This window comes from Thermobia domestica, chromosome 16, assembly GCF_964235325.1.
Source record: "Thermobia domestica chromosome 16, izTheDome1.hap1.1, whole genome shotgun sequence".
NCBI classification, from domain to species: Eukaryota; Metazoa; Arthropoda; class Insecta; order Zygentoma; family Lepismatidae; genus Thermobia; species Thermobia domestica.
In genome coordinates, this window is record NC_137469.1 from 85,608,344 (window position 1) to 85,752,522 (window position 144,179).

Here is a 144,179-nt window from a genome sequence, read left to right on the forward strand (position 1 = left end):
CAAATGCTCAAGAAGCTGACATAGTGAGAACGAAAGTCCCTAGACGAACAACTTGGTCGAGAAGACTGCGAACAGTTGGGGTTTCAGCACTAATAGTTTTTAATATTCTGATGGTCGTCTCGTCAGCGACTCAGTCATCAACAAAGTAATGAAGCAGCCTGAGCTGTGCTCATAATCTATCCAGGTTAAAATCCGACGAGGCCCACCAACACATAAAGCTCCTTCAGAAAGTATCTTCTAGAGTTCTATGAGTTGTTTAAAGCCTGGCTGATTGAAACGACGCTGTACTTCATTCAACAAATAGTCAATGATTTCGAAGTACATTTTTGGAAGATCTGATACAGGTTCTAGGGTTGCTGCTATAGGAGGGTTATCAGTCTCCTCCAACCTAATTGGTGTTCTCTTTGATCTTGATGAAGTGGGCAATTTTAAGTGTAGTATGTCTGCATTTTTCTTTGCTTCCTTACAGATGTTTTCAAATGCACTCTCCGTTCGTAGGTTTTTCAGAGTATCCTCTAGATATAATCGCTGCTGCTCTTTTAGCTCCAGAAGCAGAAGAATCAGAATTTTGAAGCACTTTCGCCAGTTGTCCACAAGATACAAAAGCACGTATACTGACTATCAGAAAAAAATATTCCGAATTTGTTCATTCTTTTCAAATGCTCTTTTAGAATTATTTTTTGAGCATCATTTGGACCACTTGTATTACTGATGATTCTTTTCCAACGTGATTTGAATTCGTTTGTAGTAGATTGAAATCTGATTAGAGATTTTCGCCTAACACACCAGCGAGTAGGACAAACAAGCAGCAAATGTTTAGGATTACTTTCGTTGATAGTTTTACAGGGTTCAAGAACAATGTCGGCGTGCGTATGTTGTCTATCGTTTTGCAGAATCCAGGTTGATGTTTCAAACGTCTTTCACTATGGCCCGCACGTCACACAAAGATTCGCATTTTCGTGCTACTTCCTGCAATGGAAGATCTAATGCATGATTATTGCAATGAATGTATACAGCTTTCGGATGTTGAGTCGAAGTTATCTTCTGCACACCATTTACTCGTCCTGATATGATAGCTGCACCATCATGACACTGTTCGCGTATATTTTCTGCATTCAGGCTAGGTTTCGTTAGAATATCTTTGATCGTGAATTCTGTTTCCGATTTTGTGCCATGTGGGGTGATCATTTCCACAAATATTTTGTTGGATTTGATGAATCAGAGTCAATACAGCGCACACACGAGACAACTGTTCTTTCTTTGAAATATCAGTCGTGGAGTCGGCTATGATTGCACAAAATGGAGACTATAACTTCTGCTACCAAGTCTCTCTGTATTGCATGTCCCATAATCTTTAAAATTTCATTCTTTCAATCAGCACTAAGCCAGTTATCCTGTCGATTAATCCATTGGTTGAGAACAGGCACATCCATTTTTCTTTCATCCAGAGTGACATCAAATTGCCCGTACTATGCAAATGCTCACTGATTGCTTGCCCACTGGGAGCTAAATATCTAACACGACTAGTTATTATAAGCAGTGACTGTCTTTCTTATTCTTGTTTACAAACTTGGTCTGAAAGGAGAGCTGAAATAGATGTTCTGTTTCTGCACTCATATCTTAGCCCTTTCACTACCACTGGGATATATGTGTCCCACGATACATTCTCAGAGGACCCCTGGTAATTTACCACATTTTATTGCTATGAATCGATGTTCCACTGGTAAAGAGAAGCCCGCTAATGGTTCACAGAATTCTTATTAACATTATCAAATAGACAGTAGTGAAAGTGAACGTGAACAATGAAAGTGATAATGGAACAGATGAAAGTGAGGAACAATATGCTAGTGATAAAGCAGTGGTTGCATGAACTGTAATGTAAAATATTTGTAATCATAAATACGACCCAATTGTTTTTCTGACAATATACGTTTCATAGTTGAAAATACAAGATGATCATTCATGTCAATACCACTGGGACATATAGGTCCTACGTAAAAATATCAGAGGGATACATAATGTCCCACCCTTCCCACGTCGAAAAACGAAACGGTGGAAAACGTTTTTTTATATATATTTATACGTTTGAAAACAACTTAAAATAGCCGTATATTAATGTTTCTCACTCCGAAAAAAATGGTAGTGAAAGGATTAAACGAACAAAATGACAATAGAGTTCGCATTTTTCATATGCTCTGAATTATTAATCCTACCTTATACATTTTTCCTCCTCACTATAAAACTTACTGCACTCTGCACATTGTTTGTAAGAACATTAATTTAACTTTATGGAAAATGTATTTAGTCCCTAAATGTCCTGTTACTCATTTATATTGTGTTACTCATTTATCAAACTTTAAAATCTCGCTCGACGACTCGTTTCATATTGCAGACTTACGATTACTTAAACAACAATTTTAAAAGAATTTACAGTGTTTTGAGAATGTATACCAATGGAAATAAAGAGAATTTTCAATTCTTTTTCCTAACTCTTTCTGTCTAACATGGGGGCAGAACAAGCGTCCGGTCCCTTGTTTCAAAGAGAAAGATGAATCTGGAATAGAGATTGTTTTTCACATTACTATAAAAAGCAAAATTTAGTTAATATAATCAGCGTTGCGTGATGTTTCTACAGTCTGAAAGTGAGGGGGCAAAAAGGGTATCTTGCCCCCCTTGGAAATTTCAGGAGGGGCAACTGCCCCCCCCCGGTTCCGGCGCCCCTGTCTTCCTATCATATCCCTAAGGCGGGAAATTTTTAGGGATATCTGGATTTTTTCTGATTTTTTTCAAACTTTGATCCCCTCTGGACCCCCTTTGTTAACGCACAGATCTCAAAATCAACTGAAAACTACGAAGGAGTGTACTAAATGTGTATAAAAAATTTCAAGCTTTTATTTTGAAAACGTGCGGGAAGTGCGTGCGTGCGGGAAAATGTTTACCAATGAGCTAAGAACATTCCCACAATGCCCCAGATGACCCGGATGTAATATAAAATTTTCCTGAGACATCACTATTTATCCTATGATCATTGTTCATACCTCATTCCCTTCAGAATAGAACATACTTTCAAACGGTACCACTCACATGTCTCCAACATGTACCTGAGGTGGGAAAAATCATGAAAAAATGGATTATTTGTTTTAAAAATATTCCTTCTTTGTACGTTTCTGCTCCTCTGTACCCCCCTGTTTTAACGTTGAGATCTGAAACAAATCTAAAAAATACTAAGGCGTGTACTAAATGTGTGTGCAAAATTTCAATCTTCTAGGAGCAAAAATAAGCTTTGCAAAAAGTAATGAAAAGGTAATAACAAAAAATATTTTTTTAAAATTATGACGTCATCACACTACGTCTCGACGCAAAAAGACATGAAAACATATGTAACGTGTTCTATAGTGCCTCCAGTCTTGAGAAAAAAACAAGTAAAAAGCTTTTTAGTACTTTTTTAAATCGAATAATGAAGATTCTAGCCTATCACCGAAAAATATATTATATAATTTAAAAGAGTTAAGTGGTTACTTCAAAAAAGTGGGGGGCAACTGCCCCCTCTTGCCTTCCCTAATCGCCGCCCATGGTGGAGATAATTTAAAATCCCTGACTCTGTACAGAATTCTTGTATGAGTTTGCAACATTGCTGTGGATGGACAACTATCATATCACGTGAGTCGTTTTAAGTAAACGCAGCCGGTTTTCCTCCTGCTTTTTTCAGGTCTTCTGTTCTGTTACATTACATTCCATTCGTTTCAACGCATGTTGGTAGAGAGTACGTAAGCGTATAGTTAATTTTGTCGTTCCTGAGCTTCGCTTTGTTGTTGCTGTCATCCCGTTGCCATGGAGCAAAGTAAGGTATGTACAGTATATGTAAATGAATTCAACATTAGATCAAATTAGAACAAACTGCACAGTACATAAATGAAGTGGTACAAATACTATTTTACACTTGCTCTTCAATAAGCACGAATACCAATTGTCATCTCATCGTACTTACAATATATAACAGTATACAGATAATAACAGTGTTCATAAACTTCACATTGAGATGTGTCAGATGCAGCCGTACAGTCATTGCCGCTCCAAAGGATGACGTAGGGCAGTGGCGCCGCCAGGCGTTTGGAGCGGGCTTAAATTCCAGCAGATCAGTGGCGGAGATGAAGGGGCTAGCCCATCTACTCGAAAACTTGGTCCCCTGCTCAGTGGAGGCCATGTTCTAACTAAAATATAGTAAATTATAGTGCTGGTCGATAATTACTTCGTGCTTTGAGATATTCAGAACTATTTTTTTAATGCACACGCAACTAACACGTGTAAGACTATTCCAGAAGTAGGCCTACTAATCTTTGAGATGAGCATTAGAAAAAAAAAAGTTATCATCATGAGTCTGGAATATAATATTTTCTATAAAACTATATTGTGATTGTGATTCTTTTATACCGTTATAGCTATATAACGTGTAAACTCCAACAGCCATTCAGAATTTTAGTGGCGCCTTGAATTTCCTCACTAAAAATAATCCTACCTATGCTACTGCTTGCTGCAGATAGTAATGATTTCAGATTTACTTCAAAGGCAGTGGTGTATACAAGGAAAGTTTGGGTGTTTAAACTCCATTTGACCAAGACATTATGGTGAAAGGATATTGAGTGATTGACCTTTTTTTTTTTTTTTTTTTTTAACGAAATTTGTATACATCACTGCTCAAGGAAGACACTTGAATAAACTGGGGGTGGAAGTAATACTGAGAAACTACTGGTAACTCACAGTACGAAATCTTGGGGAATTGAGGAGAAATCCTCCCACTTAATGTTTTTAAAAGAAAATTCCCCTACTAACTTTGGGGGTGAATGGAGTGAGGCAATTCTCAGAAGTTTGTAAATTAATTACAGTAATCCATATATAATTAGGATGTATTTGATATGAATAGATGAACTAGTGTTCAGCAGTATTCCTAATCTTATCTCGTTTAATAATTATGAGTGATCAAAATTTGTAAACTCTCTCCGCCTTATGCAGAGTCGTTACGACGTATGATTAGCGTCATACTAAACCACTGACTACTGCAGGAGACTTATGTTAGTCGAACTCTTTAGTATGGCACTAATCGCGCTTCAAAACGACTCTGCATAAGGCCCTCTGGGTTTTATGCAGAGTCGTTCTGACGCGTGATTAGTGCCATATTAAAGAGTTCTACTAACATACGTTTCCTGCAGTAGTTAGGCCTTTAGTATAACGCTAATCATACGTTAAAACGACTCTGCATAAGGCCTCTATGTCTAAACATTCCAGTGCGTATATATATATAGTGGTCGAAGTGAGATGGTATGCCATAGCGCTTCTGGTTTTTTAGTGATCAAGACATACCGTCACGAAAGAGTAGATGCTAAATACCTTTAATAAATCTATTTTTATACAGAATAATTGACGAATAGTTTTGCACGTAAAAAGATTTTATTTCTTATAGCTATAGAAATAATTTCTAAGTTGACAACACCGACATTTTTCAGGACCGTCATTTTAGACTTCGCTTGAGGGGAAAAAGAGGACTACCTACATAAGACTTTCACGTTTTGTACTAGTATATTAGCAGACAATCGATTAAAGTATTCTATATGTATTCCTCAAACTCTCCGGGAGGGAGCAGGGAAATTGCGCCCGACTTTCCCCCTTAATGACGCCCCTGACATTTCTTTTTTTTTTTTTCCTGCCTTTTGTTTTTAAAATGTGGTGTCTTCAAAGAAGTTCATCTAGTTTATATTTTGATGTGCCTTTCGTAAGTATGTATGTGTGTGTCTTCTTGTCTTAATTCATATAAGTGTCGTGTTTTGAGCATGAGCGGTTGTCTGCTGTGGGGGCGATCCTTCCAGGGGTTTGGGGATCCGGGAGCTTTCCCGCAGGAAATTGTTAATATAAAAACTCGGTTATTGGGCATTTTCGTGTATAATTCTCTATAATACAACATAAAGGGATATTTTTTCAAATTATTTTTAAGAAAGTTGGTGAGAAACCATAACCCCCGTAACTACACAGAAGCTCTTCAGTGGTTTTCAGTCATTATGTAAATAGAAATGCAATCTTTTAGGCAACATACCCTCACTGTATTTCAACATTTAGATGACCAGTATGTCGAGTCAAAATTGTAATAAAATTGAGGCCCCCGGTTTTTTTTTTCACTTCGAACAGTGCATATATATATATATATATATATATATACATATATATATATATATATATATATATATATATATATATATATATATATATATATATATATATATATATATATATATATATATATATATATATATATATATATATACAAATGCTTCCTTTTGGAATTATAGGCTGTCGAAAACATGAAAAAATGAACTTGAAAGATCCATAGCTTCAAAACGATGCGACCTACCGCAGTCAGGTCAAAACTTGACTTGGGAACTAATATGTGTGCTGTCCGAAAATACATGTTTCAGAATCCTAAGATACTCACGCAACAATTTTTATACAGGGAATTTTGCTACGGATTTGTAATTTGAAGTACTCACCAACTAACTCTATAAAAAAAATGTTGCGAAAGTACAGCAGGATTCTGAAACATGTATTTTTAGATAGCGCACACATTAGTTCCTAGGTGAAGTCTTGACTCGACTACGGTGGGTTCAATAGTTTTGGAGCTATGAACCTTTATAGTTCATTTTTTCGTGTTTTCGGCAGCCTATAACTCCGAAAGAAAGCATTTGTGCACTCAAGTTGGTCTATACTTTTTATATTATCTTGATGTCAGGAATCACCTCCTAAACGTTGTCGGTGTTGATTTGGAACACCGTATACATATTATACAGTGCTGTCCCCCCCTTTTTTTTCTCCACTTCGACTGTTATGACAAATCGACATGTAAAAAGGTTTTCATAGAAGCAAAAATTTTAACACTCCCCAGCTTATACATCTATAAATCTATTCTTTTTACTATGAAAAACAAGCATCTTTTTATCTTTAACAAAAATGTTCATAGCCATAATACAAGACAAGGTAGTGACATATTTGTGATGCATCAAAAATATGCTAATATGCATCAAAAATATGCTAATACAGCGGAAAACATTAATAATCTGAAATCTAAAATTCAACAAAAACATCCTAACCAGTGATAGAGCATTCATCTCGGGCCATGAGCGACCGAAGATGGGGGCAGGGCCCCACCCTGTCCCCCTAGATCACGAAAATGTATATGTAATATAGCAAACCACCTATATTAAATCCAGACATAATATAGCAACCATGAAGAAAAAAAAAAGCCTAGAAAATTTTCTTCGGACGCCACTACTTTTGGCGCATTGGGTCCCTAGATCGTTCGCAGCGCTCGCCAAGTGGGTTTTGTGGTAGACAAATGCTGTGTGCGTGGGTTTGTTCGGGTCTCTCCCGTTTCTTCCGATATTCGCAATTATCATTCATCTCATCATCACCATCTCCCGTAGCTTTGGTACATAATAATGGAATGTTAAACTAAAAGAAAAAATCGCTGCTAATGTTTCTTCATTGTTTCACATTTTGTGCATTACCATTATTATTATTATTACTAATAATAATGTATTGTTAAGATCAGTTGTAGCCCAAACCGTCAAACCAGCATATGTCGCAGGAAAAAAAAAAAAGAACAATGTAAAAGCATGAAATGCAGAAGCCAAAAGAAGAAAGTGTACATCTAACGTATATAAAGTGATAAGAAAACAAACTCAGGGGGACACATTTATCTAGTCTGAGTAAATAAAATATTTAAGTATACTATGCGGTGAATCAGTCAAGGTGAAATAGCGGTCGGATAATGCGGTTCAATGAACAGATCAAACGTTTTGCTTCTCTCAACCTTGATCATTGAACTTGTTTACATGACAATTGAACTAATACACAATTATGTTCCAAAATCAACAGATGCGTCCAGAACAGGTGAAATGAGGGCTTGAGAAAGCTAGTTTTCGCTTATATGGTTATGGTTTATTATACGCTGCCTTCCCAATGATTGTAAATAACTACACAGAATGTTGAACAGTGTAGGCAAAAAAAAAAAAAATTTTTTTAATACAGATTCGAAAAGTCAGTTCTTGGTTATGGTTTCCAATGGCTATTTGGAAACTAGTGTACGAGCTAGAACTACTTGACGTTACCGTAATGATGCCCATAGGCGAGCTGTGGGCGGAGGTTGCGGCCATGAGAATATTTGAGAGGACATAATTTTTAATTGAAAATAGTACAAACTGGAGAATGGGAAATTTGCGGACAAAATAGTAAATTTAGGAGGGAGAAGCATGATAAATTTTGGGAGAAATGATAACTTAGTGTTACTCTGCGTCCAAACCCTTGGCGAGGATGGGCGCCCTTGAATGAGACTAGTGTAAAACATATTTTTCAAACAGGATTATTGTAAAAACCTGCTGTAATTTTTGATTTTGTTAATAAGCTTTTCAAAATATGTAACAAATTTTAAATTTAAACAATTAAAGAATAAATAAAATTTCCACTCCGTAGCTCCAATTAATAGCCGTTATTGCTTTTTCTTCCTTTTTCTTTTTCTTTACACTAGTATTCTATCTACAATAATTCTGTAACATATTTGTAGACTAAATATACCGTAGTCGTTGTTCATCCGGGTTATCTGGGCTTTGGATGAGAATATTGGGTCGATGCCAGGAGTAAAAGTGAATCTGAAGATATGGGGGAACGGTAGGTAGCGTTTATTTTTTCGAAGTGGGGGTACGGCGTCCCCCGCGTTCCCTCTCAGTTTTACCCATAGTCGAAGCTCATACCTCAATGTAAAAGGTGTATCAAAAGTTCAGAATCATAGACTGAGTTTGTTATGGGAAAGATGCGATAAAATTGAAAGAAAATATACTTGTTGAAAATTAGCGGTTTTCAATCTATAATAGTGATTTTTTTTTTTTTTTAAATCTAACCAGCCGTTTGAGAGCCACACTGGTAAGATGCCCTATGTTAAAATGAAAAAAAAAAAAAAAAAAAAGCTATGTTGTCAGGTTAGAAGGATGTTCCCGCTGGGCCTTACCGTACTAACATTACAGTTTTCTTGAAAGTTGGATTCAACGTGTTCTAGATTCCTTCACATAATAATATTCACGTTTTCCGTGTTTGTTTTGCGTGCCCCTACGTTCCCCTGCAATGGCGGACCTAGAAGATAAAAACTAGGGGAGGGGGGAAGCAGCCAGAACTGAGACTAGAGAGATATCATGAGTTTACTATAAACGTACAAAAATAAATAAATAAATAAATATTTTTGTCACTCAAAAAACTGGGACTAGACCCCTAGCCCCAGGCTAGATCCTCCACTGATAGTCTGCTGAACAGCATTTCTTTCAGAAAAATGTTCCGGGGGGCACGCTTACTATTCCAGGGGGCACTGCTGATAATATTCTATTTATTATGATATTATAGACGTATTATTTTGGTCTCTTCCGGGGTGGCACTGCCTACCCCCCAAATCATGTCTACAAGAAACACTGCTGCTGAACAGAAAACATTATTTCTTCTTTTAAATTTAACATAAGGCACGTTACCAGTGTGAAGCCCAGACGGTTGGTGCGATTGGGAAAATTACACTATTTTAGGTTGAAAACCATATATTTACAACATACATATTTCCTCTTTTTCCATTTTGTTTCGCATCTTTATTCATAATGGAGTTGGGTTATGGCTTTGAACTTCTGATACACCCGTTACAATATGTTGAAATGTGAAGTAATGAGTAAAATGTGAAATCGTTTAAAGTGACACTATAGGTCCTTCTGTCGAAGTTTTTTCTTTCTTACAAAAAAAAAAAAAAAAAAAAAAACGTACTAGTACAACTCTGCAAACACTAAATCAAGACATTTAAAAAGACAGTAAAAAGATCACGCTTTAGAAGTTTGAATTTCGTCCGGTAGATGTCAACCACTGGAGGATGTTTGCTGCCATCTAACGGCGAGATGTGTAATTTTTACTCACTTTGTTTCAATAGTAGAAACTGGGATATGGATAGCTAGCGTTAGTCACCATTACCACGTGAAGATGTTAACGGATTGACTTCATTAACGAACTCTGTAGTGATAATCGCTCTAGCTACCTTTTGAAAAAAAAAAAAAAGTGGACGGACGGATGGACGTAAGTCGCCGTTACCCTGTAAGATGTTAATAGATTGACTTCAATAACGAATTCAGCCAAGATAATCGTTGTAGCTGTTGCTATTTTCGCTGCAACTATTACGAAAATAGAATTGGAGAATTCGCTTCCGTTCAAAAGTGATCGTGTGGAGTAACGGACGCTCATACTAACATTAAAATATTATAAGTTTCACTTACGTGATTCTAATGAAGTTTAAGAGTTAATGATAATTTTAAGTTATTATGTGTAGGGTAAACCGAGGTATTCGCGAACACTGGCGTAATGCCGAACATCTAAGTTTACGCCCAAGGAAGCTTCTTAGAAAGCAGACGATTTTGCTGCACGCTAGCGGATAGACCTGGAAAAGTGTAGCATAAATTTGGTGACAGTCAGTTGTATGAATGCCAGGAAGAAGACGTTTCGTTGTTTTTATCGATTCACTTATAACGTTGATTCAACAATGTGGGCAAGGTATGTTGGCTCTTATCTCATCAATATTGTTACAGATAAGGCTATATATTCACCTATATTTCAGCATTAGTTCTTTGTAATCTTATTAGCCTGTATGCAGTCAACAAATAGTTTCAACTATAACAGTAAAATGGCGTCTCATGGGGAAATGCTAGACAGAATGTTTGCCATTAATCTGGAGGTTCGGGATTGCCCCATAGTGTGAAATAAATTATCGAAAATTTTAAATAGTTTTTTTTTTTTAAATTGAAAAGTAAGAAATAAATTAATGAAATTGATTTGGGAAATTGATCATGTCTTGATAATAAGAGTCATTAGCTTTATTAATTAGAATAGTTTGCTATATTTATTATTTGCTATATTTATTAGTTATGTCTGAAATTATAATTCTTATTAAAGGTTTAAATATTAAATTATGGTATATTTCAATGTATTTTAATGCATTTCCCTTGTTTCGTAAGGAAAAGTTTAAAGTAAAAAGTATGTGCGGGATTACCCCGACCACTGAGGCAATCTCGAACATAGGCATATTTTTAAAACATCTCACTAGTTTGTTGAAAAATGTTACTTTTGACTTTCCTCTGCACTTTAGTAAACAGGAAAAACTTCAAGCTTTCTGTACACAAGAAATTTTGATTTTTATCTCCAAAAACGAAATAGTTATTTATAATCAAAGCGTAAGTGTTCGTGAATACCCCGGTCTCCCCTATCTCATTAACTATATTCTATATGTCATCTTGGTAATGCCATAATGAAAGGCTTAAGAGCCTACTTTACTGAAAATAATACAAAATTTACTTTTTTTTTTTTTTTTTTTTTGCTTGTTTATTCATAAGTGAAAGGAAATAATGAAATTCAACTTACCACAATCGTAGATAATGTTATTCTACAACAGAAAATATTAACTTGAAGAATGTTCAGTGTTGCTATCCATAGAAATTACAGTGTTGCCAGAATCGCAATGCCCCTAAAATCTAAGTTAAGGCAGCGACTAGAGGAACGATCTCAACTGCATTTGGTAGGGATGCGCACGAGTCGAGACCAGGGTTGAAAAAAAAAACAAACAAAAAGAACGTTTTTTATGTTTAAAACATGTTTTTTGTTTAAAACGTTTTAAACGTTTAAAACAAAGTACTTTGTTTTAAACAAAAAAAACACGTTTAAAATGTTTATTTTGTTTAAAACAATAATCTAAATACGCATATTAGGTATTGCTTGCCATCTATATTCAACCGCTAGATCAAATTTCGGGAACTTCCCTAATCTCGATCCGCCCAAATGTTCAATTCCGGAGAAAGAAATCGGGATTTTCCCGATCTCCGTTCACGGATTATGTAGTTTCGGTCGTCTGCATTCTTAATCTTTAAACGCCCATTGACGCAACTGCTGTGTCAGGGCTTTAAACCTCAAAGGCTCAGTCTTAAACCTCAAATTAAGGCTCGAAGATGGTTTTGGTACCAATTTATTCCTGAAAGATGCAGCTTTGCTGGTTTGCATTTTATGTATATGGGAGGAGGGTAAATATCATGTTTTTTTCAACAGTATTTTGGGGGCCATTCCCCATCTTGGGGGATAGATTCATAAAAATTGTTACGTGAAGCAATGAAGTAGGCCACTACATGGTAATATCGTGTATTTGTACTTCTTGCTTATATGGGGGAGAAGGGAGGGGGCAAAGTTAGCCATTTTTTGAAGTTTAAGTTTTTTGATGTAAATTACATTTATTTTTACAACAAACATCAATAGCTCAACCTCTAATTAAGCTAGAAATATGATTTGGTACCAAAGTATTTTTGAGAGATGAAACTTTCCGTCAGTTGCATTTTATGTATATAGGGGGTACGTATGTACGGCCGAGAAAGGGAGGATGAAGTTCGTTTTTTAATTTTTCATCAATTTTTTTTCATCAGTTTTAACGGGTATTCCTCCCCCCTTTGTGGTACATCCATAAAAATTGGTATGTGAAGCAATGAGGTAGTCCCCTACATGATAGTAACATGTATGTGTATTTGTTGTTTATAGAGGAAAAGGGGGTCAAATTTGGTTAATTTACATTTATTTTCGGGACGGTCCCATATAACACAAGATACGTATATTTCACTGAAGTGGTCTAGAAGCATAATTCTTGTTCGTATACATGATGTGTGCAGCAAAAATGATTTGCATATGGACGTAGTACTAGTGGGGGAGGGCAGAGAATGTCTAATTCAATGAATGTTTTCTGCACTTTTTTTTTTTTTGAAAATATTTCCTACATAAAACGAATTTATTACGCAATGGCAGCAATGGCTACCATTTCTTATATTATTGTCACAAGAATGTGGTCTACACATTCATCATTTTGTCAGCGTAGGGTGGCTGCAAGGGTTGCCAGGGCCCCGCAAAGTCAATATTTTTATATTTTTAATGATTTTTTATGATTTTTTTATGTCTGTTCTTTTTCTACGAATACGGCGGGAATTTCACGAATGTTACCTCATTGGAATTTGTGGTCTATAAGCTTTCCAATGGTGTATAACTTATGACTCTGTGATAATTAGGGAGGTCACCAGAGCCCCGAACGTGAGAGTCTGATATTTTGTTAAAATCCCTGGCGGGCGTCTAGAGTTAATTGTGTTGTTATGCCTTAGACATTAATCATTATTAGCTACCCATGTTGCAGATAGAGATGTATCTTGAAAACTGTTCAGTTAAAATGTCATTTGCTCCTTGTAGGCTAGTCACTGCTCTTTTCTATGAGTTGTATTGTATTTGTCAGAGCATTTCTTCTAGCTTATGATGTGAGAACTCTTCATTATTATGGAAATGATAGTGATCAAAAAATACCCAAGTTTTGAATTTGGATCTTAGAATATTGATTGATTGATTTTGAGTTTTACGTCCCGTTCAGCAGCGAGGCTATATGAGATGTGGACCTACTGATTAACGTGGAATCCGAGCCACATGAGCTCCCGCCGGGAATCGAACCCAGGTCTCCCGCGCCAAAGGCGCGTACGCTAACCGCTTAGCCACGGAGGAGCTCAAAGGATCTTAGAATAGTGTATAGTTTGTTTAACCTCTGTTATTCTTGGAAATTAAGAAATGCTGAAATGCTTCATTTGAATTTCTGTTGGTTTAGTTATACGCACATTGATGTGCAGAATTTCGTTCAGTAATTGCTGTTATAATAAGAATATAACTCTGCTTGTAATTTACTCCATGCACAAATCCTGCGGAGAATGGGTTGTTTGTTAAATTAACTTACTCAATCTGATATTTTAGTTGTTTTAAACATGTTCAACCACCATCGAAAAAAAACCGTTTAAAACATTTTGTTTAAAACGTTTAAAACAAACTGTATAAAACAACAGCCTTCGTTTTAAACATGTTTTAAACACTTGTTTTAAACATTTTGTTTTAAACATATCAACCCTGGTCGAGACACACTTTGTAAAATTCGAGACGAGTCGAGACAAACGTATTTCTTGACTCGAATTTTCGAGTCGAGACAGTGCGTAAAAATCTCGACTCTACTCGAATGTCTCGAAAATCTTTCTATAATTTTTAATATTATTTTGAAGAAAGTACTCATTCAGAAACACTCGGCACGAGAATTTCGGAAACTGCAGGACTTATCAGGTGTTCGAGGAGTGCTGTGGTGAGTGTCTTCAACAAGTGGCGAAACCAAGGGGAAACGACGTCCAAACGTCGAGGTGTTGGGCGCTCCCCACCTTATTACATATGTCGGACGTTGTAGGCTGAGCAGACTGGTAAAACAGGACAGGCAGCAAACTGCGTCGGAACTAACATGAGAGTTTAATGCAGGCCAAGTACAAGTGTGTCTGAACTAGTGGTGTAAAATTTCCGTAAATTTTGAACCTGTTGGTAAAAAACAATTTTTTTTTCGATTTCTTTCCGGAAAAATTGGAAACATTGAAAAAATATAAAAAAAGTTTGTATTAGGTTAATTTTACTTGTAATTATACCCTTTTTTTCAAACGCGTGAAAAATATAAGTTCAAAAATTTCAATATTGCGAATATTAAAATATAGCACTTGAAAATAAAACTATTCCAATTATTATCTGTATTAAAATACTAGATTTACGCGTATATGTTTGTCCCCACAGAAAAGTTTATATGTTTGTCTCCAGTGCTTTTGACAATGAGATATTGAACCCACAAGTGCTAGAAACGTGCCGTTTTCATTGGTCGATTCCAAATTTTGTGTAAATTGTCCAGTTCTAATGAATATTAAAAAAAAAAAACATGGCCATTAGTTCTTTATTAAATTTTTAGGAGTACTCTGGAAGTACTGAATTTTTGTAAAAGTAAAGCTTCATACCCTACGAGTTATATATTCCAACATCACATAGTTGTATATAGGGGTTGTATATCTCTCAGGTGTTTGTTTCATGGCCCAATGATAAGAAACGAAGGATAACCATTTCTCTAGTCTAAGATGAATCTTCATTGTTTGGAGTTTTTTTTTTTAATTGAACTCCCTATATAGCTGACATAATTAATTGTGTGTAATTTTTTACTTATTACATAATGCATGCAAAAAGAACAAAAATACTGGTCATATATGAATTAGAAATTCCAACCACAAGTTGGCTCAAATCTTACAAACGGTGCGAGATATTGAAAAAAAAAATAGTTGAAAAAATTTTCTCTTTATGATACCCCTTGCCGATTTTCATGAAGGCGTTCTTCACTTGCATCTGTAAAGGGACATGTACAGATATGAGAAATGACAAGGAGATTCATGCTCATACGTGAATGATGCGCTGTGTAGAGATCACAGGTTCAGCTAGTTGAAAATTAATAGTCAGCACTCATTTCTGTTATGTCCTTTATTCGTGGATGTGCATTAATTACAGAAGATACAGTTACATGCATTAATTACAGTTACGTATAAGCCTACCAACATGAGGTGTTCTGTTGCAACAAATAGGTCTCTTGAATAAAACTGAGTTCTCAATATGCTCTTTGGTCTGGTGAAGTTTTGTTAATTTTAACCAAATTACTTATTAAGAGAAAGAGCAGTAGCCAAATTTCACAAATACTAATGCACTAAAACATATAATTACTATTATTTAATATTTTAATATAGACACTTATATAAACTTTATGTACAAAATCCTGTATGTAAACAAACACATGTTTTCTAGTGCGAAGATTATCTATTACAATCAAAATGAAAGTGACTATGTTTCTAACTTAATAACTCTTGAATCATCAGACCGACCTCGATAAAATTTTCGACATAGATGAGGTTCGGAATTGTTTTTATCATTTCACTTTGAAGGTGCAACTTGAGGGAAGGGGAGAGGGGAAAATTACATAGTGTCGAATCCACAATTTTCGGGGTCGTTGAAATGAACAATGACACTTCCGATGCCGTTTAAATCAAAATTCAGCCCCACAACTTGGAGGAGGGAGGAGATATATAAAAAAAATATTGAAAATGACCGATATTAAAGTCTGTTCCAGGCAACCTGATAGGAAACTCCCCTACCTCCCACCACTTGCCACTGCAAAAAGGGGAAAGCTAGTCAATGACCTTCACAGGGAGGGAAACTTTTCTAATAAACAGAATCGTGTAAACTCTAAATTCGTATCTCAATTCGCTCGTACCTAACGTTGAGACTGCTGTTCCTTTTAGCTATCAAACCCGAGTAACAAACAATTACTGTGTTTAATTTTTGTCTTGTAGAAAAGTATTACATATTGTTTATATACTAAAGTTTACTCCACTGTAAAACATTTTATTGTCTTAACAAATATCGAAAACATTAAAATCAGTAAGAACTCAATCTGCCCAATTTTGTATGAATGTGAAAGTTGATCCCTAACTCGAATACGAGAGTGGAACTGCGAGGCTTCAAGAATAAAATTTCGATAAAAATATTTGGAGCAAAAGAGGCATACATTCAGGTGAATTAAAACGCTATACAAGCTTTTATTTCACATAACCACAGGTCACCGAGTATTATAGAAATAGCACAGTTAATACATACCGTATAAGATAAGCATGACATGTTGCTTGTATGGAAAATACGCAACAAGTCATCAAGTTCTATTCAAAAAGCCTAGGAGGAGACTATTAGCTGGGCGAAAGAGGAGCTTTCCGGACAATGTAAAGCAGGATCTTTGAAGGATGGATGATAACAAACACGGTACATTGACTTTTCGCAGGTTAAAATCTAATGGAAATGTTTGTTTCTGCTACGATGACCTTTTGAGCTCTTTAAGCCAAAGCGTTCGTTATTTTTGTGTAATTGAACGAACTCGTATTTATCGTTACTCTTTCTTTCTTATACAATAATCAACTCTTGTTACAACATTAGATTATCCTGCACGCCTGGGGCCGCGGTGGCTCAGTGGTAGAGTTTTTACCTGTGGTGCCTGGGGTCCCTGGGTCGTTCCCATCTCGCATCAAGTGAACTTTGTGGTGGACAAACACCGCGTGCGCGGGTTTCCTCGGGGATCTCCTGTTTATTACTGCTTTCTTCATTCCACCATTTCATTCATTCTCATCACCGTCTCCTTTAGCCTAGCCGGCATAACCGTGGGACGTAAAACTCAAAGATTTCATTTCATTTTATATTCTGCACACCATAACAGTCTCTCTCTTGCAAGTTAATTACTGCAACTGATTATTCCTATTAATGGAGACCGATAATATGTCTAAGACAATAAAAAGTCATTTTCCCCTCTTCTGCAAGAGGGGCTCAGCAAACAAAATTATTGGAACACTATTATCAGTGTGTATATATTGATGGTTCTCTTTCCTCTTGTTCTTTTTAATGTATGAACATCTATTAATAAGAGATGAAATAAGAAGTTTTTTTATTTAATTTTAGCATTTCGAGTTCTATTCTTATCATCTTAACGCTCTGATAATTTACCCATACATATTGTACTTGGTTTTCGATTTTACACTGTGTGCGTGGGTTTTCTCGGGGTTCTTCCATTTCCTCCCACTTTTTTCATTCCACCATTTCATTAATTTCTCATCACCACCATCTCCTTTAGCCTAGTCGGCATAATCGTTGGACGTAAAACTTAGATTTCATTTTCGGTTTTCGATTTTATATTATGAAATTATTGTATCAATAAATAAATACCCATTCAATTACCAACCCAGCCATTCCTTGCCATTCAACATTATGTCACAAGCCCGGCTGATAAAAAGAATGAAAATAAACAATACAACTGCTCAATAAAATTTAGCCATTATAATAACACGTGTTACTTGCGTGAGCGTGGTGGGAAAAAAACTTCTTCTTTTTCCTATCAGGTTGCGTGAAACAGATTATACTGTCGAATCGATAGTTTTCGGGGTCGCTAAGATGAACAGTAACACTTCCGGCCGTTTAAATCCAAATTCAGATCCGCAACTTGGCGGAAGATAGAATATATATATATATATATATATATATATATATATATATATATATATATATATATATATATATATATGTGTGTGTGTGTGTGTGTGTGTGTGTCGATTTTTCTATCGGTACGCAACGGTACGGCATACTGGCACCTTTTAATGGTAGCTAAATATTTCATTTTCTGTCTTAAAAATGGGTTGACAAGAAACTTTAAAAAATACCAAATAGTAAATGTATAGGTTTATTGAAAATCAGAGGTTTTTTGTTTGTTTTCGTTTTCCTTTTTTGTTTCAGGAGAAGGAGCTGCGAATCTTTGTTCCTTCTTGAAGCCAGTTAATAATATTCAGGGATCTTTCCCTCGCTGGTATGTCTTCGGGCTTCCGTTTGTTCATTCCTTTGTCGCACAGTAATATAAACCATAAAGGCTCTGGACCGACCAGATTTTTCTCTGAAAAGACTGATGTATCCCAACAAATTAGTTTGTAGCTAATTCAAAGGTCATTAGAGATGGAAACTTGAGGGTTGAATTCCTGAGACAAATAAAGCAATAAGGCAAAACTGGACGGTGAGCAAAAGTCAGACCCTCTCTCTCTTTCACAAATGGATGGAAATGTGCATTCAAGACGAGTCTTTTGTTTTGGCTACGGGTGCAATCCAAACTACCCTTTCCTCCTACCAATTTTACAATTTAGGATTTAGCTTCTTACGGGATATGTAGTCTACCGAAGGACCACAAAGATGTTATCGAAACTATTGTGCTATTGTTTCTTAGTATGCTTTGGCAGAAACTTCTTTGGATATCGAAGCCCGCCACTTTTGTTACTTGCGGACACGTTGAGAAAAGCAATTTAGTAAACCAAGCTTTCTGTCTAAAATCTTAGTTTTTTTCGCTTTGACAAGCAACTTCATCTCGTCGCGCTCTCGAGTTTGTGCTCAATTACAGGTGGAAAAGATTGAAGTTCCTACCACAGCGGCTCAAGAGATCCTGTGAATTTGAACATTTTACAAGCGGCTTCAATTTCGGGGGCACTAAAACGTCATGGGATGCATTTTCAGCAATGAAGTATCTTTCATTTAGTTGGTCGTATGATTTGTTGCGTGGTGTGGCAGACAGAAAGCTGTAAATATTTTCCAATTATGAAAATTTTAATTGAATCTTAAACGTACGTGTGAGTGTGTAGTGTGACATCAAGTAGCTATCTCCAGATGTGACAAAAAATATAGTAGCTTTTTTAAAATTGCCAAGGACCGTGTGAGTACATTTCTTATCCTATGAACCCTGTTTTAAAATATTATGCTATCTTTTCGTAATTTGCAATGCTGTCTGGAATAGGCTATAAAACGTAGATATTTCAACAGAGACGAACGCAGGGTGTGGAATTTGGGGGTCAGGACCCCCCGAAATCCTGATTTTTGTGCAAATTTAGTCTAATTCTAGGGGCAAGTTTACAAATTTTAATATAATTTATCCTCAAATTGAACTTAAACACCCCACCCCAGAATACCTTTGACCCTTCCGAAATAAATAGGGGGCGCGGTGTCTCAGTGGTAGAGTGTTCACCTCCGGTGCTTGGGGTCCCTGGTTCGATCCCAGCTAGCGTCGTGTGGACTTTGTGGTAGACAAAAACCGCACTCGTGGGTTTTCTTGGGATTCTCCCGTTTCCTTCCACTTTCTTCATTACACCATTTCATTCATTTCTCATTACCACCGTTTCCTTTAGCCTAACCAGAATATTCGTGGGACGTAAAACTTAAAGATTTCATTTTATTTTTCTTCCGAAAAAATTTCTGCGTACGTGCTTATATTTCAATTATCTTTTATGAAAAGGCTGTTCCACTCAAAAGTGTAGTGTTTGAAGTCTGAACATTGGGAGCTAATTGTGGTATACAGTGTGCTTATTATTATTATTATTATTATTATTATTATTATTATTACCCTGAACGGTATGCAACCAACTTTCCAACTTTTTAACCATTGTGAACGTGAGGTCCAGCGTAGCGGTACCTTTATTATTAAAAAAACACTAATATATATATATATATATATATATATATATATATATATATATATATAGAGAGAGAGAGAGAGAGAGAGAGAGAGAGAGAGAGACAGAGAAAGGAAGATAGATATAGATATATACATGATCGAAAATGGCGGTCGAATCCGTACTTTTTGGGTCCCTTAGATGAACAGAAGATGCTGTTTAAATCCACAAATTCAGTCCCATTAGTACTCCTAAGAGGAGACGGGAAGAGGTAAAGGTAATTCAAAATTACCGACATTAGTGTCGAATTAATAGTTTTGGGGCTCGATAAGTTCATTGGTGACAGTTTTGGTTGTCGGCTTCGGAGGCCCATTGTTAGGAGTGTTCGGTGCACTGTGTGTTCAGCAGACTAGTGTTGTGAAGGCCTGGGAAAAAACGGACATTTTGGCTAAAAACCCAGTTTTTTACGGTTTTCACAAACTTGAAAAAAAAACGGAAAATTTGGGTAAAATTGAAATTTTCGAATATTTTATATTATGCTTTCAAAATTAAATCTATTTTGTATTTACTAGTTTAGAGATAAGATAATTAAGTACTTATGTTTCTTGTATTAAAATAGGGAAATTTTGTGCACAACTCATCCAAACACTTCAAAGTTAACACCATGATAGAACGGAGTTATGGCTAGAAAAGAAACTAAAATATAATCCTAGTTAGCTTAATTAGTATAGACGCATTAAAATTATCCTGAGCAATCTTATGAAGTTCCCCCCTTGATGGCAGGGAAGTCTTAAAATAACAGGACCAGAATCATTTTAGTTAATATGTTAAATCAAACATGTATTTTATAGAGATGTCTTCCTTGTTCTATGTAAAATTCCTGGAAATTTTGAATCCATTAGAAAAAATCATTTGTCCGGAAATATTGGCAAAAACAGGAAAATATAATTTAAAAACTATTTCTTGGCCTGATGCTAGTCATCTTACTTGCTGCAGCATATACAGTAGGAAGTCGAAAATCCGAACTAATTGGGACCACAGGTAAGTTAGTTCGGATTTTCGAAAATGACCAAGAAAATGCCATTTAGACTTACATATACTGTGCGATATGTTCTTCTATCGATATAGTGGTTATTCAGTACATACAGTAATTACAATACCGTACGAAAGGCTACTTACATTTAATGTTTCTGAAGAACTTGCTCGTACACTAAATTACACTGATCTTGTAAGTCACACTTAAAACTTATACGCATAAGAGAAAATAAAAAAATAAAAATACGTATGAAAAACAATTACGAACTTTTGTAAAAACACTGACTTCACAGAACGTCGACCGACACATTATTGTTTGTTTCTCGCTAGCGTTATATTAAGACAAAATGTAAAAAGCTTCTAGGGACCGCGTTCGGATTATCGACGTCCTACTGTATATACAATGTATTTCGCTAACTGAAAAATGTGATAATTGTCCTATTTCACTTCAATGTGATAATTGCCCTATTTCTGTCCCTCTTCCTGTCGAATTTCCACAAATCATTTCTTAGTAGTACGTTACGTCGCAAATATATGTTCTGTTCAAGTTTCAAGCTTCTAGCTTAAGCGATCTGGCCTGGGCATTGTTGATCAGTCAGTCAGTCACTAACTCAGAACTTTTTTAATATGTAGAGATTTACAAGATAATTTTCTTTGTATTGCAGATAAAGGCCGAAGCTATTCAGAAAGGTTTTGTTGGAAAGAGCACCGCTGGAATCAACGAAGGAAATCCGATAATTCGATATTGCCTTGAACATTCCACGAGGTGAGTAGGTATACGTACCGTAATAGTATTAGAACAACATCAATTCTACTTTACTAATTATAGGTTTTACTCAACACAGTTTAATTTCCAGATTATTGTTACCGAAGCAGCCATTAAACTGGGTGGTTGCAAATTGGACTAATTTCACTCTCATGCCATCAATCTGACATCACGCTCACATCCCTTCGATATCACGCTCACATTAACAATCTGAATCACACTCACTTGAACTCTCACGCAACCTTGTTTCGACATCATGGTCATATCTCTAGTCTGACCCTGCACTCACATCCTTTCGACATTCTTACGTTCATAATATAATTTTTACATCACGTTCACCCGACCTCATACTCAACATCCTTTCGACGTCATGCTCACTCAACCCCACACTCAACATCCTTTCGATACCACACTCCATAAATCTCAATCTCCCAACATCATTTCGATATCACGCTTACTCAACCTTTCACTTACATCATCATTCCAATCTCACGCTCACAACATTCTATCGACCTCTCGTTTACATAATTTCGACAGCACTCTCAGTCGAATTCACACTTACATCATTTCATCCTCATGCCTTTCATCCTTTTGACATCACACTCATTCAACTCCACTTACATTATTTTGGTATCACGCTCACTCGATCTCATGTTCACACACCAGTCGGACCTCATGCTTACTCCACCTCATGTTCACATTACCAATCTTACCTCATGCTTACTCGACTTCAAGTTCACAATATCTTTTCAACATTACGCTTACTTTATGAGATTGAGGTCGAGTAAGGGTAAGTTCGAACTCGTCACGTCTGACTTCGTAAGTTCGGTCACCTTTGTTGCTGGTAGTGTTGTAAAATAAAACTTTTTTTCTGTGAAGTTTTTTTTTTCAATAAAAAACATCGTTCTTTTTCATGTTTTTTTTTTTAAATTTCTGTTTTTTTCTGGCAACTATTATTTATTGATTTACGTTGCAGATTATTGAAATAATCAACAGAACTTGAGTCGAAGCCCTCGTAACTTACAAATCTTTTGTTTCTTTGTACCTATATAGTAGCAAAATTGTGTGATTATTCCTTTCGGCCCCAGGTCATTTTTGGCGTTTTCCTACATTTCCAGTTAGTGACTTATTGATCAAAAACCATTCATTCGATTGATATGGTTAAGGCCTTGTTTTTTAGAAAATAGATGTGGCTATTTTTTGGTGTAAGTTGCATTGCAGTGTTGCCAACGGGTGGGAAATGTAGGGGTGAAAATTTACAAAAAATTCCCTAACCAAATTTCAATTTTCTTTTTGTATCTAGTACCACTGCTGCTATATGGGTTCAAGTCACCTAAAAGAATCTTTCGTATGTTGACAAAGTACAGTGAAATCCTGAAGTCGCTTGCATCCATCCAAAGAGGGAAAGAAAAACTTCTGTCATACACATGAAATTTTGACATTTTTTATGCCTCACAAGCAAAAATCAAATATGCCGGGGCTGCAGCTTCTCTAATTATCCTATTGAAACTTTTTATGGTGCGTTCTGTAGGCCAAAGACGAAGCTTTTAGGTAGTGGTACGTTTGTTTCAATGTAGCCAATAAGAGGGTAATAATAGAGGGGAAAAGGGAAATTTTCCGAATTTTTCACCTAAAAGCGGGAATTAATTGTTTTGGCTGGAAACACTGCCATCAGACAGACGAAAACTATCTGAAAATAAACCTTAGTACTCCAAGAATATATCCTACAAGTATCATGGCAATATATAACAAAGTAAGCATGAAATTAAAAAAAAAAACTCATTCTACCTCAGAAATTCACAATTTTCTTACCATTTACAGAACATGGTTAATTATAAACCTCAACTGTACTTTCCCTAATTATTCTAGTGAAACTTTTTATGGTGCGGTGTGTAGGCTAAGGATGAGGCTGTTAGACACTGGTACGTTTGTTCGAATGTAGCCAACAAGAAGGAAATAATAGAAATAAAAAAGGGAAATTTTTCCAAAATTTGCCCCTAAAATCTGGAATTAAAATTTTCTGTAGCTGGCAACACTACTATCAGACAGAGCTCCCTCATGGCTAAGCGGTTAGCGTACGCGCCTTTGGCGTGGAAGACCCGGGTTCGATTCCCGGCGGGAGCTCATGTGGTTCGGATTCCACGTTAATCAGTAGGTCCACGTCTCATATAGCCTCGCTGCTGAACGGGACGCTAAACTAAAATCAACTCAACTACTATCAGACACACACAAACTATCTTAAAATAAGCTTTGGTATCCCTCTAATATATCCTATGAGTATTGTGACGATATCTAATAAAGTAAGTATGTCAATAAAAAATATCTCATTCTACCTTTTAAAAAATCACAGTTATCTTTCCAATTAGAGAACAAGGTCTACTGTAAACCTCAACTGTAGTTCCCCTAATTATCCTATTGAAACTTTCTATAGTGCGTTGTGTAGAGCAAAGACGAGACTTCCATATACTGGTACGTTTGGTCCGATATAGCCAACAAGAGGGAAATAAGAGACAAAACAGATAATTTTTCCAAAATTTCCCCCTAAAATCTGGAATTAAAATTTTCTGTAGCTGGTAACACTGCTACCAGACAGACGCAAACTATCTTAAATTAAACATTGGTACACCACTAATATATCCTACAACTATTATGACGATATTTAAGGAACAAAACTTCTAATTACTAAAAATATATTACGGTAAACAGAAAAGTAAAAAAAAAAAAAAAAAAAAAAAAAACTAGAAAAATCAAGGATCAGAACCTAAATACGAATTTTTCGTGCGTTCCCTAATGACCCCATTGTAACGATCTGTACTTGCGTTTGTTAAGTAAGGACAAATGTTCGATTGGCGTAAGTTCACTTGCACTCGGACGTATAGGTACGGATTTATAAACAAAAATTTCTAATTTTTTGCCCAAATTTAGGAAAATTTTAATTTCCCTAATTGGCAACACTGCGCGCAGGCCCGTCCAATTGATGTCAACAATTAGGTATCCATCCGAGATATCTACCTGGCAAGTCTTAAGGTTCCTGTGAACTCCCCCTTGTCCGAGCACTTCGCCTTTTCGCCACCAGATGCTCACTTTTTCATTTAGCAATCACTGCTGGTACCTCTACTGGGAAGAACTGAAAGATCGTACCGCTCAGTTTGAATGTGTCCAGGATATCCACACTTGAAGTGGGCGGGGAGAGGAATCCAACAGTTTTTTTTTTTTTTTTTTTTTCGTGCACCTGCAGTCAGTCAGAGTCTATTTATACAAGCCGTGTTGTTCAGCCGCAGGGCAAAACCTCAACCATTGATGAGTAACATAAATCTTTTCTTTTTGCAGGTAGGAATAGAGTTTTGTACGAAAAACGGGAATTAGGTTGCAGAGAACGTCATTCACATCGCGTTGACAAATTATCTTTCGTACGTTTATCACATGAAACTCTTTTCTTTTTTTGATTATTACCAGAATATGAGATAAAAAGAACCTAAATGGTTCTTTGTATAAAGAAAACAGACAAACAATACTAATATTTTCTTACATATCAGTATTATATATTTTTTTTTCTGAAGTGTATGATGCATGAAAAATGGACAAAATGGATTTTGACTTTTCTATTTGTCCCTATCCTTCTGAGTAGAGAGAATGATGTGGCGCAACTAAAGGGCCTGCAGGGCCCGCAACATTGAGAGGCCCAGAACAGAAAGAGGCCCATTTCAGTTTCGAAGTTAAACTTTATAATGTTAAGATGTTAAAAATTATGTGATGTTCCAACTATATCTCATTTTTACCTATGAAGACGGTAACACCTGAGCGATTATTTAGTAAATTAAATGCCAACAAAACTTTTACTGACCAGCGAAAACATTATGACCACTCGCTACTTTTTGAACGAAATCATCGGACTGAGATAAGAGCTACAAGGCATAACACAACCGCGCGCCAAACACGACAAGAATCTCACTCGATTAGTCAGTGTGATGCTTGTGCCTTGAATGGGGAAGGACGACGATATATCAGGGTGACTAAGTGGCTGGGAGCTTCATTTCGGAAACAACGCGACTTGTCGAGTTTTCGCGATCTGCCGTGCTTATGTATTTCAAAGATGGGAAAAGAACAGTGAAACCAGCATCGAACCAAACAACAAAAAGTGGGACGACCACACCTCATTAAAAATGTCGGATGTCGTAGACTCTCGAATTTGGTATAGCAGAATAGACGAAAACTATAGCACAATATAATAATAATAATAATAATAATAATAATAATAATAATAATAATAATAATAATAATAATAATAATAATGTGCATTTTTTTGCATATGAGCAAGTTGTGACTCACTAGATAGAACATAGAAAGTCAAAACTGTTCTCTGTAAATTTTACGTGACTCATGAATGTTGAAAGAGCGGGGAGGCCCATTCGTCCTTACTTACGCTACTGAGAGAATGTAAGGTAAAATAATAACACCAATATATATATATATATATATATATATATATATATATATATATATATAGAGAGAGAGAGAGAGAGAGAGAGAGAGAGAGAGAGAGAGATAATCCTGGCGCAACAGTCCCTTGTGATCTGAGCCTGCAGCGGGCTTATGTTAGTAGTAAGCACAACCACACCCAACGTAGCCGGCTGTCTAGATTGAAGTCCGCTATCTTTTAGTTTCCCAACTTTTCTCTCGATATTTGGTCAACACAGAAATGTTTGAGTGTCACACCGGGAATTAATCCCTGGACGATGCACACCGTATCACTTTCGCTAATCATTTGGTAAAATTCAGGTTAGGGTGGTACTGAATTAATTTTGGAATATGCCATTTCTCATAAGGTAAAGTTCAAAAGTATTGTGACATAATTAAAAAGCTCATTATCAACCACGTATTCTTGCCTCTAATATCTCTAAAAGTTTTCGAGTTATGTGTCAAAAATGGTTGAAACACTTGAAGTTAGTTTAGTAACTTGAAGAAGATAGTGGACTTATACATACATGATTAGAATTGCTCCAATTTTTATTTTTATTCTTCTTTCTCGTAAAGAAATACAAAATCATAATTTCAACCATTTTGGTACATTTTTCATAATTTGAAGCGCGAACAGCCGGTTTCTTTCCTTACGTTTTGAACTTGGGATTTATATTCTCCTTGTCACTTATCGTGAAAGTCATATAATAACATGGGTCACAAAGCTAGAATATCTTATGCGACAGAGGTAATGACAATTTTTGTCATTTCATCTCTCAAGATCTGTTAAATTAGACATTTATTAAATGATATCGGTTTTATAATACGAATAAATTTTTCGCAATAAGGTGCGTATAGTGGTCGTAAGAAATGGCAAAAGCTACCACTGACCTTTATAGTTTGACTCATGCTTTTTCGATCATGGTATTCCCCTTAAATTTTGCAAAGGACAGTATCATTTTAATTACCTTAACCTAATTTCCTAAAGCATCTCATTTGTACGCTAAAAGAAAGATTTCTATTTTTTATGTATAAGAATTCAGGGAATGCAAATTTATTCAAAATTCCTTTACAAGTAAAGCCGCCTAAACAGATATTCCTTCGAGATTTCTGTATTTTGAAAACAATTCACGATTTCAGTTCTTTGTATTTACTTGTTTCCATGTTTATTTATATCAATACTGTATGATCAGTTCCCAGAATTATTTTAGTTCCCCGGTAAATCCATTTATAACAAGCTCCAAATACTGCTACAATTTTAATGTGGTTTCAGGAGAATCTGCATATCTCATCCTTTTGTTACTCTCTATATATTCATCTACTACGTAAACAAACATCAGTGAAAGAAAGAGGCTGAGAGCTAACATGTGCTCCGTGAGGAACGTTGTCATACCTTGCACTGATATATCTAGAGAGTCTAGTGTTGCCACGAGACGAAACGAGACAAGACGAGACTTCTGGCTGTGTCGTCTCGTCTAGAAAAGATGTGTCCGTCTCGTCTCGTATCGAATGGTTCTGTCTCGTCTCGTGGCAACACCAGAAAGGCTGAGGCCCACAAAAGAGCTGTTAAACCAAGTGGTTAAAATTATAACTTTTAACCTAGTTTGGTTAACAGAGCACAACACAAAACACGACTGCAATCCTCCAGCAACGACTGCTTAGTTTCGACTGAACCCATAATTACTTCGATAGGAACATTTGTCAATACCGTCAGTACAGACGAAAGGCAAGATTTCCCCATTTATTCTGATATCCTTTTTTCAGAACCCCTGGCGCCACTTCAACAAATAAGGAGGCCTATGTAACTTTCCCATTTAAAAAATGGTTTATCTTCGAATAACAGCATAAAAGAATAAAAAAGATAAATTTTATTGTCAAATCAGAATCTTTTTCGAAACTCAGTGTCGAGAAAGGCTGACACGTTTCTGTCTTGGTTCGGAACGAGAAAGACCATGAAACAATAGTTAGTTACTGATAAAATTGCCACTTCTACGCATACTTGTACTTCTATTAAAGGATTTTTATACGTAGATATCTCCACCAGCCCCCGGAATAAAATCTTCTGAAACACTGATCTCAATGAACGCTTTACATTGTATTTGAATCTGGAGCACTATCACAAAATAATTAAACTTGAATCGATTGAAAAATGGAAGTGAAAGCTGTTTGTAAGAATCATTTTTAAAAAGTGCTTTAGGTATTCCCTGTTCTTTGTAGGGTTTGAAACGTTGAATCATTTGGATCATTTGAAATAATAAAAGATGGTATACATTTCGAAGGCAAATAATTTATTCCGAGTTAATAAATTTTTAAGCAAATTCAGAAACTGTGTTTGTATTTTTCGAGACACGAGACAAGACGTTTTACGAAACGTTTCGTATTGTATCGTGTCTCGCTTCAAAGAGTCCTGTCTCGTCTCGTTGCAACACTAAGAGAGTCTTACGCATTATCTTTCCAAGAAAATGAGCTAGAAACTTGAAAAGCACATTCAGTCAATTGTTATCATAGAATATACTATGGGCATAGCCGCTGATGTGTAGAAGGTGACACAGGCGGAATTTGTTTTTGGCGAGTTGGAGCCGTGGGGCTCTATTATTTGGATTGGAAACATTGGTTCAAAAATATTTTACATTTAGCATACATACATATACACATATCATACGCACACACACACACATACGTACATGTGTGTTACATATACTTTAATTAATGTGTGGATCTAAGGACAAGGTCCGGTTCGCCCACCCAAAAACCGCCTCTGGGAGGTGGATTGGAAGCGCACCCCTGAAACATAGAATTATGCTAATCGTAATCTTCTGAGATAGACTACCCCCCGAGGAATAAGTAAATAAATAAAAATAGTTTATTAATGTTTATCTTCCGTATACGATTAATTGAAAAATTTTAGTGTCTCAACAATGAGAGCCATATACAGGTGATCCTGCGTTCCTGGCGGAACTTCCCTAGTTGCGGACAAAATTTCATACTATAAACTCTTTTCGGCTCTCTCCCTCACGGTAGTTTTTTTTTTTTTTTTTTTTTATCCATTATCTACTCCCTTAAAGTAACTGTTGCTCTGTATTTTCACGGGCTTACAACCGTCAGAATGAATATCTTGGCTGCCTTCCCAGCTACCCAATCAGCATGCAATAGATACATGCAATAACAATCAAATCCCACACAAACTACTCTACCCATCAAATATTTTAACATGGAAAGTTCTTTTACGCAACGTATTTCGTTTGTTTAAAATGGAATAGACCTAAATACATCTTTTTTTTTAATGTTCTTCTGGAGATTCGATAGCGAGACCGCTCACATCAAAAAATGAGAGAATTAGTGCTCTGACAATCTGGTAGAAATACAACATGCCATATGTACATTACTGTGATTACATTGCTATTTATTCAATGATTATTTTGCTTAGAGTTTTCTTACTCTCCAGGGTACTCTTCAAGGATATACAATTACTCTTCACTTATGTCGCGAAAAAATATTCAGCTTGCAAATTTATTTCGAGAACTTCTCATTCCCTAATACATGTTTATACTCTCAATTTGTGCGTACAACCGACAAATTTACACAGAATCTCAACAGAGTTCAAATGTGAGGTGTCTGCTGTGAAACAAAGGTCAGTTATATGGGAGGGGATTTTAGAGTGCAGCTCTAGGAACACTGTGGGCTTTTAGAGTGAAATTCTAGGAACGCTGTAGGGGGCCATCCCGCTCCACCTGAGACAAAAAAAGAAGAAAAAAGAAAAGAAAAGAAATCTGGCGGCACACAACTAATTCACACTGGTTACAAAGCAGGCACAACAAAGTTCTGAATGAAATATGTTTATTTTTTGCACTATTCCATTTTCCGAACAATAACATTTACCGATGACTTGTTAGCCCCTCCACCACAGCCATCATGAAAACAAATTCAATCGGAATTTGGCCAGCTCGTTTGATCACGAATAATTATCGTTTGATCCCAAGCATAATGACGTATTACACACAATTTGGCTAGGGCTTGTTAGCCCTTGATAATCGGCATGTACCATTCCATAGACATTTCAATCGTAAATAGGTAAGCAAAGTTTCGTTAGTTTCTGGTAGAAAGTATGACAGATAAAGTTGATTGTTTATTTAACAATGGTGGCCTCTAACAATGAAACTAACAACAACAACTTAAATCGACAAGTACCATTTCATAGATAACTCAGTGGTAATCCGATGGGTGTGCCAAGTTTGGTCAGTTTCTGGTACAAAATATAGCAAAGTTGATTCTTTGTTTAACGATGGTGACCTTCAACAATGAAACTAACAACAATATGTGGAATCAACACGTACTATTTCCTAGATATTTCAATCTTAAATGGGTGTGCAAAGTTTGGTTAGTTTGTGGTAGAAAGTATGTAAGATAAAGTTGATTGTTTATTTAACAAAGAAGAAATCCAATGATTGTTTATTTAACAATGGTGATCTTCAACAATGAAACAAAAACAATATGTGAAATCGACACATACCATTCCATAGATATTTCAATCTTAAATGGGTATGCAAAGTTTGGCCAGTTTCTGCTAAAAAGTATGGCTGATAAAGATGATTGTTTATTTAATAATGGTTTCCTCTAACAAGAAAACTAACAACAATATGTGAAATCGACACGTACCATTCCTTAGACATCTTAATCGCAAATCAGTGTGCCAAGTTTGGTTAGTTTGTGGTAGAAAGTATGGCAGGTAAAGTTGTTTGTTTATTTAACAATTTAGAAATCCATCAATTGTGTATTTAACAATGGTGGTCTTCAGCAACGAAACTAACAACAATACATGAAATCGACACGTAGCATTCCCTAGATATTTAAATCTTAAATTTATGTGCAAAATTTCGTCAGTTTCTGGTAGAACGTATGACAAAGTTGATTGTTTATTTAACAATGGTAGCCTATAACAATGAAACTAACAACAATTTGTGAAATCGGCAGGTACCATTCCCTAGATATCTCAGTTGTAATCCGATGGGTATGCCAAGTTTGGTCAGTTGGTGGTAAAAAGTGTGGCAGATAAAGTTGATTGTATATTTAACAATGGTGGCCTTCAACAATGAAACTAACAACACTATGTGGAATCCACACGTACCATTCCCTAGATATCTCAATCTTAAATGGGTGTGCAAAGTTCCTTCACTTTCTGGTAGAAAGTACGGCAGATAAAGTTGATTGTTTACTTAACAACGGTGGCCTCTAACAATGAAACTAACAACAATGTGTGAAATAGGCACGAACCATTCCATTGATATTTCAATCGTACATGAGTGTGCCAAGTTTGGTTAGTTTGTGGCAGAAAATATGACAGATAAAGTTGACTATATTTAATAATGGAGAAATCCAACGATTGTGTATTTAACAATGGTGGTCTTCAACAATGAAACTAACAATAATATGTGAAATCGACACATAGCATTCCCTAGATATTTCAACTTTAAATGGGTGTGCAAAGTTTGGTCAGTTTGTGGTAGAACGTATGGCCGTTAAAGTTGATTGTTTATTTAACAATGGTGGCCTCTAACAATAAAATTATCAGCAATATGTGAAATCGACCCATATCGTTCCATAGATATCTTAATCTTAAATGAGTCTGCAAATTTTGTTTAGGTTGTTGTAGAAAGTGTGGCAGAAAAACTTGATTGTTTTTTTAACAATGGTGGCCTTCAACAATGAAACTAACAACAATATGTGAAATCGACACATACCATTCCCTAGATATTTCAATCTTAAATGGATGTGCAGAGTTTGATCAGTTTCTGTTAAAAAGTGTGGCACATAAAGTTGATTTTTTATTTAACAATGGTGGCCTCTAACAATGAAACTAACAAAAATAAGTGAAATCGACACGTACCGTTTCATAGATATCTCAATGGTAAACGAGTGCGCCAAATTTGATTAGTTTTTGGTAGAAAGAGTGTAGGATAAAGTTGATTGTTTATGTAACAATTTAGAAATCCAAAGATTGTTTATTTAACAATGGTGGCCTTCAACAATGAAACTAACAACAATATGTGAAATCGACACATAGCATTCCCTAGATATTTCAACTTTAAATGGGTGTGCAAAGTTTGGTCAGTTTGTGGTAGAACGTATGGCCGTTAAAGTTGATTGTTTATTTAACAATGGTGGCCTCTAACAATGAAACTATCAGCAATATGTGAAATCGACCCATATCGTTCCATAGATATCTTAATCTTAAATGAGTCTGCAAATTTTGTTTAGGTTGTTGTAGAAAGTGTGGCAGAAAAACTTGATTGTTTTTTAACAATGGTGGCCTTCAACAATGAAACTAACAACAATATGTGAAATCGACACATACCATTCCCTAGATATTTCAATCTTAAATGGATGTGCAGAGTTTGATCAGTTTCTGTTAAAAAGTGTGGCACATAAAGTTGATTTTTTATTTAACAATGGTGGCCTCTAACAATGAAACTAACAAAAATAAGTGAAATCGACACGTACCGTTTCATAGATATCTCAATGGTAAACGAGTGCGCCAAATTTGATTAGTTTTTGGTAGAAAGAGTGTAAGATAAAGTTGATTGTTTATGTAACAATTTAGAAATCCAAAGATTGTTTATTTAACAATGGTGGCCTTCAACAATGAAAGAACAACAATATGTGAAATCGACACATAGCATTCCCTAGATATTTCAACTTTAAATGGGTGTGCAAAGTTTGGTCAGTTTGTGGTAGAACGTATGGCCGTTAAAGTTGATTGTTTATTTAACAATGGTGGCCTCTAACAATGAAACTATCAGCAATATGTGAAATCGACCCATATCGTTCCATAGATATCTTAATCTTAAATGAGTCTGCAAATTTTGTTTAGGTTGTTGTAGAAAGTGTGGCAGAAAAACTTGATTGTTTCTTTAACAATGGTGGCCTTCAACAATGAAACTAACAATAATATGTGAAATCGACACATACCATTCCCTAGATATTTCAATCTTAAATGGGTGTGCAGAGTTTGGTCAGTTTCTGTTAAAAAGTGTGGCAGATAAAGTTGATTTTTTATTTAACAATGGTGGCCTCTAACAATGAAACTAACAAAAATAAGTGAAATCGACACGTACCGTTTCATAGATATCTCAATGGTAAACGAGTGCGCCAAATTTGATTAGTTTTTGGTAGAAAGAGTGTAAGATAAAGTTGATTGTTTATGTAACAATTTAGAAATCCAAAGATTGTTTATTTAACAATGGTGGCCTTCAACAATGAAACTAACAACAATATGTGAAATCGACACATACCATTCCCTAGATATTTCAATCTTAAATGGGTGTGCAAAGTTTGGTCAGTTTCTGGTAGAAAGTACGGCAGATAAAGTTGATTGTTTACTTAACAATGGTGGCCTCTAACAATGAAACTAATAACAATATCTGAAATCGACACGTACCATTCCCTAGATTTTGTAACGTCCATTAACCAGATTATATCCGTTTTTGCTTAATTTTTGAACTGTTTATTTTATATTTGATTGTTTTAATTTTATTAGTTGTATATGTTAACATTGTGACGGTGGCGCCATCTATCGTTTTAGACACAAACTGTTTGGACGTTCTGAATAACCTTAAGGAGGTCTTTCTACAACGAAGGAAGCTACAGGGAAAAAAGAAGTAAAGAAAATTCGAAATTCGAAAATTCTCGAATTTTTGACGGGTGAAATTTGAGAAGGAACTTCGACACCAGAAGAAAAAAATTAATATGATAAACTATAGTCCAACCATATTTTGCAAGAATAATATCCCGATATCTTAATTAGTGTCCACACAGGAGCAGGGCCGGCGCGAGGGGGGGTCGAGCCGTGCCACCGCCCAGGGCGGCAAAATTTGAAAAAGAAAAGAATACTATTAAAATATAATGCTTCGTAATAGGCTCACATGGAAAAATAAAATTGTGTTCACCTGAGAATGTAATTGAACTTACTTCAGTCACATTCAAGAAAATATTCACTCAGGAAATTCAGAGCATTGCTCCCTATTTTCAATTATCAAACTACTAGCCACAGGTATCTCGTTCAATATTTCCCTTGCAGCGGCGTAGACAAGATTTTGAGCTAGAGTGCATAAGATTATCAAGGTGTTTTTTTTTATAAGTTTTTCTATTCAGTAATGTTCTAACGCTCCGCTCCAAATATGCAAAACGTACACTCCCACTTGAGACAGGCCGTTCTAGCCTGTAGCATCTAGAGACATTTAGGTTCTAACAGTGAGTTTTTGACCAATTTACAAATTGTTTATTCTGAATATAGTAAATCGTACAGCATGTTTTTTTTTTTCTTGAGAAATGTTTCATTTTTTGTATAGCTAAAAAAATGTTTATGACTTTTTTCTGCGTCAGTTCAACGTTGGGCCATACTAACGGAACATATTAGCAGTCTCACTTTAAAATCATTAACCACCACAAGGTGGGGGAGCCGAATTGATGCTCTGACTCAGCTATCAAATAGGGGAAGTTTATGATGCCTTACTTCAAATAAGTAATGACAATGGAACAGATAGAATGGTCGCCCATGATTCTCTGTGTATAGCAAACCAGCTGCGTTACTTTCCTTTCCTTTACTCACTCGTTGTCTGATATGACTTTTTACTCCACGTAAACATAGTAAGAAAAAATTCTCAAAGCATTGATTCTCATGAGTTGGATGCAGTAGGATTTCTTGAAAATATATCTGGGTACTGTGAGAGAAGAACTGATGCAAAGTTTCAATCTTACTCAGTTGATGCGATAGAGTTGGCATCAGCCTTAGATATGGATGATCCACGGATATGTAATACAGTGCAAGCTCGAAGTCGAAAGAAGAGACAGTTTCAGTGCGAGGCAGAGGATGAAGCTATTGAAGATCCACAAACAGGACACAAGATCGATTTTTATGACAAAGTTTTAACGCTTAGCTATAAGAGAAAGGTTTGAACAACTTAAATATCACGACGAGTATTTCGATTTATTTTGCGATATAATAAATTTTAAAGATATGCCACCTGAACTTTTGTCTGAAAAGTGTACTAAACTTGCCAGCATTTTAACAAACGAAGAATAGACAGATATTAACCCTAGTGATTTGAAAGACGAACTGAAAGTGTTATCCGCTATAATTAAGCCTAAAAGTTCACCAAAGAGATTTTAAAATGAATTAATGAACATAACTTTGCTCCCAATGTCAGTGTTGCACTTAGAATTTTGTTAACCTTACCGGTAACAGTGGCAAGTGGAGAAAGACGTTTTTCTAAACTTAAGCTTATTAAAAACTATCTACGTTCTTCCATATCTGAAACACGCCTGAGTGGTCTAGCGATAATATCAATAGAACACAAATTGGCTAAAACATTGGACTACGCGAATGTGATAAAGGAATTTGCTTATATCAAAGCAAGAAAAGTTTCTTTCAATTAAGGTATGTTAAATTTATGTATCTCTATTGTGTTTTAGTATATTATAAGGCTTAGGCTAATCACTTAGATTTACGGTAATATTTGATTTACTAATTATCTTCTTGCTCCATACTCTATCGAAAACGCTTTTTGGTATAAAATAACCCTAAAAATTAAAATTCTGTCATGACTAAAGTATATTTTTTAAATTTTATTTTCTGTATGCGCTGCTGTATATTACAGATATATAGCGAAATCGAGCATACTGAATATTATGTCAGTATAGAGTCGTTTAAATATTACGTAAGCATTCCAGGAAGGCAGTTCATTTTTTTTTTTTTTTGTTTACTTTTCCATTTTATACATGCTTTTAAATGACACTTGAACGTCATCTGTCAAAATAAGGTTTGCAGATTAAAGGGGCGGCATGTGAAAGCACCGCCCAGGGCGGCAAAATTGCTAGCGCCGGCCCTGCACAGGAGCGGATTAAACAAATGACACACCCGTGTTTGCCACTTTGGCCATCTGGACCACCGAGTATACATTTGATTACATTTTTTTGACTACTAACTTGTGTTTTGTTGTAGTTATAGTCTCGACTAATAATAATATCGTTGTTGTAAACAATAACTTTATAAGGAAAATTTTCTCTTCTTTTTACATCTACATCTTCTCATCAGTTCCAACACTGTTGGTGCGTGTTTCAAAATGAATTTTGGGGCTTATTACATTTTAGTACAATTATAAGCAATGCGTCAAGTAAAAGAGCACCTCAAACAGTCTTTGCTACAAGTATTCAATATGAGATTCATTCGTCACACGGCACACATCTAGTCGATAGGCGAGAAAGGCCCATAAACTTTCCGCTATATGGCACAAAAGACATTCTATTTAAGGGTGTCTCGTTTCAAGTGTACCATCTCCTGAGGATTTGCTGACGGCCAGATACAAACATTATGAGTGTTCACATTAGCTCTTAGGTGAAAGGTCGATTTATCACTGAAGACGACACGATCCAGAAAATCTTCATTGTTATGCAGCAATATTTCACTTGCGAAATTGGCACGTAAACCGTAGTCTGTAGGCTTTAGACCTGTAGCAACTGCAAACGATAAGGACGTAGTTACAAGCGTCTCCTTAATATTCTTCACACAGACCGTTGCATAGTACAGATTCAGTCTTTATTAAAACACAAAAAGCTTTCTGCTCTCTAGTCTACATCTTTGCTGCTTGCTCTTTCTAACATGCTGCGTACAAAACTGTTTGAGTTGCTCTTTCATTTGATATAATATTTATAATTGTAAGTTAATTGTAATAGATACTACAAAGTTTCAAAATCCTAATATTAATTTTGAAACACCCTGCATTACTTCAAACTGTGTCATCCTATATTCATGTCTTTTATATACATATAATCAGGGCCGGTCCTAGTCAATTTGTCGCCCCATGCAATGGCATAATTTGCCGCCTCCCCGTTTCTCCAGAAAGAACAAATCTTAAAAATCATGATTTTAAGTATGCTACTCCAGCATGAACAACAAAGGTGAGGGTAAGTGCAGATGCACTCAGAAAGGCTTAAATACTTACTAAAAATGCAATCCCGTTGTGTCTGTTTTTTTTTTTTTTTTTTTAATATTAATCTATTATGTTTATGAAAGATAAAGCAAACACATCTGCAGATGAAAGATGGTAATCCTTTTTATAGAATTCACTATCGAACTTCAATCTCAATGTATCAGTTTGCAATTCCAGTCCAACTAGCTCTTTTATCTTTATTTCTTGATTTCTCTTCTATATCTGTTAACATTAAAAAAAAAACTTGTTTCTATCTTCAATGATAAGGAACTTGTTTCTGACAAAAACAAGACTGGTTGTCATATCAAAACTGTGATAACTTACTAAATGGAACAGACATTCACTACTATTCGAGAATCAAATTCTTGCATTTGGCAACAACCAAGCAATTTGTGCTCGGATTTATTCGACCATTTGCTTTAGCATTGTCCATGTGGCCTTAAACTAATGCAACCTAAACATAATTTCTGAATGTAGTATTCAAATAGAAGGTCAGCTTAGTAAATGTAACTACCATCATCATGAAGTCTGTTTCCAACAAGAGATATTTAATTTAAATAATATACTTATGACAGATTTTGCCGGACCATCCAAACTTGCCGCTCCACGCAAATGCACGTGTTGCATATATGGTAGAGCCGGCTCTGCATATAACATATATCTAGTCGACAAATTATTTATATATGACATTTACAAAAATACTATTAGGCAAATTAGTATTAGTTTTTACCTTTAGACGAGTTTTTGAATTTTATACTGTTCGTGACATTATTTTCGTACTTATTAAAGGCCTGCTTTCACGAAAAAAACAAAATTTCATTTCTACTTTTATTTCTTACAAGGAACCCTAGGTATCTATCAGAGCCCGATTTTCATGAAACTTTGTATAAGAGAGAGTATCTCGGGAAACTTACACAGCCAAAATTGTAGCTGCAGAGTACAAGACGTTGGGACACTAGGGCCCGAGAAAGATCAAAAGTGGAACGTTAGTACATTAAGGACATGGTGAGAAAATGCACGTTTTTCTTTAAAACTAATCATTGTAGCGACACGAAATGAGCATACATGGATACCAGATGGTCGATATGATCCGTTAAAAGTTATTTGTGGCTATTTACGTTAAAATTAATGCATCGGATGACCCTCTTCTCATTTACACCAATCACACCAGTTTCAACATGGCCTCTTTTCAAATGGCGGATATTCTTTTTATAACTTTTAACAGATCATATCGACCATCTCGTATCCATGTATGCTCATTTCGTGTCGCTACAATGATTAGTTTTAAAGAAAACGTGCATTTTCTCACCATGTCCTTAATGTACTGACGTTCCACTTTTGATCTTTCTCGGGCCCTAGTGTCCCAACGTCTTGGATTCTCTGCACCTACAATTTTGGCTGTGCGAGTTTCCCGAGGTACTCTCTCTATATACAAAGTTTCATGAAAATCGGGCTCTGATAGATACCTAGGGTTCCTTGTTAGTTGATATTGATGAAAACTGCTGAAACCCGAATTGTTAATAGGTATGGTATTCATGTAAATTGTAAAATATTTGTAGCGTATTAGTATCTAGCGTTTAATTTATGTTGCATTTTACGGTGATTATACCTACATAAAAATATTTAATACTTAAATTGACGTAAGATGCATTACAAATAACTATTTGAAAAAAAAACGAAATTTAGAAAAAAAAACGAGAGGCAATGTTTTTTTTTCTTAAAAAACGTACATTTCTAAAAAAATACGAACGGTTTTTTTTTCTATTTACAACACTAGTTGCAGGTACTACTTTCTTCACTACGACATTCTTTTCTTTCATCAATAGGTTCGTAGAATAAAAGTAAGCAGAAATATTATTGTTTCCTGTGAAGTGCAAATCATATAGAATATCTCAATGCATCAGAGAATACCTCCATATGACTTTCAAACTGGATTGTCTGCTGAGTAAAGTCTGAAGGATTATTCCTTTATCTCATAGAGATATTCTCTACATTTATTTAAATAGAGCCCTTTAGAACGAAACAAGGAACTCTATTAGATATTAAAAGTGAACTCTAACTTTCTGAAATATATATAAAATGCACCCATAAGTTATACTTTCATAGTGTGTCTGATGAAGGAAATGATACGTTGCCAAAAGTGTAACACAGGTTATTGGGTACGTAAAGCTTAGTTCACGAATCTCTGCCGCGATTGACGCCAACGAAGAATTAGAATCGCGGCAGAGATTCGTGAGCTAAGCTATACAAACTTTCTATCCTTGTTTGGTGTGCATATGACACATAAAATGTAACTCACGTAGGACTGTGTATAATCACCACCATGATCAATGATCTCTTTCTGATAGAAGATGGACCCCACACCATTAAAACTCCGCAGTTTTGGAGTTGAAGAACTCACGTAAGGTAATTTTCACAGCCCCTACATCAGCAAAGGTCTTCCCAGTGAAGGACGTTTGCAAAGCGCGAAAAAGTTGTAAGTCTGTAGGTGTCAAGTCATGTAAATAGGGCAGGTAGGATAAAACCTCCTAACCAAAGTTCAATAATTTTTGACGTGCCATCGTAGCAGTATATGACATTGAGTTATCATATTGGTCATTGTAAACTCCTTGATGATTGTAAAGTCCTGATGCTTCTATCGCAATATTCCGCAGTCTAGCTATTGACGGTAGAACGTCGCATTAGTGGTTTGATTCGGTTCCACAAACTTCCAATAGATTATACCTTGAACATTCCACCACCACATACTCAATAATACCTTCTTGGGATGAAGTTTTTGTTTGGACGTCGATAGAGGCAGTTCAGAAACGCGACATACAGTCCTGCGACGCTTTGCGTTTCGGTATCTTCTGTGACAATACATGTCAAGGAGTCATTTTTGTACCGGAAAAGCAAGGAAACATGTCGTGACTCGCCTCTCTTTTTGATTTTAACTCAGCTGATGGAACTTTGTGCTGAAGCCCAGCGCCAAAAGCCTTCTTTCCACTGTTCTGCTGCATACCTGAAAGGTTTCCGCTAATTCTACAATGGGCTCCGACTAAGTTATGGCTTGGTCCAGAACCTCTTCCTAGAAGTCTGATTGACGTCCAGACTGTGATTGATCTTGACAACTTCTGTCGCCGTCCCTAAATTTCCAAAAACAGCGACGACATGTGCTTTCGTCAATTGCATCCTCACCATACACTTTCTTAATGTTGCGTCAGGCCAAGATTGCTTTACTGTCCTTATCAAACCCAAACAGTGTCTGATGTGTTCCTTATTGGTCTTAATTTGATCGGCACAACTCTTTCTCTAGTTACGAGCTGCTAGTACACACTTACTACCTGCTGGTGCTGTAATGTTCTCCGGATAACATAAGCACCGATTACAGCTCTTGGAGTGACATTTATTCAGTCATAAGACCTTTTTTGTCAGCAATCTATCATAAACGGGTAGAACATTTGCACGTACCCAATAGTAGTAATATGTGTTACTGTAGTCAAATTTTATTTTATTTAAGTTTTAATATAATTCTTTCTCGTCTTAAGTATGCTTTAACAATTCTCGTAAAATTTACTCGCTTACTCTTAAAATTTAACCCTCATTTCTGTGTAGTGTTACGATATATTTTTATTCTATTCTCTGTTTATTATATTTTTGTGAATCAATTTTTAAGAGTTTTGCAATGTAGTTATTTCTCTTTATAGTTTCCATCCTGTGCAAGAGAAATTGTACGAGAGGACTAGAGAGCATCAGCGTGGAGGAATGGTTGGCGCACCGGAAGTAATCAATTTAAATATGCTTCTGATGAAAACTATTCGTGCGAAGAAAGCCCTTGACATCGGAGTGTTCACAGGAGTTAGCACTCTGGCTGCAGCATTATGTGTTCCCAAAGATGGCAAAGTTGTTGCTTGTGACACAAGCGAGGAATATGCAAATATAGGTAAATTAATTACTTTTGCTTTTGAGACAAATTTGGCTCCCTTGTTCACAGTACAGTGATAACTTCGTATTTAAATACCTTTGTACTCTTGAGAAGGGTCCAATTTAGGTTTGAAACTTTGACTGTCTAATTTAGATTAGAATCCAAAACATTAACAATTTTGTTTATACGCAATCATCCAAGATTTTCGGGACTGGTGTCGCAAAGAAAAATAAATAAATAAATAAATAAATAAATTAAATAAATAATAATGTACCATAGATCTTAGTGACTTTTATCTATGGTATTGCACCTGCTTGTCCACTGGCGTACGCAAAGGGAGGTTCCGGGTTTTAACCCTTCTCTTGAACAAGATATTTAAAAAAAAAACACATTAAGATATATTAAAAATCTTGAAACGAGATAAACTTCAGAGCTTAGAACTCTCCTTTATTGAAATTCTGCTTACGGCCATATGTGTGTATCAATCTCAACGGTTCCTTCACCGTTGGAATGTTCTTTGTAAGTCACAGATAAATAATTCCACTATTTTCAATGTTTGCTTAATATTTGCAGTGCTGTGAAAATCTCGCCCTTTCAATCTCACTTTGACTTGTGAGAAAGTGGAGACATCGTCATGCTCCAAATCCAATTAATGACGTGAAGAACAAAAGGCAGATTATTCTTGTTCAAAATACATGAATACTCAATACTTTGTGTGGTAGTATATTCGTATGCAGAAGCCTTACTGAATTTCCGCGGCTCGGCTGGTTCACATTTTCGCGACTATGTTGCAAACATCACATAATAATTGCTAGTGGGGTGAGTAGGAACGAATATTTTGCAGGACGTAATCCTGAAAAGTTAAATCAACATCACTTTCATTATCTTTCTTACTTGTCTGACTTTTGGGATAGTTTGGACTTATCGGGTCACATTCATAAACAATGCCATCGTCTTTAGTAATTTTAGGATTCATCTCTGAAGCTATAGCTTGAAGTTTATTGCACGCACCTGGGCCTTCCTATCTCTTTCCACTTCTCAGAATTCTGTGGACAAATTTAGCGTTCAAAAAAACAGATTCATATGAAATTCAGCAAAACTCAGATACTAATCCATGTAATAGGTTTGTTAAAATATCGATATACGAAGTACATTGAGAAAGTAACTTCCGAAAGTGACACAAAATGGAATAAGGAATCAAAATGGAATGCGGTTGCGCAGAAGTAAAGGAGGGTCCCGCAGCCTTAACCTGGCGTAAGCGTAGTTGTGTGAAGTCAGTAGTAAGAGAACTGTGGTACGGTAAACGGCTGTGCACATATAGTCTCCTACTGAATGCAAGATACTCGCAGTAATCAACTTTCTCTACACTAAGAAACTGTCGGCGCCACAGATCCATCGGCAGATGTGTTAGTATATGGACTGGATATCATGAATGAAGGTATGGTCAGAAGATAGTGCAGACAATTCACAGCAGGCCGGTCCAATGTACACGACGGAAACCGTAGTGCTCGTCCTTGCTGGATGAGGACATCCTGATTGTCTCAGAAGACTGTGTACAACACTTCTCAGATATGTTTGAATTTTGTTTTGAAAGACGAACCGCTATGTCGTCAGTGAATAGATTGTTACTTTCCTTCTGCCGTTACGTACAATACATACGTTTCGTTCTCGGTGACGATGCGATCGAGCAGCCGATCACCTTGGTGGTAACGCAGCAGAAACGTCAAAGCGGACTTTAGGCACTTTTTCTTGAGTTCTACAGTCATTATTTTGGAACCTATCGTGCACATAACCTGAGAAACTGAAATCACTGAGTGACGGGCTCATGGAGCAGAAAACCGGAGATATTCGGAAATTGACATTAGACTCGGTTCTCTAGAATTTCTAGCTGCATATTTTCCACATATTCAGACGTAACCATGAACAGTCAGCCACTATGGTGTTCGTCGTGCACATTAGTGCGGTCTTCTGTAAACTGCTTTAAGTATCTTCTGATAACACCTTCACCCATGACATCTGATCCATACATTTAACACAACTGCTGGTAGATCACTAGCGTGAACAGTTTCTTAATGTAGGAAACCTGGTTTGAGAGAAAGAAGTCCGAGTTCTCAATAGTTGTCAGCGATGTGCAAGGGTTCACACAGGATGTGATATATATCGGTATCTTCCTAACATCTACGGTATTCAACTTCCTAGTGATAGCCAGACGTCGAGATACGTTGCGAATAAGAATATTCCATCCCACACATTATGTTCATGTAAGCACGACGTATGAGTATTTACAAAATGGCGACTGGTGAAGATATGTAAGTAAAGAGAGTCGACAAAAAGATGAGAATTTGAAATTTAATGAAGACATTGAAGAATTGACGACGGAACAAAGCCTGATTTTGAAGAAGCTAGTAGTAACCCGAGCTCAAAGTGAAAATTACATTGAAGAAATAATGAGTTATTGAATAACACAAATAATTCTTTGAACAATATAGATCGAACTGTTAAAGAGTGATCTATGTGTTGTGGTTCAGAGTAATAAAGTTATTGCGCCGAATAATGAAAATTTGAGAACTACTTAAATGAATATGCAATTAAACAGAAATGATCCTAAGCAAAACGTTTCTGTTTGAAACGTCTGTGATAATTCCGTGTTAATTGCGATTCCGGCTAAATTTAATGGTATAGAAGAGCAATTTAAGCCAATTAAGGAGGAAAACAAACAACAAATCATAAATTGATAGAGAGAATTTCATAACTTTGAAATCTAGTTTATAGGCCTCATTACAAGCTTTTTTACAGGTAAATTTCCAAGTTTCGTTTCAAATATATAAAGAAACTATGCTGGAAAAAATTCGAAACAAAGTTCAACTGATGAGGAAGAATAGAAATATGAAATGAAGACGGTGGTAAAAGGATAAATAAGTTGAAACAAATACAAAATTAGAAGAAAAGTGTTGAAGAGGTCAAGACTATTGTAATAGTACTGAACGGTAAAACTGAAAATTTTGTAAAGGCAATGTTATAATTTCGAATAGAGAGACAGTAAGAAAACTACATTTAGTAGAGGAATATTGACGTTTAATGAGATACAAGGTAAGTACAGGAGATAAAATAGCAGGGTTTTGTTTTACGGGATAAGATATGACTAGTGATCCAGATTGGTGTAATTATAATGAGCGATATTAACTATATAAATTACCCATTTTCAAGTGAAATAAGCGTATCTAAGAAAACATTTAATCCCATCAAGGTAACAATGAGAATAACAACTGTCATTAATGCAGAGTGGACAAATAGGGTCTGAGACACCCAGCACGTTTTATGAACGTAGTTCTTTAAATTCGAGCGTAACTAAACCGAAGGTAGGGGCAAATGGAAATTGACTAGGGATTTTTACTTCGGCTTTTCTACCTAGAATCCTCGACATAACAAATTCGACATTACTGTTATCTTTTTCCGAAATTTCCTTGTTAAGACTTTGAAATTTAAGTGAAGCTCTATCAAAACCATTACAGTAATAACTAATAATTATAACAAATCCAAAGTAACATTAACACCAAGGGATATTCCCGAGTTTCTACGTTATAGTCATCAGTTGACACCAAATGCATTCGTTGGTTTCTGAAGGAATTTGCCGATGTGCCAAAATTCTCACTTATGAGGGACTGAAAAGAAGATGTTATTATTCAGAACTGCTGTCGGGCTCTACAGAACTGTAGCCAAAGATGTGCGTAGCTAAGAAAGTTTTGAGAAATTATTTCATACATAGTCTTGCCCAGTTCGATGGAGGCTTTGCGGTATATTTCTTCAAGAACGCTGCAGTTACAATGCTGGCCCTTTCTATTGTACTATTTGTGGATGGTTTAAAGGATACTGTTCGTCGGTGTTGGATTTCAAACAAGTTATTGAATTCCTCCATTAATGCCGAATAGAAATTTGTATCTTGATCTATTAATAAAAAGTTTTCGTTGTCCAAAGATTGTTATTAAATGGTCAAATATCGCTTTTCCTACAGAAGGAATCTTGATATTTCCGAAAGGCACATGTATTAGCCAATGACTGAGATAGTCAACCATTGCTGGTATATATGAATAGCCTAAATTTTGTGAACGGCTCTAAAAATATCTGTGGCCCAAAAGGCAAAAAACTCGTCCATGACCTAAATGAAATACATAGAACCTTGCTGCGTGTGTCGTGATGTTTACCCTTTAACAAACGTCACAGCAGCATACGTAGGCTCTCACTATTTGTCTCATACATGTTGCTTACAATGACGTATTTGTAGAAACTTTTTTGAAACAATTTTTAATTTAGTTTGCTTCTGCAGCATTACAAAAATGCTTTTGGGTAGGTGTAATTACAAAAAGTTCTCGGAGGTATATAATTTTAAGCAATGTTGTAAACTGTTACAGTTTTTACCATATTTTCAGAACGGTTTGAGATGTAAAATTGCTGAAGACGACATTGTGATCTTCACATCCATTGAAAACCATCTATGCAAAGTAATCAAATATGGTGTCAAATGTTCTTGGCTGAGCCCCATTTTGAAGTTATTGCTGGTTGAAACACACCGATAACAAGTGTAAGAACATCGAAACTAGATGGCAGCACCTCTGCTCATGTCATTTCCCTCCTGAAAATTCATACACTATTTTCGTATAGTGTGTGAATTATAATATAATAAATTATTCGTTACTTGTTATAAATATCAAATGTACGCGGAAAATTGCTCACGATAAAAAAGGAAAAGTAATACAAATTCTCGATTTAAGTTACTTAGATATTTATGGTATGCATGAAAGGCAATGTGCACGGTGAAATGTACAGTATAAATGCATCTATCTGATACACAGAATTTTGAAGCGGGAGTGCTGCCTATACGGTGTATTTTCAGACCATACAACACCGGGTTTGTGTCAAACCGGTAATACAGGGCTTGTGTTAACCGCAACACCGGACCCTTGGTGTTAAAATAACGCGTTTAAGTGGTCTAGTAGTCATGCTTAGCGTTGGTCTGTGTTAAAATTGAGTTTCATTGACACCGTCTTTTTTTGCTGTAGAGTTTCTATTTTTGACGATGACTAACATTTTTTTTAGAAAAAAAATCTCTAATATATTTTTAATGTAGTAATTGTGTGTATTACGAAGCAAAATTTTTATTTTTATTTATTTATTGTGTTAAGATTAATAAATTCTTTGGTCTTCGTAATCCATTTAAAGCGAGATTTAACGTCATTTCGTCCGATTATAGTACTTCAAGTATCACTTTTTGTGCGCGCATAATCCCGAGTTCGATTCCCGATCGGAGTAGTTGCCTGGAATACAACCTAGAGTATGGTTCGTATCCCTGTATGATCAGTTGGTCCCGTCTAATATATAATCTGTTCTGAAAAGAAACGTTAAACTTAAATCAATGTAATATTTGTTTATAATGCTATCTGTAAATTTTACATGTTGAACCTGAAAAGTCGAAGTCTTATATCTCAATGCATTACAATTTTGATCATGGATTTTTGTTTTAGGCCGTCCATATTGGGAAGAAGCAGGTGTTGCACAGAAGATTGACTTAAGAATTAAACCAGCCCTTGAAACGTTAGATGACTTGCTCAAGAATGGAGAAGCAGGAACGTACGACTTTGCATTTATTGACGCAGGTAGAGTAAAATATGTCGTTAATTTTTCCGTATGTTAGTGATATATCCAGAGTCATATTTAGCTTTTATTTTTCGCCTCCTCAGTATCAATAATTTGCCACCAAATTTCTGTAATATCCATCATTGTAGTTTGAAAAAAAAAAAAAAAAAACTAATCCGAGAAAATTTGTCGCCCTGCGCCATGGCCCTGTTACATCTCACTGTTGTGAAGCAATGTTTGTAAAATTTTCTGATACGTTAAACCACCAAGGCACGAATTAACAAATATTGTCTCTGGAGACACATACTTAGGTACATATATATACGGACGGAAATGTAGGTAGGAACAGATATATCATATCATTAAAATTATCAAATAGATGAGGGTGTTGATTTAATATGATCAAATTTAAGTCCCGCTGTCCGATAGATCTTTTCATCTTGAAAATAAATATATTTCAAATCTGATATAAAACAAAAACTTACAATAGCATACTTATCATGCAGTGTTGCAAACGTAGGACGCGACAGTATCACAAACATCAAAAAGCAATCAAATGTTGGGGTGGTTCTACAACATTATTAACACACGTGAGGCTGACGGATAATGCATATCCAAAGTACCTTAGTGTGGAATACTACGGTTATCATATGATGTATTTCAAGCAAGTAGAAACTATATGACGGGAATTGAAAATTTGACTTTTTCAAAGGACTTTATTTCGAAAAAGTGCTGATATAGGTATCACATCCAATTACGTATATTGTTTCCAATAGACATAAAGATTACAAAGTTGTTTACACCGCTTTGATATATGAAACCATTCGGGTGATATGAAAACAATATTGTAATTTGATATATTGCTTAAAATGACGTATTTGTGGCAACTTTTTAAAACTTTTTTTTTGTTTTTTTCCTTCTGTAGCATTACAAAAATACTTTCTAATAAGTGTAATTACAACAAGTTCTCGGAATTACAGAATTTTCAACATTGTAGCAAATTTTAACAGTTTTTACCCTATCCCCAGAACAATGTGAGATCAAATTGCTGTAAACAATATTATGATTTTCTCATCTATTGAAAAGCATCTGTGTAATTGGATGAGGTACTTGTCTAAGAAGTTTTTCGAAATAAAAACTTTTGAAGAAAGTCGCATTTTCAATCTCTTATAACTTCATACCTATTCATTCGAAATCCGTCATACCATGATCATAGTATTAGCGACTAAAATACTTTGGATTTGCGTTGACCCGTTTCTCTCACCTGTGCTATTACTGCTATAGAGGCTGCCAAAATTTGGGTATTTGTGATAATGTAGCGTGCTTAGTTTGCAACACTGAATAATAAATGTAACACTGTGAGTTTTCATTTAACATGTATATTTGAAATACATAATAACCTGACTTAGTGCCATTTGAAAAACAATAAAACTATATGTTGAGTTGGTAACACTGTTCACTTGATGGTTTCAGAGTATACCAAACAATGTGCCCTTATCGATATTTACATGATGCTACATTTTAGCATTTTTTGCCCATTAATGTAAAAGTTACAAGAGCGTGAAATAAAGGGTCCAAGCTGTATATTAGTTAGTATATAAAATTTATCTAGTGGCTCTCGTGACTAAATAAATGATTCGCGCAGCTCAAAATAAAGTAACAATTTTCTAGATTTCCAAGCCTATGATTTTCTGATGGTTTGCGTCACTAGTAGGTTAAGAAGTTAAGATCTTCCTCTCCTTGCGCCGTCACCTGATGCTTCAAAAAGAACTTCCCACCTTAATTCGACAACTGCAGATGTGATATTCACAGGTTCGATTGAGAAACTTTGTTACTTATGCTCCACAAAATCACAATTTTCCTCAAAATATGAATGCTGTCTGATCACTTGTTTCTTCAATTCTATGCTTCCATACGTGAATGTATCCCTCTCTATCCCCATATTTGAATCTCTTTTCCTCCTCTGTCTCTCTCTCTCTCTCAATGTCGTTCTTCACAAACTCACATGGCCTGGGATCAAACGTTCAACTCTTGAAACCATATGTAAGCCTCCACCAATGGTCATCGTGACTCCCTATAGCAGGCTGCGAATATTTTGGCACTTCAAACAAGAAACATAGACACAGAAGTCAGTAAAACAATCGCTTAAGTTCTGGAAATTTCGGTTTGCAAGATACTTCTCGCAGTGGGTAACCAATCACAGAAAAGTGCATGATTTTTTTTTTTTTTTTTTTTTTTTTTTTTGGCAAAAGTTGAGCAAGATCGGACTTGTAAACAGTCATGACATCACCAATAACCTAAACATCCATTACTATGTTAAATCATTCGGATAATCTTGGCTGTTTTTATCCCTTACTTGTATGCAAACAACTTTACTTTGTTGAATTTCTGTTTGCAGCATATTTTAGGATATGCTTTTCTCAAACATTGACGGAATTATTTTATTTTTAAATTAATTTGTCATTACATTTTTTTTTATTTGTATAAAACTTCCTTGGAAACACAAGGTCTATTCGGAAACTAATATCATGACTGTAAGTTGGAGCGCGCTCTATTCGCTGGGATCGATGGAGATGTAAGTCAACTACCGAACGAGTTTTTGCTCAGTTGTCTCCGAGCTCTCGGAGATGAAGGACGGGCAATTTCGTGAACCTCTGTTTCGGCTCTTGTACAAGTTGCGGTGCAGCGCTCATTGGAACAAACATATACGATCAAGTTTTCTGCGAAACTCGGCAAATCAGTAGCGGAAACTTTCCCAGTGGTTCAACAGGCCTTCGAGGATGAGTGTTTATCATAAAGGCAAGTCTACACATGGCACAAGGCGATTTTGGAAGACCATGAAGAGGTCGACGACGGAGCCCTTTCTGGAAGCCCGTCAGCATCCTCAAACGACGAAGTGTGACTCATATGAAAGAACTTTTGCAAACAGACTGTCGAATGAGTATTAGTTTAATAGCTGGCAAGTTAAATATTCCAAAAACTATCGTCCACGAGATTGTGACTCACGAGTGCACATGAGAAAAGTGTGAGCAAAGTCTGTCCCAAGAATGTTGACCGACGACAAAAAATCTCACCGAGTGGAAATTTGTCAGGACGTTTTGGAAATGTATTAAAATGATTATCACTTTTTTGGACAATGTTATCACGGGTGATAAAACGTGGATATTCCAGTACGACCTCGAAACGAAGAGACAAAGTGCCCAATGGTACATCTCGGTGTCCCTTCACCAGAAGAAGAACAATTGACGACGTGAAAACAGCTTGTGATATGTCTTCGTCCACTTCGAACGCATTTCCTGAAGAGACCTTCCAGGATGCCTTCGCGGATTGGAAATCTCGCTGGCAAAGATGTTTCGACTCAAGAGGACAATATTTTAAAGAATTTTATTGTACATATATTATTATTATTATTATTATTATTATTATTATTATTATTATTATTATTATTATTATTATTATTATTATTATTATTATTATTATTATTATGTACATAAATGTTTTACATAATAATATGATCAATGGTTCCCGAGATAAGCGCATACAGCTATACATACATATGAACATAAAAAATATACAATCATACACAAAGACAATCAGAGAACCTCTTTTTTTGAAGTCGTTAAGAAATGGTTGTGGTTTAGCGTCTTTTCCAGCACGAAGGTTACATGATACGTGTACCTACAGTTTAAGCTGGGATCCAGCCACTGTAATAGTTTAAACAAGGGCCATCGATAATAGAACCCGAGTCTTTGTTCACATAGTATTTTTTGAATTTAGAGCATAATAAAACGAACAGTTCAAGTGTATTATTGATGACTATGAGATACTGCATGTGTTATCAACATTATTAGTGATTATGTTTTTAGATTGTGACTTTGTGACGTATCCGAATCAAGTGTCATTTCAGATTTTGCTTTGAAGTAAGTAGATTGTCATGATTTTCGTTATTATAAAGAAGGCATCAAGAGATTATCTCTGACAGCTCCAACTGCGTTGCCACTATTCACGTGTCAAGCCTTTTTCGGTACATCTGTAATAGCGGTTTTCTTAATGGTGTAAAACAGTGATCTTGGTTGGTAATACTAGCACTGAAGTAGGACTGTATTTTCCCTCCGCACGTGATAAGAAACGTCAGGGACATCTTCTGGTGCATCCTCTATAGTATCCTTTTAATCAAATACGAGGGGGAGTCAAAAAGTAACCGGAATTTCGTTGTAGTTCTTTATTACCACAATATAAGTACATACGATATTTACTTAATCGCCTTCGAAGAAAGCACTTTCGGAACACACTCACACTTGTTTCAGCGATGCTGCGATTGCTGGTAACACGGATGAAAGTCTTCTTTTGGTATCTTCCGAAGTTCAGGTTTCGCTTTGGTTTTCATCTCTTCTACGGTGGCGAAACGGAAAAGTTTCATTTTAGCATTAGGAAGCAGTGGCGGCGCTAGGCTCGTAATCAGTCGTTCTTTCAGAAAAAAATGTTCCGGGGGGGCACACGTGGTATTCCGAGAAGGGGCCACTACTGGTACTATTTTATTTATTATTGTATTATAGACGTATTATTTTGGTCTCGTTCGGTGTGGGGCACTCTCAGAGCTCCGGGGGGTCAATGCCCCCCAAAACCATGTCTAGAAGAAACACTACTCATAATAGTAGAGAGGCAAGAGGGGAGGCGAGAAAATTTTTGGGGTTGCGAGGCAACCACATTTGTTTTGCTTTCAAGAAAAATGGGGGCGAAAAAAATACTGGGGTGGCGGTCACCTTTTCTCGTTCCCCTGTAGCGCTGCCACTGTTAGGAATAGCCAAACATTTGATGGTGCTACTCTGTTTTTAAGGTTATCAATGTCTTTAAAGCATATTTCCCTCAATTTGCACATGAACTTAATGTTTGTGCTATGCGCGATCTGTGAAATTGCACCAACTGATCACCACACAGTCTTTCGTTCAGCTACATTACTCGTATACTGCCTGTTCTGATGTTCACACATGTGAAATTTATAATTATGCAACCTAAAGACTGTATTACACAAGATTCATTGTGGTTGCATCACAAATGCCAGAACTATAACATTTCGGGAACTTTTGATGCTCCTCGTATATATAGATCTCAACCTCAGGGAGAGCAATTGGTCTTTCTGGATGTTCTTGAGGAAAGTGATGTTTAAATGTTGACTAATAAAAACATAAGATAATCATAACGGATTGTTGCAAGTATTAGCAGGCCATAATTAAATTTTTGATTATTACTACTTACAGATAAAGAAAACTACTACAATTACTATGAAAGATGTCTGCAGCTGCTTCGTCCAGGTGGAATTATTTCATTCGACAATGTGTTGTGGCGAGGAACTGTAATTGATCCGGATTCAACAGACGAGAGGACTAATTTCACAAAGGAACTTAATGATAAACTGAAGAACGATTCCAGAATTACAATATCCATGTTGAATATAGGAGATGGATTAACGATTGCACTGAAGAACTAATTGTTTCTTACTATTCTGCTTCTGTATTCAGCACAAGTGTCAAATATATTTTTTCTACCTTTACAAAAATGTATTTTAAATCTTAATTATAAATTAACATCCTTAACTGTAAACTTAAAAATCTGTAACGTTACAGTTTACCAAATATTCTGGCCAGTCGGGTTTTAGTTCGATTTTGTCTAGAGTGTTGACCATTTTATACTTATGACTTTTTTGACAACAGTTCGGTACCGTATCTCGTAATTCGATAGTTCTCCAACACTGAAAATTCTGACAAGAACTTATTGAAGCAAGTATAGCAAAGCTTTTACCATTCGGCTCGATCGGCTTTTGTTTGCCTGTCCATTCCCCTGCTCCACAAAAGCTTTTGCAAAACTTATCCGATTTTAATAAAACTTAGAAGTAATCCCATTGTTTGGGGTTGCAGTCTAGTAAGAATAAGGGGATAAAATTCCCCCCCACGTTGTAAGTTTGCCCATATTGATTAAAATACAATTTTCCAGTATAAACAACGTAAAAATTATTCGATTGTGAAAAAATATAATGTATATTTTGTTCAGAACATTCCGATCATCTCCATTGGTTGTGTGTGAAATCGGCTAAGTATAAGCTGGCAAAAGGAGATATGTTCCCCTAAATTTCGAAAAATTATTGTTTAAAAAGTATAAGAAAATAATTTTCCTCAATAATTCGTCAAAATTATTTAATTTTGATGCGGGTTGGACGCAACTTCCCAATTATCATACTACTTTGTGTTGAAGTGTGACAAGGGTGAATTTACTATCTCCACCACATTTAAAAAATATGTTTCTCCATATTTTTCATTATATTTTGAGAATCAGCCGAAGATGTGTGGAACCAGCCGGGCTAGTCGCTTAATGTTCTATTTGTAAATTCGAGTAGTACAGACTTGAAACTGCATTTATAGGGCGAAACTTAAAGGTTTCATTAATGATAGGAGGGCAGATAGGGAAGGCTATCGCCACATACCTGGCCAGCATGATGACTTTGACCAAATACCTCCAATTATAACAGGTTACAATAAGGCCGGCCAGCTAAACTGAGACAGCCAGGAAGGCAGGAGAGGATGAGGAGAGAGAGAAGGATGAGTGCATGGACCGTGTGTCTGAATCACCTTCACGTGAATCTTTATCTAGCACGTGCTCCAGTGAATATGGGATACGAGAATTGGTTACGCTGCTCACAGTATCGCTTGCCTCGGCTGTTCTGCCCTCTGACCAATGTACGGTTGGCCATAACGCCCATAAGCAAGGCCCTAATTCTCTGGAGGCCGAATTGTGACTGGCCAAGGCAACGTTCAGAATCACATCCAGGCAGAGGGTGCCAAGAATTCGTATAATTATCAACTAGGTTGCCACTTACAAGTGACCATGGCTAGATATAATACAAGAGTTATCTCACCAGAGTCAAAATTCAGGACTTGAAAGAAGAACTACAGAAGATCAACTAGGATATTATTAGATTAAGCGAAGTAAAATGAAAACTAATTGAATTGAAGAGTAGACGCATATCTTACTACAGAAGATCTGAATGTGACAAGACCAGTGGTGTTGGGTTTCTTTATCAACAAAAAACTGACGAACAATGTCCAAAGTCTTAATTCTCAAAGCTGATAGTCTTCTAATATATTGGGTTGAGGGATAAGTCCGTAACGTTTTTATTCAAGAGTTTTATTGGAACAAAACCCAATAATTATAACAATGCGTTAATCAAGAATGTATTTTCTGATGCTGTTTACGACCTGCTCTTACCTCTCGACCAATTCGTCGATTTCGTTCTGCCAAAAATCGCCCGGCCTGGTGTCGAAGAAGTTGTTCAACCTTTTTTTTTCAGGTCCTCTTCGTCGTTGAAGGTAACGCCCCTAACTTGGTTCGACATTGAGCGTAAAAAGTAGTAATTGGTTGGCACTAGATCCGGAGAGTATGGCGGATGCTGAAGAACCTCCCACTCGAGCTCTTCGAGTGCGACTTTGACGACTTGTGCAACATGGGGCATGGCGTTGTCGTTTTGCCTTGTCGATCGGATCTCTTCAGTTGGACTGCCTCATTTACGTGGCGCAGTTGGGCAATATAAAGTTCATTTTTGACTATCCTGTTCTCGAGCATCCCCCAATACAATATACCCTGCCAGTCCCACCAAACGCAGATCATGGTATTTTTTGGGTGGAGGTTTTGCTTGACTCTCGGCTTCGGCGTATCATCTGAAGCCACCCAGTCTTTTCTTTGTTTCAGATTAACGTATAGGCGCCATTTCTCATCTCCCGCTACGATTCGGTACAAAAAAACGTTCCATATGTCCACGTGTTGCTCGGTTGCGAGCAAGATGTTCAGAAGCAATTAAAAGGCAATTCTCTGTGTTCTTCTCCGTCAGCTCGTGGGGCTCGCAGGCCCCCAAAGAGATTAAACAATGATTAGCACAGTTTTGTAGAGCTGAAAGAGTGTTCTTTCGAATGAATATCAAGCACTTCATCAAACAGCAAACAAATCGTAGTAATACAAAATAAAACATAAAACGCTACGAATATATTCCTCAACATGAAGCACGAACACCAGAATAATAAAAGTGATTTCTAAATAATAATGTTATTTGCTCTAATTTGTCAAGATTTTTTAAAGTTTCACGCTAGTATTACAAAACTAGTAATTTTGAGAAATACTCCTGGAAATAGATAATAGTGCTTCTGGTCGAGTAGCAAGGATTCTTATCAAACTTTTTGTTTTAGAAATAGGCCCTACAAGCGATTCAAGTATATGCAGCAAACGGAGAAGCTTCCATGCACCACAGTTTTCAGTTAGCCAATTACTAGGATCATCATCATCATATATTCTGTCATTATTGGCAGGTCACTTGCCGCAAACAGAAGCTTCCACACACAATGGTCTACAGCTAACCTCTTAGTCTTCACTTAGCAGTTTTCTTTGTACTCTTGGTCAATTGTATATACTTCCCGTTTCTTCTTTCTACTGTATCTTCTGTTACGTCCTTCATCATTCAGTTTCTTCTTAGCCAATGCCCCACCACCAGTTTCTCTTCTACTTTATAATTACATCTAAAATTGTTCTTTCCTCACCCAATAACAGTTCCTAATTTTTTTCTGTTCAATATAACTAATTTTCTCTATTCATCCATATTTCGAAAGTATTCAGTCTTATTCTGTGTCATGTGGATTCCTGTCACCACGACATGGCGCGTCCTCAGGTTGCGGATCGAGGAGAAGGCCTCTAGATATAGAGGTTAGCTGCCAATATACTGACTAAAGACTCGAAAACAAATGGGAATATGATACACTGGTACATAAATTATTTATTGATTTTAGAAAGGCTTACGACTCAGTTAGGAGAGAAACATCGTACAACATTCTTACAGAATTTGGAATACCAAAAAAAAAAAAAAAAAAAAACTAATTAGATTAATTAAGACATGTTTAAATGAATCCCAAAGTAAAGTCCAGGTAGGAAAATTTTTGTCCACGAGCTTCCACGTCGAGAACAGCCTGAAACAAGGAGACGCGTTGTCACCATTATTATTCAATTTTGTCCTGGAGTATTCTAAGGAAAATCCAAGATAGCAACCAGAGTCAAAGTTGAATGATATTCACCAGGTTATGGCGTATGCTGATGATGTAAATTTAATAGGGGATGGTAGGATAACAATAGAAAGAAATACAGAGGTCTTATTAAACGCTTACAGGGATATGTAGTTAGAAGTAAATGCAGAGAAAACTAAATACGTGGAAGTTTGTTGGGATCGTAATACGGCGAATTATGGATGCGTTAAAATATCAAATAATAGCCTACTTTTTGTAAAGTGGATACTTTCAAATATCTAGGATTAATATTAACAGACGAAAACCATATTCATGAAGAAATTAAATATCGACTAAAAGCAGGGAATTCGTGTTATTATTTACTTCAAATTCTCTTGTTATCGCGAATTCTGTCAAGGAATTTGAAGCTTAAAATATATGAAAAGATAATCATGACTTATTCTGTATGGTTGCGAAACGTGGACGCTTATTCTGAAGGAAGAACATTGACTGAAAATATTTGAGAACAAGATCCTGAGACCAATATTTGGACCCAAGAGGAACGGAAATGGGAATGGCAGAATTTTCATAACGAGGAACTACATAATTTATACAGTTTACCCAACGTTGTTAGGGTCATCAAATCTAGGTTATGCAGGTTATGTAGCCAGAATGAAAGAAAGTAGGAACGTTTTCAGTCTTAACTGGAAGACCAATCGGAAAAGCCTCTAGACGCAGGTGGGAGGACAATATTAAATGAATCTCTCAGAAATAGGAATACAAAGTAGAAACTGGATCCAGTTGGCTAAGGATAGAAGTCAGTGGAGAGCTTTTGTGAACGCGGCATTGAACCTTCGGATTGCATAGGCCATAGAGTAAGTAAGTAAGTATCCAATCTTATTTATTCACTTTTGTGTAGTGTCCATATTTCTACTCCATAGTGTACTCCACACATTTTATGAATACACGAAATAGATTAAGATTAAGATTTAGATTTCTGGGCTGTCGACAGCTAAGACCATTTAGCGCGTCACATTTTTGAGGGATGACATCCCTCGGCGAGTACACTATCCAGGGAAAGGGAAGGAAGAAAGGATTAGGGAAGGAAGGAAACGGCCTGGGACCTAAAAGTTAGGTACCATCCCGGCATTTGCCTCGTGTGGATGAGGAAAACCCAGGAAAACCTCATTCAGGGTGGCTGGCCTGAAAAAGCGTTGTACACTTTTTCGACCGAGTTCCCCCACCGGGAATCGAACCCGGGACCGATACACGAAATATACTTTTTCTTTCCCTAACTGATTCTTTTGCCTTTCCTATCTTTGTATTTCAGATTCGCACTTTATGGTTTCATTAATAATACTACCCAAATACCAAAAATGAGACATCTGTTCTCTACTTTCTCCTCTTCTACTTCAATTTTTGATATCGATCTCTTCGTTCAAAACACCATTGTTTTTCTTTTTAATCGGTCCAATCGTCTTTCTATCGTTTACGAAGTTTTATTCCATATTCTCAACTTTTCCTCAATTCAACCAATGTATTATTAATCTTCTTTTCAGATTCCGCAACCAGAGTAATACTGAAGTTTTTTTTTTTTGTGTGTGTGTGTGTGTGTGTGTGTGTGTGTGTGTTATTGCATGGGTGTAAAAGGTAGTTGCTAATCTGCATAGAACAAGGACTGTAGATTCTTGGCAAAATCTTTGAAGAAAGTATAGAAATAAACAATCACATATACAAATATATTCAGTTATAGTTGATTTTTGCAGACCTTAATAGAACGGCACGTGATTAGTGCCATACTAAAGAGTTTAACTAACATAATGGGCCTTATGCAGAGTCGTTTTAACGTGTGATTAGCGTCATACGAAAGGTTTGACTACTGCAGAAAACATCTTACTCGAATTCTTTAGTATGGCATTAATCACGCTTAAGAACGACTCTGCATAAGGCACAATGTTTCTTGCAGTAATCAGGCTTTTGTATGACGCTAATCATACGTCAAAACGGCTCTGCATAAGGTCCTGCATGTTTTCTGTTGCGTTACGCTCGGCAATTTTTGCGAAGTTTGGTACGATATAATGTCCAAAGTGTACGGAGCGAGGTAATCTTAAATTTGTGAGTTTAGTGTGTCTCGATATATTGTATGAACTCGATTACTGAAATCGATAATGTAAAATGGCGCAGCAGAAGAGTTTTGAGAAACTAGAACAGTGAAAAACAAAACGAATTGAAATCCGAGATGTCTGGAAACTTGGAACGCTTTTATTCTCAAGTCCTTACGAGGACAGGCAAGCTTAATTCAAAGGCAAATGTATGTATTAAACAGAATATGCATAGTTTTGATTTTACGTCAAAATATATACACGTAGAATAAGTTTTTTTTTTCATAGATTTGTAGATAAGGTAAACATTACATAATGTACGCAGAGAATTAAGATACAATTAATAAGATAAACTTATTCACATTTATATTATATGTTATTCGTAGCCAATTTACCAGAAATATCATTTTGACAGGATACCGAAAATTTGTAAATGTCAAATATAACTCGGGTGTGTAGACAACAATTAACCAATGCAAAGAAGTCATTTGAGTATTTATTCAGGAGTTGGGTTTGGCTTCAAATTAAAGTATTAAGCACGTAAATATCGTAGGAATGAAACAAACAAGTAAGGTTACTTTTCTTTTTAGTTGTTCCTATAAAACAAATCTTCATTCATTATATGTCATTTACAAACATTGCTTATAAGCCGGACTTGTATGCAGAAATATGTATATGAAGCCCTGTTAAAATAAACATTAACCAAACGAATCGTCATACTACGATTTTATTTGGCACAACCTTTTTCATCCATTTCATGTCAGGGACCCACCTAAAAGGGTATTTTAAACCATAATTTATGGTTAATCTACAGAACAATTAACAGATGCGGGATTTAACAGTAAAAGAGAAAAAACTGGCTCTGTTGTTATTGTAATTAATTTAATTTTGGATTTAGCGTTCCTTTCAGCAGCGAGGCCATATGAGATGTGGACCTATATCTCAACCAGGAGTCCGAACCACATGAACTCACTCCGGCTCTGATCTCCAACGCTAAAGGCATGTACGCTGTCCACATAGCCAGAATATTCTAATTAACAAGATGCAATTTTTAGATAAACTTCACAATACACACGTGAGTTGTGCATCAATAAGGAGGACCACTGTGAAAGGGTATAGTAAGGTAAAGCAGGGATAAGTGGGGGTAAAGTAAGGTCGTGTTAGCTTAGGGAGATTTGGACCTATTTTGTTAGAATCAATTGAATATAATTTCTCGGCCTTTGTAGCGCAGAATAAGTCCAGTATTTTCAGGCTTAAAAACGTCATAATTTTTTCAGTGTTTCTCAAGACTTACTCAGTATACATTCACTTTAAGAGGGCTTCACCATTTTACTTGTTAGTACTGCGTCCGAAAATACATGCTATAAACATTATCAAAACCCAAACTAACCTGTGCTTGGTGTCCTCTGAAAAGTATATATACTATCTAACCGAGTCAGGACACGGCCGCATAAGGGGTGTCCGAGTGGTAACTACGGTGTCCATCCGTAGGGAGCACGCGCGTCAGCGAAGGTGGGTATACATGTAAAAGAGGATGTCAATAACAACAGTATCGTACGTTATGCTAAGTTAGTTCCTTAACACATTCACTGAGATTTCTTACATTTACGTTTTTATTTTCCTTTTAATTCGTTAATCACTTTCTTCAGCTTTTCACTGTCGTGGGACGTAAAACTCAAAGATTTTATTTCATTTCATTTGATTTTCATTATAATGAAAGCGTGTCGAACGTAATAGAAAGTCAAGGGTGGTATGAGCTACTTAATATTGTTATTCGAAAGTTCAAAATATTCATCGGCCTGTGAGCCGCAGAGTAGGATCAAGGTGTTTAGGTTAAATTAGATTAGAATAACTTAGGTTAGGTTTCATAATTCTGGACCTACTTTCCGGCACTTAAGCCCTATGATAGTTAAAGAAGAAAAGAAAATAAGAGACACCAATATTCGTCGTAAACATCGGTACTTTTCGAGATCACCTGTAGAGTTCTTTTTCAATCTTTCAACAACCACCTCACATTTTTCTAACACATAACAGTACACTGAATATTATATTTACCTAGAATACTCATAAATGGCAATAGTGACAAATAAAAGCAAGTGAAAGTGTATGACAATCTAACCAACCAAAATACTTTAATTTTCTTTAAATATAACTTCATGTTGTGCTAGAGATGTGCAAGGGCTTAAAAAGAAAAGAAAAAAACTTTTTTTCACGACTTTTTGCCTGGAAGATTTTTTGGACTTTGTGCCGCAGAATAGGTCCAGTATTTTCAGATTGAAAAACATGATTTTTTGTCATTTATGGGGAAATTCATTGTCATTAGCTGAGAAGGTGTTTCTTAAGAATTCCTGGGTGCGGATTCACTTTAAGAGGACTTTACCATTTCACGTGCTTCCGGGAATATCCCATAAAACCTACAATGAAAAAAGAACTATGCTAGTTGGCCAATAAAGCACGAATGCTATCTAATCGAATCAGAGCAGGAGTGCAGCGGGGGCAAGTGGTAGCGAGGGATTGCGTCGGTAGGGAGTAGGCTCGTCAGCGAAGGTGGGTACAGTGTATGCGCGCAAATGTGGATGTCGCTAAAAGCGCTAGTTTATGTACCTTTTCCATCAACTTTATCCCCTGGAAAAAGATGCCTTTCGCTTCTGACTTTCGCCAATGACATTTCTCACCATCAGCACTATGTTCACATTTGAATTTTTTAAATTAAATCTCTTCGTTTTCAGACATTGAATATTTCCTTTATTCAACGAAATCTCTCTCTCTCCTATTATCACTGCTACCAGGTAGTGATCAGTGTCACAATCAGCTCCTCTAAAGGACCGAACATCAATTATGCTAGATTGTCTTCTTCTGTTTACTAAAACACGATCAATTTGATTGTGTGTTTTTCTGTCTGGCGAAGTCCGAGTGTATTTATGAACGTCACGATGTGAGAATTTTGTACTCTTCACGATAAGGGTTTCGGAAGTGGCAAAGTTCACGAGTCTAACACCGTTGTCATTACTTTCCTTATGCAGACTTTCGATCCATATAATCGGTTTGAAAATATCCTCTCGTCCTACCTTCGCATTGAAATCCCCTAATAGAATTTTCATATGGTATCGCGGGAGTTGGTCAAATATCCGTTCCACTTCTTCGTAAAAACTGTCTTCTATATTGTTATCCTTATCTTCTGTTGGGGCACGTACATTTAAAACAATAATATCACACCACCGACTCTTTAAGAGTAATAAAAGAAAGTCTGTCAGTAACAAATTTAACCCGTTTAATTGCTGATTTATTCGTTTGTGAACGGAAAACCTTGTTCCTAATTGGTTTCAAATAAAATTAGAGAGTTTAAGCATTTTGAGAAATACTTGTTTAATATTTCATTTTAACTTTTATGATTTTTCATTCCAATTTTAGGTTTTAGAATGTAGAGTGTGTGAAGATGTATTCGGACTACAGGGAGACAAGGTTCCTCGACTATTGTATTGTGGTCATACAGTTTGTCATGCCTGTTTGCTGCGCCTTCCATTGAGAGATAGTACGGTACAGTGTCCATTCGACAGACAGTTGACTCCTGTAGGTAAGTTGCGTGTACTTATTATCCTTTTATTTTGCCACAAACATTACTAGCAGCAAGAAGCCAAATAGGATAAATTTACCAATAGTCGATCAATTAAGTAAAAGTAGAAATGGAAGCGCTGTCTGTCTTGATTTATTTGGCAAAACTTAATACGACATAAGAAAGAGATGAAAATTACATTGTGTTTCGTATTTTATTTCCTTAATTAGTCATTTCGATTCCCACTAGTGCTGGAATCTTCGTTGAGGTTTCGATTAAATTACTAGAAAATCTTGACTGCTAGTTTGAAATAACATACCTTGATGTTCTTAGACTATGATTTTTCTAAATCTTTCGTATTTAATAATACTGATTTGATAGATGTTAGTTTCCTTGTAAGTCCTATATCAGTAGACTGTAAGTAACACTTATACCTAGAAAAATTTTGAGCTTGTAAGCATTACTTTCTTCTTAACATTAGTCCATTATATCGGAGTCATGGCCTAAATCATCATCATGGGTATTGTGCCTTTATTGGCAAGTCACTTGCCGCAGCTGAGAAGCTTCCATGCTCCACGATCCTCCGCTAACTTCTTCGTCTTCGCGTATGATCTTTTTGTTTTTATATCATCCATTAATTGTAGTCTCCTTCGCCCCCTCCCTCTCTTTCCCGCCACCATACCATCTAGGACGTCCCTCATGATACAATTTCTTCTTAGACAATGTCCCAACTAGTTTCTTTTCCTCTTCCTAATAATATCTAAAAGTGTTCTTTTCTCACCCACCATTTCTAACACACACTCATTCGTTTCCCGCTTGACCCAACTAATTTTTTCCTTCTTCTCCACACCCACATTTCGAAGGCTTCCAGTCGATTTTCATCACCTTTACGTAATGGCCTAAATAAGGAATTAAAATATACTCACAAGGTAAATTTTATTTCTTATGTACTAATATACAAGTGTGTACAATCAATATTAAAACTTCATAAATATAAACCACTGCTGTAACAGTCCTTCGCAAGCCTGAGCGTGCTCCAGTGCCATAAGTGACGAGCGGAGCTACGTGTAACCTAGCAACCAACATGTGGCCAACGCGTTGGATCCCTTGTCTCTAACAGGCGTATCAGGAACTTTCATGAACCTAGTGATCATCACTTCTTTTTTCCTATAACTATTCAAATTGCCTCACGACGCTGGGTGCACCAGCCAGCAATCGAACCCGGGATTACGTAGTGTGAGTCCAACACGCTGTAACTACTAGACAACAGATTCCCCTACTTCAGTGTTGTAGTACGCTTTGTTGTTTGCCATCTTCTTTGAGCAGCACAATATACGTATCTTTTTGTATACTGGGTCGAAAAGTTATCAACCATTCAGAGTGTGGGTTTTCCTCATTCACACCAGGAAAATGTCGGGATGGTACCTAACATACGAGTGCTAGGCCGCTACCTTTCTTTCCCTCTTCCCCCGGATAGTGTGTTCACCGAGGGACGTCATCCTTGATACATGACGGGTAATACCCAGAAATATGTATAAACAACTTTTTGTACGAAACACAACATAATTTGTGAGTCGTTCGTGGCTATATGGTTAGCGTATACGCCTTCGGTGTTGGAGACCAGATTTGATTCCCGGATGTAATTCTGATATCACATTAAGGTGTAGTAGGTTTACGTCTCGTATAACTTCGGTGCTGAAAAAGACGTTAAACTCCAAACCAACCAACTATAGTTTGTATTGTAAAAATTCTTAAAACAAGATGTGAACTCTTCTCAGTAGTATTGATTTTGTTTACGTGTTGAGTAAGAAGTGGGTGCATACATAACATTCAGTTCGTTTTTCACTTAACAAATTATTAACAGTGCTCCTTCTATATATACACCGAGTCGCGAATGGCGGATCAATAACAAACCTGTGTGCATCATTATTTGCTAATGGAATTCAAGTAGTGTACATTGCCATATGCTTCTGTTTCAGATGCTGCTCTTATGATACTTTGATTTACTTTCTTATCTCGACTCAAAATATAGTGTAGCCTGCTACTAGCCCAGACCTACATTAGGTGTAAACACCTGTTTCTATAATCTTAGAAAACTACACAGAATGACATTTGTCTTAACCCCAGACTGCTGGAGTACGGTTAATAATAATAATAAAAAACTTTATTGCACAAGAAATAATCAGCGTTGAAAGACATACTGATTGACATACATAAGCTAAGCAACGCAGCGGGCGGCAGTCGTGTATAAGCTCTGACACAGTGAGGATCTCACGTGGCGCAAAAGTTGTTTTTGAGTTTTTGTCACGACAGAAAACGTGAAAATTGGAGCGTTCGCTGGAGCAGCGCCTCGCGTTTAAATTTTCCTTTCACTTGGGCAAAACCGCTTCAAGATGATTGGCTTGATCAAGGAGACATACAAACACGACACCCTGTCAAGGGCCCAGGGTTTTCGGTGGTTTACTAAGTTCAAAAACGAACGGGAGACCGTTGAAGACATGGAGCGATCTAGACGCCCTTCAACGAATGGTTTGGACAAAAATGTGACCACCGTACAGCACCGATGTGAGTTCACCGATTTTTTTTTTCCCCTCTCCCAAAGCTCAAGAGAAGCCTGAAAGGTAATCGTTTCGACGATGTTTCTGCCATCCAACGGGCTGTCACAGGGCCTGTTGAAGAGGTTACGGCAGTTGATTTTCAGAAAGCCTTTGCAGCGTGGGAATCGCGTTGGCAGCGGTGTATTTACGTCCAGGAAGACTATTTTGAAGAGTTTTAACAATAAGTACCGATCGGATCAATAACTTGTTTTTACTAGACCCATTCTCACTACTTTACGGACAAACTCTTTACAACAGGTTAGTAGCCGAAATTTGTGATTGCAATCAAGAAACAATCTTACAAAGCAAGAATGTAAATAATATTTGCACGGAGATACACCGAATGATTAAGGTGGAAGTGTCTTATCAAAATTGTTTCGATATTAATAAGGACGAAAACAAAATAAGGAAAACACATGTTTCCGTAATACTTGAAATGCATCAAAATAAAATGAGTACAGTACAAAATAATTCATAGCATTTGAATAACAAAGACTGGTTGTATTGATAAGAAATGCAGTTGATAGTAAACATTACGATCGTGTTCTCGAATCCAAATCCATAAACTAAAGGTTTTATTATTATTATTATTATTATTTACATTTACCTTGTACATTAATGGAAAAGAGAGTACTAGTGACGTTTATATACTTTTTTTTTTTTTAAGTTAGAGTTTACTGTTTTTTGCTTATGATAGCTCTAATATTTCCAGGGAATTCTGGAGTCTGGGGTTTAAAGAAGAATTTTGCTTTGTTGGAGCTGCTGGAGAAATTACAGTATTCTCACGAAAGACCTGTAGTATTTAATGTTGAAATTTTGGAGAAAGAGAGACAGGTGAGTATGTATTTTTAAGTAAAGTAGTTAACTTTTTTTTTTTTTTTTTAAAAAAAAAAAGCTTTCATGAGTGTATTTTATTTCATTATATTTCTTTTGATACTTTAAAGAGAAGATGCATGTTTAGTGTAACAAGCAATAGATGTCTTTAAAGAAAACTGTACTGTTCATCACTCCTTGTGAACTTTTATTCGAACAACTATTTCATATCTCGGTGCTATCTTCAGATACAAATAGTTCCAAAATAGAAGTTTGGGATCGTTTTTACATTCTGAAAGTTTGAAATTAATTTTGTAACTATTTGGATCTGAGGACAGTAGCGAGAAACTGAAGTGATATATCCGGATAAAAGTTCACATGGTGTAGTGATGACTTGTGTTTTCTTTAATTGGTATAGAGTGTGTTATTTGCAAACCTTGACAATCAATATATTCAACCATTTCTTTTTTTAAATTTAAGTGTACCACTAAATGTAATATGCTCTGTCATCTATTATTATGCCCAGTAAATATCATACAATACTAGTATTATTATTAGTAGTATTTGTACTGTTATTTCGTACAGCTTACACAAGGTGAACACATCTGATATTCGCTTTTTTTTACCATTTTTATTCTTCAATGTAGATTTGTTTTATTTTGGGCATAATTCTTGTGTAAATAAGACATTTGTAAAAACATAAACTGCTATTAGTACGGTTATCTGTGAAACTAAAAATTAATTAAGAAATTCAACTACTGTTGTAAATTACTTCCGTAAAACAGACAGAACATGTAACCTTTTGTTTTAAGACAGGGTCGGGAAAGTGACGCACACGGGTGTGCCACTTTCTTAATCCTCTGCTGTGTGAACACTAAGTAAGATAACGGAATGATTTTTTCTATTCCAAATATGATTGGACCATAGTTTATATTGATGGTATTTTTTCCCTGGGTGTCGGATCTCCCTCCCAAATTTGAGCCTAAAGTAAAAAAAGTGAGAAATTTCTATTTTTTTCAGTATAACTTCCTTTCGTGGTAGAGAGATCTACTTAGACTTGTCAGATATATAGCTCATATGGATACCTGAATGTATAGACCAATTTGAACGACTCACAGTCAGTGTTGCCAACTAGAGAAATTAAAATTTTCTTATTTTCGGACAAAAAATTCGAAATTTTCGAAATTTATGTTTATAAATCTGTATCTATACGTACAAACGCAAGTCAACTTACGGCAGTCGAACATCAATCCTTACTGAACAAAAGCAAGTACAGATTGTTACAATTGGGCAATTAGGGGGCGCACGAAAAATTCGAATTTAGGTTCTATGTTTTTCTTTGTTTGTTTGTTTACCGTAATCATTTTTTTTTTTTTTTAATTACAAACTTCGTTTCTTAGATATCGATATGATACTTGTAGGATATATTAGTGGTGTACCAAGGTTTATTTTGAGATAGTTTGCGTCTGTCTGGTAGCAGTGTTTCCAGCCACAGAAAATTTTAATTCCCTATTTTAGGGTAATTTCTCTATTGTTGGATACATTGGAACAAACGTACTATTATGTGAAAGCCTCGCCTTTGACCTGCACAGTGCACCATAGAAAGTTTCACTTGGATAATTAGGGGAAGCACAATTAAGGTTTACAGTAGACTTGGTCTCTAAGTGGAATGATAATTGTAATTTTTTAGGTAGAATGAATTTTTTTTTTAATGACATGCTTAGTTTATTAGATATCGTCATAATACTTCTAGAATAAACTGGGGTACCAAAGTTTAATTTAAATTAGTTCGCGTCTGTCTAATAGCAGTGTTTCCAGCCACAGAAAATTCTAATTCCCAAGTTTAGGTGAAAAATTCGTAAAACATCCCACATTTCCTCTTGTTGGCTACATTGGAACAAACGTACCGGTGTCTGAAAGCCTCGTCTTTGGCCAACACAATGCACCATAGATGTCAGAATTTCGTGTGTACGATGAGATTCTGTCTTCGTATGGCAGCCAATGACTTCACGTTTCACTAACAGTCACCAAAGAATTTTTGAGGTGACTTAGACCCATGTGGCAACAGTGGTGCCAACTCCAAAAATCTTAAAATTTGGTTAGGGAATTTTTTGTTAATTTTCACCCCTACATTTCCTTCCTATTGGCAAACTGAAATCAAACTTATGCCATAAAACTATCACATCCTTCTTCTAAAAAGCAAGGTCTTAACCATATCAATTGAGTAAATAGTCTTTGAGTTAAAATTCATTAACTGAAAGTCTACGAAAACGCCAAAAATGACCCTGTCTCGAAAAGGTTAAAGAAATGGTGAGTCAGATACTTAACTGATGATCTAAACATCTACTACAAGAGATAAATTTTTACATGCTATATGAATCATCCAGTTAATTTGCATGTCATGTTATACGTATGTCATACTCATAAGTCGGATCAGAATGTAACTGCCATAATTATACTTGGAAGATAGTTATTTTATATTTGAGTTTCTTCTGATAATTGACGCGTAAAAGAACGTAGCCCATCTGACTATGAATACCATCATTCATGTTTCTTGCTTTTCTAGCTGGCTGTTCCTTGTGATGAAAACGAACGTCATATAGCTGTATTATACTGCATAGTTTGTGCATCCCATTTGTGTGAAGACTGCTCCGATTCCACGCACAATACAAGGACTTTAAGGAAACACAGACGAGTTCCTTTGTCAGAGAAACCTAAGGAGAAGCCTAAATGTTTGTGTCACCCATCACATATTGTTGAATTCGCTTGCCTAGAGGAAGAATGTCAACAATCTCCATTAATGTGCTTCATATGCAAAGATTATGGCCACCATAAAAATCATAAGGTAAGGTATAAAACTCTTTCTTTTAAATGTTAGAACAGTAGAATAACATTTTGTTACTCGAGTGCATCAAACCTGAAAGGAAGGTAATTTTTTTCCATATATATATGATACTAACTTCAGTTGGGAATAACTATGATAGGTGGCATGCTCCTGTAATCCAGCTCTCGTGGATGCGAAATGGTGTGATGCAGTCGCCGTATAGTGTGATCGTCAATGCACCCGCCAACTACACCTGACTCAAGTCCCACTTGTGGTTCGGAACCCACGGTAATAGTACATCCTGTCCTTCATAATCTCGTTATCGCATAAAGATACAAAAACTCAACTTAATTCAATTGGCAAAGAGAAAGGAGTCACGTGGTACCAGGTCGAGGGAGTATGGCGGGTAAAACAGAAACTATTAAGAGTATATACAGATCTAGTAAGTGTCATTGTCTTCTGAGCAGAATGGACGAGTGCGTTGTTTGGCACGATGAGAAACTTTTTTTTTTTCTGTGCAAGACGCTTTGATAAGATCCGTTAGTTAATGAGTCGTTCACAATAATATTTTCCGGTGATTGATTATCATTTGTGAACATAAAAGTCATAATGACACAATAACAATTTCATGAACAAAACCTTCCCAGTTGACTTTTTTTTTTTCCTTCGGAGAAGGAGGTTTTTGTTTGTTTATTTCTTTGTACCTCATTTCCTTCTTTACTGAGTCGTGGTGAAAGATCTGACATTTAATCGTGGTGCTTAGCTGAGCATAGAAATCATCTGTCTGCACAGCGTCAACATCGTTTCTTGCGAACTGGGGGAGCACGGTGGCGTAGTGGTAGTACGATCACCTCTAGTGTGAAGGGTCCCTAGCTCGATCCCAGGTAATGCGTGTTTGTGATGGACAGCATTCTGGCGATGGGTTTTCTCGGGGTTCTCCCTTATCGCCCTACATTCCCATTAGATCAATTCCTTTTATAATCATTCACTTTCATTAATGAACCATCTTTATTAGCTTACAGAAATAATCGTAGGACGTACAGCTAATAAGTCAGTACTATATTCCTGAGAGCTCTCTTTGCCAGCTTTGAGCGCCTCTTTACTATCGGGCGGACAGTTTTCACATATGAAATGAAATTTTTAGTTCAACGTCCCACCGCTATGTTTTGTAGGCTAAAGGAAAGTGAATGATCATGAAAGAATTGGTGGAATGAAATTGTGGGGAGAAAGGGACGGAAAAAAATCCACGGATATGATGTTATACATAATAAATTTACATGGCTTGGGATCGAATCAGGAATCACTAGCACCTGAAGTTAGCGCTCTACCACCGAGCCAGCGTACTCTTCCATTTGTCATATGTTAATTATTGTGGATGGACTTGTGACTGATGTTGATTTTCTGCATGATCTCGTTGATAGTAATACATCGATCTATAAGCATTAGGTTTAGTTATACATCGGTGCATGAGCTTTAGGTCTTCCACTTCCGTGATAATCTTCGGTATTTTACGAAGTGACGGCCAGCCACTTGGCAGTTTGTCTTTGAGACCATTTGCATTTAGCTGTATTCGTGCGTGACCATTTTCAGGTGAGTTTAAGGGAGCGCTAATCACCAATAGAGGGTAGTACGTTTCCCCTATCTTTCTAACATATTTTGTAGGGAGCGATAATAAGGATTCAATCAAATTCAGGTGATGGATATTTAAACTTTTGCCCAAAGATAAATTGAATCAATATTTAAAGATTAATCCATTCACATTGGTGATATTTTGTTTCTTTCGTGGAAGAGGTTATTGTTAGAAGCATGCTTCCGAAAAATAAAACTAAATGCTTTGTACAACGAATAAAACAAAATAGTCTAAAACAGGGCCGTATTTATATATTGTGCGCCCCTGTGCTCTAAATAATATAAAATTTTAACGTTTGAAAGCTCTCGGAGAAATGATTCAAATGACTCTGTTTCAGGTTCCTAAGTCACACCTGGACTGATATACGGAGATGAGAAGAATAACATGGGGGCATTTTAGAAATAATCGAAAAAAACTAATATTAGAGTTGGAATTCTTAGTTTTGGGGATCGCTGATATGAATAGAGACAGTTTTAATCCAATTAAACTTCAAGGTCGTACTCCACTCCCCAAGGAGGGGCGAGATTTTAAAAGCAGGGTTGGCTTAAACCATAGTTTTTATTGAAAAAAACAAAAAGAAAACTTTTTTTGTTTGTTTGTTTAAACCAGGTTTTTTTGATTTAAGTAATTTGCTCTATTTATTTATATCACATATAAACAGAAATAAGTTTGTTTTGCCTTGGTGTTATCATACAACAACCAGGTTATGCTGGAAGGGGTCACATAAGCTTAAAGCGGAACCCAAACCGCTTCTCGGCTTACATCCGAGAGAAATTGTCCTCTCTTTAAACTCGAAGTGGGGACTGATTGGCCACAAATGCGGTACGTCTGCCCACTCACTCACGAAGGATTCCTGATAAAAAAAATATGTTGTACTGATCTTTACATACTTGTTAATATAATTGTCAAGAGTCATTTCAGACGGACAAAAAGATAAACAGTTGCACAAGTGAAACCATTATACAGAATTACATATGAACAATTTTAAAATACTGCAGAGTACAGAAGAACTGATTTAGTCCAAGTTAAGTTTACTACGACTTTTATTAGCCCAAGTGAAACAAATACGACGACTTAATTTGCATATCAATAAGAGAAGTGAATAAAGATACGAATTATTTGAGTCCACTTTCGCTCTTACCTATTTGTACATAGATACCAAAGATATTTCTGATTTCAATAAATGCCTCTCGTGGGGTTTGTATTACCCTCCCCCCCCCCCCAAATTACGACATTTCGATGTATTTTGTCAATAGTAAACATTATTAAAACGAAACAATATTTGGAATTTTTCTTTGATTGCAATTGCATAACAATAATAATAAACTATAAAAAAAAAAAAAAAAAATCACAAACGTAACATTCATAAACTTTTGTAGTATAATCTCTGAGTTATGAATGGAGAATTTAGGTCTGAATTTAATACTGATAATATACCGGAGTGAAACGTGATAACCCATAAATGTGTGTTTATCAACATTTTACGAACATTTTTTTTTTTTTTTTTTTTTTTTTTTTTTTTAAACCAGCCAACCCTGTTTGAAAGTAATCGAAAATGACAGATATTAGTGTTGAATTCATAGTTTTCGAGGTCGCTGAGTTTAACGGCATCAGTTTTAATGATGTTCAATGTTCGATGTTGGGGGAGGATGACTTTAAAAATTTAAGAAAGGCTATCAACCTCGTACTTATATATTAAAGGAATCTGACGGTACAATTCTCACTGACACGGATAGCATCTTAAATAGATGGAAAGATTTCTTTGACGATTTGCTTAACGCGCAACCAAAAACTAGTGTCCGAGAAGAAAAGGAGATACACACCGCAGAACCGTATATTCCAGAACCCAACCGAATAGAAGTAGAAACGGCTATAAAGAAATTAAAGAAACACAAATCTCCGGGTGTAGACGAAATTCCGGCTGAGTTAATTTTAGATGGAGGCGAAAAATTGTGGAACAAGATACACAAACTCATTCTCCTTATCTGGAACAAGGAAGAATTGCCACAAGAATGGAAAGAATCAATCATTGTTCCAATTCCCAAGAAAGGCGACAAAACTGACTGTAATAATTATCGAGGCATTTCTCTTCTGTCAATATCCTATAAAATCCTTTCAAATATTTTATTAGCAAGACTGACCCCATACGCAGATGAAATTATTGGAGATTATCAGTGCGGATTCAGACGAAAACGATCAACTATCGACCAAATATTTACCATTCGCCAAATACTCGAAAAAAAGAGGGATCACAATACCCCGGTACATCAACTATTTATTGATTTTAGAAAGGCGTACGACTCGGTTAGGAGGGAAACATTATACAACGTTCTTACAGAACTTGGAATACCGAGAAAGCTAATTAGATTAATTAAGATATGTTTAAATGAATCCCAAAGTAAAGTCCGGGTAGGAAAATTTTTGTCCACGAGCTTTCACGTCGAGAATGGCCTGAAACAAGGATATGCGTTGTCGCCATTATTATTTAACTTCGTTCTGGAATACGCTATAAGGTAAATCAAAGAAAGCAAACAGGGCCTAGAGTTGAACGGTATTCACCAGGTTATGGCATATGCTGATGATGTAAATTTAATAGGGGAAGATAGGAGAACAATAGAAAGAAATGCAGAGATCTTATTAAACGCTTGCAGGGACATGGGTTTAGAAGTAAATGCAGATAAAACTAAATACATGGAAGTGCATCGGGACCGGAATACAGCAAATTATGGACGCGTTAAAATATTAAATAATACTTTTGATGAAGTGGACAATTTCAGATATCTAGGATCAATATTAACAGACGAAAATCATATTCACGGAGAAATTAAATGTCGACTAAAAGCAGGGAATTCGTGTTACTATTCGGTTCAAAATCTCTTGTCGTCGCGAATTCTGTCGAGGAATTTGAAGCTTAAAATTTATAAAACGATAATCATTCCTGTTGTTCTGTATGGCTGCGAAACATGGTCACTTACTCTAAGGGAAGAACATAGACTGAAAGTATTTGAGAACAAGATCCTGAGACGAATATTCGGACCCAAGAGGAACGGAAATGGGGAATGGCGAAAACTTCATAACGAGGAACTACATAATTTATATGGTTCACCCAACATTGTTAGGGTCGTCAAGTCTAGGAGGCTTAGGTGGGCGGGTCATGTAGCTAGAATGGAAGAAAGTAGAAACGCTTTCAAAGTCTTGACTGGAAAACCAATCGGAAAACGACCATTAGGAAGATCTAGGCGCAGATGGGAGGACAATATTAAGATGGATCTCGCAGAGATTGGAATACAAAGTAGAAACTGGATGCAGTTAGCTAAGGATAGAATTCAGTGGAGAGCTTTTGTGAACGCGGCATTGAACCTCCGGGTTCCATAGGCCATAGAGTGAGTGAGTTAGTTAGTTCTAAAAGTACACGGATCATTCTCTAATTATTGATTCAATTTGTTTTTGACGAAGTTTGAATGTTCTCTTGAAGTTGATTTCATTAATTTGAATGTATTGCTCACTATAGAATACGTATTTTGATAGAATTTGATGAACGATGTGTCGTTAGATTTCTCATCTCAAAAGTGACACTGAGAATATGGTGCACAGTAAACTCATAATGAATTATTGTTAAAACTCAAAATGAAATGTCAGTAAAACATTTTTCTGTGGGGTGCCAGATTATATTATATTATATATATATATATATATATATATATATATATATATATATATATATATATATATATATATATATATATATATATATATATATAAAAACAGGATTCCAAAATGTATACTTATGTATACTTTATAAGAATAAATGGGAGTCAGTTATTTCATTTAGAAAATCCAAGATTGCCTACTGCCTTAGGTTTTCGATATTATTCCATTTATATTAACTTCTTCTTTTCACAAGAGGGACACGCTGTCGCTCAGTGATAAGGAAGGCATTCTTCTCCAGTGCGGAGGGCCGTTTTGTAAACTCCAAGCTCTGCACGTTTCTAAAGGACAATATAGAGTTTGTGCTTGTAAATTAAATTCAGGAATACGTCAAGATGTTTAAGAGTGGCGAAGTTTTCGATGGGAATCCCATCTTCATCAGCATCTTATTTAAACTGCGACTTGTAAACTCACACTGCTGATTTAATCACGTCTTTTGTTTTTATTATATAATAATAACCTCATTTTAGGTACGATAAAGCTTACGTCTAACATTCTGAAAACATAATATTAAACAATACCATACTGGATAGTTTGTAGCAAATTTAACATTTTCAGCTACGCTATTTGTTCTATTACGCAAGTAACGTATTACTTCCACTGATAGTTAGAAACGATAGATGGAACTTGCTTCATATTTTTCTTTCACCGAAAATCCCTTGAGTAGATTGTCCTTTTGTTTGATGATCATTTATACAAGTTGAATGTACTGCTTAGTGGTATTTCGAATTCAAAGAGGTTCTTCGGACAGCTTATTCCTAAGCTTCAATAACATCTAATGCATTCGAGAATACATTCTCGCCTGGAATTAAAATTCGTGAATGTTCTAAGATTTCTGCTTAAGTAGTAATAATATTTCGAGATTTTTCTTACGGATGCCGCAGTACCACAAAGATTGTCGTTGGTTCATGTATGTTGTTTTTACAATGGTGAAGGTAAGCTCTACCATATGTAAAATTAAATTTTTTATGATATAATGGAAACCACAATACGTGACTCTTAATGAATCAGCAATGTGACTTTTTGTAAATAAATAAGCCGCTGACGAAAGTGGGGGGTTCCCAGCGAAAATTTTTGCATTATTAAATATTTCGACGTGTTCGTAAGTTTAATTAGCTAGTTGTGATTTTGCGTCAGTAGTTTCTTAAATAGTTATAGAAGTTTATGTGAGTTTTCTCGGGATTCTATCATTTCCTCACACTTTTCCATTCCACCAATTTTTCGACAGTTATTCGCTTTCGTTTATTGTCCGTCTCCTTTAGCCTACAGAACATAAATGGAAAACGTTACACTGAAAATTTCGTTTCATTTTTTTTCTTTCTTTTCTTCGTAGAGGCAACCTTCTAGATATTGTTTCTAGATAATGTTCCGATATTGAATATTAAAGTGACGGAACACATTTTTGTCTTGATACTTCTTTCAATTCTAATGTTACAGTTATCTCTTTCTTTTACAAATTAAATTGAAACAGTTGAAAGTATCAAGTTTTCATTAAGAACTCTGGTTTTTACCTAATCATGTAAGTAATTTTCACACTTCCATTTTCACAATTGCCATCCTTTTAGTAGTTCAAATGCAACATGCAAGCGTACATGTATGGAGAATAATATGACTTGAGTTTAAGTGCGTATATATGATGAATGACGTACAGTTTAATTTGCAGCATTCTCTGTTAGAGGCAGAAGCGGAAAGTATTAGGTCTTCTTTGATCAGTGCGGTGCAGCATATGAGAAAGTTTATGGAAGAATTAAGTGAAACTGTCCACAAAATAGGTACGTATTATGTAAAGCTGCTTTCTTTAATGTAATCAATAATAATGTAATCAATGCTTAGTATGCTTTCTTTAATGTAATCAATAATTTTTCATAAATTATATGTAATGATTGAAATGTTAAAGATCTGAAGGAACAACTGAATTTTTTCTGTTTTTAGATTTCTTTCTTCTGTATTTCTTTCATGTATTTTATTTATGTATAATGAAAAAACTTCTAATTTTTATTGTAAATACAATTACATTAATTTTAAAAGAGAAGAATGTGCTCAGAATCGAACCCATGTCTCCGGCCTAATTTATGTTTTAAAAGATTGTGTACCAAATTACATAACGGATAGATTTCTTTGGAGTAAGCCAAAGCTCGTAATAAACGTTGGTCAAAACTTATTATACCTCTTTCAGAACCGCGCAGTACTTAAACATTGAATTTTAAAAGACGGCATTTTAAAGAATTTTCAGCAATGGCTCAACTTATTTTTCCAAAATTCGTTGCTCAAATACTGTTTGGTTTTCAGACATGGTATTTAGATATAGTGTATACTGGTTCATGCATTATTGCTCGAAATGCTTTCAGTCTAAGTCTTCAGATACTTCTTGCATTAAATGTTCATGTTTTCATGGTACATTCATATCTAAAAGTATATAATAAGAAAATTTTAGAGGAGCCAGTAAAAATTTAGGGGGCCCGGCCCCCCATGCCCCCTGTGGATACGGATCTGTGTACATATAATTAAATTAAAACCCCTCGTTGATTTACGAATGTTGCTAATTTGTTGCAGAAAATGTGATTCAGCATATAGATGGTGGTACAGAAGCAGAAGGTACAGCAGAGTTGGCTCGATTGCGAGTACAGAATTATTTCCAGCAACTAAGAGAAACGCTGCAGTTGCAAGAAGCGGCAGCACTCACAGCTGTAGATACTCATATACGAGAGAGATTATGTTCTCTCAGACAACTGCAAGAAGACATGACAACCTCTCTTTCTCAGGTAAGTAGGGATTAATGGTTAACTCATTAATAATTTTACTTTAATACAGACATAGTCTGGCACATTTTATTGAGATAAACTCTCACTCATGCCCTGGAAATTCTAATCAGATTGTTATATTCTTAGTATGATTTCGGCAACCAATCTTGTTGCCCTCAGGTGTCAAACCAAATGAAGAGCTTCAGTTTCACAAATATTTTTACATTTTATTAAAGTTTGTTTAGTCATTTTTCGTGAGAAAAAAACACGCAACGTTACATTTTGGAGAAGGCAATCTTGACAAGAATTAAGATTTAGTTATGAACAGCTTCATTCAAAAGGTCAAACCTCTGTGATCTCAAATTGTATAGATAACACAATTTTTCTGATTTTTATGTATGGAGATTTGTATAAGTTGATGTAGTTTGTTTCTGAGTTAAAGAGGAAGAAGAGTGAAACAGCAAAACTGAAATGAAATATTTTAAATTGTATGTAACGTGTGCAAATAGTAACATCGTGGATTGTTTTTAATATTAGCACCGATAACTTGTGAGTTAGTATGTAATGATCACCAACATTTCTGTATCTTATTGCTAATATTTTAGTATTTTCTGTGGAAAAACAGTATTAAGTTAAATAAAATGTAAAAGGATTTGTGAAGCCGAAGCTCTTCATACTAAGAGTCTAGCAGTCGAAAGCAACATGATTGGTTGTCGAAATCATACTAGGAATATAACAATCCTATTTGGCTCACTTTTTTGGACTTGATCTCTGAAAGAGTTTCTAGGTTTTTGTGCACAGAAGTGTACGAGCAAAGTCGAACTTTGATACTATGATAACCAATTTTTGCAAGTTTGGGAATCATAGGAGGCTGAACTAACAACCAGTAACTGGGTAGAGTTCACCTGACTTCTTACTTTTGATTCGGCTACTTCAACATGTTGATCTGTTGACTCCAATTTAATATCTTCGAAAAATTCGTATTTTTAAGTAATTATCTTTGTCCTTTTCACATAGAAATTTTTGCCCTCTACCATTTGTAGATAGTTTTCGTTTATGCACTCAGAAACACGGAATAGAAAATCCTTTTTTCCTTTGATAAATTTATTAGTATCGTTGTTCCCTATATCTTTTTCTTTTTTCAATATTCCGACAGATGGCAGCTGTATGTGTACAGTGTGAGCAAATGGTTCAGCAGGATGACGTTCGTGTTCTAATGGCTGCTCAAGAAATCAAAGAAACATTGAGTTCTGTGGAAAAACAGCAGCAACAGTTTTCAGAAATGAGCCCTGAACAACTACAGCCTGATCCTAGTATTCCAATTACTTTTACGAAGGTACGTATGCTTTCAACGGCCACTTACTACATTCATTTTTTATTTTTAAATACTTGATCTAAAAAGCTTTAATCCTTGTAATTACTGAAAATAAGACTCTTAGAGTTACATTTTTGTATAGAAAAATGGGAGTATGAAAATTTCGTCGCAGAATGTACTAAACTCACTGTTGTTTTATATATAATTTTCTATGAACTTTTAAGAGAGACTGCACAGTTTTTCATATTGTAGATTTGTTATATAAGCAGTTACTTTCGATTAAAATAGTTTACATTTTTGTGTGTGGTAATTGATTCTTAAAACTAGTCAGAAAATATATATATTAAACATTTAGAATGTTCTATTTAGCGCAGTCTGAACAGTATTCACCAAAGTCTGTTAACTTATACTGACAATTTTGTTAATTTTTCTCATTGTTAGTAGTACGTCTTCAAAATTAGTTATGAAGTTCTTGGATTTGACAAGCAACTATCCAGCAATGAAAAATATTTTGAAAATACTGATTGTTTACTAAATGCTTGAAAACTACGAGAAATTGAAATAATACAGAGTAGTTTTGAGATTTGTAGTATCGAATTTGGCACCCTTACAGCTAAAAAAAATACCACGAGGTGATTTGCTCGATATGCCTTTTTGCCTACTCTGCTTATGCGTAACGTAAGTTTGTCAATAGAGCAGTAATCGCCAGCAACCACAAAACTGCTTGGAAAATTTTCGGTATATTCACGTACCCAGTCAGAGCGTCTGGAATCAATGGGTCTCTTTAAACTTTCCGACTTACTCATCCATGCTTCGTCCAGTCACTACAAACTTTCGACTTGTACTCCCATACTCTTCCTCTCCATATGTGAGAAACGGAGCTTGTGAATTCGAGACATGTTTCTTTATCTAATGTGCATCGCACGGATATGCGATTTATGCCACTGCTGTTGTTGCCGTTCATTGAGACGATATGTTCTCACGGTGCAAATAGGAACACACTTTTTGCACGACATCGGGGGTGCATCCAAACTTCCGGTATTTGCGATGCCTAGCATTTTAGGGCACTGCAACAGCAAGAGTGTACATTGTGTTGCGGTTTAACACAACGTTGATCCTTTCTTTGAATCCGGGGCACCAAGTCACTGGAAATACAGGTCTATTGCCAAGCATTTTCTTAATGTTAGTATTTCCAGTTTTTACCTCCCAGTAGTTTTTCTTTAATTCATGATAATTTGTTTTTAATCCATCAAATATAAAAGTTTCCAACTTATATTGAACCTCAAATATGTTTAATTCTGTTGAATTGGATGTATTGCCTATTATATTGCTTCATTTTATCCCATATGTGTTCGTGTTTTTGCTTCTGAATAACAAAGTTTTGTTGCTTTTAGATTGACATGAAAGGGGTGGCATATAATACTTTCAACACAGAATTTGGTGCAATGTTGATTGATGAATTATTTTAGCATGTCGATGGAAAAGAAAGACTTGCGATAAGGTATTGTGTGCGAACCGTGTGAAACAAGAGGTGAAATTTCAGACTCGGAAAACGTTACTATTCCAACTGAATTTTTTTTCTTTAACCAATACCTATGATTTAAGGCTAAAACTGTAGATTCTGTATCAAATTGAATTTGTATTTTGGAGCTCCTGGTTTTGAGAACTGGCTCCTAGATCAGAAGAATTTTTTTTCGTGCTGTGGCTATAACTATAACCAAATATTGGAAAGATACAAATGTGACTCATCCAAAAGTCCTTCATTTTCAGAACCTAGACACACAATCTGTCAACAGGCAAAACACTTAATAATAATAATAATAATAATAATAATACACATACAACAACTACCGTCCTTGGAAGTCCACATAGCACTTTCGAACTACCTGTAAGTACTTTTCGGGCGTATTCATGCGTGATGCTCCCAGGCGATCGAATTCGTTACCATAAACTTTAAACGTACTTCTGTATTTTTATTAAGAACAGCAAATATTCGTGAAATCTGACCTTGCTTATATTTGAATACATATCTTCTTGTTTCTATTTTAGGACAATAGAGTACATATTGGTCCAAAGATCGAAATGCGCGTGGTGACTCTAGGATTAGATGGAGCTGGCAAAACAAGTATCTTATTCAAGCTGAAACAGAACGAATTCATGCAGATGATTCCAACGATTGGATTCAATGTAGAGAGCGTCGAGTATAAGAATCTCAAGTTTACCATTTGGGATGTTGGTGGACAAAATAAACTACGTCCTTTGTGGAAACATTATTACTTAAATACACAGGTAATGTATATATGTATGTAGATGTGAGTTTCTTCATATCTTCTCTTTCTTAGTATTCTCTGATAGTCATAACTGACAATCAATATTGGCTTCAAAGAAAATTAATAGTATATTGCTGTTGTCATGACAGTATATTAGCTAATCGTCCTGTATCCATATAAGAGGTCTATAATAATCATATCCAATATACGAGAGTTACTTTTCTGTAAAGTCCGCTTTGCAACAAAAACGAAACAAGTAAACGTTGTTCAAAGGACATTTATTTTGTGAATTTACGTGCAATTCTCTTATTTTCGTATGTAGTTTCTTTAAACATTTATGGTAGCTAACAACGAGTTTTTGGATACCTTTGCCATAAAACTCCGCCACCTGTGATGATAGCCAGTTATTTACGGTCGTTTTCCTTCTCCATCAATATCTAAATACTTGCCACCCAGGAAGGTCTAAAGATCGTGGAAGAGATGGTTGTTACTGGACTCTAGATCTGGGCTATATGGCAGATAATCGAATTCCTCCAGGTGGAGAACTTGATCAGATCGTGAGTTTCACTTCAAGGACTTTTTCGGGACCTTCTTTGAACAATCTTACTCATTTTCGCACTTCATTGCGCTCATTGATACTACATATACCAGGCGATGAATATTCAGAACTCTCATGTTTCTTGCTATTCGGGGCCTACGGAAATTACGTAAAACATTTTTAACACGCAAACATATATATTAATGCTAAACTGTCGAATCAGAGGGGAAATGTGAAAAAGTAATCAAATAATAATAATAATAATAATAATAATAATAATAATAATAATAATAATAAATCATATATGTGTTAACGCAAGCCCTTTGGAGTAATGATTCCCAACCTCTTTTGACTGACATCACATTTGACTGAACGCTCACGATACACAGTGGTAAATTTTCAGGTCTGGCGTGACATAAACACAAAAATTTATTTCATGCTAAACAAATTGTAATCCGTAGAAAGTGAACTTACAAACTCCCTAGCATGGTGTAGGGGAAAAGTTGTTTGCTACACAAATCAATACCCTGTTCCGAACAGATGAGAACAAGTTCAAACCAATGTTTATATGTGTATCATTTTGAATCGGTTGTCTGTGGAGCTCTACTGCCTGCTGAGTACGTATTTGTTGAATATGCCGTGGGTTTTCTTTCGCAAATCGTAATAAGGGAAGGTAAACTTTATATTTGGTTTGAAAATTTGATGCAACTTTTAATTTGGTTATTAAAATGACACATTTTGAATACATTCAAATGACAACGAAATTATAATAGTGCTTGTTGTATTTGATGGACAGTAAGACTGTTATTGGCGCGTACTGCTTATCATAATGACTTCGTTATTCGAAGCATATCGGTGTTGCAGTTAATGAATTTAATGTGTAATAAATTGGAATTAATACATTATGAGCCTTTATTCCGCACTAGGAGTATGAAAATCTTTACAGCAAAATTTTCATTTGTGTGCAGGGCGGATCCAGGATGAACTCCTGGTGAGGGTGGTTAGAGGTGGGATAGTGAAAGAAATTCTCAGTTTTTTTTTTTTTTTTTTCTCACCGGGCTTTTGCAGCACTGCGTTTGTACCGCTGTCTACGACTCTTCGCCCTTCTCCCCCCCCCCTCTGATCCTCCTATGTTTGTGTGTTATTTTGTACTTATTGAAATGTTAAGTGGGCATACTTGCATCAACCAATACAGGTTGGGTTCGGTTAAGGTGGGTTAGTTTGGGTAGATTACATATATGATTCACAACACGGATTTTCGCCCCTTGTATACATACAAAAAAAAAAAAAAAAAAAAAAAATCACGTGTTTCATTTACTTACCTATACTACAACAACTATGGTTCAAAATCTAACATGTGCAGTTAAGGTATCGACGAGACACTAATAAAACGATCACATATAATAATCACTACCAGAGCATATTAGCATAAGATTGACGTAGAAATATTCCAGATGTTCTGCTTGGACACTGCTCAAATGTATCACTGTATCCGTGGCACTACGTCTCAGAACTGACATAAAATTCTTAGTTAAGGAGAAATATTAGTAAACAGTGCTGTGTTACCAAGGGGACAGAAGTCCGAAAAGGCTTATGAAGCGCGCAACAAGGACTGTTAAACACTTCCAGGAGCTCGTAATTTCAATCGGCAACAAGTCATGGAAGACGTGATACACTCTCAGATAACTACATTACAAGTTTAAAAAAATCAAAGCAAAACGGAGCGAAACTTTGCCCAAAGAAGTAAGTAATGTTAAAAATGGCGGAAGAAAGTCAAACTCAGCGCGAGTCAAGCGATGATCGTATTAGCGACAGTGATAAAACAGGCCGCTTAAAATAGATGTAATGTGCGTTTTCCTATATTATGTAGCCAAAATTCGCTGATGAAATCCTCACACCTAAACAATAAAAAATGTCTATATGAACATAGGGCGAAAAACGCGTTGGTCAAAGTTACGAAATGCCGAAATCGAGAAAATTGAAATCGGGGCTGCCTACCTCGAAAACTATGAGAGATATCAACGGCGGTTAGGGAAATATTAGAGAAATTACTACACTGTTTATCTAAATAGCCATATTTTAGAGTTGTGACGCATCGGCGCAACGTATTTTATAGAGGGAGCTGCTGTATAGGTTCCGCTCTTCCACCCCTTTGTGAAATCATGTGCGCCGATACAACCCAACTTTGAAACATGGGTATTTAGATGGACAATGTACTAGTTCCTCCAATATTTCTTTAACCGCCTTTGCTATCTCTCATAGTTTTCGAGCTAGGCAGCTTCAGAGTTACGATTTTCTCGATTTCGGCATCTCGTACCTGAAACAACGCGTTTTTTGCCCTATGTTCATATGGACTTTTTTTATTGTTTAGGTGTGAGGGTTTTACCAGTGGATTTTGGCTACATAATATAGGCTTCCTGTATATGTATTTGTAGTTACGCAGCTACATATCTGAGTATAACATATTAGTAAAAGCAAAATTCTCCGAAAATTTTACTTATATTTTTTAAATGTTTATTAGTTATATGTCTTATAATTTATGAAACATTTGTAACTTGAGGTAAAAGAAATATCAGAGCAAACCTTGTTTGAGTTTAACGTCTCTTTCAGAGCGAGGCTGTATGAGACGTGGACCTACTGAGTAACGTGGAATCCGAACCACATGAGCTCCCGCCGGGAATTGAACCCGGGTCTCCCACGCCAAAGGCGCGTACACTAACCGCCTAGCCACGAAAGAGCTCAAAAGCGAACCTTGTATTGACATTATTCCTCTACATGTGAACTGAAATATTGTGATAAACAAATGTGAAGTTTAGAACATCCTATTTTCTAGAGGCTTGTTTCTTTTACCATGTGGTAACACAGGTCTCTAGGTCACTTACATCTCCTTCGCTGTAATACAATAAAGAAGACTTAATTACATAAACTTCCGATTGTTTTATAACAAATTTGGTTTCATTGTATTGGTGCTTGGTTAGGTTAGGGGTTAGGTTAATTTTCGTGTTTTATAAATTTAAATTTCTCTATGAATAGCAGTCCTAACAAGTGATTTATTTCTTTGGAAGTACAATTTTGAGACTAATGTGCCTAATAAATGATTTACTTCTGATACATTAATATTTGTATATTATGCAAACCAATCTGATGCTGGGAAGAAAAAGGCATAATAATACATATTATTGTGTAGCATATATATTTTTTTACGAAGTTGATATAAATACCTTCAAAACTTAAGATAATTTTGCCTCCCCAGACCAAGAAAAACTAACCATTGTATGATACTACAACACACTTGTTTCACTATTAGTAGTATAAATTTTTATCATAGTGTAAATGTATAAGATCCTATAAAGTAGTAATTCTATGTAGTACTGAACATTGTTGCGGCCGCTGGGGGTTGACTGGTACAACCTGTCTCAAAATTAATTTTAACCAATTATAAAATGTTACGTGATTTTAAAATTGTAACATTTCGCGGCACACCTTATAAACTACACGACACACCAGTTAGAAGCACTGTCTCTAATAACTATTGTAGAAATCAACTCAAAAGTAACTAACGGTGCTCTTTTTTGCTATGTTACGAATTTATGAAACGTCGAGAATTGAAATTACTACTCAAATCCATACGTAACAGAGAAGGGCAAAATGATTTATTTATTTATTTTTTACAATATACATTTTTATTTTCGTCCTTTGAAGTGCTAATTTCAGCTATTGATATTTTATCATTGATAGCGATTTTTCTGTTATGCATAAGATGAAGATTATGTACGGTGCTAATGTACGATTTTTCTTCTAACAGGCTGTTATATTTGTAATAGACTCAAGCAACAGAGAGAGACTACCTGAAGCTCACAGTGAGTTAACTAAACTAATTACAGAAAAAGAGCTCAAAGATGCTTCACTACTTATTTTTGCTAATAAACAGGTAAATTTATTGTATTGATCTACTTACGTACTTTCATTCATTCAATCAGTCATTCATTTATTCTTTTGTTTGTTCCTTTCTTTCATTCATTTATGTTACTTATATTCATTCATACTTTCTGTAATTAATTAATTACGTAGTTAATTAAGTATTTCTTTGTTTCCTTCATTTTTTTCTTTTCCTTTCTTTACTTTCCTTTTCTTAACATTTTCGTATGACGTATAAATAATCCTTCGTAACACAAACTCAAAAGACGAAAACATACTTTCTCTGACACTCCATCAGACAGAAAAGGGAAGAAATCGAAAGAAAAGAAGTAATAAAATAGTTAATTTTATAAAAATCATATCTGTACTACTTGTTGTACTGTTATCAACCAATTCATCCCGTGATTTTTGTCTATATATGCAAACCCTTCCCACTTTTAAGTTCATTACTATCACGTACCGTATTTGCGCGAATATAGGCCGCATTTTTTCCTAAATTTTGGCTTGAAAAATCATGGTGCGGCCTATAATCGAGATTTCTCCCCTCAGATTATAAATCGTCAATTTGAAAACGACATATACTCGTTATCTTGTGGGTTGCAATGAATACCATTACAAGTTACTGCGGTTACTTTTGTAAAGCATCAAAGGCTTAAGAAGAAAATAGCAGAAAAACGTATCGTGTTCGCAAAAATTGCCACCTTCATTGGGTACCGGTAACACCTTACATTTTCACAGAAACAATTGTTCACTTATTATTTTTATTAACAGGAATACGTATCGTTCTTATACAGTATACATAATATATACGGAATATTTATATACAGTAACTGTTTTTGAAAAATGAAAAGCAACTTCATTTCGCAGAACTGTGTCAGCTTGTTTGTACCCACCCAAATCAAGTACAATTACTTCCCACCATCTCAGCATCACCAGCACCTAAATCTGCACTCTCGCTAGATGATCCAGAATACTGCTCAGAGTCACTATCACAAAGAAGGTCGTTTTCATGAGTCACCCTTAGTTATGCGAGAATTAAAGAAGTTAAGGGAGAGAGATGCATATCAAAGTACTGTCTAATTAAACTTTCTCGTAAACGTAGTACTGTGGCCTATATTCGCGCAAATAGGTAACTTTTCTTGTTACTAATTTGGAGCCAGATTTGACGTTCACTGCTTTTGTCTTTTAATGTTTCTTTTCTTTGGATTTCGTAGTATCTATGTATGTATATTGATATGTTGATTTGATTTCAGATTAGTGCCCCTTTCAGCAACGAGGCCATATGAGACGTGGACCTACAACTTAACGCGTGTTCCGAACCACATGAGCACCCGTCGGGAATCGAGCCCGGGTCTCCCACGCCATATGTATGTGTTTATGTATGCATGTATACGTACGAGAGGAATGACGTAGAAGAGCCATCTTATAGTAATATAAGACGAAGTCATGCGGAAATAGTCTATAAGTCAAAATGCGATTTGAAAAGTGTCTTTAAGCAAAGTCACTTTCTCCGCAAATATTTCGAAAGTACTCAAAGTAACACGATGAAACACATGAGAAGTGTGTTGAGAATGGTTGAGAAGTGACTTGGGCACTTTAATGAAATATGAATAAAATTGAGCGAGTCATTTTTGAGAAAATCGTTGCAAAACAGCTTACCTTCTAGAATAAATTACTGTATTTCTTATGAATTTTTCATAGAAAAATGGCTTATACTATGTCATAGGATTGTCATCAAAAACAAAATACCGTAAGATAGTGATGTTTTGTATTTATTTATTTTCACTCTCCAAAAAACTATTATAATTGGAGGTAGGGAGAAAATTGGAGAAACGTTTATGGAGAATCGTTCAAAAAGGTGAGTGACCATACATTGAGACGTACAGACGAACGTCATCAAAAAATCACATTTTCGGCATGTAGATGCCGTGACATATGTAAATTTGTTGAAAACTCGAGTTTAATTTTTTGTTACGATCACCATACTTTCTTCTATCGATGCTCAAAAGTGAATAGGAGCAATAATAATAATAATCTCAATTTGTAACATATATTCATACGTATTTACTTAGTGTAGATATAAAAATCAACGTAACCAAGCTCCAAGAAACAACAGATAATTTATTTCCATTTTCTGTATGTTTTCACTTGGATGATAAGAGTATACTTAACTGAAGATAATTCTTTTAAATGCATAGTTCTTATGAAATGCATCCTAGTATTTAAGAAGAACTAGTGGGAGTAGGAGGTCAGTAACTTACCTTGAACTAATATGAGATGACTGGCGAAATAGAAACCATCACAGGGAATCTGCTAAGCGATTGTAACTGTACAGAAGCTGGTTTCGACTGTTTAAAATCTGAAGGTAGTACTATTGTTGATAAGTGTATAAATACTAATATTAGGCTGAGTCATAAGTTCGTTCCTTTTTAGACGCATCCAAATATATTATTGTTCCTGTTATGTGGAAACACCGCTCGTGACTATGATGTTGTGTCAGTCATCACGTGGATAGCGCATCTTCGCATCACAGTTAGACTGAGATGGTCATACAGGGGCTCGTTCAAATGGCTGTTCGTTCACTGCAAAGACGTTGTTCCAAGAAAGGGGTGAAAACTACGGAAACTACAAAGGAAATTTCTACTGTGGAAGGGTGAAAACTGTGAATATTCGAACAGCCCAAGAATGGTTTATACGATTCAATCAGGCGTCACGAGCGTTAGAAACAAACTTTGGGCCAGAGACCAGTTGCCATAAGGAACCACTTGGAACACACTGTAACGACCAATCCACACACAGGTACGTCGATTGATAACGTAGATAAGATCATCTCAAAGTACCATGTATCGTAGTCTTCATGAACTGCGATATTTTGTTGGTAGATATCGGTAGTTACGACCAGGCTAAGAGTCGGTTAAATAACGACATGGGTCCGTGACGTTACGCAACAGATATGTGAGGCAGATGCGATCCAGCCTTGATCAACAGGAAGAGGATTCTGTGTCAAGTCGATAATGTCCCGTACAGTCACGAAAGAAATAAGTCAGCCGGGCAAGAGGAGAAAATATTCCAAACCCTGTTCACATGAGTTAACTTCTCCGAGAGACTTGCTGCTTTCACGTGAGGTGTGTAAGCAGCTTTTCCAAACAAAGCCAGTATCTGCTGTAAAGCAGTGTTCTTTTCGATACTAAGCTCAGTGCTTTTAGACAGAGAAGAAAAACAATACTTGAATTTGTTTTCGAGGAAAACAAATAATTCATGCATAGTAGTTTACAAGTGGCAGATTGCCTATTATAATTAATTTATATATCTAAATACTAATGATCTACCACAGTTAATTGAGGAGTGAACAATGAAAAGTGATTTCGGAAATTCAAGACTGCATTATTGGTCTAATACTATGAAATGAAATGGAAATTCTAACATCGCACGATTATGTCCTGGAGACTAAAGGAAACAGATGATGAGTGAACGAAATGATTAATGAAAGGAACTGAGGAATGAAGTGGGAGGCAATAAAGAACTTTTAGAAACAAATGGACACAATGCTGTTCAACACAAACTTACATAGTATAGCCTGGAATCGAGCCTATGACCTTGAAACCAAAAGTTAGCGCTCTATCATTGAGCCACTATACTCTAATTATGACGGAAAGGCGCTCCCGATTCCGACGTCGATTGATTGGCTGGTGGATTGATTTGGAGTTTAGTATTCTGTTCAGCGCCGAGGCAATGTAAGACGTAGACCTATATCTTAACGTGGAATCTGAACCACATAAGATACCATCAGGAATCGATCCCGGGTCTCCCGTTCCGAAGATGAGCACTCTGACTATTACGAGGGAATTCCCCGCGGTCCGGTGGTGCTATTCAGCCGGTTCGCTAGAACCGGTTGTTAAAATATTTTCAGTTTGCAAAACCGTTTGTTAAACCCAGACAACAGTAAATATTACCCAGTTATACCCAGAAACAGTGCATTTTTGTTTAACTATCTTTGTTTTTAGAACCTCTTACAGCTACAGGGTTAAACATATGATCTCTCAGAACAAGGTATGAGCGTTTATTTCTTAATCTCAAATGCTTAGATATCAAGAATGAAGACTGCGATTACATCAGTATAGTTGTGAGGGTTATTTATATTCGAAACGCATACATACCATTATCAACAACGACGTGAACTTCGTGGTTTTTGCTAGTGATGTTCACGACGGGGGGCTCTCTCGTCTCGTGACGTATGATGGAGATTCAATTTCCTTTTCAAAAAGGTTTAATTATTTCTATTGGACGATGTCCTCTTGTGTCGTTTCCTCAGCAACACTACTTTCTGCACACAATAACACACATATGAGTAAATAGCATGTGTATTAGTTTTCAGTATTATAGCGTTTCGTTTATTCGTCATACATTTCAATTAAAAGATCATATAGTTGTAGCATCTCTACTATCATGTAGGTTGTGTTTTAAATATCCTAATCAACTATTGCGTAATTGCTGCTCGTGAAATCGTAATATTGTTTCAATCGTTTAAGTCAACAGGTTTCATTATTTCTCTTTGTTAAGGGGGAAGTTTGGATCACAAATTCTTTATAAGTGAGATTAGAAGGTTAAGGAAAAATCGTGCTTAGTCTTGAAGGAAGTAGTTGAAAAAAAAAAAAAAATTAGGTAACAGGAAGACCCTTAGGTAACAGAAATAAGAAAGACTTTGTAGTTGAATATTATGCTGCCCACACCAAACGAAAAATTTTATTTTCAGATGGACAATGACCCAGACATTTTCATCTTCCATTAAATAATCAAGGATCAGATTTCATATAAAACACTCCAACAAAACTGTGGATTGAAAGTGTTGAGAAATAAGATGTTTCATTCACTATGTGTATGGGGACACTTGGGCGAAAAGGTGTATCAGCTTTTTCAGTCTAATCATTTTGAGTGAGGTTTTTCTTCGGTTTTCCTCATTCATACCAGACAAATGCCGGGATGGCACCTAACATACAGGTCTCAGTTCACTTCCTTCCTTTCCCATTCCTGTCTTCCTTCGTCACTAATTGATTCAATGCCCCCTGTAACCAATGTGGTGATAAATAATCATGGTTCGTGGACACGCTATTAGGTTTAAAATTATAAGATTTTTATGTTTATTGAAAAGTGTTTTGTTCAAGACTAATATTAGTTTGAAGATATGAAGTGTTCACGAGCAGAAGGAAAAAATATAGTTCTAAGCATTTGGAACTGCCAAGGCAGACTGAAATATTTTATCTTGTTCTTTTTGTTTAATGTGTAATTATTTTTTTTTTCTTTTTCTATGGGAATTAACAATTCTTTTTTATCCCATCATTTTTCTATTGGAATAAGGAAAAACATTCTGAACAATTTTGAAACACACAAGGCCAAGGCGTAGTTAAGTAGAATATTTTATTTTGTTATCTGTGTGAAATATATTTTTTTCTTTCTTTCTTCGTACATATGAGAATTAACATTTCCTTTTATTCTTATTATGGAAATTAGAAAATGGATATTTAGAACAGTTTTGGTTTTCAAACACTTAATGCCAAGAAGTAAGCATATCTCCATTAAATAAGCATATCTTTTTCTTTCTTTCTTGACTCTTATCTAGTCGATCGCCAGTAGTTCGCCTGAAGGCAAAACATCGCACAACAAACAAGCTGATTCGACACGTGCTGCTAATATGTACCTTCTGAGCAGGGTTGGATGTTCATTTTTTTCTCTTTTATGCTTTCATGAAAATATACATATCTTCCCTTCTGTACCATCGTTCACAGCTAATTCTCCAGAAAATCTAGGAATTGCAGAAATTTGAATTGGTAGAACATCCTCATACAGTATAGAGTTTGTTCCCGTCCATATTATCATTTACTTAGCTCCCTTCGCTTTTCCTAGAATGACGATGAAACAGTTAGCAATATGGAAAACAGTGTGTGCTGGTTTGTCCTCCAAATCTCTTGAATGATATCTCTGTGAGATTGTGGCTGTCATGGAACTTTGGCAGAAGACAGTCAACATAATAGACTTTGCTTTGCAGAATAACGTTGACTTGTCTTTCGTCAACTGTGTTCGGAAGAGCTTTGCAAAAATTATGCCTTCACGCTTTTTGCACAATTTAATCTTTTATAGTTAGAAAGTAATGAACTTATCACTCACGCTGGTAATATAACTGAAAACATAGTATTGTACTAATCTAATTCTTCGGTAGTTTCTAGCGATTTTAATTTATCGTAAGTATAATCGTCTCCCACGTTAATAAGAGATAAATCAAATATTTTGAAACGTAATATAAGTGGCCACTTGTATAAGTTGTGAGGCATTTTTGTTATCCCATTGTAATACAACTAATGTCTTATTTCCTTAAAATGTATTTCAGGATATACCAGGTTGCATGACAATTGAGAACTTAACAGAACAATTTGCATTATACAAACTGTGTTGTGGAAGAAGTTGGCATATTCAAGCATGTGATGCGCAGAGTGGAACTGGACTTCATGATGGACTGGATTGGTTATCTCGACAACTTGTTGCTGCAAGCGTATATGACGCCAGTTGACTAGATGCTGCAAGCAGTTTGTAATTGCAATAATCCAAACACTGTGGAACAAAGGAAAATGCAAGGCATCTGAGAGGAATGATTTGTCTCGTTGAGGGAATTGCGGTATTTTTAAGTAAGATAATGCGGAATGATAACACGTAGCTTCACATATCCATTTTGTGATATTGAACAGATTGTGAGATTATTTTGTACTTTTTTGAGAACACTTCCATGGGAAACAGTTGTTCTTGATTTGAAATTAGTTTTCATATAAATAGAGAATGTAACAGTTTGTATCTAGGTTGGCTAAAAATAAGCTCAACATACTATTGGTTTACTACATTAAATAAATGAACTTAAAAGTGTAATTAATGTTAGATCGCTGTTTTACTTGGATGTGTCATAGGTAGTTCTGAAGTGAAAAGATGAAAAGAAAAAAAAAAGTAGTGAAAAACTATATTTTGAAACTATTATTAAATATTCAAAGGTGCGTAAGGTTTTCTATAAAGAGGAGAAAACGTAGTAAAGTGCGATAGATTAAACTAAGTGTTTTGGGGTTTAGTAAGATGGCCCACCGATCTCTGTTGTTATACGTTGCACATTCATATCTTTACACATTGTACCTTTGTTGTTCTTTAGTAAGTTTTTTTAATGTTTGGAGAATTCAATTGGAAGAAAATTAATTGGATACAGTATTGTAAGTATAAACTGAATGTAATTTATGAAGCAAGATGTGAATTACGGTCTATATGATGGATGGGACTTATTTCACATCAATTCTCTTAAGGAAATTCATAGTTTTTGTGTGAACAAATATAATGTAAGGCAACGAAATATGTCTCAGTACCGTTACAAAGTGACTTCATGCCAATTTTCTTGTGCAACAATGCCTCTGAACCATTTGTGAGGAATATCACAACTGTTTCCTTCAGACACTTCAGGATTTTGTTAACGTTAAAAGAGAAGAGTCACCTGGATCGTTGACTCTTTGGATTCAGATCTAGTACAAGAAACTTCCAGAAAGTAGTACATGTTTTAAAATTACATACAATGATAGATGTCAAAGTAAAGGTTTTTTATATTATTATTATTTTCTTTGCTTCACTCGCAAAATATTTTTAACAAGTTCTTCAAATGCGTGTAAGTGATTGGAAGCCATTGTTTGAGTCAGTGGTCCATTTCCATACCATAAAATCGCCAAGAAAACAAGGTAACTCGTGTAACAAGGAACAGTAAGCTCTGAAATATCAACAGCATTATATAAACAAGTAACGTAAAATGTGGTCAGTAAACTGAGAAGATGCTTACCTTGCTCTTCGGTATTTCCTATAGGAAACATGTTAAATGTCGAATTTTCGCTGACAGCTCTCAGCATTGTCAGGACATAAGTAAGAAAAGATTTCAAAACTGGTATAGAATGTAAGGGAATATTTACATATAAAATGAAAAATTAAAATTGTGTACACAGTAAAAATGACTGTTCAACACAATGGCTCTGCATTACCCATGTGTTAAAATTTTGACCTTGGTACTTCAACACCATCGGATGTTGGACTAAGTGGTTAAAACGGTGGGGGTTGAATCAAATAGCTGTCATGGTTACTTGTTACTGCTGAGTGATTTTGGTAATATACCAGTGCTATTGTTTCGTGTACCGTTATCAAACAACTATGTTAACAAAATGCTTTTTGTCTACTTTAACACGGTACCGTCTTTCACATTTTGTTGAGATTATTAATTTTAATATTAATAACTTCCTGCTGAGTTTCTGTTTTGTGTGGGAAAAAGACTGAGTTGAATAAAACATATATAGAAAAAATATTTGTGAAGCTGAAGTTCTTCATTACTGACTAGTTATCGAAGGCAAGAAGATTGGCTGCCAAGAGTTTTAGTTAATTTTCTTTCTAATTAAACACAAATGACTAGTATGAGGGATGTGGTGTAAATTTGATGGCTAAAATATGGTATAAATAATTTTTAATAGGTTATGAGGAAAGAAAGATAATCGACGAGGAACATCGTGGACTTCGATTGAGCAACCACGCTTGCTGAATGAAAGAAGAGCATCGAGAAACGACCAGCAAAGTAATCAAACGCGGTGTCAGATGCATTTAGTTTAGCCTTATTTTGAAGTGTCGGTATGGGTTGAATCACTTCGAGAACAAAGACCTGATTCCGTACTAGTTTGTGCCAATACAATGCAAAATTTGCGTTTTAATTTGTGATGGGTGTCATCACATTTGCAATTACTTCTTGTATTATTTGCATTCGTCAAATTTTGTGAAAACCGCTACAGAATGAGGACCCAAATGTAAGAACTTCGAAAACAGATGGCAGCACTTCTGGTAGTATAAATATTTTGTCAGGAAATTCATACACTCACATTGCATTTTCGTCAAAGATTATACAAAATACAATACATTGTTCACTCCTCGATATACGTATATGTCAAAAATAGCGCGTAATATTTATTTATAGCTCAAAATAAAAACTAATACAAATTATCAATGTCAGTTTAAGTAGATATTATGCTATTTTTGGAAGTCAATGTGCACTCTAAAAATTACAGTATGGATATATTTTGTCTGATATACAAGATTTTGAAACGGTTTTGATATCTTTGCTAAGTCATTGTTCTTAGCAAATAAACGGTTTGACGGATCATTGGTTACTTATCAATTTTAGTATCTCAATGGCTTTCTTTCGTTCTACGAGTTGGGGTATTACTAACGACACAGGGTATCTATTGAAGAAAAACCGTGGCGGTTTTCTTATTTCCGCATTTCTTCGTTCATGCAGTTCTTTAGCAGCATCATGGTCGGTGTTTTTTTCACACTACGAAATTTTTCACCGTCATCTAATTTAACACTGGCTCTGCCAAACCAGTAATACTGGACCCTTGGCATTGAAATAATGCACCAAAATGGTAGTCATGCTTGAATATCATTATTTTGTGCTATGTACATCAGTGATTAAAATATTTGATGATACACTTTAAATAAAAAAGGAAAATCGACGATTAACATGTTTGCTTAAACTTAACGACAGAAAATACAGGAGGGTATGGGGAGTACTTTCTCTGAGTTTACTGGTAAGATTGGTGTTCAAGTGGCTTACATTATTATGTGTAAAGTTGAGTTCATAAATACGGTATTGCACTTTTTTATGAAACAGATACTACTTTTAGGATGTTACTCTTATGTATAAGATTTTGTATTCTATATCTATGTGAATACTTCATCAAATGAGTTACTATTTAATTTTGGTGAAATATCTCTTAGTACGAAAATGCCGCCATGTATGAACTGCTATGATTATGAGCTCTCATTGAACAGTACTGAGGATACGATATGCAAAGAGTATCGTATTAGTATTTCTGTTAATAAACCAATGTATGATGTAGGTTGATAATTGTTTATGTTGTTTATTTTCAACTGTAGAAATGTTTTCGTCAGCTTACTATAGAAAAAAAATATAAAGAAACAAACTCTAAAAGCAATAATAAGCTTCTGCAGTGCATATGCTACTTACGTAACACTTTTGAAACCGTATCAATATCATCACATTGAAGTTCTCCGTAGGAGTTTAGAACAACGCAAATTGTGATACGTAATCATGAATTACTTAAACACAAATTTACCGTATTTGCCGCCGGATAAAACGCATTTTTTTCTTGTTTTGAAAGTAAATCCAAAAATGGAGTACGTCGCACACTCCGATACACATATATTAATTATTTCAGTGTCAATAAATATTCCATATGCTTTTTGATGTCTTCCTTGTTTCCGCACAGTGTCAACAGAATTCCAGCTACGTACTGTTCACTGATTCGGTAAACGTAGTTTGAATACAGTCCGTTTAATTTACTGTTTCATAGTACAGAGGGCGTTCAATAAGTTTTGAATAGATGGTTATAATATTGTTTAGTTGCAATATGATAATGAAATTTTACGTAAACATACTTTGATCCTTTTGGTACAAGACCAAGTCACTCAATGTAGCCTCCATCTGCTGTGACGCATCTCATCCAAAGTTCTTTCCATGCCTTGGATGCACTTTGGTAAAATTCAAGTGGCTGACTTTTACAGTATTGTTTTACCAATAAATGAGGGCCTTGTCACCGTCGAATGTTCTTCCTCGCAGGTGGGCCTTCAGACGACCAAACGGGAAGAAATCCGAAGGAGCCAAGTCCCGGACTATAAGCAGGCTGAGGAACGAATTTCCATCCCATTTTCATGATTTTTTTGCTATGCCATGGCTGTGTGAGGTTTGGCATTGTCATGATGGAGTTTGATGACCTTACCTTGCAGGGTTAATTAGGGAGCCGTGTTCCAAGAAGTCTGGAAATGACATCGCACTGAACTCAGAAGAAGGAGGCTACAATTTTCTGGCCGGATCGGGAAGATCTAGATCATTTTAAACCGCTGCAACAAACCGTGAGTAATAGCGCGGTCCAATGTGTGATCCCCATAAACCGAAAGCAACTTCCTATGAAGTGATATGGCTGATTCATCACCAGTTTTCCAGGAATTCCATTACAGACCGTTCTCGGTTTCTGATATATACTTCAGTGTATATTTTGGTTTAACTGTGGACAATAGAAAACAACACTTATTACTGTTTTGAATCCAAAGGATCAAAGTATGTCCACCTAAAATTTCATCATCATATTGCAACTTATAAAAATAACTTAGCTGCGCAAAATTTATTGAATGCCCTTTGTAAGTATACTTTCTCTGAACGCACATGCGCCATAGACAAGCCCAGACACGCTGTTGTCTCCACATATGTTTCTTCTTTAAAACAAACTTAGTGAATATCTATAATTTCAAATTGAATACAGGAAATGGAGTGCGTCTTATATCTCGGCAAATACGTAAATATGCTTTCCTGAAACTCCGGTATGATGTTTGGAAGTGGAATACATTCCACCTATTTTATTATTGAGGTGAGCTCTGCTGTAGTTAACTGATTGGTGTTCTTTCCTTTCGTGAGGGAACGCAAATTGGATTCCAAGAGAGAACTCACTTAGTTCGGATCCCATATTATATTGTGTACATATGTTTAAAAAAAATGTTTTCGCAGTGATCCTTAAGTAATAACGAAACTTGAACTGTTGTAAACTTCTTTTAATGAAATATACTGTTGAGTATTGTCATCTCTGACGTTTTGGTCTGTCACTTACAAAACAAGTTATTTCTTTCCCTATAAACTACCCTTTCTAGAACGAGTGATTTTTTTTTTTTTTTTTTTTTTTAATCTGTGATGTTGATAGTAGCGTAATTTTATTCATTATGTAGGCACGCTGTTATATTAACCATTTCTGACCTGAATTATTATTATTATTATTATTATTATTATTATTTTGAAAATGATTTTTTTTTATTTCAATTCATTATATGTTGAAGTCTAAGGAAGTAAGAAAATCCTTTTTTTTTTTTTTTTTTTTTCCAAAATTCTATATTGCCAGGGCGCTATAACTACAACGTATGAGGCAACTTGGAATCATTCGGCACGATATGTGCGCTATGAAAGCCAAGGAAGCTTGTGATTCCAAATGAAATCACACGGTCAGAAAGGGTTAATTTACTTCTACAATTTCTGTTCACGAAGTTCGGTGAATAAAGTCATACCGTTCACGGTCATAAGAGTGTGACATCGCCGTATCCTGCGCCAGACAGGCCAAGACATGTCTGAAGAAGTTCCCGAGCAGCGGCACTGCGAGTGTGCTTGCCGTGTGTAAACAGCACATTGTAGAGTGAAGGTGTAGTGCGCGCGGTCGAAACCAAAAATGAATACCGAAATGGAGCAGCGAACAAATACACTGTTATGTTTCAAACTTGGAAAATCAGCCAACGAGACTCATGAAATCCTGTCAACAGCTTACGAAGAACTTACTGTTATCTTGAAGTGGTGTTTTGAACGGTTTAAACGTTTTCTGAGGAGGACGGGACAACGAGCAGGAAGTGAAGGAACTTTTGGCCCAGGATCGTCGTGTGACAGTGCGAATGATAGCGGAAGAAGTGGGAGTTAGTCGTGAGACAGCCCACCTCGCAAGCTTTGCTCCCGACTCATGCCCCCATACTTTGACGGCGGAGCAAAGGAAACTTCGGCTTGACGCATGTGAAAACTTCATCGACATGGCGGATCTAAACCAAATTTCCTGAAAATCATCGTTACAGGTGACGAGACCTAGCCTGGGATAAGGCAATTGCCAAAGTATGGAGTGGAGCAAGAAGGTGCGAAATGAGAGATCCCTCATCAAAACAATGCCCGTTGTGTTCTTCGACTCTGAGAGTCGAATCCATAAAGAATTCTTCCCTGAGATTATGGAACTTTGCCTCAGATTATTTAGCTTTTTCTCGCTTTGACCATGATCATCTTCGCGCATCTTTGTCATAGGATATCCACTTTGCATCACTTGTGATCAACCGCTTCAGAAAAACCGCTCGAGTTCGTCTCAGATAGAAATCCGATCGAGTAAATGTTTAAGTCAAATCATGGCATACAAAAGTCGAGTTTCTTTTTGTAGCCAGCTTGCTCCAGATAGTTTAACATCGGTGATGGATGTGTAAATCATTGATAAGATCATGACTGTTTATATGTCGTTCTTGCTCGACTTTCGCCAGAATTTCATCCACTTGTGCTGTGATTAGTCGTCCACTTCAAAGAGCACCTTGGATTGGACATCGACTGAACGAAATGTTGGCTGTTGTTTGTGATAATGTATCTTACTCATAAGTAGAACAAATTTCTTCACGGGACTGGGCAGCATTTGCATTTTTATCGAAATAATATTATAAAATGCGTAAAGTTTATTCATCTTCACGGCGCAATTTCTTACGTCTGTTTACAATTCCCACTTTTTGCAAATCTACTAGCTTCAGTTGTCAAATGTGGTTAGGTCCGACGAGATTTGAGACGCTAATGACATCTCGCGCGGAAAAGACTCATTACTTTTTAGATCACTTGATATATTTTCATGGTAATATTTTATCTTAAATCAATTCGCATCGAGCAAGGGTGCGATTTTTAACACATTCAACACATTGGGCATCACGAGATTAAAAAAAGAAAAGGAAAAACACACACACACGCGCGCAAACATATACTATGATTCTTGCGTTACAGTAATTCAATGTAACAAGAATTCCAGTAAATTTGCAGTGTATACTTCTGTTGTCTTTTAAAATAAAAACATAAAATTAGGTGGCGATGAGAAGCGTTTGCAAATTCTCTTCTAGATCTCTTTTTTAAAATATGTATTTAATTACCAAACGTGAAAAAGACAAAGACCGAAATTGATCCAGCTATTTTTGAAGAAAGAAGAAGAAAAAACATTAATCTTATGAGATGAATCCTAGGAAATATCTTACCATTTTTCCTAAAGTCAAAATCTGAACGTGTATGGCATCAGATCGCATGTCATTTCCTAAGTCCTGAGTGATCCTATGAGATTTCTCTTCTTTAGAGCAAGCTCTATTTCGAGAAGAAAATTCGTAAGATTTCGATTTAAGCGACATCAGGTGAGAGAAAGTGAAAACAAATTTTTCTCCCCGCCAGAAAGATATTTGCGCACTTAATGAGTGCATACGAAGAGCATACATTTTTATATAATATAAAGTCAGCAGGCATGCAAGGCAGAAGGTACTGGAAAACATTGCTGGCCGAGTATACGTTGTGAGACCTAGTACCTCATCGAAGGATGTGAAACAGGAAATATCTTCACGTATATGGCAGAAAAGGGTAGGATTTCCAACGAGCGATATGTCGTAACATTTTTCGTAAGATAATAGGAATTATCTCATAGTGTATAGCATGCCTTACTGTTGTAAAAGTAGAGAAATAATTTGCTTACCTTCGCTTGTTATCTTTGAAATTCTTTCTTTTTATATACAATGTTTTCCTTGAATATAACAGAATACAAGCCTAAGTTTAATTAAGTATAATAAGGAAATTATAATTAAATAATAGGGTGTTGTGTTACGCAAAGGAAACACAATATTTAAAGCACTACGAATTTATTCATGTTATGAATCGCTGCTTACAATATGGATGTTTTGGATGTCATCTTTCTCATGATATTCCGAAACGGTGTTATAGAAAGCTTTCGGTGTTACAAAACTTTCTACTTTTTCTACTAATTTAGGAATGCAGAATCCAATGGAAACATTTTATAACATAGCCGTCGATGGGGTCACGAGGGCCAAATTGACCAGAGGCACCAAGAGGTGAAGGGGAAAGTGAGAAGATTAATTGCAGGCACGTATCCAAGGGGTGGGTCCGGAACCCCCCTCTTCCTTCGAAACCAGAAATGAAAAAAATAAGCAAGGATGAAACAAAAAGGAATGAGGAAAAGAAGAATCAGCGTTTAAGAAAGCTACAGCAAGCTTTTAGTTACTCTTTCTTATGAGGAGATTTGTATTACTTGCAACACATAGTGGCGAATGAGCGTGATAACCTGGAAAAGTCAGGGAATTTAAAAATTTTGAATTCTCAGAATTTCTGCTACTATACTATAGTCAGGGAAATTTCAAGCTTTCGAAAGCATAGTGCCGTTCTGTAACAGTGTGAGCATCTTTTATCATAATTTTTCGTCATCGCTTCTCTGCAATATCAAACTTTTTTGAGAAACAGTTTTCTAGTGCTCCTTTAACCTGTCATTTGGAACAGACAGTAGTTGACGGAATAATGAAAACAAAATAGTTATGTGGAAAGAAAGTTCAGTTAACATTTGATTCAACAGATAAAAGAACGCAGATATTGTAAAATATTTTACAAGACATTATTGGATATGTACTTTTTATAATAGTGGATATGTGCTTTTTATGATAGTTGAGGTCATAATGAAAGAAAAATTGGTATATTTGAATGAGCAAGGGAAGGAACATAAATATTGTAAAATCTCTTTCAACACATTTTTTTGTATTCTTTTACTCGAGATTTCTTCATAGTTTATTAAAATACTAACATATCCTCATTTTATTGTCCTAACAAACCAATATATGTTGCCAGTAAAATAGTTGAATTGATCGATCTCCTAGTGTGATAACCACAGTATTTCATGTCACGGACCCCTCCCCCTTCCCATACGAAATCCTGGCTACGTGCCTGAGTAGGTGTAACCCCCTTTCACTTTCTGTTTATATCATATTGTACTTTCATAATGTGTCTGATGAAGGCGATGATACATAATAGAAACTATTACACAAGTGTCTTTTTATATATTCAGTTCTTTGGTTGGTATATGTTTTAGTAATATATGTGGAATATATCTAAAGCTATAATGAGCAAAATGCAAACGTTTAATTGTTTCGTTTTTATTGCAAAATAGATCTTATTAAGAAACAACCTTCGTATTTTCAGGCCCAGGATTTTGTTAAGGGGCCACAGATAAATTCTTTCTCTGTGTGTGTGTGTGTCTCAAATACACAAGATTCTTCTTAACCGAATTGTTAACACGCTTTTCGCCCTTGGTTCGCATTTTTTCCGTGTTTATTTCTCTATAGAATCAAGATTTTTGGTGCTGATGCAATTTAAGAGCTACTTACAATAAAGAATTAACGAATTCCAGTCCAGAATGCTAGAAAATAACGGCTTAGTAACTACAGTTATTTTTCATAGTAGTAATCTGCATTATATTTGATTTTATGTTTAGTAAGAACTCGTTTCTATTCATACAAAAATATTCTCTGCAGGATCTTCTTGTGCAGAGTCACCTGAATAGATAGCCTGCTGCGTGATTCTTTCGGTATTAACTCCTTGCGTTGCAGTGACATCCATGGGGATGTCATGAGAGCGTATCCTTTATTAAGGGTCGTATTAATATCCCGACCTAGAGGCTTTCCGTTTTCAGCTGTTTAGAAACGCGAAAATAAATGCCTATTTTCAAAATGGCTCGAAATCGAAAGCAGATAAGTGAGTCGTGATAACGGTTTCTCATGTAAAATAATATTGTCTAGGGCGCCCTTGTTCCACATTTCGATTATCTTTTATCTATTTGAAGATATCACATAATTACTGTAAAATTAGCGGTATTTTAATTTCGCCGGGATGAAGACTCTTAGCTTTTTAGTGGATGCAAGGCACGAGTTAGTTCTTCTACTTCTCGTTAGGTGACAGCACCTTACTGACAGAAAAGGAAAAAAAGAAAAAAAATGAAATGAAATCTTTAAGTTTTACGTCCCACGGTTATGCCGGTTATGCTAAAGGAGACGGTGATAATGAGAGATGAGTGAAATGATGGAATGAAGAAAGTGGGAGGAAACGGGAGAACCCCGAGAAAACCCACGAGCACGGTGTTTGTCCACCACAAAGTTCACTTAACGGGGGCTGGGATCGAACCCGAGACCCCAAGCACCAGAGGTGAACGCTCTACCACTGAGAAGGAAAAAAAGAATCAGTAGATAGGAGGCCTAGGGGAGCATGAGATCGGAAGAAAGAAAAAAGAAAAAAAAACTGTCTTTGATCTTCGGTCAATGTTGCCAACTTGAAGCAGTATACAATCCCTTCAGAACAAAATTTTCCTTTTTCAGTCCAATTGTTCCACAATGCAAATATTAAAAAAAAAAAAAAAAAAAAATCAGTAATGTGAACGCAAGGGGTTAAAAACCTGTTATGGTGATGGTTAAAGAAAAAAATATTGGATGATTTAAAAAAAGGTTACAAAGCATAAAATTTTAAGTTATTCACTGTAACTTAACGAAAATTTATTTGTAGATTAATAACATGTCTGTCTTGGTGCAGATTTGAAGACTTCAGGTTCTGATCATGTATACCCGAGAAGCGGTCGTCTGGAAAATTGGTCAAGAGTAGAAATGAGGCCAGTGGTGAGGTTGCTGTAGGCCAAAAATACACCTGCTGATACTTATGGGCAGATTATAGAAATGTATGGGGAGGACTAAATTTCAAAACAACATGTAGCGAAGTGGTGTAGTACTTTGAAAGAAAGACGGGCCAATATTGTTAATAACAATTCTGGACACAGCAGTAGACCCAGCTTCAACCGCTGACGTTACACTTGGAACGACTAGAGCAACCCTTCTACAGCCCTGATCTAGCCCCAGTGACTTTCAAGTTTTCCCTGTTCTAAAGCAAACATATGGCTGACCACAATTATCTGGCATGTGATTATGTCAAAACCACTGCTTACGATGGCTACGAGAACTTGACAGGGGTTTCTATGAAAATGGTATAGAAAACTTTATCTGCCGTTGTGATAAGCGACTGAACAAAAACTGTGATTATACCGAGAACTAGTGTTGAGTGCCCTCTATCATCAGGTGTGTTGATATTCCAGCTATATCTCACTCATAAGCCATAATAGATTTTGTAACCTTTTTTTCTCTCATCCAAATTGAGAAATAAAGATGGCAGAGAGTACTTTATTAATAGAACAGAAATAGGTAAAAATTATGTACATGTTAGTGTATGATTGTTTAATATTTGTACATACTTGGCCAACATTTTTAGTCTATCAAATTTTAGCTTCTCACTGTCCCTAGGATTTATTGAAATTAAAACGATCACTGGTTGTAACATACACCCTCAATTGTGTCTGTTGAAGTGTCTTTTAAACTGTGAAAATTTTCTCATCTGTGAAAAAATTTGTCGACGCTTGTTATTCGCGTACAGCTGCTGGAAGACCTTTGATCTGTCACGTCGCATTCTCATCAAACGCTTATTTAACCGCTGGTCTGCCCTTCTGCGATAGACATGCAATCCTAGATCTTCATTGCACACTTTTCATTGATAATCGCGACAGTTCATATTCAGGGCCATGAGTTTCTGTTCACGGGATAGATTTCGAACGATTCTTGCCTTCACTGCCTTAATGACACCTGGTGTTCTAACGGAGCGAGATCTAACAGTGCAAGGCTTATCCTCGACAGTCAATGTTCCATTATATCGCTGTATGCTGTGATAAACGAATTTCTTTGAAATGTTCAGTTTCTGCATAAACTTAAAGATTGTTTTTGGAGGGTGTCCGCACTTGTGTAAAGCCAAACTGCAACATGATCTTTCTTTCTTCACTTGATCTTCATTCTGCAAGAAACACGGGACAATAATGGTCTAAATTTGACCAACATTATAGTTTCACGACAATGCTAGGTTATTTTCATACATCATATATACAGATGGTAATCAGAAAAATGGAAACACCTGAACGAAATTGCAACTTACCAGATTAATATGGTGTCGGGCCACCTTTCGCCTTCAGAACAGCCTTGATGTGACGTGGAATGGAGGCATAGAGGTCGTGAATGGTAGCAAGTGGAATTTTACACCATTCCTCGTGCAGGGCATCGGCCAGTTCTGTGAGAGAGGGTGGAGGTGGAAATCGTCGCCGAAGTCGTGTTTCCAAGACGGACCACAGATGTTCAATTATGTTGAGATCGGGGGATTGGGCGGCCAGGGGAGGTGTTGAACTTCATCCCGAAAGCATCACCGAGCCGCCGCCATGTTTCACAGTTGGGTGGAGACACTGCAGATCATAAGCTTCTTTGGGCGTTCTCCACACATAAACACGGCCCGTGGTTGGGAATAGGGTGAAGGATGACTCATCCGACCATATCACACGTTTCCAGTCCTCAACGGTCCAAGTCGCATGGTCGCGAAAGCGTTATGGTCCCTGATGAGCGGTTTGGCCCGTTCAACACGACCCCGTTTGTTTATGTCATGTAATTCGCGGCGGACTGTGATTGTCGAAACAGGGTGGGGGAGGTGCTGATTGAGTTCCTCCGTCACTTGCTCCGCAGTGACACGACGGTTCTGCGTGACAATGCGCTTTAATACCGGGCGTGACCTGTCACTCATGATTTTCTTCCGCCCACTGTTCCGCTTCCCCGATGTGGTTTTCCCGTGTGTTGTGTAGGCCGTCATCACCTTTGACACTGTCCCACGCGACACACCTAACACAGTAGCCACTGCCGTCACACTCACTCCACATAACCGCGCGCCAACATTTTGCCCTCCTTGAAAATCTGAGAGGTCTCCCATTTTATACTACCTCCGTCTGCTGCAGCCACTGGACACTGCTGTTCCACTGCGCCTGACGTAGTATGGAGACCGACCTAACACACCACCACCAGCGGTCCAGCGCTGCGGGCGCCACGACACCACTGCCAACCCATACATCTGACGTGTTGCCAATTACAGGTGTTTCCATTTTTCTGATCACCATCTGTATATATATATATATATATATATATATATATATATATATATATATATATATATATATATTTATATTTATATCAGTGGCGTATTTAGGGGGGCTTCCGGGCTTAAGCCCCCCGAAAGTTACCAAAGCCCTCCCCGAAACAAAATCGTAAATACGCCACTGATATATATATATATATATATATATATATATATATATATATAATCATAAAGTAAGTATCGCCGTTAAGAGAACTTTGAAGATGTGATCACTTGAGGGCAATCCAAATGAAATCGACCAATGATGGTTGCTGACAAAATTTAGTTTTTTGTTTATTTATTTATTATTTTTTTAACCTAAGTTTGTATCACATTCAGAGAGTTGAAATGGGGTATTCATTTATTTTTTAGGCGCGTAGGTTTTGTCGTAGCGGCCATTTTGTATAGGCGCCTGGGCACATTTTGAACTTTTCAGTGCATTTCGTTAAACGCTGTAACTTTTTAGGTTTTAAAGATAATGGGCCTTATGCAGAGTCGTTCTGACGTGTGATTAGTGCCATACTAAAGACTTCGACTAACATATGTTTCCTGCAGTAGTTAAGCCTTTAGTATGACGCTAATCATATGTCAAAACGACTCTGTATAAGGCGGAATGAGTTCAAACCAAAACTATATGAAAGATAATGGAATGGACAATATTCTATGTTCTGTGCACATTGAGACGTGCTTCAGGACGTCGAGAAAAGAAGTTCTGAACATTGAGGTAGGAAACCTAGAAATTGCAATTTTGGAATGTACACTTTTAAACGAAATAAATGAGACTTACCTTCAATTCTTTTGTCTACATAGAGACTAGATAATAGACACCGTCCTAAACAAGTTTCAGACTGAGAATTATATAGTTGATTTTTTGGGAATTTTTAAACACTGTGAATTTTCGAAAATCGGGTATTTTCACCATCAAATATCTCAGGAAGGACAGAAGTGAAAAATCCCAAATTTGCACAAAATATATGATAGATGTACAGTAATAAGTGGGTAAAATTGCATCACTGAGACTCAGCAGTTTCTGAGTTATAGGGGTTTTCTTCACTGGAACTTAATGTCATGAAGTGCCATTGGAGTGAATATAAACTTTGTAACAAAAGTCAGAATAACACGAAAATGAAACAGAATAACACAATGGTAAATGGGTAAAGTGTGCATGATTTATAAATCATATATTGTACAAAAAACGAAAGTCGTCTGTTATTTCTTTACTGCCTATAGCGCTGCTGTGAGACACCAGTAAGGTAAATAGTTGAGTAATTTGTGTACAGAGTTTGGCACTGATAGTGAAAGTACGATCTGTAGGAGTTGTGAACTCTGTGGGTATGAGTTTCCTTTGAACCTTAGTGATTGGCATCCACATTTTGTCATTCGTACATAGTTTAAAAAGAGGTTCTTGGGACCATTGGAATGGAAAAAGTTATAAAAAATATCGTTATTTTCCTGACTGATGTCTTGAATTCCCCAACCCACCATTTCTGTCATAAATACAGGCTACGGTATCATTAGTTGTAAATGACGACATGCTATGTTCTGGAAGTGCTGCAATCAGTAAATTCATCTGATTGTGAGTATTTATAACATCTAATTTGTGTTTTCGTCAGAGGTACAAATCTATGATATGATGTGGTATTAATAATTCTTTTACAAGTAGCAAATCTCGAATTTCTTGCTGTTTTACTGCACTTCTTCTGATGAAACATAGATAAATTGTATGCGTGAGATACTATATCAACACAAAACCTGCACATCTGTTCAGTTTTTAAAATCGTGTAATAACTTATAACTCAGAAACCACTTAAGTCTCAGTGATGCAATTTTACTCATTTGTTACTGCACAACTTTCATATATTTTGTGCAAATTTGAGATTTTTCACTTCTGTCCTCTCAGAGATATTTGATAGTGAAAATACACGATTTTCGAAAATTCGCAATGTTTAAAAATTTAAAAAAAAATCAACTATATAGTTCTCAGATCTGAAACTTCTTTAGGACGTTGTCTATTATCTAGTCTGTACGTAGACAAAGAAATGAAGGTGAGTGTTATTTATTTCGTTTCAAAATGTACATTCTAAAATGGCTATTTCTAGGTTTCCTACCTCAATGTTCATAGTTTCTTTTCTCGACGTTCTAAAGTACGTCTCAATGCGAACAGAACACAGAATATTGTTCATTCCATTCTCTTTCATACGGTTTTGGTTTGAACTCATTATCTTTAAAACCTAAAAAGGTTACAGCGTTTAGCGGAATCCTCTGAAAAGTGCAAAATAAGCTGAGGCGCCTATAAAAATGGCCGCCACAAACAAACCTGCGCGGCTAAAAAAATTAATGAATACTCGTTTCAAAGTCTCTAAATGTGGCACAATCTTAGATTTAAAAAAAGAAATAAAAATAAATAATAAATAAATAAATTTTGTCAACAACCTTTGACCTGGAAATTGGTCCATTTCATTTGGATTGACCCTTGACAAAATGCAACAAACTTGGTATAAGTACATTTGGAAACATGCAGAAGAGATTAAGGTAGACAAAAAATAGTTTCAATTTTCGCCACCAGACGTAATTGTTGTGTTGTATTATACAACTCCACGTAAGTGCAACATGGACGAAAAATGACACTACCGATGCTAAATGATAAGAAAGACATGTAATTATCTCCCCTGTGGATCTCATGGCATTGTTGCGCTATTAACACCCAGTGGGGAACTTACGAGGGATTTTGGGCTGAAGCTCCCCTTAAACTTCCGGAATGCCTTAAAAACGAAGGAAATGAATATTAGTCTGTCTTATGCTCATAATCGTCGATCTCCCCTCCTCCCAAAGTCCAGAATGTCGAAAAACAAAGTCCCTTGTGGAGAAACCTCTCCCAAAATGTTGTTCCACCACTGTCCATGGTGTAGTGGTGGAATAAGAAGGGAAAAGCCAGAATTGGGAGGTAAGCAGTTTACTGAGCAGATAACAGCACAGCACAATTAACACAGTGTACTTAAGGCTTAATCTGCGTCTGTAGAATGAGGTATGGGATACTGTTCAAAGTGAACTCGATCCTGATGCTCCATGAACATAATTCGATCTACTGCATTGTCAATTGCAGAACGCAGTTGATCTCCAGTAATACCCTAGACATACTGAATAATGTTCTGGCGCAAAATTTTTCAGAGTCGGAACGTGTCAGTAGTAGGCCCCCCCGTATATTGAGCCGAGTCAGCAAAATTTTCTCGATTCTGATTGGCTGAGAGAGGTCACGTGACGTTAGGCCCCGCCCACGCGGGAAATTCAAATTTTCCAGGTCACGTGGTATGACGTCATGAGTCACCCGCGGGGAAAATCCCTCACCCGGGATTTTTGAAATTTGTTCCCTTTTACGGGTAAGATGTGTGTTTTGATTGGTTGATAGCTGTCACGTGATCTTAGACCCTACGATATTTGAAATTTGTTCCCTTTTACGGGTAAGATGAGTGTTTATGATTGGCTGATAGAGGTCACGTGATCTTAGGCCGTGGGATTTTTAAAATTCGTTCCCTTTTATGGGTAAGATGAGTCCTTTGGTACCACGATGATAGAGGTCACGTGATCTTAAGCCCTGTGACTTTTGAAATTCGTTCCCTTTTTATGAGTAAGATGAGTGCTTTGGTACCTCGATTCTGATTGGCCGACAGAGGTCACATGATCTTAGACCCGCCACACGGTGAACAGAATACGTGGGAAAACCCCATCACTCATTTGTTTCCATGTTACGGGTAAGATGATTGCTTTGGTACCACGATGTTGATTGGTTGATAGAAATCGCATAATCTTACACACCCACCCCAATGCTAGACATTCAGAGTGCTATGACAGCGATCCACCCTAGACCTGGATTTTTTTTAATGGTTATCCTTTTTGGTACCTTAAAGTTCCCATGAAGGGTTCAACCCCATCCTTAAATAACCCTTTTATGGTATCATGATATTGTACTGAAGTTTACCTTAAATATTATCGTTCTCTTTGGCAGATAAGATGATTACCAGCTTTTTTACCTTGATGGAGATCCTGTCCTTGAATTAGTAGCCTATGTCTCTGGAAGTAACAATGGTGAAAGAGGGGTGTCGCTTGTAGATTTCTTATAACACATTGTTGTGAGTTTAAGCGATTTATCGCTCAGTAAGCGCTTCATTAATGGAAACAGTGTTGCCAGATTTTTCTTACCTAAACTGCTCCGATTCTTTTCGAAACGGTTCCGCAGAGTACAAGAAATTTTAAACTAAAAATTTTTTCGAACTAAAAAAAAATTTTAAACAAAAATTTTCAAACAAAAAATTTTCGAACTAAAAATTTTGAAACAAAAATTTCAAAAAATTCGAACTAAAAATTTAAACTAAAAACTTTCGAACTAAATTTTCAAATCAAAAAAAAATTTCGAACTAAAAGGAATTTAAAAAATTTTCGAACCCAAAAAAAATTCGAACTAAAAAAAATTAAAAATTTTTCGAAAAATATTTTAAACTAAAAACTTTCGAACTAAATTTTCAAATCAAAATTTTTCGAACTAAAAATTTTAAAAAATTTCGAACCAATTTTTAAAAATAAGTTTCGTACTAAAGATGTAAACCACATTTGAAAATTTTCAAATCAATTTTTGAACTAAAATTAAAAACCAAATTTTGGACACTAAAAATTCTTTAATTATTTTTCGAACAAAATCATGTAAACCAAATCTTGAATATATTTTCCACCTTAAATTTTCAAGATTACCATGATTTGAAAACAAGTGTTCAGGGTTTCAAGAAATAATAAAACATATTTTTTTTCAACTTGTTGTATTTAACGAAAGGTATGTGCTCTTCCTATACATGTTTATTAACATAATAAATACAGGATCTAGTTAATGAATATTTTGGACGCGTCATCATCTTTGAATCTTGTAGCCGTATCCTGTAAAGAAAAAGAAGAAACGACGGATTACTTTATGAATTTCTTTTTTTCTGAAACAATAAAAATGAGTCAATATTGATAAGAGAGAAATAAAACTTACTCGTAAATGGTGGATCTGCTTAGGCTCATCTTCCTCCTCGGGTACAGGATCACTGCATTTTTTTTTTCACCGATGGATGTTTATGAACTCTTCTGGGTACTGCATTTTCTTGGTGTTGCTCCTTTATGGTCAAGATTTCCCCGTTGAATATGAGATTCTGCATTTCTTCCACTGATGGTGGTGTTGATGGTTTATGAACTCTTGTGGGTACTGCGTTTTTTTTCTTCTTGGTGTTGGTTTTGTGATTAAGGAGTGGAAAAAAAGGAAAAGGAAAAAAGAAATGGCGGCCTTATTGGGTGTTTACAGTTTTTTCTTCTCCATCTTCTTTTTCCAGTTCCATCTTCTGTTTTTTAACGTACCTGTACGGAACCGTATCATAGGAATTGAATTCTTTAAATCGACGTTTTGTGTACTGGATACTGTACATTTTTTCTTCTTTGCGTGTGACGATGGTATGGTCTTTGGTCCTGCATATCTTATGGGGGATAGTGATGGTGACTTGTCCACGGCATTGATTTGTAATCATTTCTTTTAGCGTGTTGAAATTTAATTGTTGTCCTGCATTGTAATTTAATGTAAATCCTCTAATTTTGCATATGTAACTGGTGACGTTGGTATCCGGATTGTATATTTCTAGGCTGTAATTTTTTGGTCCTCCACTGACAAATGTCTTGATGTATGCTCGTGGTCCGTAAGATTCCATCTCATTCGATAAGCATCCCAAGTACGTTGAAGGTTCAATGGTTGGCTCCCCGGGCTTCTCCGTAAATATCACAGAATCCGTGTCGAAATATAAAACACGTTCCTGCAACATTTCCAGGTACTTGTACAGTTCCAGACGTGCCTGACATGTTGTAAATGCACCTAACACGACATTGGTGTTTCGGTTTTGAACAGGCACATGTTCATTGTACTCCCAGAACGCATACAACATCGTATCATTGATGGGTACAATTTGATGGAGTTTAATGTCGGGGGAAGTGAGTTTTTCATAAAATTCTTCCGGCCGATCAATAATTGTGGTCTGGCTAAAGTTTGTACGCTGGCAAAGCTTTCCCCATAGAGAGTTCCCACAAAGCTTAGATAAACTTCTTCGTGCAGGATTATTTTCAATTTTGGACGGATCCAATGCAATACCTTCACGCTCCAGGACGGTTTGTATGAATTTTGATTTGTCTTCTTCGGTCACACAGGAACTAGGCCAGCCAGACGCTTCCATTTTTGATTTTAAAAATGTATTGATATATTCCGTGAACAAGCCACCTGTTTTCGTGATGGGATCATATTGTTCAATGTCATAATCCCAAATTTCAAAAATTTCCACTGGTTGATATCCTAATTCTACTGCTTTCTGGATTTCATATGATACCCATGTTCCAGTGAGGCATCGCTCCTGATCGTTGTGTGTACACGTTGCTGTAGGGTCTGGGTTCATTTCTTCGGCACACGCAGCACACAGTGGAAAGAGTAGTTTCTTGTTACATCGGTAAGGCAGGAGACCATGATAAAGATGGCGACTTGGTAATATCGACATTTTGATTAGACCATTGACTTTATTTATTGGTGGTATATTTTCATCACCCTGTAGATAAATTCGTGGATGGCCTACAGGGTATTTAGCACACTTATTGATGTAAGGATAAAGTGAAACAATATCGAAATATTTTATTACTTCCCCTGCTTTTTCGTCGACTTGGTGGTACAATTTCACGCAATTGGTCCTTCCTCCAAAAAAGCTATCTCTTGGATTTAATGGTCTGCGGTTCATGTACGGGTGATTCTTCAGATACGTCGCCATTGCAGGATTTTGTTTTAAGAACTGATTAAATTCGCACTCCCACATTTCATGTACAATGTACCCCAATTCACGCAGTCTTGCATTTTTTCTTTGCGTTCGTTCATAACGGAATTCCATGGTGTCTTCTGGATTGCTGTAGATGGGCTGATTACGGCCTGTAGTAAAACATACTTTACACCCGTGATAAAAGCAGCCGGCATGCTCGTAGACGTGCTCCTCTAACGTCTCAGGATCTTGGTAGTAACCATCAACATGGAATCCCGCAATAAACACTTCTTTTTGTCGGGCCGCATGTAAGATTTGTTTTTCTTCGGTTTTTTCAATGTAGGCCAGCCATTGCATTGCAGCGATCGATTGGGTACTTCTCCATCGATAGCCATGTGCCGGTAGAATTCCTATGGTGTTGGGTTTAAGGAAATTCCGGCGGAATACTAGATTGGAAGCACTGGCAATCGTGATCGTCTCCAAGAAGGGATTCACTTTGGTTTCTGTTTCAAATGACGTCATAAACGAAACGCATGCTTGTCGCAGTACATTGACATCTTGAATACAATACTTGAGAATTTCTTTCTGAAAATCAAACGTGTCATTACGATGATCGTTGTACCACTGCATGAACTTGTTTCTGTCTTCGACGACCATTTCATCTGCACCATAATACTTCGTTTCTGGAAGTGGTCCAATATACGATTGATTCTCCTTGGTGTTGAAGAAATGCGGGAAGTAGCCTTTGGTTGCGGGTAAATTGAACGCTTTTGACAATTTACTTAATGCCATAGGTAGGAAGTTCAACGAGTCAATGAACGTCAGATTATTCAAGGTTAAACTCAGTATCTTGGTCCCATTTAATATGACGTCGGGTCTCCATTGGCATTGTTCGACCATGGTCTTTAAAATGAAATGTCCATCGTAGCCCTTAGCGTTGTGCGCGACACAGAAAATCCTATTTATATTGGGACGACGTTCCCGCAAGTACTGGAGAAAATTATAAACTGGATCCTCTCCTTGGAAAATATGCTGGCGCTGACCACACGTACTGCAAGACTGCTGGATATTATCGTTTTCAACACATGCATAACATACTTGTGCAACCAATAAATTTGGAATGTGTACATACGTATTATCGCCAATATTCGTGTCCTGCATAGATTCTATATCATAGAAAATCAATAAGGCTTTCTTTGCGTGCATGAGTGAAGGAACACCAGGTTTCAAGCATTGTCGATCGGGAAGCATAAAACATTGATGTGATCCCGGAACAATCTTCTTACAAACATTGCAAAAGATCTCATTGCAATCATGATGTCGTTGTCCACTTCGTACAAAAGAATATACTCTGTAACATCTAGTACATTGCTTCACCATTTTGCATACAGGTTCCCCTTGATGATATACAATATTACGATGATTGTTAAAACATTCTTCGCCGTAAAATTGCCGATTGCAGTCGTTGCATAATATCGGCGTTTGGTTCTTGTCGCATAGAGGTCTCTGTAGACATTTGGAGCACGTTACAGGACAACTTTTTACATGTTCATTGCGTTTACTATACTTTTTATGGCACGCCTCACAGTAGAACTTGGTTGCAAAACAAGCAGTTAAAGATTGGATGATGTCAAAATGACCAGCCAAACAAATCAAATTTATGGGAGTGCGATTTTCGTCGTTCGGTCCCTCGTACATGATGTCATGGCCTGTGAAACTGGTATACACTGTAATTTTATATTCTTTGAGGTATGCCTGGAATTGTCGTATTTCATTTACACTGGCACCATGATCCAAATTCACTCCTGCATTTGCACATAACGCATCCACTTCATCGTCCACAACATATTTCGATTGGCGTTGATACTGCTTATGTCGTTTCACATCTACATTCTTGTATTTTTTCAGGCCAATAGCAATAACAAGGGCGTACGCCAGGCACCTTGAATCTTGATTTTGTACACGTACAATCCCTCGCTTGCAACGTAATAATTCTTCGTTTTGAAGTACTCCTTGCCGCAAACCGCCATAGCCACGTGGAATATCTACACGATGGAAATGAACCGTGAATGGTTCGTGCAGAAGAAATGCATTGTTACTTTGTAACACTCTTTCGAATGAGGCCCACATCGTTTCCAGTGTCAAGTTTCGTGCTTGGCGAAAACTCACCCAAAACGGTTTATTTGTGTTGCGTTGTGATATTACTGATAAACCAACCATCGCCTCATCGTCGACATTGGCTAACAAATGGTCCAGCATTGCTTGGAAACTGTTGTGTACATACTGTATGATATCGGTTCCTACGGGCGGTGCGTTGAATTGAATTTCGAGCATTCTGCCCTCAATGTTAAATCGTCTATAATGACGAGTGATTTCATTGCGCACAGTAAAACCCGATTCGGCCATGGTTAAAAATGAAAACAAACAAACAGGTACGGTAAAACAAATATGTAATGGGAAAAAAGGAATTGAGCAGCGTGAATTTACTACAAAAGAAAGAAGAAAGAAAAATCTTAATCACCTGATAAACAGGAAATCATAACATTCATGATAAATTCTTAACTAAGCAATTCATGTAAAGGTCCTGAGTTTGATTCCCTGTCGGTGACGTTCAGAATCTCATTATGAAAGCATATGTACTAGAAATCAAAGTTAAAAAATAAATAATTATGTTACTGAAATGAGTGTTTTATTGCTGTCAAACTCGAGAGCATTACATCAGCATGTAACTGACCTATCATTCTATAGTGATAAAAAGAATGCATGAAATGAATGAATGTTTCATCAGTGCTGAGATGTGACAAAGTACGCGTAAGCATTTTTTCTACTCACAACGACCTTTAAATGATGCGTTTGCAAGTTGAAGAGACTCATCGAACATTAACGATACACATACGTAATTGTCGAAACAAAATCTGTATAGCGTATTTTTTTTATTATTATTGTGACTAAGCGGTTAGCGTACATGGTTCGGACGTGGAAGGTCCTGGTTCAAGCCTCGGTGGGTTTGCTTTCCACGTCGGGGGCATGTCAAGCCTTTTCTGTAATTTAATATTCTCACACGTTATCATACATTCTTTTCAAAACTAAGCTAAATGGTTGACGTGCACACCTCATAATACATAAACGTACATAAATCGTCTATAATGACGAGTGATTTCATTACGAACAGTAAAACCCGATTCGGCCATGATTAAAAAATGAAAACAAACAAACAGGTACGGTAAAACAAATATGTAATGGGAAAAAAGGAATTGAGCAGTGTGAATTTGAGTTGATTTTTTGATTTTTTAGTTTAGCGTCCCTTTCAGCAGCGAGGCTATATGAGACGTGGACCTACTGATTAACGTGGAATCCGAACCACATGAGCTCCCCGCCGGGAATCGAACCCTGGTCTCCCACGCCAAAGGTACGTATGCTAACTGCTTAGCCCCAGGAAATCATAACATTCATGATAAATAATTAACTAAGCAATTCATGTAAAGGTCCTGAGTTTGATTCCCCTGGCGGTGACGTTCAGAATCTCATTATGAAAGCACATGTACTAGAAATCAAAGTTTTTTAAAATAATTATGTTACTGAAATGTGTGTTTTATTGCTGTCAAACTTGAGACCATTACATCAGCATGTAACTGACCTACCATTCTATAGTGATAAAAAGAATGCATGAATGAATGAATGTTTCATCAGTACTGAGATGTGATAAAGCACGCGTAAGCATTTTTTCTCACAACGACCTTTAAATGATGCGTTTGCAAGTTGAAGAGATTCACCGAACATTAACGTTACACATACGTAATTGTCAAAACAAAATCTGTATAGCGTAAAAACTTTTAACCACATATTCATGCACTCGTGGCTAAGCGGTTAGCGTACATGCTTTTAACGTGAAAGGCCCTGGTTCAATCCTCGGTGGGGTTTGCTTTCCCACATCGGAGCGTTGTCAAGCCTTTTCTGAAATTTAATATTCTCACGCGTTATCATACATTCTTTTCAAAACTAAGCTAAATGATTGACGTACACGCCTCTGGCCCATGTTCAATCTCGGGCGGTTGCTCGAATATCACGTTAAGCTGAAGGGGACGCTAATGCTTTCAAAGGATATCGAACCATATTATTCTCAGGCATAGTTTTTAATATTCTGTAATGCATTCTTTTCAAAACTAAGCGCACACATTTTCTGGCCATGGTTCAATTCCCGACGGGAGTTCACATTCAACATTAAGCTGAAGGGGCGCTAAACCATATCATTTATCGTGCTTACTTTTAATGTGTGGCGATCCTGATTCGTACTCCCACTTTCCCATTCCACTAATTTCTTCATAGTCTAAATATTTCGTACTAAAAGTAAAACAGTGTATTCGTGATCCGCCCACAAATATAAAATAAAAATGATTTTCGAATCTTGTGTGAAAAATAAAATCTCACTGAACTTACCTCAAATTCAATGAACAAAAAGTCGGTGCAATGAAGCTTAAATGAAAACACTTTTAAAAGGAGATCTTCTTCACACGATAGTTGAGAGCGATGTAGGATTTGAAAAATGAAATTTAGATTTTTATTTAGGTCGTTGTGAAAACGACGTCACCGTCAGCCAATCAGAAACGAGGAAATTTATAAAATGACATCACAACGAACCAATCAAAACGCTCGCTGCTTTTGTCATGAATCACGAACGAAAACGATGTGTAACAATCGATCGTGACGTCATTCACGTTTCTCAATAGTATCGCAATTCCGATCCCAAATGATTTCTACATGTCACTACTTGTCGTAACTGTGACGACATTTCATTTTCCTCATATTCCATACGAGAATGTCAATGTTTGCTTTTTTTCCATGAATCATGCTGACACGTTCGTTGTAAAACAAAAGTAATGCGATCCGTTGACGTTTGCATTTTTCAATCATATGTGCTTCTATGTCGTCACACAAAGAAGTCTATCAGCATTTTATTTTAATCCACGTTACACTGTCAGATTTATTTTCTTAAAGTATGAGTGTATCCTTTTCAAGGACCATGGTTCGAAACCCACCAAGCATGATTAAGTCCGAATTCATTCATAGCTAAGCGGTTAGGATACACATCTTTGGTTTGAAAGACCTGAGTTCGATTCCTGGAGAAACATTTCTTAGGATTTTTCTAAAACTTGGTTTCAATTTCTAGTTCGAAAATTTTAAAAGTTTAGTTCGATAAAAAGTTTGATTTGAGAAGTTTTACACTGTCAGATTTATTTTCTTAAAGTATATGTGTATCCTTTTCAAGGACCATGGTTCGAAACCCACCAAGATCGATTAAAACCGAATTCATTTAAGCGGTTAGCATACACATCTTTGGTTTGAAAGACCTGAGTTCGATTCCTGGAGAAACATTTCTTAGGATTTTTTCTAAAACTTGGTTTAAATTTCTAGTTCGAAAATTTTAAAAGTTAGTTCGATAAAAAGTTTGATTTGAAAATTTTTAGATGTGATTTACATCTTTAGTTCGAAACTTTTGTTTTTAAAAATGTTTTAGTTCGACAAAATTTTGTTTCAATTTTTTAGTTCGAAATTTTTTTTGGGTTCGAAAATTTTTTGTTTGAAACTTTTTTGTTTCAAAATTTTTAGTTCGAATATTTTTTGTTTGAAAATTTTTGTTTAAAATTTTTTAGTTTTGAAATTTTTTAGTTCGAAAAAATTTTTAGTTTAAAATTTCTTGTACTCTGCGGAACCGTTTCGAAAAGAACCGGAGCAGATTCGGTAAGAAAAAATCTGGCAACACTGTTTCCATTAATGAAGCGCTTACTGAGCGTTTAAAAAATCGCTTAAACTCACAACAATGTGTTATAAGAAATCTACAAGCGACACCTCTCTTTCACCATTGTTACTTCCAGAGACATAGGCTACTAATTCAAGGACAGGATCTCCATCAAGGTAAGAAAGCTGGTAATCATCTTATCTGTCAAAGAGAATGATAATATTTAAGGTAAACTTCAGTACAATATCATGATACCAAAAAAGGGTTATTTAAGGAGGAGGTTGAACCCTTCATGGGAACTTTAAGGATAACCATTAAAAAAAAAAAAAAAATCCAGGTCTAGGGTGATCACCGACATATCGCTCTATATTTCACTCATGGGGTGTGTGGCGGGTCTAAGAGCATGTGACCTCTGTCGGCCAATCAGAATCGAGGTACCAAAGGACTCATCTTATTCATAAAAAGGAAACGAATTTCAAAAGTCACAGGGCTTAAGATCACGTGACCTCTATCATCGTGGTACCAAAGGACTCATCTTACCCATAAAAGGGAACGAATTTTAAAAATCCCAGGGCCTAAGATCACGTGACCTCTATCAGCCAATCATAAACACTCATCTTACCTGTAAAAGGGAACGAATTTCAAATATCGTAGGGTCTAAGATCACGTGACAGCTATCAACCAATCAAAACACACATCTTACCCGTAAAAGGGAACAAATTTCCAAAATCCCGGGTGAGGGATTTTCCCCGCGGGTGACTCATGACGTCATACCACGTGACCTGGAAAATTTGAGTTTCCCGCGTGGGCGGGGCCTAACGTCACGTGACTTCTCTCAGCCAATCAGAATCGAGGTACCAAAGCATTCATCTTAGCCGTAAAAGGGAACGAAGTTCAAAAATCCCGGTCGTAAAAGAGAGTGAGGATGAGTCATTCGGGCATACGGGGGGGGGCCTACTACTGTGTCCCTAATACACTAGATTTTTTAGGTACTCCCACAAACACAAGTCACATGGAGTGAAGTCAGATGATCGCTCTGGCCATGAAAAGTCAAACTAACGGCAAGAATTCGGTCTTCTTTGAAGTTTTCGCGAAGAATCTGCTGTATGTTATGCACCACATCTGGCATCGCTTCGTCCACCATGAAAACTGTTGATTCGAGACACCTGCTTTGCTGGAACTGGAAAACAAATGTGATCAGCATGTTGGCATATCTCTGCGAAGTGATAGACTTTGTCATTGGCCCATTTGGACCACTGTCCTCAAAGCAGAACAGTCCGAGGATAAACTGTGCAGTAAACCCATATCACACGGTAACTTTAGGTGAATGCAAGGGCACTTCGTATATTTCATACGGGTTTTCGCTAGCTCATGCGACAGTTGTGGGTATTCATAGTCCCGTAAAGGTAAAAGTGACCATCATCACTCCATAGAATTTTTCACGGCCAAGCATTGTCCACTTCCAGGCGTGCACGAAATGTCAACGCAAATGTCATACGAGCGTCGGCATCTACAGGACGCAATATATGTTTTATTGTTACCTTGTAAGGGTACCAATGCAGTACTTTCCGCAGAACTTTCCACACAGTTGAAAAAGGCATGTCCAGATATTTTGGCACTGCCTTCGGATTTACCATGCCACTGTTACTCGCGGAGTTCTCACGACGGTGGTAGCAACATTTTGAATCTCTTCCTGTGTTATACTCTTACGACCTGTTCCTAACCCTAACATGAGGGTCTGCTCAAACTTTTTCACAGTTTTTTAACGCACATAGTGTAATGGAACCAAGGCGGAGCCCTTTCGTCGGCGATATTCACGAATAGCACCAGCACTATTGTTCAACGCATACGGAAGTTTCACTGACAGGGCTCTTTCTGGCAACGTCAGCACCATGGTTGCTCTCTTGGTACCCCATTCGAAACCTAGTCTTGCACTACACCAGGGCCGTGCTGTGCGGGGGAAGCAGGGCGACGGCCCCGGGCGCCGAAGTAAGAGGAGCGAAAATTCGGAAGAGAAAAGGAAAACAGATATGAAAAATTGTTTGGAATATATGTATGGGGGCGCCGTCGTATACTCTTGCCTCGGGCGCTGATTTTTCACGGCACGGCCCTGCACTATACTACAACGTAGGTGATTGCTCAATGTGTTTCAGTCATACTGGTCCCAGTGCCACCATGTGCCAGAAGTAAACTGCTCTGACCTTGCTAATGCCTTATTTTTACTTCCTTTTTCTTCCCATACTCTTTGCCATGTGATCAAGGGGTCCCGGGTTCGATTCCAGGTGAAGACACATGTGGTCAAGATCCCATGTTAAACTGTAGGTGCCGTCTTAGAACGCCATCATCATCTCATAAGACAGCAATGGCAAACCACCATGGTTTCACCTTTGACCCAGGGACCTTCACGTCAAAGACCTGCCTTTGGGGAAAACCCCAACATCAGCATCACTGCCCAACAGCACGGAGTTATTAATAGTACTACAAATCATTGCCACGCTCCTCACAGTGGACATAAGAACTTAATTACAGCCATTTTTTCATTTATCATCAATAATGTCATTTGTCTTCCATACCGCACTTACCATGCTTGTCACTGAACAGGACCACAAATAGTCTCTGGAGGCGAGATTTAAAACTAATCTTTTCCTGGAATTGTGGGGGTGAGGTGGGGGTGGGATTGCAGTTTATGAGCATAGGATATATGGACATTTAACTTCGTATTGGTAAGATATTCAGGAATTTTAAGAGGATGCTTCAGCCCCAAAACCCCCTCCCGGAAAGCCACCACTGTTCACGGAGTATTAATAGCATTTGTAATCAATGCCACGCGAGCTCCAACAGGAGAGGTCAGTACAGCCTTTCATAATTATTATAATTTAGCATCACTAGTGTCGTTTTTCGTTCAATACTGGACTTACTTGGCGTTGTAGAACGTCACAATTACCTCTGGTGGCGAAAATTAGAATTATTTTTGTCTACTCCAATTGCTTCTGCATGTTTGCAAATATACTTGTACCAGGGACGTACACAGGGGATGGGTTCTGGGGGTACGGACCCAACAAAATTTCGACTTTTGTGTAAATTTAACCTACTTTTAGGGGCAATTTTAGGAATTTTAATATAATATACCCTCATATTGAGTTTGGAGCCCCCGAAATAAATTCCTGCGAACGCTACTGGAAGTCAAGTTTGATTTCATGCTGTCAAGTGGATACTTATCCAAAGTTCTCTGAACAGCAATACTTATTTTTATGATAACATGGTATATATATATATATATATATATATATATATATATATATATATATATATATATATATATATATATATATATATATATATATATATATATATATATATATATATATATATATATATATATATATAGGCGCGGATCCAAGGGGGACTATAGCAGGGGGTGCAGCCAGACCCCAGATTATGATAAATATATCAAGAGTTTTCTATAACTTTCCAAAATGCATAGCTTCAATTATTTTTGTCACTCAAAAAACTGGGGGCCTAAACCCCCCCGCCCTGGGCTAGATCCGCCACTGGGAGACAAGAAGTGATAGATTTGCTGCTTCCAATTTCTGATGTTGGATTCCCGCAGAGCAAATACTGTACGAGATAGCGAGAATAGCGTCCAAAGAATAGGTTAGACCCTACATCCTAGCCTTGATCCCTCTACTGTAACTGAGTGTATACTTACCACTTTCGGTTCCAATATTGGATCCCGAGAATCCAATATTCTCGGGCAGAGCCATCCGTAGAATTCAATGGGCCCTTCGCCAAATAAAGCAAACGGTCATCAGTACTTTTGCCAACAATAACATTTTTATTTAAGTGAAAATAGCTAAGGAACAATTCAAAAATGGCTATGTATATAAAATATATATAATTTGAGTTTATGTAATTTTACCTCTAGAAAATTAAGGTTATTTTGCTATCGAGAACGTCAATCTTGAAAAAAAATGTATGAATAGAAAACATTTCGCGTCCTCTAAAGGCCCGGGCCCCACGACATTTGTCGAGTTTCCCCCTCTGCATGGTCGGCCCTGGTAATTGTTAGGTTTGTGATGAACATTCGTGCTTCTTAATCATGGGGGAGGGGAAACTTTAATTTTACGTTCATTGATTATGTCCTGAAGGAGACTAATGATTACTGAAAGCGAATGATTCTTGTCAGGAACACAAATTTTGCGTCACGCCGACTCAAGCTGATGCGAAATGGGATTTCTGATTCTTTTGTTTTAGTACTCACAGAGAAGAGACGTCAATGGTCAAACGAGATATCTATCGTCGTTGAAGATGTGATATGGCCTACTTACCACGTATTTCCAATTTGTGAATTTTACAGGTGACGAAAAAAACAGTATTAACCTTTCAGACCTCCTAAAAGGTATTTTATGCTTTAAAACAAGCACGCAAATAACCAACAATATTTTACTAGCCCAAGAAAAAAGCTACTAGCCCACATCCGACATTTCAATCGTGAATTTTATAGTCTTTACTGTTTAAAAAATTCTCCCGCACCGATGAACCACTTTCCCGGGTTATTTGTATCCCTGCTTTAAAAGCACGCTAATACAGCTGTTCTCATCACAGCACATACGGCTATGATACATTGCACTCACTGACATACGAGGTTATCTCCTGAAGTTGCCAACAATCGACACACAAGCAAACGCGGTAATCGATTGTTTCTCAGCAATCGATGTCTTGTGACGCACGATAGGTTTAACCAAAAACTCAAAATCGCAAAAATTGGACTACAAGGGTTCACATCTTCAACGACGCTATCCAACTTGGTGGATAATTTTTCATCTAGTTGGGAAATTACACAGCTTCGAAAGGGAAACTTGAGGTTAACGAAACTCACACAACACTATAGTAATAATAATAACATAGATTAAGAATTATAATAACAATACTTAAGAAAGTTAAAGAAGCTGAGTTTTAAATTATTTACATGCCAACACAGACTAAACCCTAATCAATCCAACCAAAGGCATTCAGAGCCACGCAAGACTTCGATTTAGTCAGGACAAGAATCTGAAAGAGTCAAAAATTATTTCGTCTAAATGCAGTCCTGATTTTGAGTTGAGTTGATTTTCAGCAGCGAGGCTATATGAGACGGGACCTACTTATTAACGTGGAATCCAAACGGCATGAGCTCCCGCCGGGAATCGAATTCAGGTCTCCAAGGCCAAAGGCGCGTACGCTAACCGCTTAGCCACGAAGGAGCTCAGTCCTACTTTTAACCTATCTTAGAAGTAATATACAGGGTGGACAATTTATCTGGAACATCTGTGATAACGGAGAAAACAGTAGAGGGAGAAAATTGAAACTTTGCATGAAGCAACTCTAAGGAAGGGGACGCCATTTTACGTATTAAACAACACCACCCAGTGAACAGTGTTGCCATCCCAGTATAAAGTTATATTATTTTTCAAATGACACTGCGTCAGATTATTACATATTTCAAATCAGCATGTTAAACGAAAACTTAAAATACCACATTTATTATTCAGTGTTGTAAACTAAAGATATTATAAAATCACAAACATCCAAAGTTTGGAAGCCTCTATCACACATACAGTACAACGGAAATAGACAAGACAAACGATGTTTCCCTCCTTATAATTGTTCGTGCAAAATTGTGCTTTTCTCTGTCCTCTGGTTTCTCCGTTATCGCGGATGTTCCAGATAAATTTCCACCCTGTATATGGTCACCTGATATTAGTAACAGACGCTATAGAATATAAATTTATGTATTGATTTGAAATCAGTTACATTTCACTGCGGGGCTTATGCCGAGTCGTTTTGACGTATGATTAGTGTCATACTAAAGGCTGACTACTGCAGGAAACATATGTTGGTCGAACTCTTTAGTACGTCACTAATCACGCGTCAGAACGACACTGCATAAGGCCCTGTATATCTACTTTGTGTACTTAAAGTATGTTCCTGTACTTTAGTCTCTGAGCTACAATTTCCCCCGGATCTTTCTGTTTTGACAATTTCTTGCCAAAACAAGTTGTTTAAAAATGCTATTGAATGTAACAATTGTTGATATGTGAATAGGTTCATTTTTACTGATAAAAATTTCTTTTCAGTTTTCATAGAATAGTAAACATGTTTTTATTAAGTAGTTTTATCTGTTCATTGAACATGGTCATTACGTAACTTTCCCCTCTAATTTCGTTTATTGTCTGTGATTCTGTTCACTTTGAGATATTTCTAATCACTTTTCTGATTCTTATCACGGGTACATGGATTTATGTTATCTTGGCCTATTAACCTGTGCTGCACAATGTCTAACTTCTAAATCTAGATAGAGTCTGCCTTTTACAGTAGGAAATTTGCTGAGAACTGATTGGTTGTTATTTATCTTGTATTTTATACTGCTTTCATTACCTGTTGACAGGTGTGTCACGGAAAGCAAATAAAATTGCATGATTGGTATTGAGTGGTAAAGGCAGAAAAGAATCTATAAATCTTTATCGGGAATACATTCCTTCAGATTGACTTTATACAATTCAAACATGTTTGGATTCAAAATGTTTTGCACTCTACAAGAAAAAAGAAAAAGAAACGGAATAGTTTAGATTCATTGAAGTTAACCAATTCCCAGCGTTAGATCTTCACAGAGTTGTAGCTGTGGGGAGCGAGCGGGACCGTTCCTCCGGGCGCTGATAGCAACAGGGCGTCTAAAGAGCAAGCAGAAAGAAAAAGTGTTTGTAAAAGAGTAAACGACATGGCGCCCGTAAAAGTATCGGGGCTCTATTAGCTAAATCAACATTGTTGTCGGTTTTGCAAAGAAATACTTTTGGTAAAAATTTTCTTCCAAGTTCCCCTCGCAACCCAAACGTTTCAGTAAGAGTTACAATCAGTTTTTACTTATTACTTAAAAAAATATTATATATATGATTTCTCAATGGCGATGTAATATACAAGATGCGAAGTAATGACTTATAGCATATGCAGAAGTTTTTTCAAAATCAGAAACGGTTTAAGTCTGAAATGATGTGTTCGGAGTTTTGATGGATGAGTTTGCTAAGAGAATGAAAGTGTGAAAATGAGAGGGATGAAGAGACACACGCAAGCTACTGTTTGCGAGGGTTCACAATGGGAATAATAATATTTTCAAACTTGAAGCAGTTCTAGAATAGGGGCTTAAGGGGTCAGGACTTAACCCAACGATTTTCGTCTTTTTCAAAGACTGATTTTTTTATTCCATTGATATATAAAATTCTTCCAACCTGAAGGAGTTGGTGTCTTCCCGTTCTGCCTAAAGGTCCTCCAGCACTTTGTAAAAAATATTTTCAATGATCTTATCCTTAGACAGAACGGGAATTCCTGTTGTGCCTACTTCCCGTTCTGCCTAATCTATCGAGACGGGGAATTCTGTGCACTGAGGGATCTTTTCTAGGAAATTTTTCTTTAGTAATTGTAATAGATTCTGTAAGAAAAATAACTATTTCTTCAAGTTTCATAATATATTTTAGATGTTATTCTACTTGTTCTTCTCGGAAAAGTGACTAGGTACAGTTCTGTTATTAGCAGCGCTATTCACGTCTACTTTAGTAAAGATATGATTTTTTTAAAACTTACAGAGAAATGGAAAATTAATTGACTCAGTTACAAGAAAGTCGTTTGGTATTGTAACTGAAACGAACATAAAATAAACTTATTTCGGTCTAATATCAAGTCATTTCACAACAAAATTTTATTCAGTTTTCCAGTAGTTCATCCACCACCCTAAAGCTCGCAGTACGTAAAAGGTGCTACAGTTCACATCCTCAAGATATGTTTGGCCATATATTAAACAAACAATGCAAGAGGGTGCATAATTCGGTTTGTTTTCTTTTTTCTAAAAAGAGCCTTCGTCTTCTACATTACAGCTCTTTTTCCGGCATCACCTCTATACATGATCAGGTGCTCTGTCCTCTATAGAGGATTCTGTATTACTCGCAATATGTCGTACTTATATTGTAAAAAAAAGAAAAAAAAAGAAAGACCGTGATGGCTCAGCGATAGAGCGTTCACCTCTGGTGCATCTGGTCCATGGTTCGATCCCAGCTCGAGTGCGTGGGTTTTCTTGGTGTTCTACCGTTTCCTCACAATTTCCACTATTTCATTCATTTCTCATCATCACTGTCTCCTTTAGCCTAGCTGGCATTCTGTGGGACGTAAAACTTAAATATTTCATTTTGTAAATACTAACAATACTAAATACCACATATCGTTAATATAGCCAATACAATTTAAATTAAGATCTCATCATCGCTGTTCTAAATGTAAACAGTATGCAACCACATCTATGTAAGCCACCAAGCCTATTACACATGAATCCAGCCTTTTGAATGATTTGATTTTCTGTTATATAAACTCGCCTATATTTAAGCTTCGGTTCCTTCGGCTTCTTTCCTACCTCCAATATTAACATAGAAACTTCATGTTCTGAACGCTGATTTGCTACTGGTGAAGCCAGTAGACAATCACCTTCAAAAGTTGCAAACTGAAACAAAATCTTACTAATTCCTTTCCCTTCCTGATTATCTGATCTTTTGATTTGATTGAAAGTCTACAAGAACATACAAGTATTTCAATGTGTGATATTGATATTTTGTATTTCTGCTATATACAGAATACAAATCAGCTGATAAGGTGATGCCGAGAAAGGAGTTGTGATGTAGGGACAAGACTTTCTTAAGGGGCGCCTTATGGATCCTCTTGCATGATTTGCTTAAATATGACCAGACATATCTTGAGCATATAAACTGTAGTATATTTTAAATATTGCGAGCCTTAGCATGCTGGAAATAAGTTAGTGGAAATCCGAATAAATTTTTGCTGTGAAATAACTGACGATATTAGACCAAGGTAAGTTATTGTTGTATTCGTTTCAGTTACAATGTCAAATCATTTTCTTGCAAAGAGTCAATTTTCCATTACCTTGCAGGTATTTTTTTTTTAAATCACACTCATCTTTTGCAAAGTAGATGCAAATAACACTGCTAATAACACTGCTAATGTATCTTAGTCATTTTTTCGAGAAGAATAAGTAGAATAACATCTAAATTTATGATGAAATTAGAAGATATAGCTATTCTTCTTACAGAATCTGTTAGAATTCCTAAACAGATTATTACGAACGCAGGAAAACATCTAAGAGGACAAAACCAAGGAAAATTCTGACAGAACGGACAACATTCAAGGGACAGAATCATAGACGCAACCTAATAAAAGGATGATTATTTTTTCCCTCAACTTTCATGCATGTAAAATGTGTAATTCTTCATTTTAGTGAAATAACATTTTTTTTAAATACTGAAAACCCAATAAAACACATAACACTGTTTTAGTAAGTAGCTATATATTTCACATTTTGATCATTACTAAACAAAATGTTGATCAATATTTCAGAATTAAAATAAGTAAATATTTATACAGCACTCAAAACACTGCTATATGCTACCTAAAATAAGGATGAAAGTCTTCAAAAAATCAAATAACATCACAGTTACTTTTCGTAACGAAAATGAATGTTCGTACAGTAATATGTTGAACGTAATTCAAATGTAATATACGTATAATAAATAGAAGTACCCAGAACTTTTCATATGGGTGTGTATGAAAGTAATTAAAGCCAATCTACCCTTTTATTATATTGGTTTTATTGGGTTTTCATTATTTTTTTTAAAAAAAAGTTATTTCAGCAAATTGAAAAATTACAGATAACATTTGAGAATATATGACAGTTGAAGGGAAAAATAATCATACAGGGTGTGTACTGGTACATCGAATACATAATCCTATGATTCCGTTCATTGTATTTTTTTCCATCTTGTCAGAATTTTCCTTGGATTTTGACCGCTTGGATTTTGTCTCCGCCTTCGTTATTACAGCCATTATATACATGAATTCCAATCTGCATAAAAAGAGCTAGGAGTTAAGCATTTCGGTGCTGCATTTCCATAAGAGATCCCTCCCCGCATAAAACTCCCTGTCTCCAAAGATTAGGCAGAACGGGAATTCCCGTTCTGCCTAAAGATAAGATCATTCAAAATATTTCCTAAAGTGCTGGAGGGCCTTTAGGCAGAATGGGAATTAGGCAGAAATGGAATGAATCGAAAGAGTTTATTGGGATCATTTCTCTATCAATTACTTGTATTGTCAGGATATTATTCTTTTGTGTATGTGTGTGTGTTTCGTATCTAGTTGTGTAATATTTTTTATATATCTACATACTGTACATACATACTGTATATACGTACATTATATATGTGCAGTATATGTGTTAGTGTATTTTCATATGTTAATTAATAATATGTAACTCGAAATTTTCCAGAACTTTCTTTCATTAAGAAATTAAGTAATTATTGTAACCTCAAAGGTATGTAGTAGTCAAACTATGTTTTGGATTTTAATTAACAATAATAATTGTAAACTTTTGAAATTTTATTCTGTATCTGACCACAAACAGCACTTCAATTTAGATTATTTTATGGTAAAAAAAAAAAAAAAAATTGTGAATGTAACGGAAATTCAGAAGCAGCCTTCTTTGCGAATTTCTCAATATTGATCGATGTTTAATGTGTTTAATATGTTTAATGTTTGTATTTAATGCTGTCATCAATTTCGAAAATTTTAAAAGCACATAGTTTCTAATGTATTGGAAGACCTATCCGGATGTAATGATGTGAACAGACTTTGGTGGAGATGACTGAAATTCAGCTTATATGTAGAAGAGACTACGTAGGTTCTATATTTCAAAAGCAAATTGTCCTAAAATGGAGCGAACATAGTCAAAAAAAGCACGAAACATTAACATTAATGTTAATGGAAAATCAATGAAAAACAAATAATTATTCCACTTATATCAAAAAACAAAAGAGTGAGATGGGTGAAATTCAGCTCAAATGTAGAAGAGGCTATGTACATTCTATATTCCAAAAGTAAATTGTCCTAGAATGGATGGAACATAGTAAAAAATTACGAAACATGAACATTAACGTCAATGGAAAATCAATGAAAAAAATGAAGTCGTCCACATATCTCAAAAACTATAATAAGGATATGACTAATTGAAAGCTTATTGCAAAAGACATAATGAAGAGCTTTAAAACGATGTATAGCACGTAAGGTAAATATGGATAGAACATTGTTAAAAGTCAAGTTAAGTAAAATATGCATCTTGCGAATTACTCAGAGCACCCCATGCGGAGGTTACATATTTGAAATATCTCGCATCTGGATTTGGAATCTCCAGACTCGATTTAACGGGTGCACTGAAATTGCGCAAACTTTCGTTTTCTTGTCTGTTGACATAGATAAAGCCTTAATGAGCAATCAACAAAATTGGAAATTGAGCAAAAAAATGTTGTGCAACGTTGCCATCATTACCATAAGCATCTCGACTAATAAAAACAGTCATCAAAATGCAAGTCTTTTTAGGGAAAAATACAAAATAATGGATGACAATAGCTATTTCAGTTATTGCTATTATATGTGTGCACAAGAGTCGTTAGTGAGGGGGCCGGGGAACATGACCCACCAGTCAATAATTTTCTATACATGCCTAATTGTAAGATTGCTTGTAAGATTAAAACTGTAAGAAAATAATTATTGGAAAACTGTAAGGAAAGCAAACGTATATAAAATAAACAAAAAATATATTTCTAGAAGTTCCCTTTAAATATCGTGAACAGGCATTCGACCAATGAGTGATAAAGATTTGTTTACATTTTCCAGTTTTGGCCAATCACAAACATGTATTTGTTTACATATTTCAGATGTGTCTACCACGGATCTTAGTAAGTGTCCTTTCACCATCTGGGCTATGTCGAACAACAAATGGACCAGAAGGTTTTCAAACACTACAATAGTCAATTTTACTTCCGTACTTCTTATGTTCATACGATGAATTCTGTTTTGCTAGAGATCCAAACGGAAACTGCAATGAAAATGACGTCGACACTGAAATGAATTTCAAAGACCCAAAGACCAGAAGTCAGTTTTTCAGGGTGTAGGAATTCACAGATAAACCATGAGAAGGCTCATATAACATTTTTAAAAGCGGTAGGTTTTAAATTCCAGTATTCAAGCTGTAAACGTGAAATGTTGCATATACATAACAACATACATATTTTGCTTTGTAAATATTACAATGCAAAACAAGTATATCTCACAAAGGAATGGCATTTACACATTTTATTTCGGTGCAAAATTTCACACAATTTCCTGAGTCCTGTTGTTGGCAACGTAGCGATAAAATTTTGGGCAATTTCAGCACTTTCTGCTTCTCGTAATAAGTCATCGATTACAGAAAGTATCAACCATCTAATCTTTAGAAAAATTTGCGCAATGTCGTTGCACCGGATTTAGCATGTAACATAACTTTTGACCCCATCATGTGACACAGTCTGGTTCTTAAGGCAAACTGGATAGGCACTTTCATCGATAGTATGAAACGTTATAAATAACTGTGCTGTAAATACCTGTACCAACCAAAAGTAGTTGTTAAGTTTACCAAAAAAAAAAAAAAAAAAAGCCTAAAATAAGAATCTTGAAAACAGCTACTTGTAAAAGAATACATAATAGTCACTTTTTGGAAATAATAATAATAATAATAATAATAATAATAATAATAATAATAATAATAATAATAATAATAATAATAATAATAATAATAATTTGTAGATTTATGTTCTTTTCTTACATCATGAGTGAGTATATGAGACATGAACCTATTGTGAGAACTGCTCTCACAGGAATTCAAACTAGGACTTCTCAAAAAGCTATCACAACGAATTGAACTAGGGACCTTCCATTGTACAGTCCGCAGCAAAAAACCTGCAACATGAGCATGTAAATTTATTGTGAAACTACGTCTAACAGCGCAGTGAATCAACATAACGTCTAAGTGGCACGAATCACGCCAGAAGAAACCTCGACGTCCTCCCCTGCACACTTATTTTGGAGCAAAAGTCTTCGTCGTTTCACTATAAACTTATATGCTCATGTTGTAGGTTTTTTGCTGCGGACTGTACACTATTCAGGGACATTACTATTTAAGGTCCTGTACATATATGTTACATTGTCAAACGACGTTGATCTTATCTCCTTCCAAAACTAATTTTTGAACATTGAACCCATAAAAAGGAAACAAGATGAATCGAGCAAACTTTATCATGGTCTTATACCATGACAATTTCCTAATTCTAATGTGGGAATGGGTCTATACGCTCCTCCTAAAATGTAGAGGAGGTGCAACAATGTACTCATGTTCTAATGGTACTCCTATACTCAGTGCCGCATTTAGGAGCTCGGCGCCCCTAGGCACTTTTGCTGTCGCTGCCCGCAATAATTACATGTTTCACCACCCCATCCTCCCTAACTTGGTGGGTCCATATCGATATATTGAAGGGTCGAGGAGACCAGGCTGGCAGAGAAAGATAACCATGCTGTATCATTACTGCGTAGATTCGGAGTACACAGCGCTTCCATCAAATGTAAACATCCTCTATTTGCTCTTGATTTTTTAACTTTTCCACGCAAAATAAAATTAAAACATTATCTAATTTTTAAATTTTTCATCCTTAAAAACTTTTGCGCTTTAGGCACGACCCTAGTCGGTCTAATGGGAGATGCGGCACTGCCTATACTCATTAATGTCAATATTCTTCCAAATTTATAGTTATGGCAACTTTTTACCCATAAAAAAGAAATGAGATGGGTCACAAGATACATATTATAGTCCTATACTACCATACCAAATTTTAAAATTTAGGAATGTCCAAAATTTAATGGTAAATCGATATTCCTTCTCAGGGCTTTAATGCGCACATGTCGTGAACTCCTATATTCATCCATAACGTAATAAACCAACATTAAGGAGGAGGGTCCTTGATGTCAATAACCTTCCATTTTGGACATTTTATAGCCATGAAAGGGAACAAAATGGATCCCGAGGTATATACTGTAGTCCTATATTGCCATAACAAATTTAAAAGTTCGACAATTTCCAAAATTTAAGGATAAATCTATACATTCCCTCCCAGGACTTTAATGTACACCCCTCGTGAACCCCCTATACTTATTCATAACGTAATAAACCATCATTGAAGCGGCGCAAATCTATCTTCAGCATTCGGGGGGATGGGGGTAAGACCGTTTCCATATATATATATATATATATATATATATATATATATATATATATATATATATATATATATATATATATATATATATATATATATATATTTAAAAGCGATGTTCAAAATATTTGTGAAGTTGAAAAACAATGCTATGGAGGATCAGGGGAGCAAAGTTGTCTTCAACAATGGGAGGCGGGCAGATTTGAGGCTTGAGGGTGGGGGGAAGAATGAGATTCATATTGCGGTAGATGAATCTGATTTCTGAGTTGAACCTGTTGTATATATATATATATATATATATATATATATATATATATATATATCAGGCGATGTAGATAAAGTAATGGTATACAAATCAATGCCGTGAACACATTCGGAAATATGAATACATCCATATTTATAATTGGTATGTTTCTACTTAGGTATCTTCAATGATCCTCATCCACAATGTAAATGAAAATAACATTTCAAATCGGATTATTGTGGGGGACAGTCCCCCAGTTCCAAGATTGGAAGGGACATGTCTCTCTCATCCCCACGGGATTTGCGCCAGTATTCAAGGGGATCTTTGAGGTCAAAAAACTTCCATTTTGCCAATTTTATAGCCACGAAAAGGCACAGGATGGATCACGAGGTACATACCATAGTCCTAAACTACTATACCATGGCAATTTCCAAGTTTAACGGTGGACATATACATCCCCCATCAGGATGGGTACTCCTGTTCTGGACCACTATGCTCAATCATATAACTATATAAGGTAACAAAACCTCATCAAAGAGGATAAAATGTCAAAAACCTCTCAGATTTTGGTTTTTGGTAATTTTATACTTATGACAGGAAACGAGATGGACCTTCAAACATTTAAAGGTCATATATGCCTCTTCTGAGATGACCAAGGCACTCATTGCTTTTGAAGGTGCACGTCAAAATGTGTTCCTATGCATCTCTGGACATGGCCCCTGATCCAGGGACTCAGAAGCACAAAAGTGAGATCAAGTGACACAATTACTATTATATGGGCCACTATTAGGAACTATGTCGCGTTAGGAGTAGTAAAACAACCATAGATGCAAGCTGCTGTTGAACACTATTTTGTTTTTACATATGCATACAAGACATAAAAAAGAATAAACTTGTTTATCATTCGCAATAAACATCGTATTTTTTTTAGCTTCACTAAAAGTAGCCTTTCTCTATTTTCTAGAGCACTATTACCTAGGAACAATTGGTTTATGTTTCATCTAATCCGTATCGATTGGTACCGTATGTGTCTAGGTGCTCACCGACAAATTTTTGTTGGGATGGATCCAAGGTTTTGGGGATTCAATACTACAGGCCACTACGTCTATGTAGTATTGAACGGATATTACTCTGTACCTGATAAGTAATTGTAAAATACTTCCTCCTATATTTCAGAAAGAAATTATAGAACTACATTGTTTGTATAAGAGAAAGAGCAAAGATGAAGTGTAAAATCAAATGTTAATGCAACACCAATCATTTCGAGCTACTCTGTGGCTAAGCGGTTAGCGTACGCACTTTTGGCGTGGGAGACTCGGCTTCGATTTCCGGCGGAAGCTCATATGGTTCGGATTCCACGTTAATCAGTAGGTCCATGTCTCATATAGCCTCGTTCCTGAAAGGGACGTTAAACGCAAAATCAACTCAACATCAATAATTTCCCTCTTAAATAAGTATAGTTTTATAAAGAAAGTGTACAAACGTATGTTGAGTTAGGAAGTTTTTTGGGGGATAGGTCGTACCCGGTGGACACTCGTGGGTGTGTCCCTGTATATGTCTTATATCACCCGTATCGATTGGTGTCTCATCTCTGGACATTTTCTCCCTCGTTAAACGCTAATAATGTTGTAAAAAATTCCTAAGCTTGGATGAGCGATAATCCAAGCTTAATTAGAATCGGATAAATTTTCTTTAAGTTTTCGTGAGACATAGAGACGCACAAGTATCTTTTAGGTTGAATGGTAGAAGCTCTCTTCAACAAGGCAGACAGTCGGTGGTCAGAAAAAAAAAAAAAGTTTGAAAATGGTGGGAAAAATACGAGATGAGTGCTTGTGATAAACAGGTAATCGACTGAATATATCATTATATAACTAGAAAGTCATTCACTATTCACACACATATAATTAGATTTATGATGTTTATTCTTCTCCTTCAAAAATATGGTGTTGGAGAAAGATGGAGAAGATAAAATGGACAGAGAGAGTAACAAAGGAAGATGCATTAAAATGGATAGGAGAGAAGAGGACGCATTTAGCCAGCATCTTCTTAGGAAGACCAATTGGATTGGATATATCTTGCGAAGAAATTGTCTTCTTCATACCAATATAGAAGGCAAGATGGAAGGAAAACGAGGAATAGGAAGAAGAACACGACTGATCATTGATTTGAAAAATAGAAGAAAATGTTGGGAGTTAAAAGAGGAAACTGAGGATGGACAAACGTGGAAGAAACATTTCCAGTCTCAAACCTTAAAAAAAAAAAAAAAAAAAAAAAAAAAAATTAGTCCCAGGACCTGCTAAAAGGAAGAATACTTAATAATAATAATAATAATAATAATAATAATAATAATAATAATAATAATAATAATAATAATAATAATAATAACGATATTTATCACTTTGTGATTGTTTGTAGTTCACACACTTCTGAGCTTACCGTCCACCAGAGTTTGAGAACATGTGTATATAGGTGAGGGACGTGGGATAATATTCACATCACTGTGAGTCGAGGCGGTAGATCTATTCATGTTGTTATTAAAGACAGCATTATGACAGGTTCCTTTGTTGTTGTTGTTGTTTATAATGTATCAATATGTTGAAAAGTTTCGAGGATAAAAGAGGCACGAAAATTAAATTTTGCATTACTTTATTCAAATTTGTAATTCTTACCATTTCATGAACATTTCATACTAACCTTAGATTGGAATACTTTTTAAATACCAGATGTTTTGTTTACAAAAAAAATTCATAGCAGAACATAGAAAAGAAAAAGAATAAATAAAATATAGCTGTAGTATAGTTTGCAGTGAGAATTTTTCTCTCTCTTTCTGTTATGTAGGTTAAAGAAAGAGAGAGTCGCAACCGTACTTACAGAGTTCGGAGGGAAAATACGCGTACAAGAGAAGTTCTTTCTCATATTGTTCACATCAATAATAATAATAATAATTAAAAAAGTTTTCGCAGGTAAAAATAGCAGCGACGGTCCATGTAGTTTTGCGCTTCAGTTATTGAAAAATGGCATCATCTTTTGTGCTTTTTACACAAAAATAATATTTAAAAAATACTTCTTATGAAAATATTAACATACGGTACTTCAGAAAAGCTTTGAAAAGCAGAAATAATTCAAAAAGTGGTAGAAGTGAGAAAAATGAAAAGTATTGAAATGTTACTATTATCAATAGAAAAAATTGAGGTCTGTACCAAGTCAAATAAATTATTGCGTAATATACAGGGTGGCCCAAAAGTAGGAATACACCCCTGCATTGATCAAATATAACATTCTAGTTTATGAGTTTATTTGCCACGGCAGTTCTGAGCTTAAGATATAAGCGAAAAGGCTTTAAGAACAAATAATAAAGAAACTGAGTTTATCTTATGGATAACAATAAGAAGTTATATAAAAAGCAATGAGTTGATCAGTACCGGGCTGTATACCTACTTTTGGGCCACCCTGTAGGATTATAGTTTCAATTCTAATTTATTAGGTGTTTCTTTGGTTGGCTTGGGAATTAATTTTTATCAAGAATAGAAACATTTTAGCGGTTTTCAAAATTATGTTATCCTTTTTTAGTTCTTTTAAAATTATCTACTTTTAGCGCTTTTTTTAAATTCGGTTAACATTTTTTTAAAAATATTTTCTGTTGTCTAGCGTTTGTTAAAGATTTTCTAATAAGGTATGTGCAGGTAAATATGCCATGTGAAGGGTTTTTATTTTTTATGGCCTTAATTTTCATGAAACAGGAACAAGACATGTGCGTTACAGAGCAGTCTTTTCCGCGTGTAAAAAAAAAAAAAAAAAAAATGTGGCAATGATGTGACTCACTTTTATTTTGTAGACAAGGTAAAAGAAAAAAGTGTTACATAGTGGCGTATTTACCAACACGTGCACGTAATTACTCCAAGTCTAGGATACTAGTAGAAACCTGTAATAAATCTTGCAACTGCTTACATCGTCTGTATTATACGAACACAAATATTTCTACACAACATGACTGAAACAAAAAATAGATTAACCAAAGTGCAAAATGAAGATAAAAAGATAAAACGTAAAAACGATAATCTCCAAAATTGAAATGAAATTCCAAACTGAAAAGTTTTAGTCCATAAGGAGATAAACAAACAGTATCTCTGTACTATGACTTAAAAAAAAAAAAAAAAAAAAAAAACTACACCGATATTACATGGAACATGTAGGACAAATGAAAACATCTTTGTCTTCTGCAGTCAGTCCTGCACAAACCCTAGCGGATTTTGCTGCACCATGCTTCGCATTGATTTAGTAGCCATGGCATCACAAATACTGAAATTACACTTATAAAACAAAGTGTTCCTAGACGGACACGATATAAGGCGTGCATTGCTGTAAACAATCGGCAATGTTCTGAGTTAGCACGGTACTAATAACGAATTCTTACCTCTGTTGAAATAATAACGTCTTTCTATGGAAGCTTCCCGAAGCAAACAACATTGCACGGCGAGGTGGTCTTAGCGTTGTCTCCCAGAGTATTCGTCAAATCGGACTTGTCCAAGACCGTGGCACATATTGGAGACGCATTTTAGCGGATTTTGTCGGAAACGTCCCAGCACTGAACACTTGGCGTAACTATACTGGCGTATATACCTGCAGTTACCTTACTTTATTAAGAGTTTATTTTATTCTTCCACTGTTTTGTTACTTTTCTAAAAGTTTGTTTAATTTTTCCATTGTTTTTGTTACTTTTCTTAAAGTGTGTTATAATTCTCTGTAGGGATGCGCACGAGACGAGTCGAGACAGGATTTTTCTGACAAAATTTGAGCCGAGACATGGCTCTTCCAATAGAGAAATATACATTTTTCGAGTCGAGATATCACTTTTACAGCACATTTTCGAGACGAGACGGCCACAAATCTTGTCTCGTGCGCATCCCTAATTCTCTGCTTTTTGTTACCCCAGAAGCTTAAGCATTGACGCAAATTAAAGATAGCACACGAACTTCCTAGAAAATAGGTCAGCCTACGAAAAATGCTTAAATAAACAGTTTCCTTTAAATCGATCTACGTATTACGGAATTATACACAAGCAGTAGCTACACTCAATTAGGTCGGCCATATATTGATAAAAGACACCAGCCGGGCCGCGGTGGCTCAGTGATAGAGCATTCACTTCTGGTCCATGAGGTCCTTAGTTCGATCCAAGCTCGCGCCAAAGAGCTTTGTGGTAGACAAACAACGTGTGCGTCGGTTTTCTCGGAGTTCTCCCGTTTCCTTCCACTTTTTTCATTCCACAAATTTCATTCATTTCTCATCATCACCGTTTCCTTTAACCTAGCCGGCATAACCGTGAGACATATAATTTAAAGGAAACCAGCCAGAGATTCAATACTGTAACCAATGCAACAAATCCTTGTAGCTCATATTTACTCAACAAATGCCTCTCTAACTTTATTTACTTATTTCAATGTACTTAGGCCTCACTCCCAACATCCTATCCTGTATCCCTTTGCCTCGACTTAGCTAGCCTTCCTTTGCTAAATATGCGGCCGGCCTTACTTTATTAACACCACCATCCGTTGACGAATTAGCTCCAAAGTCTATGATTAGATCCAAATGAAATTGACATGGGACTGTTGTAAAAGAAGTTGTTTCAAACGAAAAACGAATAATCAAAATTGGTTATACGGCTTAGAATCGCAGTTTGCTACACAAAATCACAGAAATATGACGCAAAAAAAAAAAAAAAATATATATATATATATATATATATTGCAAAATGCGATACATACAGTATATGTATGATCATGAAATATTTCTATGACAGAAAATATATTATTGCTGTTGTTAATCATATTTTTCTAATCTCACTTAAAAGTTAAGTCCAGGGAGAAATATCCGTTTGAGAATCCAACGATTCTCTTTAGTGCTTTTTAGTGTATGACTATGTTCAAGAATGCGTTTCCGATGCGTTACCATCCGCAGCGAACGCGACCTAGGTGCCTACTCGCTAGTTTTACTTTCGCCAGTTATAAATCATACCGTGAGCCAGTCAGGGTTTCCAGGTCTTTTTTTTTTTTTTTTTTTTGCCAGGTCCTGGTCTATAATAACAGAATTCCAATACTGCACAAAGTATCTTCCAAGCAGCTGTTCCTTGCTAAAATCACCTTATCTGGCAACACGCCTTTCCTTTTTTCTTTTCCTTTAGACATCTTTTAAACAGCAGGCGGTCTATTGTTCCGAAACGCACCAATACGATCGAGCTGACGTTTTCTGCGCGTTTTTATTGCTTTCACGTTTGCAGCCCATTATGATTAGTTATCCACATTTAAATACATGGTCAATGTGTTTCAAGCGTACGCATGAGCAATAAAAACGCGTTGCGAACACTTCGAATGGCCGCTCCCTTAGGCTCTGAATAACACAGACCTGACACGCACCTAGAAACTTTTGTTGGCAGTGGTCTAAAGATTTTTTTCGTTGAGTTCAATACTACAATACTACAAGACAATACTACAATACTACAAGACAATACTACAATACTACAAGACAAGGATAAGTAAATTTTAAGTATAGGCAGTTATATTCTTTAAAAAAGATAAAACTAGATTTTAAAAAATAAAAAGAGAGAGTAGAGAAGTGTTAAGATCAAATCTTTAGAACACATAAATTTTTCTTCGCTAAGCAAATATAGTTTTATTAAGAAAATGTGTAAATGTATGTCGAGTTACGGGAAATTTTAGGGGGGTCCGGAGTCAGTGCCTTCTCCCCCCCCCCCCCCCGGTGCATGGATGCACTCCTGATGCAGACTAGTCCATTATGGGAAACACAGCATATTATATAATACGCGGCACCCGAAATGGCGAATGACCTTCAGCGCTGCTCTTAAGTCGAGATCGACTAACCTAGTTGCAGCAACGTTGCCAGCGCACTGAAATGGAAAAATGTTTCGGGCGAAACTAAGTAATGTAACATTTCTGTTATAAAGACAGTAACATAAAGCAGAGTCGTAGCTAGGGAGGGAGAGCGACCGGAGCGGTTGCCCGGGGCGCTGATAGCAAGAGGGCACTGAATGAACAAGAAGAAAAGAGTAAAAGACGCGTCGCCCCGAAAAAGTATACCCCTATTAAATCAATATCGTCGGTTTCAGAGAAATAGATTTGTTAAAAATTTTGCCTGCTCGCTACGCTGACAATCCAAACGTTTCAATAAGAGTCACAAGATTTTAATTGTTACTTAAAGAAAGTTATTATATATTATTTGTTAATGGCGATGTGATATAGAAGATGCCGAGTAAATAACTTATAGTGCAGCGTTTTCAAAATCAGTAACTGTAAAAGTTTAAAATACGTGTCAGGCGTGTTGATGGTGATGAGTTTTCTTAGTTAATCACGCTTTTCTTCTCAATCGGATTAATCACGACGGGGAGAATGAAGGTATGAAAATGAGAGGAGTGAAGAGACACACGCAAGCTTCTGTTTGTGCGGGAATGTTAAAAATGAAGCTAAACAAAGGGAATAATAACATTTTCGAACTTGCAGCACTTGTACAATAGGGGTTTAATGAGTCAGAACTTAACCCAACGAATTTCGGTTTTCCCAAAGACTGATCATTACCAGTGATTTTTTAAATTCCATTGACATATGAAATGTTCCAAATTTGAATGAATTTAATGAGATCATTTCTCCATCAACTACTTGTATCAGCACGATATTTTTTTGTGCATACGTATCCAGTTGTGTAATATTTTTCATCTATCTATATACATACGAAACATATAAAGGAATTATATAAGTGTGCGTGTGTTAGTGTATTTTTAATATGTTAATTAATGGGAAGTAACCTCAAATTCAGAATTTTCATTCATTGAGAAATTAAGTAATTACTGTAATTTTCAAACATATGCAGTAGCCAAACTATATTTTGGATTTTAAATACAAACATAAAACATATTCTTCATCACTATTGATCAATATTGAGAAATTCGCAAAGAAGGTTTTTCTGAATTTCCGTTTTACAAAATATTTTTACCGTAAAAGAATTGAAATTGAAATACTATTTGTGTAGCCAGATACACAATAAAATTACAAAAGTTTGCAATTATTACTGGAAATTAATACTCTCACCCATTTCGAACATTTTAAATTTCTTATCGATGATATGAAACGTTGTAAATTTCCATAACTGTTCTCCAACCAAAGATAGTTTTGTCAAGTTTAACAGAACGTCCAAAATAAGCCTCTTGGAAAACAGCTCTTATTGGTAATACAATACATAATGATCGCTTTTGGCTGTTGCAATAGTCTGTCCAAACAGCTTTGATAAAAATTCAGCGTAGCAAAACAACAAAAGCTGCTCCTCTTATATGTAAAAAAAAGAAAAAAAGAAGAAAAAGAGAGAAAAGAAAGAAATAGAAAGGAAAAAGAAAAGAAAAAACTTGGTAAAGTTAAGGCTGATTTTCATGCAAGCATCCGTTGCGTTCTTTGCTAGTGATGTGGCTGAATAGCCAATTGAGAAAGTTGTTTAAGTACGGTTCTACGTGTAACACAACTTTCTGTTGGATATACATAGGTCTAGAAATCGAAAGTAACGAACGCAACGGATGCTTGCATTAAAATCCGCCCTTAGTGTAAGGGGCTCCGAAATCTCTAGCTACGGCTCTGACCGAGAGTTATAGAAAAAATTTTTCTGGTAATACTGGTGAAATACCATGTTTCTAGCGTAATTTTTTCGTGTTTTACTCCTGTTTTATTTTCCTGTGATTTCTTATTGTGGTTATTGCTTCATTATTTAAGTTGATTTTATCAATGAGAATTAGCTTTAAAAAAATAATTATATGAATAACTTCTAATTTTCAATTTCCGTTGTACAGAGCACTGGATCAGTTCTAAGTAAAATTTCCAGCAATAAATGTATAGTGAGTCCTGACTTGTATGCAGAACTTAAGCGCCAATCAAATGAAAGGTGCTACCTATCATCTTCCCGACCCAAGAAGCAGTGTCAAGAATTGGGGAATGTGAAAGTGATGCTGATACGATGTACATGGTGTCCTATTTCGGCACTCCGTTCTTCCAAACCAGGCCGTAAATGTAGTGTACTACCGCAAGTTTCTAGAACATCTTCGTTCTGCACTGCACAGAAAACGACCCAAGTTCATAAAGGATCCACACATTGTTTTGCATGACAACGCCCGTTGTCACAACCCAGGTGCTGTGAGGAACCTGTTTGCACGATGGGGGTAGGAGGTTCTAGAGCACCCATCCTAGTCACCGGAGGTAAGTCCATGTGACTTCCACCTGTTTCCTAAGATGAAAGAATCACTGTGTTGGATGTGTTTCCGCACCAGAGATGCTATACTTCGAGCTATAAGGCTCTTTTGCAGACATCAACGAAGAGGCACCGCTGCTAGTATCCTGCGACTTCCTCACATCTGGCAACGTGTGCAACATGCATCAGAGGATTACGTTGAAGACCTTAGAAGTCTCATGATGGTACAATAAAACATGAAAGTTTTATATGATACCACTTATTTCTTTCCAGCCCTCATATTATTACAACTTGAAGTGGTATTTCAATCATTTTCGGTTACCGTAGAGAGATACGTTCGAAAATAGTGATGTTCTTCAGACGTTGAATTCATATGAGAAAAAAAAATCTCGCTCTCTATTTCCGGTGAGATCCTGGTTCGATCCCGGTCAAATAAGTTTGTGATGAATAACATAGTGTCTGTTAGTTTTCTCAGGGTATTCGCGTTTCCTCTCACAATCTCACTCCAGCGATTCGCTTGCCTTAGTGATCTGTCTCCCTTCGCCTAAAAAGCATAATCGTCAGACGTTAAACTGAAGTATTTCATTTCATGTTTTCTCTATTTTCGTATTTGCTCTACCGGTTTGCTCACAGAAACCAGAAGTTGTGTAGATTCGTACAACTTCAAATTTTCCTAAAAATACAAGGGTACAAACAGAACCCATTATTGTGATATTGAACATATATGCCACTAAGTACTTGACAAATATGCCATTCGCTCCCCCTCCCAAGAAGATAGTAGAGGAAACTGGAGGAAAAACCAAGATAATTTGTTTTGCAGACTAAATTCTATCCTATTTCGGAACTTATCCTTCATAATAGGCTAAGCCTAACTGTAAAATTCTGCCCAATTTATTTTCTCCTGCTGGTCAGTGTATGTTTTGTTGGCTTTTAATTTACGAATAATCGCTCAGGTGTTTCCATCTTCACAAGCAAAAGATCAGATAGAGTTGCAATATCATTTTTTTTTTTTAACATCACACCATTGTAACACCCTAATATGGTGAAGATTATTTTCGGAACTGAAATGGGCCCTGTTTTGCTCTGAGCTCTGCCGCATAGCGGGCCCGTTAGTTACGCCACTGTAACACATAAAATACATGTTTTAATCTCTCGCATTTCTACGTAGAGTGACTTGTAGTTGGTGTTCCCGTTAAAATCAGGGCATTTTTCCGTGTCAGCTTGCGGAAAACGTGCAAACATAAATTATAACTACTACACCTATTATCTCAAACTAAAACACAGATTTTGTGTTGCGTTGACACAGATTATTAATTCGATAATCTGCAGAATCCCGCTCGGACGGATCCCAAACGTGCCGGATTAAAATGTAGACCTCGCAGGAAAAGTTTTTAGTTTGTTTGTTTGTTTAAGTTTAGCGTGCTATAGGCGTGCACCCAGAATTTTTAGTTGGAGGGGTCCAATAGTACAAGCCACTACGTCTATGTAGTATTGGATGGGTATTATCCTGCTTTCGAAAAGACGACAAGTAATTGTAAACTACTTCCATCTATATACTCCGAAAAGGATATAGCCTAATAGACTTAGAGTGCTCTTATGAGAGAAAGAGTACAGACGAACTGTAAGATCTAATTTTCATGCTGGATCAATCATTTCTTTTTTAAACGAGTATAGTTTTATTGATAAAGTGTACAAATGTTGAGATAGGAAGTTTTGCGGGGGCGGACCCGCTGTTCTCCTGTATGTGCACCCCTGGTTTACTTTTTCATCACAGAGGTTATGAGAAGTGGATGGATCTACAGTTCAAGATGTAATCTGAATCATTGCAATGCATTCAATACCCTCTTTACAGGAAATCGAACCCGAAACCGTGGCCAAAAGGGCGCGCGCTAGCCACTAGATCAACAGGGAGGTAAAGTGGGAAAAGTGAATGTGAAAAAAAAGAATGAGTATACAGCCCAGTGTTCAGTCATATTTAGTGGAAGTTGGTAGACATTAACTTCAAAACGCTTCCATAGTTGCCAGGAAGCTCTGACGTAACAACTAAAAAAAAGTATTCCGATGATACATTCAGTTGAAGATATTGACTTTTCTCTAGTAACTGCTCATGAGATCTGTAAAGATAACAAAAAAGAAAAAAAACAACATAATTATCTATTTTTCAACATACTGTATCCTGCAGGCATCTTCAATAGATAATTTCCGCATCGGATCAGACGTGTCTATTGAAATTTTTGTGGAGGATATTGTTGTGCATTGCAACACTGATAACGCAAGTGAAAACCAACCTTGAGAATTTCGCTAATCTTCAAAGCGAGTATGTACCTTCCTGAGCGTGGTTAGCGCTTATTGGTTGTTAGACTTGGTCCAATGGTAGGTCTCCATTTGTCCGTCTGCTGTCCTGCTGATAAACGAAGAACACACGCGAGCGAAGTCACCACTCGCCAGCATTACTGGGGAAGGTTTTGTGGAAGTGTGTATGAGCGGTGTATTGTGCCATGAAAATGAATTTTGTATTGCTTGGTTGTTCTTTAGCCCTCATCTGCAGTGCTGTAGCAGAAGTGTTTTACGAAGAAAACTTTTCGGATGGTATGTAACAACATTTTAATTGTTTATTTTCGAAACGTCAGAATCTTGGAATGTGTCCCTGTGCCGACTACGTTGAATGAGTTGATTGACCCTCATTGACATAGCTGTGACTTAAATTCTTAATAGTAATACATAAAAAAATGCTAAATTTAAAAAGAATAATTCAAAATGCAAGTAGTCTGTTTAACATTGAATATCGTATAATATTTTTTCACATGTTTTGATAAGTAACTGTAAGGGAGCCGGTACGCAATTAAGTAGTGCCAACAAAGTGTAACGTGGCATAACGCATGTGATTACGCGTGACGATAAATCATATAGCAAATAATTAATGGATAGTAATCAATGCCATAACTTTGAGGTGAATATATAAAATTGTGTTTATGATTGAACATTAAGCACTTTTAATGATTTTGTACGAAATACTGCAAGACTGTAAACCATTTCCGTTACCGCCCTAGGAGTGAAAGTTAATGCATTTCCTGTAGAAGCAAATATCCTATTTTATTTTGGTATTTGTGTAGTTAGAAGGGTACAAGCCGTCAATATATTAGTTTTAGAACTGTACATTGAGAAACTAGTATAGGGTTATTTCCCTTAAAATCAACAATATATTTCAAATTTAGGACCTAATGCTCGAATGAGGTTTCGACAGTCATTTAACTTTGTGCAGATTTGCTACATTTAGCCTACAAAGTGGAAATTTCAGGATTAAATATTAATGTTTCAGATGCAAAAAGTTGAGGACTTTAATCTCGAATAACGCCTTAGGTGAAACTAGCACAACACAATTATATAGAGAGAATTGGGAGACGCAATTTTTCCGTAGATGAATTCATTATATATAACATATTCATTAGGATAATTGTTTCTAATGGCAGGAATTTCATTCCTAGGCGGAGACTCACATTAGGAGAGCTTGTCTGCGATGCGTATAAATACAGCATGCGGACGTATACCTTAGACTACAGTGCAAAAGCACAAAACATGGGGTATGTGACTACTAAAAGTAAAGAGTGTACCTGCCCGAAGCAGGGTAGGGCGATGCAGGCGCGTCAGTGACTATAGGTGTACTCGTAAACTGCGATGTTAAGAAAAATGGGGGTAAACTTGGCAATGCCCGCTCCACCTAATATCCTTAACGCATACAAGAACTTACACTCGAATAATTTTAACAAAGTGTGCAAACTTTCCTAATTCTAAGCTAACCCGATACTCCTTTACCTCTACCCTACTGTTACTCTTGTAAAGTGGCTTTATTGATGCGCACTTGGAATGCGTATTTTAAAGCTTAACCCAAAATTTTGTTCCACACATGAGTCAGAGCTACCTACCCTAAAATCTTCTGGCTCACATCCACGACGTATGATTATATCCCGATAAGAGCGTTAATATATTTCTGTGCATTCTGGAGATAGCATCTGTTGCATGTAAGGAGGAATTAGGAACTTAGCTTGCACTGGAGCATTGGCGTCACATAGCACTTCGCTTCACCACGACTTCCTTACGAGTGGTTGAACGGTTACTCTACATGAAGTATTTGTTCATTATTAGGTATGTCAGATCTAAGATCCCCATATGTTTCGACTACTTATAATTTTCTCTTTTGAAATATCATTTTCTCATGTAAAATTGTACAAACCTGTGGATCCTTAAACTGTCTGTACCAGAGAATAAGTATGAAATTGCTGTGTCTAGCAGATGCATTGCATGTTTTAAAAAGCACTGCAGTGACTGTGATTGCAATAGTCCATACTTCAACTTTGGTGCTTTTGTCTGTTCCCTCCGATTCCACCACTCTCTAGTTAGTGGCTGCAGCAATTCTCTTGTAAGCATACCTACTGAAAGTGTAAGGTTAATA

At 36.2% G+C, this 144,179-nt stretch overlaps 3 protein-coding genes across 3 annotated transcripts in view; all 3 read left to right on the plus strand.

Moving 5' to 3' along the window:
* The first annotated feature begins 3,667 nt into the window (after window positions 1-3,667).
* On the plus strand, window positions 3,668-52,309 carry LOC145673223 (catechol O-methyltransferase domain-containing protein 1-like). The gene is made up of 5 exons (XM_081742714.1): window positions 3,668-3,846; window positions 21,674-21,774; window positions 40,904-41,139; window positions 46,641-46,772; window positions 52,011-52,309. Exons 1-5 carry the CDS (start codon window positions 3,832-3,834, stop codon window positions 52,238-52,240), a joined length of 714 nt encoding a protein of 237 aa, XP_081598840.1. The 5' UTR covers window positions 3,668-3,831; the 3' UTR covers window positions 52,241-52,309.
* A 5,632-nt stretch (window positions 52,310-57,941) lies between these two features.
* LOC145673224 (E3 ubiquitin-protein ligase TRIM23-like) lies at window positions 57,942-95,505 on the plus strand. The gene is made up of 10 exons (XM_081742715.1): window positions 57,942-58,098; window positions 61,301-61,463; window positions 64,752-64,873; window positions 67,419-67,697; window positions 74,678-74,786; window positions 75,568-75,776; window positions 76,912-77,091; window positions 79,120-79,359; window positions 83,684-83,809; window positions 90,179-95,505. Exons 1-10 carry the CDS (start codon window positions 58,027-58,029, stop codon window positions 90,356-90,358), a joined length of 1,680 nt encoding a protein of 559 aa, XP_081598841.1. The 5' UTR covers window positions 57,942-58,026; the 3' UTR covers window positions 90,359-95,505.
* Window positions 95,506-142,107: 46,602 nt separating this feature from the next.
* The window catches only part of Calr (calreticulin), a 35,468-nt gene continuing 33,396 nt past the window's right edge, over window positions 142,108-144,179 (plus strand). The window contains exon 1 of the mRNA XM_081742717.1: window positions 142,108-142,318. Within this exon, the coding sequence (XP_081598843.1) occupies window positions 142,228-142,318 (91 nt within the window). The 5' untranslated portion in view covers window positions 142,108-142,227. The remainder of the gene's footprint in view (window positions 142,319-144,179) is intronic.

What these genes read in the sequence shown, in the direction of transcription:
- LOC145673223 (XM_081742714.1), top strand. An exon ending in TGCCTTGAACATTCCACGAG is followed by an intron (nt 21,775 to 40,903) that starts GTGAGTAGGTAT and finishes TTCTCTTTATAG; the next exon opens with TTTCCATCCTGTGCAAGAGA. An exon ending in CTTTGCATTTATTGACGCAG is followed by an intron (nt 46,773 to 52,010) that starts GTAGAGTAAAAT and finishes TACTACTTACAG; the next exon opens with ATAAAGAAAACTACTACAAT.
- LOC145673224 (XM_081742715.1), top strand. Translation starts at nt 58,027, where the DNA reads ATGTCTGGAAACTTGGAACGCTTTTATTCTCAAGTCCTTACGAGGACA. An exon ending in TGACAACCTCTCTTTCTCAG is followed by an intron (nt 75,777 to 76,911) that starts GTAAGTAGGGAT and finishes ATATTCCGACAG; the next exon opens with ATGGCAGCTGTATGTGTACA. An exon ending in ATTATTACTTAAATACACAG is followed by an intron (nt 79,360 to 83,683) that starts GTAATGTATATA and finishes TTCTTCTAACAG; the next exon opens with GCTGTTATATTTGTAATAGA.